The sequence below is a fragment of the Xenopus laevis genome, chromosome 4L, assembly GCF_017654675.1.
Source record: "Xenopus laevis strain J_2021 chromosome 4L, Xenopus_laevis_v10.1, whole genome shotgun sequence".
NCBI classification, from domain to species: Eukaryota; Metazoa; Chordata; class Amphibia; order Anura; family Pipidae; genus Xenopus; species Xenopus laevis.
Window position 1 is genome coordinate 88,843,596 of NC_054377.1, and position 119,055 is coordinate 88,962,650.

At 39.0% G+C, this 119,055-nt stretch overlaps 5 protein-coding genes across 7 annotated transcripts; all 5 read left to right on the top strand.

The window, feature by feature from the left end:
• The first annotated feature begins 1,731 nt into the window (after positions 1 to 1,731).
• On the top strand, positions 1,732 to 17,214 carry cyp4b1.2.L (cytochrome P450 family 4 subfamily B member 1 L homeolog). 3 transcript variants are annotated; one of them, XM_018256292.2, is made up of 12 exons: positions 1,732 to 2,051; positions 5,853 to 5,997; positions 8,635 to 8,679; positions 10,091 to 10,218; positions 10,783 to 10,907; positions 11,494 to 11,645; positions 13,222 to 13,328; positions 14,639 to 14,829; positions 15,067 to 15,200; positions 15,299 to 15,363; positions 15,517 to 15,599; positions 15,864 to 17,214. In XM_018256292.2, the coding sequence occupies exons 1-12, from the start codon at positions 1,845 to 1,847 to the stop codon at positions 16,030 to 16,032; spliced, it is 1,551 nt and encodes a 516-aa protein (XP_018111781.1). In that variant the 5' UTR covers positions 1,732 to 1,844; the 3' UTR covers positions 16,033 to 17,214.
• Positions 17,215 to 21,087: 3,873 nt separating this feature from the next.
• XB980013.L (provisional ortholog of cytochrome P450 family 4 subfamily B member 1 L homeolog) lies at positions 21,088 to 38,873 on the top strand. Its single transcript, NM_001085558.1, is given in 12 exon segments — positions 21,088 to 21,305; positions 25,547 to 25,691; positions 27,208 to 27,252; positions 27,809 to 27,936; positions 28,816 to 28,940; positions 31,341 to 31,492; positions 31,685 to 31,791; positions 32,421 to 32,611; positions 32,694 to 32,827; positions 35,733 to 35,797; positions 36,001 to 36,083; positions 38,623 to 38,873. Coding segments are annotated over 12 exon segments (1,548 nt in total). The 5' UTR covers positions 21,088 to 21,101; the 3' UTR covers positions 38,792 to 38,873.
• Positions 38,874 to 43,756: 4,883 nt separating this feature from the next.
• LOC108714294 (cytochrome P450 4B1) lies at positions 43,757 to 64,822 on the top strand. The gene is made up of 12 exons (XM_018258388.2): positions 43,757 to 44,066; positions 49,826 to 49,970; positions 52,151 to 52,195; positions 53,097 to 53,224; positions 55,821 to 55,945; positions 58,133 to 58,284; positions 59,655 to 59,761; positions 60,192 to 60,382; positions 61,154 to 61,287; positions 61,425 to 61,489; positions 63,037 to 63,119; positions 63,902 to 64,822. The coding sequence occupies exons 1-12, from the start codon at positions 43,884 to 43,886 to the stop codon at positions 64,074 to 64,076; spliced, it is 1,533 nt and encodes a 510-aa protein (XP_018113877.1). The 5' UTR covers positions 43,757 to 43,883; the 3' UTR covers positions 64,077 to 64,822.
• A 7,054-nt stretch (positions 64,823 to 71,876) lies between these two features.
• On the top strand, positions 71,877 to 86,036 carry XB5810926.L (provisional ortholog of cytochrome P450 family 4 subfamily B member 1 L homeolog). The gene is given in 12 exon segments (NM_001097657.1): positions 71,877 to 72,070; positions 72,456 to 72,600; positions 73,839 to 73,883; positions 75,380 to 75,507; positions 76,458 to 76,582; positions 78,445 to 78,596; positions 78,758 to 78,864; positions 80,129 to 80,319; positions 80,912 to 81,045; positions 81,503 to 81,567; positions 83,862 to 83,944; positions 85,397 to 86,036. Coding segments are annotated over 12 exon segments (1,551 nt in total). The 5' UTR covers positions 71,877 to 71,887; the 3' UTR covers positions 85,590 to 86,036.
• A 3,582-nt stretch (positions 86,037 to 89,618) lies between these two features.
• On the top strand, positions 89,619 to 105,486 carry XB5864179.L (provisional ortholog of cytochrome P450 family 4 subfamily B member 1 L homeolog). The gene is made up of 12 exons (XM_018258389.2): positions 89,619 to 90,187; positions 90,331 to 90,475; positions 91,439 to 91,483; positions 94,286 to 94,413; positions 94,672 to 94,796; positions 97,234 to 97,385; positions 97,547 to 97,653; positions 97,997 to 98,187; positions 98,420 to 98,553; positions 99,633 to 99,697; positions 103,208 to 103,290; positions 104,608 to 105,486. Exons 1-12 carry the CDS (start codon positions 90,002 to 90,004, stop codon positions 104,798 to 104,800), a joined length of 1,554 nt encoding a protein of 517 aa, XP_018113878.1. The 5' UTR covers positions 89,619 to 90,001; the 3' UTR covers positions 104,801 to 105,486.
• Positions 105,487 to 119,055: the final 13,569 nt, after the last annotated feature.

Sequence of the window (119,055 nt, forward strand, 5' to 3'; positions counted from 1 at the left end):
TTTTGCCACGGCAAGCACCACTCACATTTTCTTCAGGAAATGTACCTCTCTAGTTATTTATAGTGTTTTTAATTATTTGCCTTTTTCTTCTGACCTCAAATGGGGGACCCGATCTAAAAATCAAATGCTCTGTAAGGCTACAACTGTATTGTCATTGCTACTTTGTATTACTTGTTTTTCTACTCAGGCCCTCTCCTATTCATATTCCAGTCTCTTAAAAACCAATGCAAGGTCGCTAGGGTAGTTTGGACCCTAGCAACCAAATTGCAGCAATTGCAAACTGGAGAGCTGCTAAATAAAAAGCCAAATAACTCAGAAATCACAAATAATAAAAAAAATTAATTGCAAATTGTCTCAGAATACCACTCTCTACATCATACTAAAAGTTAACTCAAAGGCAAACAACCCCTTTAAGTTTACATTTGGGAAGAGAGCATCAACTATTAGTGATGTGCGGGTCGGGTTTTTCCTACCGGCTTCCTTTTATAGACCTGCCCCGCCGATGACATTACAAATGGGCGGGGTGAGCAGGCTCATCGTCTATAAAAAAGGGCCCATGGGTATCGGCCAGTCCGCACATCACTAACCAACTAGCATCAGTGGCTGAAATATATATCAAACTGTAACAGTTTAAAGAGGTGGTGGTGACTTTTTGTTGAGCTGATTCTGGCAAGCAATAGCAAGAGTCCAAAGCCAATAAATAAAACTTCAGGCCATATACTCATTCAGTCAAGTGTGATGATGGCAATTTTCACCCATTTTGCATAGCCAAAAATTCGCCTTTGGTGAAAATTTGCCAAAATGCATTAGTCTATGGGTGACAATTTTTTTGTTGATATGCAACGAGTTTTTTTTTTGACGCACGTCATTTCGGCAGCGAACCTTAGCGAAATAAAACACTCAATGACAGTTGCTGCTGTGTTAGTTTAAGATGTTGTTTAGCAACCCCCTTAAAACCAATAAACAGTGAGTGCAGAGCCAAAAAGGCCACCTTCTGAAGGACACTTGACCTGAATTGAAGCAGTGCAGTGAGGTGGATTTGGTGAATCTGTACGTCATTAGTAGGGCATAAATATATATACGAAGATATATATACAGAGCAGACCCAGCAGTGGCAGGGCTGGCCAGGAGTGTAGAAAACGCCTGAATGATTTCTTGTAAGAAAATATAAAAGCTTTTTTAAAAAGGAATGTAGCAGGGGCCATTATTAACCATATACTACACTGTCCCTAAGCTGGAGCCCGACTGGAGAACTGGCCAGAGAAAGAAACCCCCAGGCAGCTGGGAAAGTGGAACGTTTGAGAAGACATTGCGGAGCTCGTGTAGTAGTACAATGATCCAGTCACAGTTTTGCCTGTATAAAGTGTGACGACACAACAGACGTATGTTCGAATCGTTTGAATACCTTTTAAAAACGTTTTATTAATGTTTTACAATGAAGTATAATTCAAATGACACATTATAAAGCTACAGGCTTGATGAGAGCATAAGTAACACCACCTGTCATCATCGTTTAACTACTTGATACAGACGGTGGGTTTTAGCAGAGATAATCTTTCCCACACCATTGCGCAAAAGAATCTCTTAGTGGAAAGTTTATAAATAACGTTCAGTGTAAATGAAAACATCCCAGTGCGGAAATGCCGCCATTCTGTTACAGTAAAGGCGCGTCACGGTCACTAACAGTCGCTATAGACCACAGCGCGGCCTCTATCTAAAGTACCCGCATCCGGGGCATCTGGTGCAGGGAGGGAGGGCCGAGCATGCGCAAAGCAGCTGTTGGTAAGGGAGTTATATAGAAGCGAGTGAGTGTGCGACCTCAATCTGTGTGCGACTGGGACAGCATGATGGCTTCTGGTCTATGGAAAGTACTGAGTAGCTCCTGGCTGCCTGTGAATGTCGCCCAGATTGGCCAGTTTGCAATATTACTGTGCGTGGTGCTGCTTGTGCTGAAAGCCTGTGCGCTTTACAGCAGGGGGAGGAAGTTTACCGCAGCTCTAACGCCTTTCCCCGGACCTCCCTCCCATTGGCTCTATGGACATGTCAATCAGGTGAGTTCCCTGCTAGTCATCTTGCTCCAGTAGATGTTGCATTCATTGCATTTACCAGAACAGTTCCTCCTATAATCTAATATTCTAGCCTCTTGTAGTTGGTTAATGTTCATTGTGTTTAAACACCCCCGACTCTCACATCAAATTCTACAGTTATTCTGCATTTTAACACACACACTTTTTGTGTAAACCCAGGTATCTGTATTCTTTTACCTTTTTGCTGAGAATAGCAGGTATCTCATAGTATGTTATAATAGCTGGCATCCTTATGTAGTTCTGCCCTCTCACACTCCCTCACCAATCATTCTTTCTTCTCTTGTAAAATATAAAACAAAGTGCAACAGTACTGCCAGATCAGTTAATGGAAAAAAGTTGTTGCATGACAATTTTCTGGCACAGGTTATTTAGGAGCCAACCAGAAAAAATGCTATTCTGGATCTAGTGATCTCAAATGACCCAGAACTTATAGCAAATGTGCAAGTCATTGACACCTGGGAAATAGTGACCATAATCTTATATCATTTAATGTCTGGTGCAAAAAAAAAAACAAAAACAAATATACACTGGGGCAACAACAACCATGAATTTCAGAAAAGCTAATTTTAGTGCCTTGAGGGCTGCCCTTCAGAGAATAGACTGGGGCATTATGTTTCCAGCTAAAAACTCAAAAACAGAAATCGTGGTCACCTAAAATTATATTAAATCGTTGCTGTTCTCAATTTATTCCCTTATGAGTAAGGGAAGTAATGTGGCTTAATATAGGAGTAAAGTAGTTAATAGGAAAGAAGAGGAAGGCATTTACAAAGTACAAGTCTGTTGGGACAGAAGATGCATTTAGTGAATATAAACACTATAATAAATGTTGCAAAACAGCAATCCAGAAAGGCAAAGAAAGGAAATGAAGAGTGCATTGTGGCTGAGGCCAAGACTAACCCCAAAAAGTTTTTTAAGTATATTAATAGTAAAAAGATGCGGGTTGAGAGTGTTGCTCCTTTAAATAATGGTATCAGTATGGTTGTACAAATACACTGGCACTCACAGCAAGTTCAAGCAGGGAGGTCCCTTGTGTCTTTATGTGCAGAAAAGCAACGTTGAACTTGCCGTGAGGTGTATTTCAACAATTGGCTCTTGGGGAGGGTGCCGATCCCTCCAACACCAAGCACCAGGCTTCTATTCTCGAAGGCCAGGGTGTGCGAGCAGACCATATTGACCAGTTTTGTTGTAACAGATACAGAAAAGGCAAAATCAGTTATTTTCTTCAGTGTATACAATAGAGGAGACTGAATTCCCAGGCTCACTTCATAGCTGCACTGATGACTCAGCTCAATCTTGTCAGTGGCTGACTCAGGATATCATTCATAAAGCTTTAATAAAACTTAATGTAAACAATGCACCAGGGCCAGATGGCATACACCCCCGGGTTCTAAGAGAGCTTAGTTCAGTTTTAGACTGGCGCCTATTTCTGATTTTCTCAGATTCACATTCATCTGGTATGGTACTTATGGACTGGAGAAAAGCTGATGTCATTCCAATATTTATAAAGGGGTTACGAACTCAGCCTGGCAATTATAGGCCAGTAAGTTTGACATCTGTTGTGGGCAAATTATTTGGAGTCTTGTTAAGGGATCACATTCAAAATTGTGTCCTAGTGAATGGCTTTATGAGCAGCAATCAGCATGGCTTTATGAAGGATAGGTCATGTCAGACAAATTTGATTGCTTTTTATGATGAGGTAATTAAGATGTTGGACAGTGGGGGGGGGGGGCAGTAGCTGTGATCTATTTGGATTTTGCCAAAGTGTTTGATATCGTTCCCCACAAACGACTGCTTTCTAAACTAAAATCTGTTGGGCTTAATAAAGTCGTTTTTACATGGATAGAAAACTGGCTACAGGATCAAGTACAGAGGGCCATTGTTATGGTACATTTTCTACTTGGAGTATGGTTCTTAGTGGGGACCTTCAGGGCTCAGTATTGTGTCCACTTTTATTTCATGACTTAGGGGAGGGTATTGTAAGTATTATATCAGTGTTTGCAGATGACACAAAATTATCCAGCCCAATTAATTCCATCCAGGATGAGTCATCCTTGCAACATGATCTTGACAAACTGGCAATCTGGGCAGATAAGTGGAAAATGAGATTCAATGTTGATAAATGTAAAGTCATGCACCTGGGATGTAAAAATATCCAAGCCACTTATACCCTTAATGGGACTGCACTAGGCAAGTCCATAATGGAAAGGGGCCTTGGATTCCTTGTAGATGATAAACTTGGCTGTAGCAAGCAATGCCAGTCGGCAGCATCAAGGGCAAATAAGGTCTTGAGCTGTATTAAAAGTGCATAGAGTCACGGGAGGAGGGGGTCATTCTTCCACTTTATAGAGCACTGATATGGTCCCCGTCTAGAATATGCTGTACAGTTTTGGTCTCCACTGCTCAAACAGGACATTATATTAGAGAGGGTACAGAGAAGGGCAACTAACCTGGTAAAAGGTATGGAAATCTTAGCTATGAGGAAAGACTGGCCAAATTGGGGATGTTCACATTGGAGAAGAGGTGCTTAAGGGGTGATATGGTAACTATGTATAAATATATAAGGGGATCAAATAATTTTCTCTCTAATGCTTTAACAATGGGTCTTTCCAGCTGACACAAGGTCACCTATTCCAATTAGAAGAAAAGAGGTTCCGCCTAAATATTTGGAAGGGGTTCTTTTACAGTGAGATCTGTGAAGATGTGGAATTCTCTCCCTGAATCAGTTGTACTGGCTGATACATTAGATAGCTTTAAGAAGGGGTTGGATGGAAGATAGCTCATAGTACAAGTTGATCCAGGGAGGAGTCAGCAAGGAATTTTTTTCCCCTCTGAGACAAATTGGAGAGGCTTCAGATGGGTTTTTTTTTTGCCTTCCTGTGGATCAACTAGCTGTTAGGCAGGTTAAAAAAAAAAAGTCAAAAGGTTGAACGTGATGGTCGTGTGTCGTTTTTCAACCTTACTTACTATGTTACTATGTTACATATAATCAGATCCTCAGTACAGATGATAACGCTACTATCTTGCTTTGCTTTTAACACACTGGCCATAAACATGCTGGTTAAAGAGAATGAATAACTACTTGATTCAGTGCATACTGGCATTTATTGTCCACAGTATTTAAAACCTTTCATAAATACTATATAACTGAATAAAGAGCTGTGGAAACACGCTCTGATAAACCTTGTAAGCTCTTTTTTTTAACCTATTAATAAATATGCCCCTAGGAAGGAACAGGTAAATGTTCCATTTTAACAATGATGAGGTATAATGCTGATAATGCCACTCCATATTATATATCTATGCTACCTTAAATACATGACAGAAAAGAGCATGAACATAACTTAACATACGGTTAAGGGATCCGTTATCCGGAAACCCATTATCCAGAAAGCTATGACGCAAGATGCTGTACCAGACTTGACTGGCATCTGCATTGCCTTATGGGTACTCCTAGATGCATCACCCTTTGCAAGGCTTTATGTCAGTCCTTTTTAAGAAAATACCCAGCAAAATTAACTATCCAAGGACATGCATGCCTTATTCACTAACTATATAAAACTACAAGCTGTAAGCACAACCTGAGGAGACTGACATTCAAAGCAGGAGGCATTTAATATTGTACAAGTTCAGTGTTGCTGTACATAGTGTAGCATAGAAGCATAGAACTGCTGTAAATCTGAAACGATCTATGCATCTAGAATAGGCTGAACATGTATGTTGTTATGACTATTTTATTTTTGTAATCCTTTTTTTTTGTATTCTTAGTTTCGTCGTGATGGAAAAGATCTGGATAGATTAATGGTGTGGGCGAAAAAATATCCAAATGCCTTTCCACTGTGGATTGGAAAATTCTTTGGCACTCTAATCATCACTCACCCAGAATATGCAAAGCTTGTATTTGGAAGACCAGGTATGATGCAAGTGGGCAGCAGCTTTATGCCTAGGTCAGCATGATAACTTTTTTAGCGTACTGAGCATTTTATATAATTTACCAGATCTTTTTGATCCACATTTTAATATTCTCATGTCACACAAACAAGTCTATTAAGTTGACAAACAGGGGATGAATCTTGAAAACCCATTGAAGTGCCACATATATACAGGTATGGGAATTGTTATCCAGAATGTTAGAGACCTGGGGTTTTCTAGATAACGGATCTTTCCGTATTTTGGATCTTCATACCATAAGTCTACTAGAAAATCATGTAAACATTAAATAAACCCAATAGGCTGGGTTTCCCTTCAATAAGGATTCATTCGATCTTAGTTAGGATCACATACAATGTACTGTTTTATTATTACAAAGAAAAGGGCAATCAATTTTAAAAATTTGGATAATTTAGATAAAATGGAGTCTATGGGAGACAGGCTTTCTGTAATTCTGAGCTTTCTGGATAATGGGTTTCCAGATAACGGATCCCATACCTGTGATACATAGCCAACTTGGGACACAGGGGAAGTGAGGTAAGCTTACTGTGGTAAGTGCGAGGTAAATTACCTTTTAAATTTTGTATTTTCATATATATATATATATCAGTGGACATTTTTTTTAACTCTTTATTTGTCACATCAGCATATGAATAAAATCATAATAGGACATAAGAAAAGGCAAACAAAAAAGAAAAAAGAAATTACATAAATAATCTAAACAAAATAAAATAATACAAACAAATCAAAACCATGTAAAGTCTAATCTTGATTGAAATGTGGAAGTTAGTAATCCTATGATTGCTCAGCGAGAAACTTATCTCAATGTGACCATATGGAGATTAATATAATCAATTAAAAATTAACTGCTGCATGAACAGAGAATGAAGAGAAACAGATGCTGAGAAAGGAATAGTGAATATAAACTTCATTATTTCAGAAACAGTACAGAATTTTTAATTGATTATATTTAGAAAACTTCTTATTTCAGTATGCTGAAGCTTATATTAAATTTTCATTTTCGCGGCAGTTCTCCTTTAATCATGAAAAATAAGCTCCTAACTGACATTGTGCACAGCGCATTCTTCCTTTGCAGATTTCTACTTACATATGTACATATGTGCTGTCATATTTCTAACTGGCTTAGGGATTCTTTGTTCACAAGATTTACTGAAAATATAAACTTCTTAAAGGAATAGTTTAGTGTAAAAATAAGAACTGGGCAAATAGTTGTGCAAAATTAAAAATTGTTTCTAATATAGTTAGATGGCCAAAATATAGTGAATAAAGTACCCCCTCTTGTAAAATATAAGGATATTATAAGTTACCGAGGAGTTTCATGACCATATAAAAACACGAGGCCGAAGGCCGAGTGTTTTTATACAGGTCGTGGAACTCCGAGGTCATTCCTAATATCCTCATATTTTACAACTGGTACTTTATTTATTATAATACACAAATTTCAGTGAGTCATGTGACAGAAATTACATCAGAACTCACCGTTTATAACTGATGACATCAGAACTCACCGTTTATAAGGATATTATTTACAAGATATTCATGGCTTTTATGTATTATATAATATATAAAGGCTTGAGGAACAGGATATTTAACATAACAGCTAGCTAGAACATAGCTTCCCACTTAGCAGCTCTTTTGGTTTCCACTGATCGGTTACTAGGCAGTAACCAATCAGTGACTTGAGGTGGGTTATATGGGTCATAACCGTTTGCTTTTGAATCTGACCTGTATGCTAAGGATTAAAAGGAAACTCATTTAACAGTTATGTTTCATGTGGCCCCCTTTAAGTTTCTGACTAACTAAGAGTTATAAAGCTGCAAAGCAGGAAGTTGGGTTCTGTTAGACATCTGATCGCTCCAGCCTTTGTAGATTCCTTTTTTGGCTTAACTTAACTATATGAGAAACATTTTTTATTTAGCACATACTATCTATTTACCCATACCTCCCAACATTTTGGAAACAGAAAGAGGGACAAAAAGATTTGCCGTGTTTCCACACCCCCTAGCTACCATGTCCATTTTAGAAAATTTGTCAGGTTATGAAGTTTGAACACATTCCTGTGGTTTTTATGTGATATTACAGTTATTCTAATGATGGTTAATTGCCTTTTAAGATGTGAGGCTTAGTTCTCCCAACTAAGACCTCCTTATCTAAAACTGTTCCAAAAGTATTTAACTATCTATTCTGGGTTCTCTGCAAAAAGCCAATTAAGTTAGAAACTTTGTATCTTTTTCTGGCTCTTCAGTGCAGGAGATTGAATAGAAAGTCGGGACATTTTAGTACAAATGCTAGAATGGGAGTTGAGCTGTCAAAAACAGGACTTTCCCACTGAAAACGGGACTGTCCCGCTGAAAGCGGGACTGTCCCGCTGAAAACGGGACTGTCCCGCTGAAAACGGGACTGTCCCGCTAAAAACGGGACAGTTGGGAGGTATGATTTACCCAGTTTATATTTTTACACTGAACTGTTTCTTTAAGGGTGGGCAAACCAGTTTGAAAGGTCGGCGGAGAATGTGCCTCACTGCAACTGCAGGAAATACTGTAGCGCCTAAAAAGCTTGATCTCCCATATAATAGTCAATTTTAATTGATTTTTTACAGATCCCAAAACATCTACTGGATACAGCTTTTTGATTCCATGGATTGGTATGTATCTGCTCACCTTGTATTCTTATTCTTTTTTTTCCTGTGATATTGTGTTTGACAAAATTGACTCAGTGCATTGCCCTTCAATTAAAGCCTGGACATTCCAAATCCAGGTGGTGCTAAGGCAGCAAAATAGACAATAGCATTTAAATGTTGGTCACTAGAAACCAAGCAAAACGGAACCTGCAAAAGAAACGTGCCTGCAGGTCCCCTTGTGCTATGGAGGTTGAACATGGTTGAAAAGCTGGTCTGTGAGTATATTGTGCTGACTTAAAGCGACTGGCATTATTTACCGGTTTTACAGCTGGCTACAGCAATAGCGGCTTAATCTCTTTGTATACAACAGATGAGACTATATGAAAACTAAAGGTGGCCATACACATAGAGATCCACTTGTTAGGCGATTTCGCCCAATGATCAGATCATAATGAAAAGCAATACAGGCAGATGAGGTCAGCGATCCAACTAGATTTTTACCCCTGCCTGATCGACATTGGGCCGACTCTCGGATGCTTGAACTATAACTCTCATACGTTTAGGTATGATGCCTAGTAATAATAGCACAGGTGTGTCTCTAACCGTAGGTGTGAGACTAAGCTGGAGAGTGCTGTGAATAGGGCCCTTTTGCTTGGTTGCTAGTGACCATTTGCAATTTTTTTGCAGATTTTACAATTACACTGGCTTATTGGTTTAGAATTACATTTTGTTTCATTATTCAAAGACGTAAACATTTTCATTTTAAATTGATATCCTCTTAAAATACTTAATTAAAATATGAATACCAAAGGATTCATGAAACATGAAGATTTAATCTGGCAACCCTAAAGAACTTTTTTTAAGGCACATATTCCATAAGCATCACTTTTGTATATTTAGATATATACAGTTAATGCAACAAGTTGTAAAAGAATCTGGCCAGCCAATATGCAACAGTCAGCACTTCTCAACAGATTTTTTATAATTTTCTTCATATGATCTGCTGACCTTGTACGTTTTTGACAAAATCTTCTGATTAAACCAGTTCCCATAATGCATTGTGTTAGTTAGTACCGGTAGTAAGTAGTTTGGAAAAAGTCAGTTTCTGCCATGAATATACAGAAGTGAATAAAATTGCTATTTTCCTTCTGTGACTAGGTGTGACCATGAATACCGGGCAAATTTGCACCTAGGCAGTAACCCAGGCAGATAGAATAACCACCATGTGCTACCTTGTTCTTTGAATATCCACAACTGCATAGACTGATCAGCATAGGATGGACAAGTGATAAATGTAAATATTAGCTTCAGTGCAAAATTACACTAATTGGCCACCTCTGATCCCAACCAGGTTCATCTAAATTAGTCAGAGGAGCGTATACTGTAGAATCTTGAATGCGATGTAAAGCACTAACCTCTGTTGAAATGGTTACAGGAAAAGGGCTGCTGGTTCTTTCTGGGAATACTTGGTTTCAGCATCGAAGACTGATCACCCCTGGGTTTCACTACGATGTTCTGAAACCTTATGTCGGTCTCATTTCCGATTCCACAAAAATCATGCTGGTAAATAGAATGCTTTTTTTTGTACTTAAGGTGAAGCTGTGTGGGATTGGGCAGTTGAAAAATTTACAATTAATAGGATGCCTATTAATTTGTACATGCATGGGACCGGTTATCCAAAATGCTCTGGTCCTGGGGTTTTCTGGAAAATGGATCTTTCCGTAATTTGGATCTTCATACCTTAAGTCTACTAGAAAATCATGTAAACATTAAATAAACCCAATAGGCTGGCTTTGCTTTAAATAAGGATTCATTATATCTTAGATGGGGTCAATTACAAGGTGCTGTTTTATTATTGCAGAGATAAAGGAAATCATTTTTGAAAAAGTGGATTATTTGATATAAAAAGGAGTCTATGGGAGACACCCTTTCCATTATTCTGAGCTTTCTGGATAATGGATTTCTGTATTGATCAATTCTGTATTGATAAAAAAAATTACAAATATTCTGTGGCAACACATGAGAGGCTCAAAAGACATACAGAAACATGTAACATTTTCTGCACAGAGTTTGTTGACCTATTTGCATGTTTTCTGCTCTGTAATCAAATATGGCTGTTTGTTTCAGGATAAACTAGATGCCTTTTCCAATAAGGATGAACCTGTGGAGCTATTCCAACATGTCAGCCTGATGACACTGGACAGTATCATGAAATGTGCCTTTAGTTACCAAAGCAACTGTCAGACTGACATGTAAGTGGTTTTGTTTTTATGGAAAGTGATGTAAGTGATTCCGAGTTTATTATCATGTGATGATGGATCATTCTGCAAAACCTGCATCAACAGTAATGTTTCCACAATTACTCCAACATAATACAACAAGCTTTTTATTGCATAAAAGGTGGGGTAAACCCGTGTTATAAACCTTTGTTAGGGTGCAGTTGTAAACATCCAGACCTTGTGGCTTAGTGCTACAGTTGTCTTTGTGTAGTGATATTTATCTTCTCCATGTTTGCTGTTAGATACTTACAAACTTCTGCTGTCTCCATAGTTTGGATATCTAGCTTTCCATATTAGGGATCATGGAAAACACACCTGTATACTTTATCAGATTAAGGACCTTTCCCGTAACCTGGAAACGTATGTGCTGCACACTTGGCAGACTGTCACTTTGTTCTAGCACATATGTCGGTGGCAGGAAAATGAAATATTTGATAAAAACTGTAACCGTATTGAAAGAAAAACGTTTCTGTACTATTTCTTTATTTTTTTTTAAATATTTCTTTTTACGGCCTTACATTAGAAAATAGAGATTCTAAAGTGTCTTTGTATTTTACAGAGATAATGACTACATTCAAGCTGTGTATGACCTGTCCTGGTTGACTCAGCAGCGCATTCGCACCTTTCCTTATCACAGTAACCTAATTTACTATCTGAGCCCTCATGGTTTCCGTTTTCGCAAAGCCTGCAGAATAGCGCATCTCCACACTGGTGAGCACATGACATCTTCCTTTTATCATGGCAGTAGTCAGACAAAAAGCCATGTAACAGAGAGGCCCTCTATCATTCAAATAATACAGCCCAGGAATCTAGTGCTGAATGATCTAATGTTATTCTAGCATGTTTTAGGTTGGGGAGATAGTGTCAAGGATAATGTAGGGGGTGCTTTGGAGACTGATAAAGGAAGGGTGAGTACTTGAGGCAGGAGCTGTATGTGCCTAGGGAACACATAAAGGGAAGGCAGGAACAGGTTAAAGAGGGTGAAGACTGGAACTGGTGAAGGGGGAGAGGAGTCAGTTTAGGAGCAGACTGGGTTAAAGCGGGATGGAGCAGATGTAGAACAGGATGAGACAGTACGGTGCGGGCATAGATCGGCAACAGACTGGGGATAGAGTGCAGAAGGTGACTGGATCAGAAGGAGACTGGAGCAGGAGGGCTGGAAAGAAGGAGGACTGGATAGCGAGAGGACGGGAGCAGAAGGACTGGATAGCGAGAGGACGGGAGCAGAAGGACTGGATAGCGAGAGGACGGGAGCAGAAGGACCGGATAGCGAGAGGACGGGAGCAGAAGGACCGGATAGCAAGAGGACGGGAGCAGAAGGACCGGATAGCGAGAGGACGGGAGCAGAAGGACCGGATAGCGAGAGGACGGGAGCAGAAGGACCGGATAGCGAGAGGACGGGAGCAGAAGGACCGGATAGCGAGAGGACGGGAGCAGAAGGACCGGATAGCGAGAGGACGGGAGCAGAAGGACCGGATAGCGAGAGGACGGGAGCAGAAGGACCGGATAGCGAGAGGACGGGAGCAGAAGGACTGGATAGCGAGAGGACTGGAGCAGAAGGACTGGATTGAGAGAGGACGGGAAAAGGCAGAGCAAGATGAAGAGCAAGACGAGGGAAGATATAGACAGGATACAGGTCAGAACAGGAAGCAAGACCCAGAAAGGCAAAGTCAGGTCAAGGTCAAGGCAAAAAAGGTAGGGTTTAGGCAAGGAAAGATCAAGGTTTAAATCAGGACCCGAGCAGTACTGGAAGGGGAAGGTAAGGCAAATCAAGACAAGGTTCAAAGCCAGGCAGGACAAGACAGGGAAGGGTACAGACAAGGCAAAGCAAGACAAGATAAGGCAGAATAAGAAGGAGGCCAGAACAGGAACCCTTAGCTAGGGACAATGTCGCACTGCTAGGAGGGCTGGTCTTATATAGGGCAGAGTCAGCCCTGATTGGCTGACTGCAACCAATCAGGCTGCTGCTGGGCTGGGGCTGCAAAGGCCAAGTAAAATATAGTGAGCAACCCTACAGGCTGCTCACCTGGCCCAATGGTTAAGGCATCGAGCCAGAAACTTGTACTTAATTCTCTCTCATATTATTCCTTAATTGCGATTTACAAATTTGAATAGAGTTGCCACTGTATAATATCTACATCGTATTCAAAGTCTGAAGACAATTTTGATCTATTAGCCATTCCTTTAAATCATTATTTCTTTATAGGATATGTCACTGTCCCAACAGACTGTTCTAGTCTGTTTCATTGACATTTTTCTCCCTATCATTGTTGTTTGTTTGAGTTAGATAAAGTAATCGGGCAGAGGAAAAAGCTCTTGGAAAGCAAGGAAGAGTTGGAGAAGGTCCAAAAGAAGAGGCACTTGGATTTTCTAGACATTCTCCTCTGTGCCAAGGTGAACAACTACACAAGCAATCATATCAAAGGAACAAAAAACAACTTATGTTCATGCATATGATGCTATCATTTCATACAACTTCTTTGGTAAAAATTTTCAAAAAAATGCTTCTTCAGTTGTAATGGGATTTTGTTGTAAAATATCAAGATACGCTAAGAATCAAGACCATCACATTTTTGCACACATTTTTTTCTTAACTTGTACAAGAATCTGAAGCATCTAAAACTGTTGAGGCATGAAAATGTACACGTATATGGGAAAGCACTCACTTTTTTTTTTAAAGAAAATACGTTTTTAGCTTTAATTTCCTTTTATGTGTTAAAGGGGAATAAATACCCCCTGTTTTTTTTTACATGCACTCATTCAGGGCTTATGTAGAAAAGGTGCATAATCACTATTAATGATTATAAAACATGATAAGGCTTTGGTGTTTAGTTCCACATAGGTACAAGGTATAATCTGCTTCTTATCTTCACGTCATCTAGCTTTGCTGCTCCACCTTATATTTTAACATTCCACTTCCGTTTTACAAGAGTCTGAATAAGACTTCTCTCCTTGGTTTACGCCTCTGGTTTACACTCCCTGTTAACTGCAGATGCACAACTGATACAATAGCAATAGCAGAGGGGTTATAATTAAAACTAAATCAACAAAAATAAATGACGTGTATATCTGCTCTAAGAAATAAGTATGAATACACAATTGCAGAATATAATAACATGCAGACTCACTATATATTCTCGAGTTCAAGGGTTATCCAAAACTGGAAAAAAATCACTAAAGTATAGGGACGTTAAGCTATATATGTCCTAATTAAGACTTTTAAAATGTTACAACTATTTTTGCTGCTGCCTTCATTGTTAGCAGGTCTCTATACTTTAGTGATTTTTTCCAGTTTTGGATTATAATTAAAAGACTGTTGTAAAACCAGTGGAGCATTTTAAGATTGTTAGATTGTGCAGTTGAGATTTAGTTATGCATTTTAGGGATGATATCTATACTTTGGGGTATATTTATCAAAGAGTACCACAGTACGCTAGAGTGAAATTCCGCCACTCTCCATTCATTTCTATGGGATTTAGAAATGAATGGAGAGTGGTGGAATTTCACTCTAGCAGACTGTGGCGATCTCTAACTTCACTATTTGATAAATATACCCCATATTAATTGCTTCTAGATAAATCACATGGGTCTTGATTGCTGTTGTATTTCTGGGCAATTGCTGTAAAGTGCTTGGAAATAGCTATTTAATTTTCTTTTAATCTTGTGACCTTGAATTTTTCTTCATGTTGTTTTCCTTACTATAGGATGAAAATGGGCAAGGGCTTTCTGATGAGGATATACGCGCTGAGGTGGACACATTCATGTTTGAGGGACATGATACTACATCTAGTGGAATATCCTGGATCCTATATTGTATGGCTACACATCCAGAGCACCAGCAGAAATGCCAGGAGGAGATCAACGAAGTCTTGGGGGAGCGACAAACCATGGAATGGTATTTAGTGCTACTAATTGCACAACACAGAGATATGCAAGGATTCAAGTATTTACATTACTAGCCTAGGGTCAGAAGCAGTTAACACAGAAGGCATCACTATAAAATAAGCCCATGGTCTGTAATCTCAGTTTCATTTATACCCTGTGTTTTTTAGTAGTGTTAATCTAAAATCAGAACATATGTATGTGCTACTAAAAAGCTTTTACTGACTAGAATTCTTTTTTCTTCTTCTAGGGATGACCTTGGTAGGATACCTTATACCACAATGTGTATTAAGGAAAGTCTGCGCCTATACCCTCCAGTCCCATCAGTATCCAGGGAGCTTGCCAAACCAATAACATTCCATGATGGGAAGTCATTACCAGCAGGTGAGTGCAGAACAGAGGCACATGGCTAATCTCAGCAGTGGGCACAAGAAGTTTTCTCTCAAAAACTAACTTTTTTTTTTTTTTACATATACTTATAGGCATTTTGGTTAGTCTACAGATTTATGCTATTCACCGAAATCCCAATGTGTGGAAGGATCCAGAGGTACTTTTTAATGTTTTAAGTGGTTAATCATATCTATCTAATGTTCCTTTTACTAACTCCAATGCCTGCAGTTTGCAGTAGAGTAATTTTTTATTATTTTGTTTCTGTCATCTCCTATATTGTCTGGAATTAATTTTTTTTAACTCTCTTTAGATATTTGATCCTCTTCGATTTTCTCCAGAAAATTCTTCTAAGCGGCATTCCCATGCATTTGTGCCTTTTGCTGCAGGACCAAGGTATTGCCATCAGAGGAGATTTTAACTGAGAGGAAAGAGAATTAAAATAAAAAACTAACTATTGTATGGACCCAGTGGGGTAACTATATGAGGGCCAATGGAAACATTGCCAAATAAAAAAAATTAAAAGAAGCACAATTTTGGATGTGATATGTCTTAACACTGGGAATTTATTTAAATAGAAAGTATCTTCTATGTGACATAGTCTATATAAAGAACTAATGCTTTTTAGAATTCTCTAATTACAATCCTTCTTTCTCTCAGGAACTGCATTGGACAGAACTTTGCTATGAATGAGATGAAAGTGGCTGTGGCACTGACACTGAAACGCTTTGAGTTGTTACCAGATCTTTCCAAGCCTCCCCTCAAGCTGCCACAACTTGTTCTGCGCTCCAAAAATGGTATCCACGTGTATCTGAAAAAAGCAAGCTGACCTGGAACATAAGTCAACAGAGATTAGAAACCTAGACAAATAACCAAGGGCATTGCAAGTTTCATGGTTCAGTCCTGGTTTCAGTTTTTAATTACATGTCTCTCTGGTCTTCTAAAAGCCTAACTTGAATGAGTTGTAACAATTTACAACAGGAAAATACTCGGTTACTGACTGGTTTAGAAATGTGACGGGGGGACAGCAAAAATCAGATAAAACTGCTTTCAGTTATAATTACATTTATGAGTAACTTAAAAAATGACTGAACATTTTTAAAGATGATCTTTTATTATCTTCAAAGCAAAATAAACAATAATAACAAAAAAAAACAAATAATTAATGAAAAAGAAAGGTTTCAATACAATTGAAGAAAGACAATTTGAAGTTTCTGGGTCAAATGTGCAATTGGACAGATTACATACCTCTGTTTGTATCCCTTACAGCCAATATAATACCACCTGTTTGTTTCTTTCCCGTAGAGGAAAATAATAGAAGGGTGTGTCATATTAATGGCATCAGTGCTCTGTATAAAGACAGTGAAGCAGTTGCTAACCAGGTTGTTCCTCTATCTAGTAGGCTAGATCATCAAGGTCATACCAGGGGCCTCAGACCTTATTGAACTTGGTGTGAGAGCCTCTAGTTTCATATGTTCATTTGTACTGTGGGGTCACTTTGTTGACTAGTCGCCCATCCAATGCATAGTTACAGTTTTCTTGGCATAGTAAAGTAGTAGTCTAAATAGTAGTCTATTGAGTGCCACTACATGTTTTGGGCCACAAGACCTTTCTCTCACTTGAAAGAGAGGGAGCATTGTGTAGTACATATAGGAATTTGTTTTTTTATGAGGTTTATTCTACCCCAGAGTGTAGACTGAACATTTTTAATGAATGTGTATTGGAAAGTGGCTTAGAAAGACGTGTTTTCACACTGCAAATGTGTTCATTTGGATTTACAAACCCTTTAAATAACTGGCTTTAAAATTTAGTGAAATTGGGATATAAATAGTAATTTTAAGTCGGTCTGTCTCATGCAGCTTTCTTTGCCCAGGACCCAATAAAATACTCAGAGATAGTTACTCACATCACATATGACTGTAAATCTGTCTATGAAACAATTATTTTGCAATATATTTGTATACATTTTATTAATGTATTCAGTGTGTTTTAATAAATCCAACTGAAATAACTTGTTTTTCACAAATGTTATGTTGCTAAATTTTGTTAATATTTACAATCTGGATTCTTCTTCTAAAAAAAAAAAAAAACAGTTGAATATTTTGGGATTGTTACAGAGATTGTGGGGAGTGGAATAACTGGGGGAATTGAAATATAAAAAAGATAAGATAAAAAAATTGTAGTACTGTTTTAGGTGGGCACATCACCAGCTGATTTCCCCCACATATCATTTGGAAAAAGTAAACTCTTCACATAGACGCTGCCAGGAGTGTGCCCTGTTTTTTCTGAAGCACACTGTCTTTATCGGCATTTGTAAAACAGATTATTTTAGAGCGTTGTGGAAACTTTATTATTTCTCCCCCACCCGTCTAAATTTTTTTGTGCCCAGAGTTTATTTTTCTGGTGAGAACACTGTCCTATTAACTAGTGAACACTAGTTCTAATTTGCTTGTATGAAAATGTAATACAATCAACTTGGGCCTTACTTGAATCAAAGGGATGTGTTCCCTCTGAACAGTATTCTCATGCATGCAAACATAGATTGTAACACTAACGCACGGAACTTTTCATTTGCACATTACCAATTCAATACTTGGGACAACTGCTGCTTTGGGCACAGCATTATCGACTATTTATGAGCGAATTGCCAACAAGAAATTGTAATAAACAGGGGTTCAGATTCAGTTCCATTAGAAAACGTTATTTCATGGTTTATCTTGTGAAAAAAACTTTTCTCCTAATTCAGTCTCATTTTTTCCTTTAGACTTCAATAGATTTTTCATGTGACGCAGAGTAAGAAGTATTGAATTGCATCTGGTTTTCTAAGAAAATTTGGAATTGAATTCATAGATAAACTTTTCTCATCAAATTGAATGTGGCCCAACATGTGCAATGTCTACTTTTTTCTAAACAGCTAGCCAGTGAATGCTACCTAATGATTGGTTACTATGGGTGACTAGATCACTAACACATTTTTCACCCTCTATTATATTCTCCTATTGTGTTTTGGTGATATATCACTACCAGGGCCCCCATGTGCCACTGTCTGGACTGGAAATGTGTCACAACTTTATTAAAACAGGAGACAACACTAGCTTTAAGAAATGATTATCTAAATTCTTTTCAATAGCTGTAAGGGTGATGCTGTAACTTACTGTGTGCACAGCATAGTGCATCGTCATCCACATTACAAATAAAAAGAATGGTCTGCATGTTGTAAAAGTGTATCCAGAACAGTTGCTTTTGATTTGTCGCTATTCAAATCACAACCTGGATGAATAAAAACCCAAACCTTCCCATGAAGGACTGATGACTACATGCAAGGGTAAATGTGCGCTACATGAGCCTTTATTATAAAACTAGGGCTGTACCAAATCCTATATTCCGTTCAGGATTAGGCCAAATCAGATCTTTTTTTGCCAGGATTTAGGATGGATCCAAGTCCCTGGCCAAACAGAATCCAAACACTTATGGACAGATTTATCAAAGGTTGAATTTATGTGAATTTTTTTTTACTCTAATAACTGTACTCTAACTTGAATGGGAGGTTATTTAAGAAAAAAATTGAACGTCTAATATTCGATCGAATAGTCCCGACCCAAGAATTCGAATTTCGAAGGCAGGAAGGCAATTAACATATTCAAATGGTTTAACGGAGCTCTGCCACTGACTTGTAAGTGAACTCAGCAGGTTTTAGGTGTCGAATATTAGAATTTGAACTGTTTCCATGGTTGAGGAGTGATAAATCTCACACTCTAATATACATTATAATTAAGGGAATTAAAATTCGAATGTGTGACTTTTTAATCGAAAATTCTAATTTACTATTCGACCCTTAATAAATCTGCCCTTTAAAATCACTAGTTGGGTCTCATAACTGTTCACTTTAAAGGGGTAGTTCACCTTTAAGCTAACTTTACAAAGTTCACCAACCAGTGGCTTGCAAGCAACATGTTGCTCCCAGTGGCTTCAAAGCAGGTTCTTGTTTTTGAATTCTTGGCTAGGCATGTTTTGGTTGTATAAAAACAGGTTTTTGGCCAAACAGAGGCTGGACTAGGCTGCCAGTCCACATATGGGGCTATTAAGTCTACTAGAAAATCATGTAAACATTAAATAAACCCAATAGGCTGGTTTTGCTTCCAATAAGGATTAATTATATCTTAGTTTGGATCAAGTACAAGGTACTGTTTTATTATTACAGAGAAAAAGGAATTCAATTTTAAAAAAACCTGGATTATTTGATTATAATGGAGTCTATGGTAAACAGCCTTTCTGGAATTTGGAGCTTTCTGGATAATGGATCTCATACCTGTACCAGCTTTAAATTCTGTCCTGTGGGTCTGTACCCAAGGAACTAAACAAAATCCCTGTACAAAGAAAACATTGGACTTGTTAACTATGGAGTTGCATTGCAGTAGAATGCATAAAACTTCCATGTAAGTATACTTCCAGGCACTGTCTGGGAAAACTGTCTGGGACTGCTAATTCACTGTGAATCTAGCCCTTCCAAAGCATGTGTCTTCACCACCCATCCTGGGTTAAAGGAACAGTAACATCAAAAAATGAAAGTGTTTTAAAGTAATGAAAATATCCTGTAGTGTTGCCTTGCACTGGTAAAACGGATCAGTTTGCTTCAGAAACATTACTATAATTCATATAAACAAGCTGCTGTGTAGCAATGGTGGAAACTGAAAAAAGTCTATAAGGCATATGTTAAATAGTGGATAACAGATAACCCTGTTATGTTCTATAGAGTTTATCTGCTGTGTAACCTGAACCTTTTCTCCTTTGAATGACTGTCCCCATTGCTACACAGCAGCTTATTTATATAAACAATAGTAGTGTTTCTGAATCAAACACATCAGTTTTTCTAGTGCAGGGCAACACTGCATTATATAAAAATGTTTTGATGTTACTGTTCCTTTAAATAGTCAGACTAGCCAAGCAAATGATGATTAGTTATTTGGCCATAGCAAAATCCCGCAGATTCATATGACATTCTGTTCATTCAGTGGTAAGTCATGCTAATTGCCACATCATAAAAATAGTTTAGAATTGGTGAGCAACTGTAAAAAGAGTCAGAGAGTAACAGAACATGAAAATAGTTGCCGGGGATGCCAAATAAGGGCTGTGATTGTTTATTTAAGGTATGAAGATCCAAATTACAGAAAGATCCCTTATCCAGACAACCGCAGGTCCCGAGCATTCTTGATAACAGGTCCCATACCTGTATATAGGAACACTATTAGTTAATTGTTTAGAAGTCTTCTCTGCACCCATGCAAAACTGCCCTTATGTGATTAATGAAATTCCCAAGGCAAGTGTCGCTCATTTACAGAGTTTTACATCAAGTATAATTTTTTCAACCTAGGTCAGTAAAATACCTGCCAGATGGCAAATTGCATATTTAATATCAATGGCTAAGATATTTTCCCAGTACACTAAGCCATAGTATCCAATGAGTGCTTAGAATTTATTAGTCTGCAACAGGTAGATAATGAAAGCAAATTGCTGATTCCTTGATTGCTATTGGTTATTAATTTGTCAAGTAAGTGAAACCCAGTGTTATAACCACTGCTCTTTGCAATCTGACAAAGCCAGTGTCTGTAGATCCATTTAATCATATACTTATTATATTTTTTTATTTAAAAAGAAATTGCTGTAATACAGCTATAGAAAGTCATACATCAACTTGAGTCAGTCCAAGACAACATACAGTAAGAGAGAAGACTAGATGTGAACACATTGTGGAATTTCTTCCTGTTTAGTTGAAGGTTTTTCCAGACAGAGGGTGGATCTAGCCTGTGGGTTAATGAAACATTAACTGTCATTTTAAACAAGAAGTGCAATTGACAGGAGCGACTATATTGTTAATCCTAAAGTGTAAGGAGCAGGGTTATGGCTTCCAATCTGTGGGAAGTGCTGAGTTCCCCCGGGCTGTTTGGGAACATTTACCAGTTAGGTCAGTTTGCTGCACTGCTGTGCCTGGTTCTGCTGCTGCTGAAAGCCTGGGGGTTATTTATCAGGTGGAAAAGTCTCAAGGATGCTTTGCAGAATTTTCCTGGTCCCCCCAAACACTGGTTATATGGACACGCCAATCAGGTGAGCATCCATGGATATGACTCTGATCCCTATACTGCTTGTGTGCCTTTTGTGCTTTTACATTTAATATGCCTTGCATGGAGTCTGTGCAAGATTACCTATATTTAATTTTTGCGATAATATTGTTGAAAGGAATGTTTAGCAGGAAACATTTCTCTTCAATTTAACTTTAAAGGGGTGGTTCACCTTTATGGTAACTTTTGGTATTTTACAGAATTACCAATTCTGAACATATTTTCAATAACTTAGTATTTTACAGAATGACCAATTCTAAACATATTTTCAATTGGTCTTCATTTTTTTTCATAGTTTTTGAATTTTTTTACCTTCTTCTGATGCTTTCCAGCTTTCAGATGGGGTCCTCCTTTTTATATCCCAGTCTCAAACAGGTCCTCCTGTTTATATCCCAGTCTCTCATTCAAACCAGTGGCTGGTTGCTAGGGTAATTTGTACTCTAGCGACAAGACAACTGCTGAAATTCTAAATAAGAAAGCTGATGAACAAAAACTGAAATAATTCCAAAACCACAAATTATAAAAAAAATAAGATCAATTGCAAATTGTCTCAAATATCACCTTCTACATTTCTAAGGAAAATGTTTGGGAACCCTGACAAATCAGCATTTAAAAGAAAGTACTCATATTTAGAATGTTGTAGATGAAATATATGCACACAGCTTTGCAGCTGATCTTTACTTTCTAAAAAGCGCACATTTTATGCCTCTCACTGACCTGGAACTTAAAATAATATCCAGTTGCTAGGCTCAATTATTTCAGCAACTAGAAAGCAAATCAATAGAGGCTAAAGCAATAGAACTGAAAAGAAAAGCCTCAGCAGATGCTCCCTACATCAGCAATATTAGCATCTGGAGTTCTGTCCAGCTCTTTACTGAAGGGAGGGGAGCAGGGGGAAATTGCCCACAATAAAGGTCTAACCTTGACTACATTAAAAGCAAAGTAACTAAAACTAATTTAGGTTTATTTACCTAGAATTCCATGTTCTATCAGTTTATACGTTTCAGCACTCAGGGTTGGAAATGTACAGTATTAACTGGTGCAGAATTTGTTCACTTACATGGTACCCAGCCAAATTATTGGTCTACTTTAAAATAATCTTAAAGGAGAACTAAACTCTAAAAATGAATATGGCTAAAAATCTGAAATGATTTTGCCAGTAATGATCCAGGCCTTCAAAGTTGTGCACAGGAGATCGCCATCCTGAATTTTGTTAGTGTTAGTGACACTACACAATGTGCCTTAAAGACAAACTTTAAGGTGGGTGGAGTTTCAAAGGAGTGGATGTGACCTATAGTTGCCACCTTTTCTACATTAGAAATCCATACAGGGGGCGGTACCCATGATGTCAGAGGTGGGGCTGATGATGCGAAGGATGGAAATTCGGCACTTAAAGTTACCCGCAGCAACATTTTTGTTGCTGCTGCTGCTGAGGTTGATCACCTCTGTGTTAACTTGAGTTATCTTTTAGTATGATGTAGAGAGTGATATTCTGAGACAAATTGCAATTGGTTTTCAGTTTTTATTATTTGTGTTTTTTTTAGTTATTTAGCTTTTTATTCAGCAGCTCTCCAGTTTGCTGTTTCAGCAATCTGGTTACTAGGGTCCAAATCTCCCTAGCAACCATGCATTGATTTGACTAAGAGACTGGAATATGAATAGAAAAAGACCTGAATAAAAAGATGAGTAAAAGCAATAAAAATAAGCGGCAGATTTAATAAGGGTCAAATAGTAAATTCAAATTTTCTATTTTTATTGGTGTCAAAATTCACACATTCGAATTTGAATATTCACCACCTAAAACCTGTCGAGCTCACTTACAAGTCAATGGCAGTGGTCCACTGAACCATTTGCATATGTTAATTGCCTTCCTGACATTCAAGTTTTTTTCGGAGGGAATTTTCAGGTAGGGACTATTCAATCGAATATTAGATGTTCAAATTATTTTCTTAAATAACCTCCCATTCAAGTTGTGAGTATATTCAAATTTATTAGAGTAAAAAAAATTCACATATATTCGATATTCGTCCTTTGATAAATCTGCCCATAAATGTCATTTTACGGAGCATTTGTTTTTCAGATGGTGTCAGTGCCATTTGAAAGCAAAAATAAGTCAAATTATTAAAAAAAATGATAGAAAACAAATAGTGAAGACCAATCATGAAGATAATTAAAACTGACCATTCTATAACCTACTAAAAGTTAACTTAAAGGTGAATCCGACTGAGGGAGCATCTAATAAAATAAATTGTGTATTCTCATCTTAAACACAAAATGAAAAATAATCCACACATATCCCCCTAAATTGTGTGAGTTGGTATTGGTCCCCTTTAAATGATATGAGTGATGGCATTATATAGTTGTTTTGCAATACTGACATCTTTACAGTAAATGCACTGTGGGTCAATCCATAAATATGAATGAGGGTGTGACTCAGTGGCGTAACTAGATATTACTGGGCCCCACAGCAAATTATTTTTCAGGCCCCCAAAATTTTTAGTTTTACCAATATTTATTGAAACTGTATATGAATTAGGGCCTCGTGGGGCCCCTATACCTCCTGGGCCCCCCTGCAGGCGCAGGGTCTGCTTCCTCTATAGTTACGCCCCTGGTGTGACTAGAGTTGCCAGCTGACCGGTATTTTATCGGCCTGGCCAGTAAAAATGATGGTTGATTCCAATGTTATTAATAGGGAAAAAAGATAAATATATAGGAAGGCCGGCATTTTTTTTCCAGAAAAGGTGGCAACCCTAGGTGGGACAGCAAACTTTTACAAATCTGTTGGGATAATATGACGGATTGAGGTTAGACGAGTGCGTGTAATCCTCAGCATGGCAGAGGGTAATACTGATGTAATCAAACTGAAACATACGGTTATGTGTAGGCAGGCACAACATGTAGCATTATAGCAATTCAGATATTTTCCCTGATGAATCATAATGTTGATATGATATTAGTTAGACTTTAGGAGTGGCTGGGTAGTTTAAAGGTAAACTTCACTCTGTTGCATCAGACTAATAATCCTGAATGGCAGTGATTGCTTTCTGTGAAACAATTTCCATTCAGGGATGATGGACAGGTACTCAATCACCTTCGTCGTCCTCCAGCAGCACCGGAAAAGCTCTGTTTCTCTACAGCTTTAGATTACGTTGGCTTGATTGTCATGATGAAGCTGTATGCTGGCGAGGGCTCTGCTGCAGTGGCAATACAAGGCCTGTCTCTCAATTCTGTATTATTTCTCAGTTTCTAAAGTTAAGTCTTCAATGGACTTATTCAGTCTCCTGAATGGTCTGGTTTGCTCAAGTATAAAATAAAGGAATAGTGGTATTTATTGGTGTCAGGAACCAAGTCCATTTTAAAAGGAATGTGTATAATTAGAAGTAATTAGAGAACTAGCTATGAGCTTAGAACAAGGTTCATCTGTACCCTACCCTGCATTGCACTAGACAGGCAGTGAGATATTACGTAGAGATAATGCGCAACTTCCAGCTGCCCCCAGATGGGGGGGATGATTGACATTTAATATAAACTTGCAGGAGCCCCACATGTAGACTACTTAGTTCAGTCAGAAACAAACAGATTGGCTTGGTGTTGACTGATTAAAAAAACAAGATGTTTCTGGAAGGAAAATGTAGGGTTTCATGAACGTTACAGACTCAGCAGGAGGGATGGTGACCCCAAAATACAAGTGTCATGGGACAGGATAGCTAGAAGGGATGGTGACCCCAAAATACAAGTGGTGTCTGTCTGACAGGATAACTAAAAGGCTGGTGCATTTCTAATGTAGATGGAATGAGCTAGGCATGCAAATAAGAGGTGTGGATTGAGAGTAAAGAGGCAAAATACAGACTAATATTTTTGCCATTCAGGGCAAATTTGTGGTTGATGACAAAGCATCCATATCCCTTCTGCCCAATACTATTGCTGGCCATTTAAATCAAGACAAGCAAGAAGAGAATTCTATAGTCGTTAATCATATTTTAGCCACTTGGGGTGATGATCATTGCAGTGTGTTGCTAGTATGTATTCTATCTCTAAATAGCATCTAGTATGATGTCCCACACATGGATACCAGTATAAACAATACATTGCGATCTGTTTTACTAAGTAGTCCTAGTAACACAAAAACACAGTAAACCCTTAAAATCCATATTTCCTCTTTCAGATGTAACTATCACTTTAACACCCAAGTTGGCCAAATTGAATTCAGATTTTTTCTTCTTCTAGTTCCGAGGAGATGGGACAGATATGGACAGGGTTCTCGCATGGGCAGATAAATATCCTAAAGCATTTCCAATGTGGGTTGGACAATTCTTCGCCAACCTCATCATTACTAACCCGGAGTATGCAAAAGCTGTGTTTGCCAGATCAGGTATGATAAGAAGAATGGTTACAGCTGTTTTAATTGCAAATTACAAAACCTGTAACTAGAATTTGCAAAATCTATGAGTGTCATTTGATACTAATGTGACTACTGTATCATGGTTCTGCAGCTTTCCCCCACAGTTATACAAGGTAAAGTGACCAGAAATCCGGGGACAGGGGTGAATGTAGTGGCGCATGCAGTAAGACGCATGCAGCAAATTTGTAAGCCACCCCCACTAACCATTCCCCATTTTAGAAATACACCCTCTGTGAATATATTAATGAACGTAGTGGCAATTCCATGTACAATACTCCAGAATTCATAGTAGGAAGGCATAAAGGCAACATTTGCTAATTAAAGGTAAGGAAAGGGTTAACGGTGGCACAATGAGAGAAACTAGGTGAACCAGCTAAAACTTTGCAAGAGCATTGATATGGGAATAGTGGGGGGGGGGGGAGTGAACTGAGTGAGACAGAGAAAATAAACAGATCCTTACCAGCATTCTCAGCCTACCACTGATCGTCTAGGAGGGGGGGGGAGAGGGGGATTTGCATACTGGATACTGGAACACGATCCTGCCTGATCAGTCAGCCGAGTCCACCAGAGGTGCATAGTTGCTCCTTTCCTCCTCAGCTTCCTCGTGCTCGTGATGCCATCAACATGCTGCCTGCTTGGTCTCTCCTGCACCCCCTGCCTGTAGTATTATGCAATACTGATCAGCTGCTTCACAGGGATTTTTTAAAGATTATTCTGCCAATAGGGATGCTTCACGGGACGATTTCTAACCGGGACTGAAGTCCTGAAACGGGGCCTGTCCCCGTGAAATGGGGACAAATGGTAAGCTTAATTAATGGGGTTGTTCACCTTCCAAACACTTTTTTTGAGTTCAGTTGTTTTCAGATTGTTCCCCACCCAGAAATAAAGGTTTTTTTCAATTACTTTCCATTATTTATATTTTACTGTTTTTCCAAAATCTAAGTTGGAAGTTGAATGTTCCTGTCTCTGGTGTTTGAGTCTGGCAGCTCAGTAATTCAGGCGCAGACTCTGAACTGTTACAATTTTGCAACATTTAGTTGATCCATTTCTCAGCAGCATCTCTGGAGTATTAGCAACTATTGTATCAAGTCTAACAACTGCCTGTAATGAAACCCAGAGATTCTGCTCAGCAGGGACAAAGATAAGAAATGTATCAACTACTGTAAATGTATCATTTTAGAACAGTTTACAGGGTCGGCGACCCCTCCTCCTAGAGCTGCTTTAGAAGGTGAAAAAGTGACACTTTACACGTCAGTATTAAAAAAAAAATTGTGAAACATAGAAAATAGAAAGTAATTGGAAAAAGTCATTATTTCTGGTGATCTATCTGAAAACAACTAGTTGTTTGAAGCTGAACAACCCCAAAAACCATTATTTGATAAACATGTCCCATTGTGCTTTTCCAAAGGGATCTCGAAAACAATTATAATTGTCAAAAGTGATTTATTTTCTATATTTTTCTATACTGTTTTCTATTATATTTTAGATCCTAAAACACCAACTGGATACAATTTTCTTATCCCATGGATTGGTATGTATCTTATGAAACCTGACTCTTGCTTGCAGTTTTTTAATATTTCTCTTATATACAGTATATATTATTACCATGCATATATAAAGAGCCAATATATTCCACAGCTCTGTATGATAAATGGGTTTATAAACTGAACATACAGAATTACATACAAAGAAACCAATAAACCAATAGGTGAAGAGGGCCCTGCCCAAAAGAGCTTAAAATAGATATATAGCTAGTAAATGTGCATTGATATATTCCACTAGACAAAGAATCAGATTTAATTGAAGTCAAAAATTCTAAATATGTTTGCAGGTTCTCCATCAAAAAATAAAGGCTTCTTTAATACACATTTATGAACAAATTGCCCTCCTTCACTCCACTCACTCTGATTATTCAATGCATGAATTTTTGGATGTCCGCTAGTTGCACTTTGAAACCACCAGATCTGCTCTGTAGTCTGGATGACAGGAAAGCAGTGTGCAGGGTTGTTTTGTGTGTTTGCTTCTTACTAATCTGTGTATTGCCTATGAAATACAAAAACCTTTAATTGTAACCCAAAATATTGCAGGAAAAGGCTTGCTTGTCCTCTCAGGAGATAAGTGGTTCCAGCACCGCAAGCTTCTCACTCCAGGATTTCACTATGACGTTCTGAAACCTTATGTCAGACTGATTTCAGATTCTACAAATGTCATGCTGGTAATGTGCATTTTCTGCTTAACATTTTAAGTAGGGTTTCCAGGATCAACGTTCAAGGTTGGCTCTAATTTCGGTTGACACTTCCTTTCTGGTCTTCATTGCGGCTTGCATTCAGCTCAGATTCAAAAGCAACAGTTATTTCCCATGTGTCCCCCCTCCTCAAATCACCTAGTTTTTAGTTTTATACTGAACAATTCCTTTAATAACGGTACTGTTATTATTGCACACAATCTGCACTTTATTTTCTCAACTACTGACCTGTACCTATCAGCCTCAAGAGTTCAACTACAGGTATGGGATCAGTTACTTGGAAACCCATTATCCAGAAAGCTCAGAAATATGGAAGGGCCATCTCCCATAGACTCTATTTTATCCAAATAATACAACATTTTCTTCTGTAATAATAAAACTAAGATATAATTAATCCTTATTGGATGCAAGACCAGCCTATTGGGTTTATTTAATGTTTAAATGATTTTCTAGTAGACTTAAGGTATGAAGAGCCAAATTGCAGTTATCTGGAAAACCCCAGGTCCTGAGCATTATGGATAACAGGTCCCATACCTGTACTAGATCATAACTGAGGGGCCACCATTTTATTATGTGTGGTCTGGTTTTGAAAATGGCTGTCCTATGGGTTGATGGGGTTAAAGAAAGCAGAATATGGCTGAATTTATTCTGTGATGTCTGGAGTTGCTTCTATAGCTACATCATTTGTCATTGAAAATTGCTGATGTTGACAGTGTATATTTGTGCATGGTACATTTAAATACAGTCACCAAAGTTTGATTTTTGTTGTCCGGTCCCGTAAGAAATCATTGAGAGAATGCCTAAAGCAGCATTCCGATGTATAATATTGTTTGTATAATTGTTTTTCAGGATAAATGGGTTTCATTTTCCAATAAAGGTGAAACAGTGGAGCTTTTCCACCATGTCAGCCTGATGACACTGGACAGCATCATGAAATGTGCCTTCAGCTTCCATAGCAACTGCCAGACTGATAAGTGAGTCCATGATAAAATGGCTGGGGGTCTAACTTTAGTGATAGAAAATCCATTAATACAACAAATGTTAGAATAACTGTATTTGCCATGTATAGAAAGCTCAATTGTGAGAGGATCAAATAGCATAAAAGGACATCATTATTATTGCTGTTAATATCAATCAATTAATACCTTATTTAATACATATACCATATAATAGCACAAATTAAACTTCTATATTCTATATATAGAGGATCCATACAAATAATGCTAGATGTAAATCCTTTTTACAAGTCCCCCTTCCATCCCTATAGTAGCTATAAAATAGTGGCCAATACCAGAAATGGTGAGTAGGAATGCAGTACATTTAGAAATGAATTTGGGCTTTCGGTAGATTCTAGCACTTAGCCTTTATCTGACTGACCTAAACAACCTGGAGCAGAGCCTCCTCAAAAGATATTAAGTTGTGTTGTAAAAGGTTCCTCTATAGAACATTACAGTGTGAGGAGTGAATACTTCTACAAGTAGCCTCTTTAAGTATTATATATATAGAGGCTGGGCAGACAATTACTTTCACTTTCCATTCAGCACTTCCTCAATGTCATTGCTCTCCACACATTCCCCCCATTCTCTTAACCATTTAATTGTGTAGCCAGGACATGGGGATGGACATCAGGTCCCCCATTCTGGTGCACAAACAAGATTCTGAGATGATGTAAGACTTGTCTTAATAACAGTGTCCACAAAATGGCTCCTGTCTGCTTGTTATAATTATGAATTCCCAGATTCAAATAATTTATACAGTGTAATTAAAGTACATTTTGCTTGACTAATGTGATAAAATAGGATTTGGAATAATGTACTTTATATAACTAAAGTATGCATATAGAACTTTAACTTTAAAGGCATGTGCCATGGAAGGCACAGGCTTTAACTCAATAGATAAAAAATAGTGTCACTTTGTACAATGTAAGTATACCCACCTTCAGTCTCAAATCAGTGCAACTAAATACAGACAGAATAAGCAGTAAAGTGAGTGAGTCTACACAGCCAAGCAGTAATTTCATCTAGTATGTATTTACTAGCTGTCTGTGTACACTTACTCGCTTTACCACTTATTCTGTTTAGCTGCGCTGTTTATTGAGTGGTACTGATTTGAGACTGGAAGTGGGTATACTACACTGTAAAAAGTGTCACTAGTCACACTACTTTTTATCTATCATATTTTGTCTGTATCTATTGTGCTGCAAGAGATGTGGTAGAGAAGGGCACATTTACTTGACATGTATTACAGAAACAAAAGACAAAATAATTGAATAGAAAAACAATCTTACATTAGGGGGCCGATTCACTAAGCTCGAGTGAAGGATTCGAATGAAAAAACTTCGAATTTCGAAGTATTTTTTGGGTACTTCGACCATCGAATTGGTTAAATTCGTTCGAATTCGAACGAAATCGAACGAATCGAAGTAAAAATCGTTCGACTATTCGACCATTCGATAGTCGAAGTACTTCCCCTTTAAAAAAAACTTCGACCCCCTACTTCGGCAGCTAAAAGCTACCGAAGTCAATGTTAGCCTATGGGGAAGGTCCCCATAGGCTTGCCTGTGATTTTTTGATCGAAGGATTTTCCTTCGATCGTTGGATTAAAATCCTTCGAATCGTTCGATTCGAAGGATTTAATCGTTCGATCGAACGAAAAATCCTTCGATCGATCGATCGCAGGATTAGCGCTAAATCCTTCGACTTCGATATTCGAAGTCGAAGGATTTCAATTCGAGGGTCGAATTTCGAAGTATTTTTAACTTCGAAATTCGACCCTTAGTGAATCGGCCCCTAGGTCTTACATCATAATTACAATTGTATTACATCATCTTGTGAGTGAATAAGTGTCTCTGTGTTTATATCCCAATCACTGCCCTTACCATTGCAACACATTTGGCAAGTTGCTAGTTTATGAATAGCCCTTATTCATCCTCCAGTACTGAAAGCAGTATTTTTTATTTTACCTTCCTTTTGGTATTCTTCATTTTTATTGGTGGTCACATTTTGATTGGGTATTATAGTTCAGTGCTGCAGCTGAATTCTAAAACATAATGGAAAAGAATTGGATTTTGCTGCTGTGGTCTGTTAAACTGATTTTAATGAAACAACACATTTAAAAAGAAGTGTTAGCAGCAGGGGCGTAACTATAGAGGAAGCAGACCCTGCGGTTGCAGGGGGACCTAGGAGTGTAGGGGGCCCAGTGAGACCCTAATTAATTAGCAATTTTAATATATCTTGGTAAAATAGGCCAACTTATAAATATTTTGGGGCCCTAAATTGAATTTGCTATGGGGCCCAGTAACAACTAGTTACGCCACTGGTTAGCAGTGCCTTGCAGGGCCAAGAATAAGCAAACATCTCAATCTCCATTTACAGAGATAATTCCTACACGAAGGCTGTTTATGATCTCTCCTTCCTGGCTCATCACAGGGCACGTACTTTTCCTTATCACAATAATCTGATTTACTATCTCAGTCCCCATGGATTCCTTTTCCGTAAAGCCTGCAGAATAGCTCACCAGCACACAGGTAAGTGGAACATGTGATTGAAACACAATGACTGTGAGGAGCTGGAGAGAATTTTGCATGCAATAGTTTTCTACTGAGTGGTAAAGACAAAACCAATATCACACCATGATGAATTTACCTCCTTAGTTACTGTAAATAATATGACCTGGGTTAAAATGGTTTCTTTTATGCTCTTGTTTGTTAATGTTGCAGGTAAGGTTATTAAACAGAGAAAAACATTGCTACAGAATAAGGGGGAGTTTGAAAAAGTCAAGCAGAAGCGCCACCCAGATTTCTTGGACATCCTTCTTTGTGCCAGGGTGAGAAAGAAATGATCTCACGTATTTACACAAGTTTGTGGGACTTGATTTTATTGTGTTACAATTAAAATGCATATAACTGGCAAGTTATGCCACTGAGCTATCTTATGACTAATTGCCCCAGTGTGGCACAAAATGTGTAATGCACCATGAAAAAGGTGTTAAAAAGCTTTAAACATTTTTAAACAGCATTTTTTGACTGAGATCTGGTTTGTGAACAAGATCCTATGTCACTGATTTACACAAAATAGTTCATGATGTCAAAGTGAGAAAAAAATATATTTCAAAATTATTTACAAGTTTTGATTGTTTAAGTTTTCACCCCTTTGTAATACAATTCATTTTCAGAAGTCAGATCATTTGTTGGAGTCCGTCAGTGTGCAATTTAAATGTCGCAGAATGTCAAGATTCTGTAGGCACTGCAGCAAAAGAAATAGTACTTATTAAGAATACATTGGAAGCATAGACTTTCCCACATTTCTTCTGTATGCGTCTCAGTCCTGTGTAGGGTACAAAACAAAAACAGTTTGGTGCATTCGAATATTATTGCAGAAAACGGTTCATTTACACATAATGATAATGAGTGTCATGCCTGCTCTGCATGTTTTCATCATTGCTGCCCTTTTTAGGATGAAAATGGTAATAGTTTATCTGATGAGGACCTCCGTGCAGAGGTGGACACATTTATGTTTGAAGGACATGACACAACAGCCAGTGGCATCTCCTGGATCTTATACTGCATGGCCAAATACCCGGAGCACCAGCAGAAATGCCGGGAGGAGATCAGGGAAGTACTTGGTGAAAAGGATTCTTTTGAATGGTAAGTTAATATCTAAACAACTGTTACACTCCTATAAATCCCCTTTATTTCCTCACGCACCAAATGTCCATCTTTCCTTTAGGGAGCATCTTAGCAAAATCCCCTACACCACAATGTGCATCAAGGAGAGTCTCCGCCTTTATCCTCCAGTCCCAGGTGTATCTAGGGAACTAAACAAACCAATTACATTTTATGATGGACGTTCCTTACCTGCTGGTGAGTTGCTTCTTAGGAATACTGTTATTATGTTATTTTCTAAATAATCTCAAAGATTACTATAATGGAATGAATTATCAAAGCATTAAAACTATTGCAAACATAATAATTATCTTTTTTCTCTCACAGTGTACTGTTGTTGTTTTTTTGCACCTAGTGTAGTTCTTCTCTCTGATTGGGTATCACTTTTGAGATGGTCATTTAAAATACTATGGGGGTTATTAAAGTTGCCTAGTTAAAGCTTTTTCCTTCTCAAAATGCAACCTACGCTATACGTAGTTTTCAGAAAATTCTAGCTACTGTAGAATTAAATATTTACACATAAAGCAGCCTTTTCTTACTTTCCTCCATAAAAAATGAAATAACATTGATGATGGGTAAAATAAGTAATGGTGCCTTTGCACCCTCCCCTGTGCACTGGGACCTGCCATTATAATTAAAAGAAAGCTGTATTATTGATTATATCTGCTTTAAGTTCTGCTATTGAAGGAATGTCTACAATTCATGAGGCATGTTTATGAAAAAAGTCTTTTTGTGACCTAAGTGTTTGAATAGGGAAAATCCGGTATATTAAAAGCAGTTGCTTTTCTGGGACTGTAACTGTCCCCCTCCCTAAGTCTGTGTAATGGCAATGTTAAAATAATATCAGTTAAACAGTTACCACTGAAGGTAATGACCGTATGGAATGAAAACTGTTTATACAGTTAAGCAGGATAAAGGTTGTGAAGTAATTATAGTGCAATTTGCTTGGGTCACTGTGCATAAAGGTAAATGCATCTGTTGTAAATAAACTGAAAAAACCTTGACACATACAGGGTGTGTTAATAAAAGGTGACTTCATTTGGTCATAGGAAATCTGTATCTGTTTCTTCAATAAATGTTTTGCTCTGTTTATTACATACAATCAATATGATCAGAAGTGGAAAGTTGCTGAATATAGCATCATAAATAAATTGGTGTATATAGTTAAAACACCACTATTAAAAGTTCCTCTTACAATTCGTTGTTACACCAGATTATATTCATATACTGGTGCAAGGAAAAAGTTTGTGAAGCTCTTTGGTATTAACTAGATTTCTGCATTAATCACTCACAAACATGGGATCTAATTTCCAATCAAGATGTCTGAATAACAGTCAAATATACATAAATACTTAATAATAAACATAACTAAAACTTTTTTAAAAGTAAACATAATTTCAAGCAACTTTGCAATATACATCAATTAAAAAATATGCAGACTTTTCATGATTTTTAATGGTTTGGAACAGTTCCCTAAGCCTAGCCCCATCCTCTTCTGCTGATTTGTCTGACTACTTTGCTGAGCTGGCTGACTACTGTTACTTTGTATCAGCAGACACCTGCATCCTCCAAACCCCACAATTCCCTGCACATGTGATTTCAATAAATAACAGAACATCACAGTGCAATGCATTGTGGGTTATGTAGTTCCTGCATGCTGTCTGTAAGCTGTGGAGAAGTTGTTACAATTTGTAACATCAATATTTAGTCCCTCCTTTCCTGCCAGGATTTCAAATGATGCCGAAAGAGAAGAACTGTTAAACAGCTGAATTGCAGCATAGAAAATGGCATTTATTCATACTTTTTGAAAAAACAGGTAACTCTGATGGGTATATTAGGGCTTTCTGTGTTATTTGGACCTCTTTATCAAATTTTGGTTTGGAAGCCAGAGTTCCCCTTTAATATTGAACACATTTTAAATTATACTTCCTTACAAACCTGCTTTGGTTCGTTGCTATTTCTGGGATTGCTTACTTGAAAGGCTCTCTGCATGTCATACCAATGTATCTCAGGCGGGTTCTGGTCTTCACCATTCTAGAAAATACATTGTAGTCTGTTTACACTAATCTGTTGTTAATTTACTCATGTGTTTTGGGTAATTGTCTTGTTGCATAATCTAAATTCCAGGTACTAGATCACTGCTCTTGTAGAATTTCTTGATGCAATTTTGAATATTTTGTACCCTATATGCTAGAAAGCTTTCCAGACCCTGAGGTGGCAAAGCAGTCTTAAATCACTAAGCTACCATCAACATAATTCCTGCTTAGGATGAGGTTTTGGTATTAGCATGCAGTGCCCTTTCCCTCCAAATACAAATGAACCATTTACAGAACATTTTCCCAAATCACTGGAAAACATCCATATGATCTCTAACAAACCCTGAGACATGCAGCAATGTTCTTTCAGAGAGCAATGATTTCCATCCCTTAACACCACTTTTGTTCACTGTTCTCCTTTCAAAGAACTGATGAATAGGGACAAGTTCAACCCAATGCCTCCAATCGCTTATCATTTTACACCTGACTCCAATCATTACTCTAGAAGTTCACATACTTTTTTCAGGCTAGACTGTAATTGTTTAAACAATGTGTTCAGTATTGATAAAAGAGGTGTGTTATTGGCTTCAGAAGATTGTGCTTGTCTATTATTATGACTCGGCGGATCAGACCAGACCCCATTATTATGAGTACTTAATGCAGAAACTGAGGCTTGATGTGGTACCTACTATAAAAGATGCTGCGGACCCTACAAATTATAGGAAGTAATATATTTTTTTAGATTTTCACTTCCCTTCTGTAGAGGAAGTATGGTGCCCAAAGCAAAACTAGATATGCAAACATTTTTCAAAAATTGGTGAATAATACACAGTACTTTGTGCTTTCGTTTATGTTCTTGTTTGTTTCTTTTCACCTAATCCTACCATTTATAGTCTGTTATTGTATTGATCTGTTTCTGTTCGATTATTGTATTATTTTAGTGTACTGCATTGAGTATATAAATATAAATACATACATTCATATGTGACAAATACCTTTCCTTTATGTAGAATAAGCCACACCTCTACTTCATTCTTTCATTTGGTTTTCAATTGTGTTTATTATAGGCTCCGTAATTTTCATAAATATTTTCTGCATTCATCGGAATCCCAGTGTTTGGAAAGATCCAGAGGTATGGCGTATAGTAATAATAGCTTCTGTTGCCATTGGACAGAGCATTTTCTCATTCCTGTAGACAACAGATATACTTCTTGCTTTTAGCCAAACCAGAAATGAATTTCTACTCATCACTCTCTCTTTCCCTGCAGCTACAAAGTTTTTACTGTGTAGTGTGTCAGTGCACATTTATAGTGATTAACTATTATATCTGTATAGGTGTTTGATCCACTCCGGTTTTCCTCAGAAAACTCTTCAAAGCGTCACTCCCATGCTTTTGTTCCTTTTGCTGCTGGACCAAGGTATAAAAACAATGTAAAATGTTTATTAGAGAAGTGTTGGAAAATTTTATTGAAATCTATGTTATTTTCCATTATTTAGATGTGGGTTTTCCTCACAAAAAGCACTTATCAGCTGTCTCACATTGTCAGCTTTTTTTTTACATTTGAGCCCATTGGAATCCCATTGTTACAGTCCAGCCTTTAGAATACTTGTTGAGTTGATAACCTTTTGCAAAAAGACATTATTCCTAAAATGAGAAACATTTTTACGTATATATATATATATATATATATATATATATATATATATATATATATATATATTATAATAAATAATAGTAAATAATACAAGAGACACTGTTCTACCAGGCAGGAGTCCCAACATGCTACCTGGTCAGATTTCCTCTAGAAATAGCCCTGAATAGACACTATGATCTGCTAAACTGCAAAGGTTGGTTAAAGTGAACATACAGGGTTTTTGGCAAGTTTCATCGTGCAGTATTTTCTATTGCCAAAAGTACTAGCACAAAATGGTTTTCCGAGACAATTTAAAGTTTTCTATCAATTTCCTCTTTAGGGTTTCTCAAGTTTTTATTGATTATCTTTTTGCTTGGGTCCCACTTAATCATTACATATTCCCTGGCCCCTGTTTAACCAGTAAATTAGGGGCAAATTCACTAAGATTCGTAGTTGCACCAGCGTCCGCTTCGCCGCACTTCGGCGCACTTCGCCAGGCGTATTTTCGCCAGCGCTACGCAACTTCACTAAAATCCGAAGTTGCGCTCAGGGGAAGCGTAAGGTTGCGAAGTTGCGCTAGTGTTAATTCGCCAAGCAAAGCAAAGTTACGCTACCGATGCTTAATTTGCATACGGCGCCAAATTGAAGTTACAATGGAGGTATATGTAGCATCACTACACAGGCCTGGGAAACCTTCAAAACAGCAAATAAAATTTTTATTTTGCCCTACACATGTGCCCACTGTATAGTTAAGGTGCCATGAGTTAGGAAATGTAGGGGGGAAGGAGGGGAGCCCCAAAAAAAATTTCGATCTTTTTCAGCCTATCACCCATAAAAAAAGAAAAAACACCAGCGTTTTTTGGGACTTAGAAACTTTTTTAACTTTTTTTAAAGCAATCCCTATCTACTCTATTGCACTTCGACTGGTCTGAGGTGGCGAAGGAAGTCTGGTGTAAAAGGTAGCGTTCATAATAATTCGCGCGACAGTGAATTTGCGTAGTTACGTCCGTCGCGCAAATTCGCCAGGCGTAAGGGTGCAAAGTAACACTAGCGAATTTACGCCAGCGTCCGTTAGTGAATTGGCGAATTAACGAAAATGCGCTACGCTGGCGCATTCACGCTACCGTTAGGCACTTCGTCGTTTAGTGAATTTGCCCCTTAGTATCTATGCAAATGCATGTATTTTTAACAGGATTTTAGTTACAGAGTTATGATCCTAAAATTGACATGCCACCATTCCACATCAAGGTAAACCCAGGAATGATCCTGGCCCCTTTTCCACCTAAGGCAGCTTGCAACTGCTCCAACCCCCCCCCCCCCGCACTCATCTTTTTGGAGCCAGAGGTTGTCCAGAGGGTGTAATTGATCTGATCTTGAAAACTGGAAATAGTCCTAATTTTTACCTCTAGTCATTTTTCATAGGCTGGCACCTTCCTGCAAGGTAGCAATTTTTGGAATGTATCTCCTGACCAAGGAACTGGTCTTAAAGGGCTGAGTCCTCCCCCGCCATTAGCTTTTAAAGGAGAGAGACTGCCAAGCCCGAAACACTGGATCCACAGGCTTAATCTTTTCCAGCTTGCTTATTTTGTAAGAAAGAAAGATTGCTCAGACCAACACACATTTTTAAAGGCATAAAGCTGGCCATAGACGCAAAGATCCGATCGTGCGAATCCTCGATTCGTACGATTTTCGGATCATGTGTGGAGTGTCCCGACATTTATCTTGCCATGCCGATGGGTCGTTCATTCGATCGGACAGGTTAAACGATTTCTGTCGGCTGACAATCATATATCTGCATGTATTGTATTGCCAATCTGCCGATCTTCAGTGGGAGACTGTCACTATCAGCTTGTTGGACAAAAACTTTCCTACGATTGCTGTGGGGCAGAACATCGGCTGATCTGTTCTTTACTGCTTTGTTTGATCTGAATGGTTAGTGGCAGGTCGGGAGATGAGGACGTATGATTGTTCGTCCGAAATTGCAGAGAAATCTTTGCGTCTATGGCCAGCTTAAGACCATTAAAGGTATAATACCATTAAAGGTATGGGGGTGCTGCAACCACAGATAGGTTTATCCATTCTCCCCGCAGAGCAACTCTGCTAAAGTACAAAAATAAGGGGGGGTTGTGGGTACACTTCAAGGCAAAGTAAAATACAGTATCGGTTAGTGCAAAGCATGTGCTTGGGGATATCACTCAACTGCAAATGCTACAGACAATAAATATTTTAAGATATTGGCAGAAATATTTTTGCTAGCAAACTAATGTTTACCATTTATATATGCAATTCATCCAATAAAAAATATTCCAATCTTATTTTCTAGAAACTGCATTGGACAGAACTTTGCTATGAATGAACTGAAAGTGGCTGTGGCTCTAACGTTAAACCGTTATGAATTATCCCCCGATCTATCCAAGCCGCCCCTGAAATCACCACAACTTGTTCTGCGCTCCAAAAATGGCATCCACGTGTACCTAAAGAAAGCAAGCTAATCATGTACCTTAAGGGGCTGATTTATCACATTTTACTGCGATTTGTGCAAATCAGAAAAAATTAAAAACATTTTCATGATTACAATTTTTGTTTTTGTCATTCGCATACCCATTTTTTAAAACCCATAAAAATAAAACACAATTGACAAAAGAACTCAATTTAAAAAATGTAGAGAAAAGAGAATGTGTATTGTGCCATGTTTTACACAAATCATGACAAATTTCAAAACCAGACCCTATGTTCTGTACCTTCTGTTGTCTAGTTATTTTATGGTTCTTTATAAAATAATCAAACCATTTGTGTGTGCCTGTGCATTTTTTATAACCTTTTAAAGACTGGACTTCATTCTCATTTAAACGAGGGCTGTGCTTTCCTGAACCATCTCTTATATCTAAAATGTGTTCTCAATGTAACAAGTGTAGATTTCCTCTATGTTTTAAATGGTATTATACAACTGAACACTGCAGATCTTTATACAAATATATCATGTAAAACAGTCCCTATGTAAACCACATCCCCAATAGAAAAATTGTCATTTAAGTACTAAAATGGCACATACTGATATGTAGATGCCAATTTGAATAGATTATTTTACAGGTAGCTTGTATGATATACATTTTATGATGTTAAGTATCCATTCTGAAGATATAGTTCAACTTTAAATTAACTTATAGTATGATGTAAGAGTGGTATTCTAAAATAATTTGCTTTTGGTCGTAATCTTTTATTATGGGTGTTTCTTAATTATTTAGCTCTTCAGTTTGGAATTTCATCATTGACAAAATTTCCCTAGCAGACAAGCAGTGGTATGAATGAGAGACTGGAATATGAATAGGAAAGGCCTGAATAGAAAGATACTTAATAAAATGTTGTAATAATTAAGTTGCAATCTCACAGAGCAACAATTATTTGGCTTGCAGGGTCAATGACCCCCATATGAAAGCTGGAAAGAATCGGAAGAAGAAAAACTATTAAAAAACTATAACAAATAAATTAAGGACATCTAAAAAAGTTGCATTCAATTAGTCATTCTATAATATACTAACAGTTTCAACTACCCCCTTAAAGGAAAATTCAACCTGTAATAAAAAAACCCTCCCCCCCCTCCCTCCTCCCCCCAGCCTACCTGCCCCCCCCCTGGCAAATGCACCCCTCCGTGCAGATTTTGGCGTCAGAGTTGACGACCGCCATCTTCTTCTTCTCCGGTAATCTTCGTGTCTTGACGTAAGTTTCAGCGCATGCGCAGTTGGAGTAAATTTCCGGTCTCGAACAACTGCGCATGCGCCGAAAGTCACGAAAGTCACTCATTAACTTAGAGCAACCCAACTTGTTATGCTATATCGTCTCCTTTTAATAATTTATAGTTTGCATGTTGCAATAATGGATGTTATCAGTTCCTGTAATTCTGTTTATTGTTACACTTTGGCAACTCACTTTAACTTTACATAAACTGAGATAACAGATTACAAAGTATGATCATAGGTTATGCAGCAATAACAATTTGATAACAAAAACGTTGCAATTATGATGGTGTATACACAAAGAATAACTGAGGTTGGTGGAAGTTTCATCCTTCTATAGTAAATGAGACTGATAAAAGGCACATGTCTCAAGTTCAAACATTTGTCCTAGTAAAACCTTCAAGATGATCCAAAAGACAGACAAAAAAAGCCCAAATGAAGCCCAGTTTGCCTCAGAAGAGAAAAATACTTCCAAAATGGCATTAAAAGTATAAATTGCCTCACATTTTTCAGTCCAAGGGCATACTTTTAGATTTGACATGCCCCTTCCTTCTTTATACTGTAAATAAGTTTAGGGTGTAACCCATAAATACAGACGTATTGATTTCAGTGCCCTACTCCAAATCATTATTGAACAGCTTAAAGGGATCCTGTCATGACTTGGGTTAGCCAGACTGGAATTTCTTTGGATTGGGTGCTGTTCTCATATCTACCACTAGGAAACATTTTTAGCAATACAGGTGTCAGGAAGCTGCTATATGGATACCTACTCATTATTCTGCTGATAGGCTACTGGGGGATGGGGGAACGAAGGGGTGATACCATGCCAGCTTACAGTGCAGCTTGTAAAGTGTGACTGAAGTTTATCAGAGCACAAATCAGATGATTGATGGCATTCGGGAAACTAAAAACTGTCTAGCCACATGACAAATTTCAAAATTAAGTATTAAAAAATGTGTTTGTCCTATTGCAAAATTGATTTCAATGCAGGATTCTGCTGGAGCACTATTAACGGATGCATTTTGTTTTCCCATGACAGAATCCCTTTAAAAGAAAGTGGACCCAATACAGAGCCACCCAGCACACTACTCAGAATGCCAGTGCAATCAGTGATCCCCAACCAGTAGCTCGTGAGCAACATGTTGCTCTCCAACCCCTTGGATGTTGCTCCCAGTGGCCTCAAACCAGGAGCTTCTTTTTGAATTCCAGTCTTGGAGGAAAGTTTTGGTTGTATAAAAACCAGGTGTACTGCCAAACAGAGCCTCAATGTAGGTTGACAATCCACATACGGCCTACCAAATGGCCAATCACAACACTTATTTGGCACCCAAAGAACATTTTTCATGCCAATGTTGCTCCCCAAACCCTTTTACTTTTGAATGTTGCTCATGGGTTCAAAAGGTTGGGGATCCCTGAATTAGAGGATATACCATGAATAATGACTCTCTACATTATCTTTTAGCTACTTCTTTATCAATACAAAGATTACAAAGGACCTTAGCTCAGTAAAAGCTATGGAAAATGTAGTTAGATCACAGCTGCTGCAGCCCAGCCCCACTGTCCAACCTCATACCTGCTAAATCATTAAATGCAAGTACATTTGTTTGACATGGCCTATCCTCTATAACGCCATGCTTATTATTACCTATAATGCAAGAATTTTCAAAATGATCTCTTCACAAACCTTCAAATAGTTTGCCCAAGACAGATGTCAAATTTACAGGTCTATAATTACCAGATTGAGTTGGTATCAATTTTTAAATACGGGAACTGCATCAGCTTTTCTCCCATCACTTGATACCATGTCAGATAAAAAAAAGGTCTATGAAAATCAGAAATAATGGCCTAAACTACCACGTTAGACTATTCCAATGTGTATGGCATTGAACCCTGGGGCCTTTTTAATTTTTGCTTGATTTAAACATTTAACTACTAAATCTTGTGTCAACCACTATCATATTTGAGCTACACCTTCTGTACATCTAAAAAAAAGTCCTGTAACTCTGGCCCCTCTATTGTATATAAAGAGGCAAATAAATCATAAAACACAGAATCAGCAACAATTAGGCAATATTGGGTTTTGGGAACTGAGTGATTTCCTGGCAGGCCCGAACTGGCAATCTGTGGGTTCTGGCAAATGCCAGAGGGGCTGCTGTAATGTTGTGTGCCATAGACAGTCATTATTTAGTGGGCTGGTGGGGGACTTTTTGGGCCTCTGTGTGAGCTGTTTGAGCCTCTGTGTACCTGAAATGCCAGGGCCACTTTTGATTCCCAGTCTAGACCTGTTTGTATGAGAGTATTCTGTATGTGATTATTATGCTAACTGAATGACACTTAACAAACAGCGACACACTGCATCACAAATGCACTATTTTGTCCTCACAATTCCAGAGCCTTGATCTCAAGGTGGTGATGCACAAGCTACAATTACATCTACTAAGTCAAAACAAGTGCAATTGTGTGAGCTTTCCTCAATATGGCAGTAGCTCCAGCTTTCCCGCAGTGCATTATGGCAATAGGAGTACCAGATTTGTGCCCAAAGAATTACATGCTAATGCTGTTTTAACTCCACATGCCAGAAGTGATACCATCCCCACTATGAAATTTTAGCTGCAACTTGCACCTAATTCGCTAACACTCATGCATTCACTTTTTGTTTTGATACATTGGCCACAATTGATGCCGCAATGTTGCTGGAATTGTGTAAAACACTGTCCAGTGTATAAACAAAACATGGCAAATTGCACCCAAAATTGCATTTTTGCACACTGCACCTGTACTTAGAGCTTTTATGGGGGAAACTTCTGTGTGTATGTGGGCACGGGAATTCAGTTGGTCTTGTTTCTGATAGAACTTGTTGTCCAAGTAGCCTTCCCTGTAAACTATAGCTCCCCATAGACGCGACGATTCTTCTTGCCGAACGACCGATTTTAGGGAAGCCCGACCAATCCTTTGAAATGATCGTGTGGTTAGTGGTATTCGAACGATCGTACATCTTACGACATCTGTGAGGAAATTGATCGGCCAGGTCAAAAAATCTTTGTCGGTCCCAGTGCAATCTATCTATGTTTGCAGGGCCAAGCAGGCAGCTCCCCTTTGTTTTCCTGGTAAATTGGTCTTTTTAGTTTAAATTAGTACGATCGTTCTGAGAAGATCGTGGTCTCACGATCAGGATCTGATCTTTTAAAAATCTCAACATCTATGGCCAGCTTTAGACTATAGTATTGTAATGACGAAGGGAGGTTGTACCCCCCCGAAACTTTGATATTGGTGGTGAATATAAATAAAAGAAAGGGGGTTTCCCCACTGCAGAAAAACTGGTGTGTGCGGATCCATAATTGTGGAATTGCTGCAGCTTTAGACTATAACAGAATGTTAATGCTGCAATTAGTGGCAATTGTATACTGGCCTAGTAGTGGAGCCTCTCTATGTATTCCATTAAAAACCATCGGTTTGGCAAGAGCTATTGCGTGTGACAAACTATTTTAAAATCTTTTATAAACAAGACTCTTTGATGATTCACCACAGTTGCACCGCTTTTTATTTTCTGCCCCTCCTCTTGCAGATTTCCATGTCCAGACTTTGCCCTGTGCACATGCAAGGCTTTCCTACAGTAGATAAAACTAGGCTTGCCACCTTTTCCTGAGACCTGGCAGGGGCCGTGGCGCGGAGGGGGCGGGGCCGTGGCGCGGCAGGGGTGGGTCCTGACGTCGGGGGCGGGACTATCCTGCCCGGTTGTTTTGACCCGGATAGCCATAAAATACCGGGCTGTCCGGGTCAGAACTATACAGGCATATATAAGTTTGAGGCTAAAGCGTTGTTAAACTGTGACAAAGTCGGATCACACATCATGGCATCTAATGTGCTGTTTGGCCTGTTTCCTACTCAGCTGTACTCCTGGGCGGCCTCTCTGTGCCTCCTGCTAGTACTGTACAAAGCCACTCAACTTTATCTCAGACGGAGGTTTCTGCTTACAGCATTCAGCTCTTTCCCTGGTCCTAAACGCCACTGGCTGTATGGAAACGCACACGAGGTAGGTTTTATTCATTGTTCTTAGTACTTAGTGTGAATTCCAATAAATGAGTTGATGGTATGACATGGGAGGATCACAAGACCTTGATGTGATACCATCATTATTGTACTACGAGCCCTAATTGAATAGAATTGATTAATATGCTGAGACAATGACATGAGAGAACTCCCATTTGTCACTATACAACTGTGGATATATCTTTGCATATTCTTCACATTACAGCTGGTGGATCAGGCAGTAAGTGAGTGACAGATCACCTTGTGCTTCCCTATCTAAAATACATGGATGTTTTTTTTAATGTTTTTTAAAAGGCATGGCAAACGCAGAAAAACAAATATCTTGTATTTGTATGTATTTTTTTTAAATAAGTGTGTATTTGTCAGTTCCAAATATCAACCCTCCATTTTATGGGTTTCTGAATGTGCAAGAAGCACAAGAAAATGCAGCATGTTGTGTCTAAAACCCACTGACCAAACACGAATGGAGTAAAATGTGACTCTGAGTACAACTGGCAGAATACAGTGGAATCCATAGCTCCCAACATTTTGGAAATAAAAAGAGGGACAACCTTATTTTGACCACGCCCGTTTTTTGGCCACACCCCCTAAATGACCATGTTCATTTTACAAAATTTGGCAGGTTATGAAAGTTTGAACATATTTCTGTGTTTTTTTTTTTCAGTTATTACAGTTTTGTTCATGAAGCTGAATTGCCCTTTAAGCTGTGAGTTTAACTTTTCCCAAGGGACCTCCTTATTGAAATTGTTACAATTACTTATTTGCTTATTTCAAAATTGTTATAAAGTATCTAATTTGCACCTGTTAGCTGTTGTGTGCTCTCTGCCAAAATCCAAACGTTGTTTCCTATTCTGGCTGTTCACTGCAGAGGAGGTCTGGACTTTCCAGTACAAACGCGGGACTGCAGGTTGAGCTGTCGAAAATGGCACTGTCCTGCTAAAAATTGGACAGTTGGGAGGTATGGGAATCATTTAGTTGTGCGCTCAAATCTGCGTGTCAAAAGCATAAAAATACAATGCGTAAGAATCCTACACATAATGAGTTTTCAGTGCACAGGCCCGGATTTGTGGAGAGCCCACCAAGGCATGGGCCTAGGGTGGCAGAAATGTAGGGGGCGGCATGCTGCCCGACCACACCCACTTTGGTTCAGAAACACTGGAAACACTGTTTTTTAAATTTCCCATGCGCCAATCCCCTTTGATTCCGGTCCCGATAATGAAAATTTGAGCGAATAAATGGGAGGGGACGGGGGCGATGAACGTTAGTGGGTCCAGGGTCGCCCGTTATGTAAATCCGGCCCTGGCAGTGCACAACACGTTCACTCTAGCACACATACACCCCTCTCATCTGCACACTATCTTTAATACATACACAGTTTCTTGCATATATATATAAAAAAAACAATGTTTCCCAGGTGCAGTTGCCCATATTGTTTGCATTTAAAGGAGAAGGAAAGCCCCAGGGCGCAAAACCCCTCCCCCCCTCCCGTGTATTGCCCCCCTCCCTCCTCCCCCCTGGCCTACCCCTCCCGCTGGGCAAATGCCCCTAACTTGTTACTCACCCCTCTGCGCAGGTCCTGTCCACGGAGTTCACAGTCGCCATCTTCTCCCACGCGCGTCTTCTTCCTGCTCTGACCGGCGTCTTCTGGCGCATGCGCAGTAGGAACAGGTACCGGTACAGCTCTATTGCGCATGCGCCGAATGTCACGAAGTTTTCCGATTTCACTTCGTGACATTCGGCGCATGCGCAATAGAGCTGTACCGGTACCTGTTCCTACTGCGCATGCGCCAGAAGACGCCGGTCAGAGCAGGAAGAAGACGCGCGTGGGAGAAGATGGCGACTGTGAACTCCGTGGACAGGACCTGCGCAGAGGGGTGAGTAACAAGTTAGGGGCATTTGCCCAGCGGGAGGGGTAGGCCAGGGGGGGAGGAGGGAGGGGGGGCAATACACGGGAGGGGGGGAGGGGTTTTGCGCCCTGGGGCTTTCCTTCTCCTTTAAACAGGTAATTGGTGGGTGCTACTGGCTGACTGATTGCTATAGGTGATTCGACCTGTAGCAGACTTTGCAACCAGTGGTTCTCAAGAGGAAATACAAATATGAACTCCTGCACATACCTTTCAAACACAAAGACCTTCACCAGATCAATATATCACTTTTCAGTATTTGGCATTGCAGTCTTTGAAACCAAACTCAGAGTAGAGCATGACATAATGGGTCCTGAGATTTTCTCTTTAATTTAAAGGTGCAATCCTGCCCATAAGCCCAAAAAAGCAGGCAATACATGCCCACATTTGGTCATGTGGTTTGGCCAAGTACAACCTCTAAAGCTTGTGGTGCCATTGTACTGAGGGTGGTGGTTAAATACTCCATAGCACCAGTGTCGGACTGGCCCACTGGGATACCAGGAAAACTCCCGGTGGGTCCAGGTGTCAGTGGGCCCTCTTGCTTCTAACCATTTGGCCTATTTCATGGTCCTTTCCTATTTCTTTAAGGGGCTTAATATTGGAAGAATAGAGTATAGTAAATAAATATAAAAGACTAGAAGAATAAAGAGGTTGAGTGATGAGAGCAGGGATAATAGTTTGGAAAGTGGGCCCTTAGTCTAAGGTTTTCTGGTTACCTTGAAAACATATAGATATAGTCCACCACAGTTAAAGGGGTTACAAACTAAATAAATACATTCTGCAACATACATTCATTATTTCCAGTGGTATAAAGGTATTTGTAAACAAAATTATTAAAGGGGTTACAAACTAAATAAATACATTCTGCAACATACATTCATTATTTCCAGTGGTATAAAGGTATTTGTAAACAAAATGATTAAAAGCCGTAACTGCTTGTCCATTGCTATCATCTGCATTGGTGATTCAAACTATGTAACAATGCCAGCCAAAAACAGACCTGTGAAGAAGCATGCAAGGCATTACAAGAAATGGGGAGAGAGCCGACCTCTTTTCCAAACAGGGCTTAAATTCTGGAGAGGCTGGGGAAAAAGGAATCGTTCTCGCATGAATATCATGGAGTATAAAACCCCTTTATATGTAAACAGGGAGAAGTCACGTGGTATAGCCAGCAGTGAGGAGAGCCAATAGTGCACAAACTGTTCCATTTTGCTTTGGATCCTGTTATTGCTCACTCTAGCGGTGCAAGTCATACTGAGGGTAGTTGTCAAAATAGCCAAAGGCTCAGATTAGGAGATGAAAGTTTTAGTACCCCTGGGTGAAACACTTCACCTTAGGGACTTGAACTCATAGATTGTGACATCACAAAACAAGCACCTCCAGGTAACAGGTAGAAAAGGAGGCTTATATGAAATTGCTTCTTTACCTCTGTTGCTAACATGAAGGGCACAGTTCACTGCAACCCTCCCCACTGGGTCTGAACTAGGGGTAGGTAGAAGAGGCATGTCCCTAGGCCCCCCTACTTCAGGCCCTCATCCCTTGGCCACCAGCTGATATCTCGGCCACCTCCTCTTCTCCTTATCCTTCAGCAAGTGTCAGTGCACATGCATGTTCTTCATGAGCACAGTGTGTTGAGAGCGAGCTAGCAAGCCAGGTAGACTATTATACTTGGCCCGACACTGATCTGGAGGAAGAGTGATGCAACTGAACTACAATCTAAATGCTGTATTAGACAAAATAAAAGGTGTTACTGGTTCATAACCATGACCATAATGTTTATTGAATACACATGAGGTATTTGCAACACACCATAAGGTCAACAGGTAGTGTGTAGGTGTGGTAAGTGTTAGCCTCAGTGTACTGGATATACAGTGGTGCTCCAAGGTAATACACTGTGCTCCATTCCATTAAATAAACTACGGGCAGGAAATGATCACATTATCGCCAGGTTAATAAAGAACACTTCCATGCCGAAGGGTTTAAGTCACAGAACTGGGCAGTAGGGAAAGCCAATCCCTTGGGTCCCCTGTGTTGTAAAGAACAACTGACACCCAAGTAATTTGAAGGTCTGTGAAGTGTGTGTGTAGTCCCAGGAAGCTGTGTTTGGCCTGTGTAACATTCACCTACAGTGGTATGTTTTGTATTTGTACTTTTTTCCCAAGAGGAAACATTGTGCAGTCTGCTTCCTGCAGCTCTTACTAATCTGGTAATGACTTTCTAATAATGTAATTTATAGTGAGTAACAACAGCACTTGGTACAGTGACTTGCAAACCTGCTCTGATGGCTCTCTGCCAGTGTATCATCATTGGGTATACACAAGGCTACACAGGTTGATCTGTTTAAATCTGGTTACTCATCCCCTCTAGGTTACTGTAAAATACTGTACATGTATACACGAATCAAGCAATTTTGAGGGATTAAGGACAGGTGTGTGAATCATGCCAAATACCTGCCCATTATCACACTTAGGTGTATGTTGCAAAGGTAGGAATCCCCTCCTGTAATCACTCATTAAAAATGCTTACTTATATGTGTTTGCTAGTTCACAAGGAGGAGTAAACCATTACTACACAGCAGGATCCATGGCCAAGATTGTATTTGTTTAGGTGTCAACCATCTCTTGCAGTGACTTGTTCCACATTTGCTCCTTGTTCCACATCTCCACCCATGCAAATATCATTCCACTTGACTGTATCATGATATGTGAAGGAAAATACATATAATGAGTATGAGAATCTTCATATGTAAAAGAAAAGCAACATTTTCTTCGCTAGGCTTGGATTCGCAATAAAGTTTAAAAAATGTCCATTGACTGGTTGGATTTTGTGCAGAAAAAAACACTGCAAAAAAATCAGCCATTGGCTGCAATGCATTTTGCTTGAGAAAAAAAACATATAAAAACACCTTTTGACGTTTTATACATTTTTTGTGCTTTCAGAAATTTTTCAGACAGATTCGCTCATAACTAGCGGTGTGGTGTCTGAAAATTACTATAACAATAAATATCATCAGCCCCTTTATTTAGTAGTGAAACATGAATGTTTACACCATTTATGGAATGAACAAGTTTTCCAAACATTTTTTTTTACATTTAGCAATACCTAAACTAACATGATGTTACTCAGAAGCTTGAGGGTACCAAAAATTATATTAATTTGTTTTTTCATGCCGTGCATTTCATCATGGCAATGCAGATATTCTGTCTGTCCATGTAATGAACTGTTGATGTATAATTAATAATGCTAGGATTTAGGCATACATGCTATCAATTAACTAAAACGAAAAGCCTTGGAGTTTCTAATGGATAACCCACCAACTGCAACACTTTAATATACACCCACAGTGTTGAATTTGATGCTACGGGCCAACTGAAAAACTGACATTCAAGTCAAAAGTTATATAGGAAGGGAATGTTGGAAATTAGGAAAGGCTGATGGGAATTGCTTTTTCTGGGGCTCTCTGCGAACTGGGTATTCGTACAGTACTTTCCACTTATGCTTTTACAGCAGCTATGTGTAAACTTCAAATCCTAAATTACATATTTTTTTGCATTTGAACCAGAAAAGTTTAAAGATGTCTACATGGTGTACTCTATATTCATAGAATTAAACAGGATCATGTTAGAATTATTTGGCAGATGCAAATGGCAGACAAAATGTAACTAAAGTTTTGCTATTATTCACTTGCACTGATTTTTGCCTATACACCCTTATCTGTATTATAAATACATGGTAAGAATATAAAGTATTATAACATTTAGCTATTATTACATCTCCAAAATAGTTGTAACATTTAATAAGAACATTTATATTTCTTTTAATTCTGTATCCTATCTAGTTTAAAGCAGATGGGAAAGAGTTGGATATTATTGACGGTTATGCCAAAAAATATCCATATGCCTACCCTCTGTGGCTGGGAAATTTCTATGCTTCGCTGATTGTCTGCCACCCAGACTATGCAAAAGCCATTTTATCCCGTCAAGGTAAGAGAATACAGTTAACAGTTATTCTTACACATCTGCAATATTCTTTAAATAATTTTCACTTACAGGATTATGATCAAACCTGATATTACTGTTATATTACAACTGCTAGGGTTGCAGACTGGATGCTTTTGGTAGCCGCTGCCACATTGATATTAAATATGAGAATTTAGGTCTGGGCTGCCCTCAACACATGCTCAGATCCCCTGTTGCAATATATGTGCCACTGGAACAAATTACCACCATCTCACAGCTCTGCCATTGCATTTAGCAGCAAGTATCCAGTAATGGGCTGGGATTTGTTTGTTTTGATGTGAGCTTTTATTTTAACCATGTAGCCACCCTAAAAGCCGATACCCTAGTGCAACATTCTGTGGGCTTTAACAACAAAGGGCTGTAGCTAGTATTTCTATTAAGGGTGCTCCCTCTCTAGAATTACCCTCCACTTGGCTCTATGCATTTACCTGCTGCAGGGATAATTTAATACACGTGTAAAGGGATAATTTCTCAGAGCCCACCAGGGCAGGGGGCCCACCATCAGATCTTTTATTTGTTATAACATTTAAGTAACACATTATTATTATTAGCACGTATTTATAATATATATTCTGCAGAGTTGTACAATAAATGGGAGTATACATGAAACATACAGATTTACATACATAAACAACCAATAACCAATACAAGAGGTAGAGCGTCCTGCCCAAAAGATATTAGGCTACTACCTCATGGGTTTCTTTGCCCCTCCGCTCTGATCCACTCTCTGGTGTGTCTGCACCCAGACAAACTACACCGGCCTGGCCAAGACACAGAGTGGATTTCAACACAAAAAGTATACTCGTGCAAGGGCATAACTGAAGAGGAAGCAGGGGAGCCCAGTAAATCTGTAAGTAATGAGCAATTTCAAAATATCTTAGTAGAATAGGCCAATTTACCAATGCTTTGGGGCCCTAAATTGAATTTGCTGTGGGGCTGTGCGGTGCCTCCACATAATGGTATTCACTGTGGGCCTGTTCTGTTCTGATTGATGGCCCCACAGTGTAATGCATCATTGGACTGTACCATTTTCTGGTTTGATTAGATTTTATGCCACTGGTATAGGACTTGTAAGAATAAGAGGAGAGTATGCTACTGTGAAAAGCTACCTACTTGGGGAGGAGGTCTGCGTATGGGGCACTTGGGACTGCAATTCTTTCTTTACCATTGTACCATAGTTTGTTTGGTCAAAATATAATTTTAAGGGTTCACGCAGTATCGCAGTGTTCTGGAAATGGGCATTTTGCATACCAAATCTGGTTGCTTTAGCTTGTATAAGTGAAACATAACACTGATTTACAAGAGACTAAATGTCTGCTTGAACCAATACAAATGATTTATATCACAGTGTTGGCATCATAGATTTCCTCTGTGGTGAATGCAATATTGATAGTCACACATACAGTAACTAGAGAATTTCCTGCTGATTAGTACAGTATGACAAGGCATGTTTACCTTAGCCCCGGTTATGTAATCCATTCTGTGTGGAGTTACAAAGGTTAGTGGAGTTTATAATGTAAATCCATTGCCTGTGGTGCTACACAGGTTAGTTGAGTTTATAATGTAAGTCATTCTCTCTTGCTGCTATACAAGTTATTTGAGTTTGTGATTCGTTTTGGCTTAGTCTAACCAATAACTAACAGCTATTCTTTTATAATACACAAAAGCCATGAATATCTTGTAAATAATAGCCTTATAAACGGTGAGTTCTGATGTCATTTCTGTTACATGACTCACTGAAACTTGTGTATTATAATAAATAAAGAACCCCCTGTTGCAAAATATAAGGATATTAGAAGTTACCTCGGAGTTCCATGACTTGTATAAAAACATGGTCATTAAACTCTTCGGTAACTTCTTATATGCTTGTAATTTACAAGAGGGGCACTTTATTCACTATATATTGAACTCTTATGTTTCATAAGCATTGAATGGATGTTCGGAATTTGGTAAAAGACAAGTCATACAATATAGTTTTTTTTTTATCTTTTGAAAAAAAAATCTGCACAAAAAAAGTAAACAATGGCATAAAACGTGACCTCTTTAAAAAGCTCACTCACGGTTTCTGACACACTCAACCCCCAAAATATAATATAAATGTTCTCTTTATTTCTTATTTATTGACTTTTTTTTTTTTTTTGCAGACCCAAAGGATGATTTTGGCTATTACTTTTTAATTCCATGGATTGGTATGTAAAATATTTTGGATGTAACATGTGTTTAGGATTGGCATCTGTCCGGTTTTGAAACGGACAGTCAGGTTTTTACACGTGCAGTCCAGTTCAAAAATACAAACCTATTTGCCAAGCCTATTCCCTGGTACCTGGGCATTTTTGGCCAATCACGGACTGCCACGTCATAGGTCCACGCCTCTGATGTGACGGTTACCGCCCCCTGCCCAAATTTCAATTGTAGAAAAGGTGGCAACCCTAGTTTAGTTAATATACAGGTATGGGACCTATTATCCAGAATACTCTGTGTTATATCTGCATTATACAGTGTGTACTTAATGCAAACATTACAGATCCAGCCTGCATTGGAGATCCAGTTTTATTCATTGTACAGTTCTCATTCCTTTCATTGCTTTCACTCTCATACAGTTCCTCTCACTTCCTGTTCCTGCCCGCTTACCCTGCCTGTCTCTCTACCTTAAAGGTACACTGTAAATTAAACATGCAGATACTACACTCAGGATTTGCAGATATGGGATCTTCTGTAATTAGGAACTTCATACCATAAATCTGCTAAAAATCATAAAAAAAATAGGATTATTTTCCAAGCAAAAATGATTAATTATAATACTTAGTTGGGATCAATTCCAAGGTACTGTTTTGTTACTACAGAGAAAATATATTTTAAAATTTTCATTTATTAAAGACTACCTTCCCGTAATTTACAGCATTCTGGATAACGGGCTTCCAGGTAATGGATCCTATACCTAATCTAAAACGTAATCAAAAATACAACAGAATGGGGAATTATCAAAATATTGATGTGTTTAAAAGGTCGCTGTAATGGCAAGTTTTTTTGTTTTTTTTGCATTTGTCCATTCAGCATGTGCAAAGCTCTCATTTCCTCCATATTTTGTAGGCAAGGGATTGCTGGTCTTATCTGGACAAAAGTGGTTCCAACATCGCCGGCTATTGACTCCAGCATTCCATTATAATATTCTGAAGCCCTATGTGAAACTAATGGCAGACTGCAGCAAAGTCATGCTGGTAAGATGTTCTAAATATAAATGATATAAACATGGTATGTTTAAGATATACATACATACATACTGTATATATATATATAAAATATTTTCATTCTGAAAATATATATATATATATATATATATATATATATATATATATATATATATATATATATAAAATCTTGTGAGTAAACTGATAGTCCAAAGCATGCAGCTTCTAGAGACCTCAGTACAAAATAGTGCTTTCTAATCTTCAACGTTTACACCGTTTCTTGTTGGAATAACTGTTCATTTTAAGAACAAGATAGAGGAATAACCTTTCTCTCTCTCTCCCTCACTCTCCTACACATCTAAATTAGCATTGCGGATCTAAGCCTGTGGAGAAACACAGGCAGAGAATCAGCTCTTCCTCTGCTGCCACCCAAATACATTGCCTAGTCTTGGGTGCAGGCAGACATGGTGGATTTCTGTGCGAAATGCAAAATCTTGCATTTTGTGCCAAAACCCACCATGGCTGTCTGCAGCCGAGCCAAGGCAATGTATTCGGGTGCAGGCACTTGGAGCAGCAGAGCAGATTCTCGGCCAGTGGAGATCCACAGCATCTGGCTCTAGCCTAAGAGGCAAGGAAGAAGGATACTGTAGTTTCTTTCATGCAAACAACTTAGATGTAGTGATGAGCTTCACCAAAAATGTGAGAAACTACAGAAAAATTTGCACAACCTATTTTTTTGATGCAAATCTTACTCTCATTTTTTTATTGCTTTTTATTGCTCAACATAACTGTGGGAAACTAAGTCTATGGACGTTTATTTTGTTGAACCTATTTTCTGCTTTGTGGCTACCAATAAAAGATTTTTTTCCTTACTTTCAAGTCTTGTTGTTGAATGTTGACTGAATGACTGTGTTAAGTGAATTTGCCATGCTTTGTGTAACAATTTGCTGAATTACATTGAAATGGGTAGGCCAAATTGCATTAATTATTCACTCAGTATACTGCTACACACATGCCCTACATTGTTCTTCCTATCCACTAGGCTACAACTGCTTTTTCAATAGAAAAAAAAGGCTCCTATGTTAACAACTTAAAAACATGTCTGTGATGTTTGACTTTACCTCTGGTTGACTGGTAATGGTAACTATTACTACGTTGCTGTTTAAGCAAAAAGTACCATCTATAGTATATATCACTAATAGCTTACAAACACAGGAACAACAAATTCAATAATAAATATGACCAGCCACCATTCCAACTGATATCTGGGTGCTTTTAATCCCACATTAAAATTAATAAACCATATATATATATATATATATATATATATATATATATATATATATATATATATATATATATATATATATATATATATATATATATATGAATGAAACGTATACCTATGTGTATGAAATACTATGTAATGTTATGTTACATAACTGACATTGAGAATAGTCATGGTTCTGTTAAGAATCCAAACAACTTCAAGTACCATTTGAGTAGTTAAATGAAAACTCAAAACATAGCAAGCTAGCAACAAGATTTTCTTAAAAACTTATTTTACTTAAAAAAGAAAAGGAAGCACAATAGTGCATATGATATAAACAATTAATTTAATGGTAAATTAATTAAATGGTAATTTGGACCCAATAAACCAGACTGCTGAAGTGCAAACTAGAGAGCTGCTGAATAAAAAGCTAAAACAAATTCAAAAATCACAAATAATAAACATGAAAACCAATTGCAACTCCTTTACTCCTTTACGAGAGTTCTTAATTGCTGATTTCCTTGTCCTCTTCAATTATATGTCAGTCACCTGTTCCTGATATTAAAGTATGTACCAAAACACACCTTTTCTTAAAAAGAGCAAAATAAATAGTATTTGTGGTGGTGAAGGCATTTTGATTAATATTTGTATATATAGTGTAATGAAGATGAAAGATTAATGTAATTCTGTTAAAAAAATTCTACCTTCGACTTCATCCCGGATCTCCTGGACCTGCTGTATTATCTGCAGGTCCAAATGGATATTAAAGTTGCTCCTCAAGCACCTTTATAAGTACAGCATTATTTGCAGCTTTTGCTCCTGATGAATACCTATTGGGATGTCATCATATCCTGCCTGGAGCAGAAAGCGAGAATAAAAAAACGCATTGAGGCTACAAGGCCAGCCTTGCTTTTAAGTAGCAGAAAAGTACAGAAGCAGAAAATGATGGGCATTGGCTATTTATACCGGTGTCACACCTATTTTGACACCTGCATCATGTGACATGTCACACCATGTCAAATTTTTATGTCATACAAATTATTATGCATTATTTTTTGACACCCGAAGTGAAACTAACTGCGTGCCACATTTTTGGAGTGGGTTTGCAAAACTTTTCGCTCACGGCAAAACCTGGAAGTTCGCAGTGAAACTGACCTTGGCACTAAGGGGCAGATTTCCTAATAACTAATAACTTGTGTACAGTATCCTACTCTTCTATTAAAGCATAGCAGTCAATATTGGTGTACTATCTGAAAGCAAACATCTGATTGATTACTATGGGTTACGAAATTTAGAGCTGCTGTATTACTATGTTGCCACCATGTGTGTTTTTTTCATCTTGATCTCTTGTTGCAGGACAAATGGGATAACTTGATCGGAGAAGAAAAGCCAGTGGAACTTTTCCACCATGTTAGCCTGATGACTCTGGACAGCATCATGAAGTGTGCCTTCAGCTACCATAGCAACTGCCAGCACAACAGGTGAACAGCTAGAAATGGTCATACCTTCCAGTAGATGGGACAGTCCTGAATCACTGACCCAAAGAGGTGTAGCTATTACCTCAGTGTGGGAGGGGTTATGTCAGATTGGTCATGTGTAAACAGATTTTCATTGTTGGGAATAATGAGCTACTTCTACACTCTGGACATGGTACATATAGCTGTAGCCAGGAAAGTTCATTATGAGCACTACATGACCAGTGAGCTTAGAGAGTACTACAACCACTTCCATCTGAGTACTGAAGCCACTTCCATCCCAAGGGGCCGCCGCCAACCCCCCCTCCCCTAAGCACACATAAATTAAAACTTCCTTCAGCGCATTGGGGGAGGGAGATCAGCAGCCTGAGACAGCACCGGCTGGGTTCGGGTCTGGGTGACAGGGTTTTTTCCCGATGTGCCGCCGGCCCAGTACGTCGCTGCGCCTGATTTATAAATTTGCTCCCTGTATTACTGAAAAGATGTTTCACCAAAATATTCACCTACAATTGTATAATTAGTCTTAAAGGGATGCTATCATGATTTTTATGGTATAGTTTCTGTTACTAACTTACACTGTGTACATTGCAAGTAATTCATTCTGACAAATACAAGAGTCCTCTGCACTCAACCCATTATCAATATATTTAAGACAGAGACATTTTGTGCATACTGCTACTGAAAAATGCCTTACCCTTTAAACAAACCAGGGATTGTTTGCAGGCCCGGATTTGCGGCAAGGCCGCATAGGCCCAGGCCTAGGGCGGCAAAAAATAGGGGCGGCATGCCGCCCAGCCGCATTATGGGGACGTTCGCGTCCCCATTCAACTACACCAGCTGCGCCGGCGGTTTTTCGCCGGCACACTGGGAAGGCGGGCGCTAGGACCGCGCAGCCGCCTGGTCGGACCGCGCGGCCTAGGGGCGGCCGGGGAAGAAATACGGCCCTGATTGTTTGTCCATATATTGCAATATATTTAAGCTGACCAACTACGTCAAAGTCATCCCATATCTGAAGTAATTCATTCTACCATTTAAAATGTTATTCTTGAACCAATAAATGTATTTTTTTAGTTGAAATTTCGGTGTGTAGGCAGCCATTTCAGCCCATTGTGCCTGGTCTTGTGCTTTTAGAAAGAGCCAGCACTTCACAATGAAACTGCTTTCAGATAAGCTATTTTTTCTCCTTCACAGTGTAATTGAAGGAGTTGCAGTCAGACTTTGGTGTTTTGCTATTGACTGATGTTCTCATATGTACCAGAGGTGGGGCATGGGAGCATTTTTAGCAATGCAGGTTTCAGGGAGCTGTAATCTGGTTACCTTCCCATTGTTCTTTTGTTAGGCTGCCAAGGTATAAGGGAGGAGGGTGACATCACTCCAACTTGAAGTGCAGCAGCAAAAAGTGACTGAATTATATCAGATCACAGGTCACATTACTGAGGGCACCTGGGAAACTAACAACATGTCTTGCCCCATGTCAAGTTTTTTTCTCTTTAAAAAAAAAAGATTTCAATGCAGGAGTCTGCCGGTAGAGCACTATTAACGAATGCATTTTGTAAAAAACATGTTTTCCCATGACAGAATCCCTTTAAGACATATGTGCAAGCCACTCTGAAGAAATAGGTTAAAATGATAAAAATACAAAATACAGGTATGGGACCTGGTATCCAGAATGCCTGGGACCTGCTGTTTTCCCAATTCGGGTCCTTGCCGTAATTTGGATATCCATCCCTTAAGGCTACTAATAACTAATTTAAACATTGATTTAACTCAATAAGCTTTTTTTGCCTCCAATATGGATAAATTATATGTTAATTTAGATTAAGTACAATGTACTGTTCTACTATTACAGAGAAAAAGGAAATAATTTTTACAATTTTTAATTATTTGTTTAAAATCCAGTCCTGGGAGATGTCTTTCCCATAATCCAGAACATTACAGATAATGGGATTATGGATAATAGATCCCATACCTGTACAAGTAAATTAACATAAAAAACTAGCATTTAACAATATGATACACTTAAACAGTAGATTGTACAGTAGAAGAATTCTCCTCTGCACTTTTTGCCATTTACACATACCTGCTTTCCTCTGTCGGCCCACAGCAACTTTATAAAACAACCTACGTTATTCTAAATAACTTGTTCACTGCAGTAATTAAAAATGTACTGCCCCTTTCTCTCTCCCGTGACAGTGAAAATGAATACATCAAAGCCGTTTATGAGCTCTCTTACTTGGTGGACCACAGATTCACCTGCCTTCCATATCATAACGACTTTATTTTCTACCTAAGCCCTCATGGATTCCGCTTCCGTAGAGCACTGAAAGTAGCACATGATCACACAGGTACTCTCTTTCTCTCACTTTCTATGGTCAACAGCAAATAGGTTAGTTTTAGGCAGTAAAATGTGATACAAAAATGCCCAAATTGCCCCCTGGTCAATCCTGAATGGGAATGAATGCCTTTGCATGGGTTTTGAACCTAAAAACAGACACAGACAACAGAATTTTAAGGCTACAATTGCATAAAATCTGAGATTTTGTCCAGAAAATGCAGCGTGGACTGTTCATCGTATTATTCATTTCAAGGTCATCTGTCTCTAGCAGGATTTTGGCAGGAAAACAAATTCACATTCTCTTGCTGGGTGACAGGTGAACATGGGACAGAAAACATACATTTCATAATTTCTTGCCAAAGACTGCCTGTCACTAACAGTGATCACATTAAAATGAATAACAATAACAGCAACAATTGTCTGATTCTTTAGCAGGTGAAAATATTTCCCATGTGCCATTGGCTTTATATTCAGAAGCTGATGAGGACTGTTAGAATCCCTGACATAATATTATTTCTGTTTTTACTGTAAGCTTTTAGACAAGGCTTTTGAGCACTATTGAAAAACTATTTGTAATCTATAGTGGTTAAAATGGTTTGCATACGACTTGTGCACATATAACACTGTGTTTCTTTCATGCAATCGTGGTAGGCAAAATCTGCTTGCCAGCCTGCAGCTGCTTACCATCAATATGAATGGGAACCTGGGGCCTACTGCAGGCACTGCCACTGTCAGTAGGGGATCACTGGGAAAGCTAGCATTGCCAATTCTCCCTTAAAGCACCATAAAGGTGCCAATAGCTTATTAAAAGGGTGGTTCACCTTTAAGTTAACTTTCAGTATGTTATAGAATGGCTAATTTAAAGCACTTTTTTCAATTGACCTTCATTTTTTTTATAGTTTAATTATTTGTCCTTTTTTTTTATAAAAAAAAAAAAAAAAAAAAAAATTCTTTCAAATGGGGGTCACTGACCCCATCTAAAAAACAAATGCTCTGTAAGGCTGCACATTTTTTTATTGTTGTTGCTACTTTTGATTACTCATCTTTCTATTCAGGCCCTCTTCTATTCATATTCCAGTCTCTTATTCAAATTAATGCATGGTTGCTATAGTAATTTGGACCCTAGCAACCAGATTGCTGAAACTGCAAACTGGAGAGCTGCTGAATAAAAAGCTAAATAACTCAAAAACCACAAAATTATAAAAAATGAAAACCAATTGCAAATCGTCTCAGAATATCACTCTCTGCATCATACTAAAACTTTGTTTAAAGGTGAACAACCCCTTTAAGACATACATTCTGCCAACAACCCTCTGCTCTGGAGATAATTTTGTATCTCTTATTTACATTACTACCTATCGTGTGTGTTTTTTTAACCAGATAACGTAATTAAGCAGAGAAAAAAGTCCCTGCATGAGCAGAAGGAGCTTGAGAAGCTCCAAGAGAAGAGACACCTGGATTTCCTTGATATCCTTTTGTGTACCAAGGTAATGGATATTCATCTTACATTGCTGTATATATGCTTATAGGCCACTGTCTAAAGGCATAGTGACGCTGTAGTCTTAACACACCTATAAAGTATCCGTACAGATTAGGATTTCACCACAGTACAACTGTTCTGAGAGCAGTTGCTTCTACAGAGCAATAAAAAGGATAGAGAAAACTTCCCTTAGATGCCCACCCCCAAGAATATCATGGACTGATGAACAGGATGCCTGGGCAGCTTCTTATATAGACTTACAGCACTGTTATAGCTAAATTAAGCCTTTTAAGTGCTGCTTTTTTATGTAAAGAACCTAATGACTGTTGATATTGTACACATGATTAATTAGTAGTATGGATATAAAAATTAAGATAAATATTAATAGTGTTACTTTAACCACATTTACAGATAATGTGTTAATTTCTCTTGTTCAGGATGAAAATGGGAATAGTTTATCTGATGAGGACCTCCGTGCAGAGGTGGACACATTTATGTTTGAAGGCCATGACACAACAGCCAGTGGCATCTCCTGGACCTTATACTGCATGGCCAAATACCCAGAGCACCAGCAGAAATGCTGGGAGGAGATCAGAGATGTCCTGGGAGAAAAGCAAACTGTGGACTGGTGAGAAGCTGCAATTATAGGTTTCATAGGCTTAGGTTTTTGATGAACGCTACAAGTAGCAGCATAAAAATGTGATGGGTCACTTCTCATGAATATCAGTGATAAATAGCTATACAACCACAATTATCACACTAAAACATACTAGGTATTGTTATTTGTTTTTTCTGCCATTATTGGAGATATCCATAAAAGTAATTCTTTGGTATAACATTGCATTTGATGGAATATTTAAGAAAATCAAGTTCCGTTTTGAAGATGAATTGCATCTCATAAGGTTATGGCTCCATAAATAGCAAATGAGCCAAAGGCGTTGGGACAGTGAATGATTTGAAATACAAGGTCACATCAAATCTATCTTAAGAGATGTTAATACTAATTCAGAGACAATATGCATCTGTACCGATATATCGCTTTTCAACTTAAGCTTAACGTTAGCAAATATTTGCAATTTCCAAGTTCAAAATTGAAAAAATATTTACCTATTTTGAAATTATCAGAATGTGTCATTTCCAAAAATATATGGGATTCTGGGAAAAATGTTAAGTTAGGGGCATCTAAAGTATGCTCATTTCCAGTGTAGTTTGTTGAAAATTCAGTTTTATGTTCTGGGTTTTTGATCTGTACGAGTTATCTCCATAAAATGGACATTCTAGGCTATCTAAAAAGAAAATGTTCAAAAACATCTGGCATTATTACAAAATGAAGCTGTATGACACTGAAATGGTTAAAACAATTAAGATCATTGGTCAATGAGCAATTTTGTGTTGATAGGGATGATCTAGGAAAGATGCCTTATACCACCTTGTGTATAAAGGAGAGCCTGAGGCTTTATCCACCAGTTCCAGGAATAGCCCGAAAACTTACCCAACCAATTACATTTTGTGATGGACGGAGTCTCCCAAAAGGTTTGCTATTATTTTTGTTTAAGCCGTAAACAAAATCCTGTTATTTAACATCATTTCAAATAACTCACCATCTTTGGTCTTGTTCCAGGCATTCTATCATTAAGCATTCTAACATGTAACCCTTTCTTTTTTGTCAGGTGCTGTGATGTTTCTGAGCCTGTATGCCATTAACAGGTGTCCCAGCATATGGGAAGACCCAGAGGTATTTAGGTTCTATAGAAATGTTTGATTTTTACTAACTGGAAAGCCTTCACATAACTTATAAAATAAGGCATGTTGCGGTTGGTCTGCCTGCTGGGGTTACTAACCCCAGCAACAAGATGGCACTTCAATTTTGACTTCAGAGGCAGGTCAAATAGAGAGGAAAATAATATTAAAAACAAACATAATAAGCCAACTGCAAAATTAATCAACTTAGATTTGAATAAAAATTCAAAGCAAACCTGCCTTTAAAGATAGAAGTATTCAGCTTGGGGAGGTATGATAATAGGGAGTTAGAAGGATAAAAATAACTAAATAACATCTGAAAGACACCTGAAGAAAAAACGAAACTGCTTCTTACCTTGAACTATCCTGCAACTGCTGTAATATTCCATATTGCCTAGTATGTGCATTACAAGTGAACTATCACAACAATTAATAATTAATATCAACTCTAATGTAATTAAGAAACTTTCTAAATATGATAAATCATTCTGTATTTTTTGTGAATTAATCAAGTTACGCGTCAACAATTTGTATCTCTACATACAACTTTGTGTCTGTACGTATTGAAAGGCAGTTAGCTGTAACATGAATGCATACATGATATTTTTGACCTAACTGTTGATCAAAATCGAACTTCCATTCCTGCAGGAAGACAGACAGATTGCTGACAAGGGGATTCCGAAGAGTAACTTGATTACTTTACAAAACAAGTGCAGAATTGTTACTGAGTATATTTCTTGAGATGAGATTGCATTTTCATTTTCATGATTGCAACCTCTACATATCATCTAGTAACCTTTGTACTGTGATCTAACCAGTTAAATATAATACAGTTCTTATTTGAACTATGATGTATTGAGAACAGAGGCCAAAGCTGGAAAATAGGTTGAAATAACATGACTCCAGCTTTTCAATGTTAAAAGAACTATTTTGCAGTTCAACATGAATTTAGTGAATAGGGCTGAACATACATTTTTGGTTATTGTTTAAATTTTGTAAATCTATGGCTTTTACTATTTCTTGAGCTAAACAGGGAAAAACAGGTAAATTGAAGGTACTCCATGTTTTGGTCCTTGAAAGGTAGAGATCAGTAGATTATCAGTGTGCAACCCCCCACCCTTCATTCTTTGTTGGGACTGTTTTGTTATCAGAAGTCAAGTATGCAGGGGCATTATCTGTGCACTGGTAAACTAATTATCTATCATTAAGAAGCACAAGTTAGGATATGGCAGAGGATGTAGGCTGCAGCAGGGCACTCTCTGCACAAGAACAGAGCTGGCTTGCATTCACCTAACATTTCAGTCTGCACACCCCGCTTAATTTTTCTTTCAGCACGAGGCGCAGAACACAAGCAGACTGGGGGAAGAGGTGCTGCCTAAATGACCAATTTTCCTGGTTGTAAATGACCTCATAAACCTTCTGATTGACTATTACATCATATACAAAACTGCTTTAAAAGATTTATCTATTATATAAAACTGCTCCAAAAGTTTGAAGTTCAGTTTACTCATTTACTATAATTTTTCACCATTTTATTTGAAGGTGTTTGACCCAATGAGATTTTCTGCTGAGAATTTGGCTAAGAGAAACTCACATGCCTTTCTTCCCTTCTCCGCTGGATCTAGGTAAGCTACTCTCTTAAAGCTGAACTCACCCTTCCTGTTTCCTGGTTTTTCTATTTTTATTGGTTTGGTGATTCTAGTACTTTTTTTTTAGTACTGTTTCACAAATACAAAATATTAGAACAGACAAAGGCATAACAAGAATGCTCTTCATTTTCTTTCTTTAAGGCCCTACAAGCAGCTGCTTGTCCATTTGAAATGCAAATGCAGAAAATGAAAATGTTCGTATTAGAGGTGTTTGCAAAAATAACTGCATCCAGCAAAGAGCTCAGAACAAGTGTAATGTTTTGCCTCTGTTTTATAAAAGCTGACTACTTCTGAAAATGGGGAACAGTGAATTTACTTAAAGAGAATATATTAGGTCAAATAATTGATGTTAAGGTTATGTAACGGAAAGTTTAGAAAAACCGAAGAGCCTATATGATGAAATTTGTTTTAAAAAAAATTCAAAATGCCCCTGTTATATCACTGTAATGCAGGCAGGCTGTTATCAGTTTACCATCTTTATTTTCATACACACAAAGGCTAGCTTTCCAGTCTGCTCCCATTATTTACAAGGCTGCATCTTTCAAAAGCAATTAACTTCATAAAACTAAACACAGCTTTTGCAAATACATAATAGTCCTCTTCAAAGGAATGTTGACATGATCATGAAAAACTGAAACGGTACTTTATAAAATAAATTTTGTGGATAAAGCATTGAGCTGAAAGTAACTGATATCACAGACCCCCAAACACCTGGCACCTTAGATGGCTAAATGCATTTCTCTTTCCTACTTCCCTAGGAACTGCATTGGCCAGAACTTTGCCATGAATGAGATGAAAGTGACCCTTGCATTAACCTTACAAAGGTTCGAATTATATCCTGACCCTGGAAATGAGCCACTGAAAGCTCCCGAGCTTGTGTTACGGACAACCAATGGAATTCACATAAAGCTGAAGAGAAAAGGAGGTGATTGATGCAAACAGAAGACACCAACCTTATATAATTGATGATGTTATTGTGATGCAAAATATTGGTAAACACAGTGGCTCATTGGTTAGCCTGATGCTTTGCACCCCTGGGTTCCTGAGTTGGAGCCCAACCAGGGCACTATCTTTAAGGAGTTTGTTTCCTTGGCTGAGTGGATTTCCTCTGGGTACTTAAGTTTCCTCCCACACTCTATAAAACACACTAGCAGTCTAATTGCTCCAAATGAAACTGAACATAGTAGAGAACATGAAGGGAGCCACTCGGACTTCAGAACTGTGCTGCTACTTTTTATTATTAAAAAAAACTTGCAGCACAGTTCTGCAGTTCGTGTGGTTCCCTTCATGTTCTCTATATGATGCATACCTTGGTCTTTGCGATGTGACCATTAGGAGGCGTGCCAATCAAGTAACCAATGATAGGAATGTGCTGGAGAAATTCTACAATCTGAACTGACCATAGTGTGTGTATATGGTAAGGACCTTAAGCTCCACGAGGCAGGAACTAATGTGAATAATAAACCATCTCTGTAAAGCACCGCGTAATAACTTGGTGTTATATAAACAAAGGCTAATAATATGAATAAAGTGGTATCAATTCGATTTTTTGTACATGTTAGTATATAAAAGTGCAATAAAGCAGCAAGTCACCCTTACATTATACTGAAATTTGCCACCTATGAAAAGTTGTTAGTCTATCAGCCCATGCACGGGCTGCTCCGACAGGCCTACCCCATGGTTATCTGGGCAAAAATTGGCCAGATGTCTATCAAGCAGGTCTGAAAATCCAGCTATGTTGAGGCGTGCATTGGCTCCCTGTTGCGCTCCTCGACCCGACCCCATTGTGATCCAATCATTTGCCCAAGGCCAAATGATCAGATCAGCCCGAAATATCTCAGCTCAAGGTGGGTATGTTGGAAATGGATCTGAAAAGATCCGGCGAAAGAGTGGAACTTTCAATGTACCTTTGCTCCAAGGTTCCGGGGTACATATTAGTGCCCCTTGAAAGCATAAAAATCCAGTTCAGATAAAGCAAAATGTTTTCTCTGAACATAATGTTTGTGATCATGTGACTTAAATGGCACAGCATATTTTTGCTCAGACATGATGAAATTAATGCAAGGATGGTCTTTACCTTACATTTAAACAGGGAGTCAGCCATTTTCACAGGCTTCACTGTCTTTTACTGAGGATAAACCTCAAGACTGAAGGTTTTAAAGGTGTACTATTGAAAATTAACTTATAATATTCATTTCATCTCGGATATAAGTTACTTCCATTGAAAAAGTCTGGACTAGTGATCAGCAAAAAATTTCATTTGCACACAAAAATAAAAAGGAGTGCAACAAAAACAGGCGTGAACAACAAACACATACGTCATTCTATCCCTCCCCTCTCCTTCCACATGAGATCTGAGTCATCCCAATGTCTATATAAGGACATACACATAAATATTTGGTTTATTCATTTTAATGTGGGATACAAACAAGCCAGACATTATCTGTTCAGATTTATTATTAGTTGTGTCTAGTAGTAAAATATTAACTATAGATGGTACTTTTTGCATAAACAGCAAAATATTTACAAAGTGTAGTAGTAGATACCAATACCAGTCAACCAGAGGTAATTTCAAAAATCATAGACCTGTTTTAAAGAAATTGGCAACATGGGAGCCTTTTTTCTATTGAAAAAAACGTTGTAGCCTAGAGGATAGGATGTTCTCTAACAATGTAGGGCATGTGTTTAGCAGCATACTGAGAGAAAAGCTCCAAAGCAGAAACAAGGTACCTGGAAAAAAATGCCCATAGACTCTAATGTAGTTTGCGACAAAAATTACATGCAACCAAAACATTTTGTTGCGTGACAAAATATTTGTGACAAAAAAGTTTCGCAATTTTTTTCACAGTTTCTCAATTTTTCTGGCAAAGTAAAAGGGGACAGATTTACTCATCACTAGTCTGTGTACCATTTACCAGTTCTGAAATATTAAAGAGTAAATTGATTATTCCCCTCTCAGCTATCTGTCTAGCTACAAGCACATTTTTTTTGAGTAAGGTCAGATACATTGGTAGGCCCTTTGCCTAAGCAATGTAGTAGATCTTACTGGCTTTCAAAATAACAGACTCCAAAACAAATCTGCATATAGAGAGACAGATTGTTATTATTTCGGAAATGGTATATCATTTTAATTAATATTTCGAATATTTCTTATTTCCATGAGATACTTATACTACATTTTCATTTTTTAATAGCTCCTCTTTAAATATCCATGTAGTAGCTCTACGTAAATATAAGGATCTCAAGTATGTAAATCTAAGTAAGGGCAGACAAAGAAGGAGTTCACTGTGCCTGTCTATGCACCTTCTGATAGTAACTGCTTAATGGTGCTTTATCTTTCATAAAACACAAAGCACAGTAAGAACATATAGAGGTCGCTGATCGACAAGGTTAAAACATAGACAGCTTTTTCTGTATTTACTGTTCATCTACGTTTATGTTGATACACAGCCTTACAAAAATGCTACCTGTATAAAATATTTGGCTGTTATCTTGTGTTAGGAAGCTGCTATCTGGTTACCTTCCCATCATTCTTTTGTTTGCATGACTTGGGGCAGCTGGGAAATTGACAATATACCTAGCCCCATGTCAGATTTCAAAATTGAATATAAAAAAATCTGTTTGCTCTTTTGAGAAATGGATTTCAGTGCAGAATTCTGCTCGAGCAGCACTATTAACTGATTCATTTTGAAAAAATTTTTTTTCCCATGACAGTATCCCTTTAAAGGCTATGATGATGTAAATGTTACCCTCATCATGGATACCTTGGGGCTCACTTATAAATAGGCAAAAGGGGGGGGTAGTAAATAAAATCCAATAAACCTGCCTCTATGATGTTTCTTTTATTTCACAATAGTGATTTGATGCAAATCGCCCCAATTATGTGCAGTAGGATGGGGAAAAACTCAACTGATATGGTCCTTCAGAATCTTTTGCTTTCCTATACATGGTTGGGTGAAGCGTAAGCCCAAGTATGAGTAAATTAATCTAAGAAAGGGAGCAAAAAAACCCTCGGAAGGTTATAAAAGAAAGATAAAAAATATTCAATATTTTAATTTGCATGACTTGTAAAATACAGTTTTTGTGTATGTAATATGGATGTTAGAGTGTAAACTCTACTGTGACTGATGTGAATGATGTATAATCTCTATAAAGCACTATAGAAATGTCAGTACTAGAATAAATGAGTAATAATACGCAGCATACCAGATACGGTGAATAATGGCCCAAACTGTTATCCAAGAATGCACATAGAGCTCAACAAAAGTACATAAAGCTTATAAAGTTCTGTACTAAAGTCTGCAAAAAATACATGGAACCATCATATAGCAAGAAAGACATACAGGACAATGCCCTCAAAGTGCTTATTGGTGTAATCCACTGCTTGCATCTAAAATGTATTGTGCTAAGTCACACATAGGGGCAAATTTAACTTGAACTTTCACCCATTGATAAATATACCTCTAAAAATCTCATATAAATGGAGAGTGGTGGAATTTTACTGTGGTAAGCTCTGATTTCACACTTTCATAAATCTTCCCTTGCATATGAGATATTAATGGGTAAATTCAATTTTAAATTAACTTTAGTACTATATATATATATATATATATATATATATATATATATATATATATATATATATATATATATATATATATATATATATATATATATACAGTGTTGTCCTCAAACAATTTTCATTTGGTCTTTTCCTGTGGCCTTTAACACTATTTGAGAAATTGGCACGTCATCCCTAGGATATGATTTTATTTCTCCTCAAGGCCATACCAAATAAGATTGTGGGTGTAGGTAAATAACCAAAGCTAACAAACAGCTAGCTTCAGATTAAATCAGAAACAATGCAGTACGCTTTCTAAGTTGCGTGTAAAGTCGATAAGATCAGTGAGGCTCTGGGGGGGGGGGCATCTTGCATAGTCCCCAGCCAACCAACCCATATGTCCCCAAATTTCTCTGGGCAGCCCCATGCCAGGTAGATTAATCTTTGACTAGGAAGAATGCCATTGAAACCCACATTTGGGGGGCCACCGCTTTCCATGTTATGAGTGCCTTTTTAGCATAGTGGAAAAGTTGAAGCAGACAAACTTCCTCATATTTATTTAGAGAAATTCTTTCCGTGTGCCCCAGTAGACAAAGTACAGAGAGCATATCTTTGGAAGTCCCAAGGTTGTTTCAGCAAAAGTCAGTATCGATGACCAGAATTGTTGAATCCTGGGACATTCCCATAAGATGTGCATATAATTACCTTGGTCCACGTTACATTTGGGGCACACATCAGGGCAGGGGTAGATCTGGTAGAGCCTGTGAGATGTCAGGTACAAACGATTAAGAAACTTGGTATTATTAATAACATGTATATGTATATATATATATATATATATATATATATGTATATATATATATATATATATATATATATATATAGATAGATAGATAGATAGATAGATAGCGCCAACATATTTCACAGCGCTGTAAACTAAATGTGTTTATACAACTAAATCACATGAATTACATACATAGAACATACAGAGTTACATATATATCGACCAGTACTGGTACAAAAGGGGAGGAAGGCCCTGTGCAAAGGAGCTTACAATATAAAGGGGGAGGGAATGAGACACAAGGTGTGGGAGTGGGCAAGATCAGAATATAAGCAGGTGAGAGATGTTGCATACGGTATTGTATTTGGTAACCAAACTGAGTGAGGGTAGGTGTCTCTAAATAAGTGTGTTTTAAGAGATCTTTTGAAAGCAGAAAGGTTGGGAGAAAGTCGAACAGACCCTGGGAGAGAATTCCAGAGGAGGGGTGCAGCCCTTGCAAAGTCTTGAATGTGAGCGTGGGAGGAGGTAGTGAGAGAAGAGCTGAGGAGCAGGTCAGTAAAGAAGCATAGTAAGCGGTTGGGTATATAGAAATGAGTTCAGATATGTAGGGAGTGGCAGAATTATGAAGTGTAGGAACCCTGAGGCGTAAGTTCCTCTTTTCATTTTGAGCCTTATGGTGTATACAGGGTTTCCTGATTGGTGCAGCATGGCTGATCCCAAAAGCAGCCACAAGGTGTTGCTGCTGTGCTATATAAAAGGAGATTGCCATGTGCTCGCAGCCATTTCTGCTGGAGGATTGCTGCTGATCGGTTTCACTAATGAGTAGTGAGTTCAGCTGCCACTATGTATAGTGCGGCCCGTCTTCAAATTTACACTGGCCCTCAGCCTCCATCATGAAATTAATAATCTAGCCATAATATTTGGCCACATTAGTGAAATGATCTGCCCCTTGGTCTATACTGCTGCCTGTGTGCTGAAGGTGTTAGCAATAGACACATACTGGCACATAGTGATGAGCCACTTCACATACTTCTTTAGGGATGAAGGTGTACTGACGAGTGGTGTAACTAGCGGGGGAGCAGGGGGTGCAATTGGGCTGCGGGCCCGCAGCCCCGCAGGGCCCCCCGGCAGTCACGCTAGCTGGAGTCAGATGCAGCTCCGCACGGACGAGGGTGGGGGGCGGGGCCCGGCTGCACGGCCCGCACCAGGGCCCACCCCCACCTAGTTCCGTCACTGGTACTGACGTGCCAGTACAGTAAACTACATGCCAGTATGTCTCTATTGCTAACACCTTCAGCACACAGGCAGCAGTTTAGACCAAGTGGCAGATCATTTCACTAAAGTGCCCAAAGATTACTGCAACGGCTACGTGATTCCTTATTTAAATGACTTAAATGATGTCAATGGTACAAAGAATGTCAGACTGAATGGTCGGCCCCCACACATTTTCACCTCACCAAATCTGGCCCTCATTGCAAAAAGTTTGGTCACCCCTGATGTAGAGGCAGGAAGGCCTCGGCGGCTGGGGTGCAACTCCATGCGTGGGAGTTTGATCAAGAGGGTCGGAAGCTCCAGATTTGTCCAACTGAAAGTGAAATTCTCGCGCTATATACAGTGCTGGGAGCTACAGTTCAGCTTTGGATTTAGCAACAAGGTGCTCGCGCTATAGACAGTGCTGGGAGCTATGTCATGGAAGCTAATACAAGCTGCATATGTTATGGAATGGATTCATTGCTGTGGATGCCTGCTCCAGCTCTAGGTGAGCCTGCCTGTCTGAGTGAATTCCCCAGGGTGAGTGACGCCAGGGGATGGTAGAAGTAGAGAGGATCCAGCAATATTCCATTTGTGATATGGGCTTTGTTTATGCCTGCCACGAGGGAGCCAGTACCTAACCAGAGGGAAAGGTATCTTGGGCTGCTATTGCTACTTGGGACCTATTGTACTCATTGGGGATAAGGGACTGAGACTCTGATTCTGCCAATGGAGTGGTGCGGGACTTTGCCTGGCATGGAGGGTCAGGAAATGGACTGCCATAGGTTCCCATGGGAGTGGGTTATATTTGATATGATGTAAATGTGTTTTACTTCCATTTAAATTACACTTTGCTTATATAAAGTTGTTGTTTTTATATAATAAAGTGTGTGTAGCATGTTATTCCTAATGGGGCCATCCATAGGTGTATTCCCGGATCCCATTAGGTGGAGGCACTGCCAGTGAGAAGAATTCCTATTACCCTTTAACCTAGCAAAGGGGACTCAGGACCTGTAAGTCAGTAAATATTGTGATGTACCACTTTGGCACCATGGAGGGAGGTGGCCAAAAATGGGTTACAGAAGTGCATTGAATGTCAGGGTCATTAATTGGAATTTTATTCTGAAAGTTAGCGGAAGCCAGTGCAGGGATTGACAGAGTGGTTTTAGGGTTATTTTCTCTACACTTTGAAACTTTACATATCCCCACAATCCCATTATGTTCTTTGCCTATACTACATGCCACACACTCCAGCATTCTATCATTATAACACCTCAATGTGTTACTCACCAATTGCCTGTGAGCATTTAGATAACTGCAATTCATATCCTTCTGTGTACTGCAGTTGATATCCAGTACTGCCATTTACCTTATACTTGAATATACTGTATCTGCAATGCATCTAGCATCTCTTTATCTACAAACATATTAGAAATGCATTTATTTTGTTGTACATTTAAACTCTTTACACTTGCAGGCAAGGGACCTGCAAGGCTTTTTGTCACACGAATGAGCAGCCCTCATGCTACCCCACTTCATTCAGATACGGGGCAGGGATTGCTTGTGTAGAAAGAGCAATTGAGCTCTTCTTTGTAGAAATAGCATAGTGATAGAACTAAACAGGCAAAAGTCTGATGGAGGTCCCCCTTTCTAAGACAATTGCTCCTTTTGCCTATTGATAACCCCTGCCGTGAGTTGTTACTTAACCAGAGAGAAGTTGATGGTAGTCAGTAAGTGAATATCTTCTCTTTTATAGCTGATTTTGTGTCTGAATTATGGTAGCATAATATTTGTAAATGTTTACAGTTGAATAGTTCAACTAAAACTTCCAGATACTACACAGTTCTGGACATGGTGTGGACATGGTGCTGTGTACAGACCATTAATAAATAAATGTAGTTTTTTGTAAGTTTAACAGCAAATGTGTGACATGATGTAACATCATGCCAATTCTTATAAACTCAGCTGACACCAAATAATCAGACTGACTCAGCCCACGCCATAATTACAACACAGGCCGTTGAATATTTCCATGTTCCCGCCCCTACAAATTCTTACAAATACCCTTCTCATCTGAGCCAAGATTTTAGAGTGACATGCCCAGCGGCAGCACTGACTGACTACTAATCTGTGTCACTCTGCACCTTCATCATGGCATCTAATGTGCTGTTTGGCCTGTTCCCTGCTCATCTGTACTCCTGGGCTGCCTCTCTGTGCCTCCTGCTAGTACTGTACAAAGCCACTCAACTTTATCTGAGACGGAGGTTTCTGCTTACAGCATTCAGCTCTTTCCCTGGTCCTAAATGCCACTGGCTGTATGGGAATGCACTCCAGGTAGGTCTGTGTATGAGCTTATTGGATAACCTATAATTGCAACACTGTCATGCATGATTTTATAGTATAGAAAACCTGTACAAAAATATACAATATACAATCTATTATCCATAAACCCTCTACTCAGAAAGCGGCAAAATACAGGAATACTATTTTCCAATTTAAGCAACCTGTTGTACGGATTTCCTTTTCTCTCTGCGATAATAAAACAGTATGTTGTACTTGATGGTAACTAAGCTGTATAGATCTATGTTAGTGAACAATCCTGTCGTTTGTTTTTATGAGCACGTTTTGTAATAGTCATAAAATCCCATACCTGTACATACTAGGTCAATCTATGGTAAATTAGAATGACATTGACTTTTCTGTCTATTTGTGATTACAGTTTCTTCAAGTCGGGAAGGAACTGGACCTTATTCTTAAATGGGCTCAGGTCTATCCCTATGGAGTTTCAATGTGGCTGGGAAATTTCCATGCTGCACTTTTTCTAACACACCCTGACTATGCAAAGGCTATCCTAGCCAGGCAGGGTAAGACTGTTTCTCTGTTGGGATGTGTTCACTGAAGATCTACCAAATATATGCCATGTTTTTAGAGACTCCATTAATCACTTGTAAAGGGATGCCTTTAAGTTAACTTTAAGGGGCAGATTTATCAAGGGTTGAATAATAAAAATATACACATTCAAACTTTAATCCTCCTATTCGAATGTAAATTTATTCCACCTCGACCATGGAAACAGTCCTAATTCAAATATTCGCCACCTAAAACTTGCCGAGTTCTAATTTTTTCTTAAATAACCTCCCAGTCAAATTGTGAGTATATTCGAATTAAAAAAAAATTCACATGAATTCGAAAATTCGACCTTTGATAAATGGGCCTCTAAGGGGCAGATTTATCAAGGGTCGAATTTCAAGTTCATAGGAGTTTTTAAAACTCCCATCAACTGCCATAAACTTGAAATAAGAAAATAAATGACCAATTGAAATTTATTAAAAATACAATTTTTTTTTAAAAACAGGTGAATAGGATTGAATTCGATTTGTTTAAAAAATTTAAAAAAAAACAAATTTTTTTTTCAAAAGTCCAACGACTCCAAATTGATTGTAGCCTAAAACACCAATTCAGCAGATTTTAGATGGCGAATAGTCGAATTCGAATTCTTAAAAGGACAGTACATTCAAATTTTGATTTGTTTTTAAACTCAAATCGAATTTTGACTATTCAAATTCAATTCAAATTTTCAATTCGACCCTTGATAAATCTGCCCCCAAGTGTTTTATAGAATGGCCACCTTCTCCATTAATCTTCATATTTTTTATAGTTTTTAAATAATTTGCCTCCATCTTCTGTCTCTTTCCAGTTTTCAAATGGAAGTCACTGACACCAGCAAAAAAAATCTGTGAAGCTACAATTCTATTTTTCTTGTTACTTTTTATTAATTTTCTTTCTGTTCAGGCGCTTTCCTATTCATCTAACAGTTTCTCATTTAAACCACTGGCTATGGTAATTTGGGCCCAGCAACCAGATAACTGCTGAACAAAAAGCTAAATATTTCAAAAATCACAAAGATCCTAACAACAATATTTTGCCCTGTCTGCAATTGATTTTTTTAAATATTCCTGACATATAGTAGCACTTTGCAAATAAAATGTTTGCTATATAACTTGGTGACCTGTACAAATAATGTTGATCATTAATATTTACTTGGACTTTGCTCAGCCCTGATATTTTATTAATGTTTAATTGTTTAATTTTATTGTTACAGATCCAAAAGATGAAACAGCATACAAATACATAGTTCCGTGGATTGGTATGTAAATTAATAAAACTGTAAAGCATGTAATGTACCTGTATGAAAATAAATCTAATTAAAACTTGACCATATTTCAAACCATATTTGTGTGTCTTTATATGCCTTCATTAGGACATATATCCTGAAGTAGCTATGTTAAGACAAATTCATGTAGACTTGCATGGATTCTGATTTTAAGAGAGATAGTGCCATGTTTCATCAGTATAAGGGCAATGGCACCTGTATGTGCACTCGTGTTCAGTGATCATTTTTGAAGGCAATGAAGGATCAATTGAAAGTGTTTTTACTGGCTGTCCTACTAGGGAGAATTTGCATGGGAGGCATAACATTCCCAATCACCCTGTTTGCTCCTGTTGAGTCCCCATCTGCAGCGTTATTCAATGTTAACACATATTATGAGAAGGTAGGAAACACCTTGTAATAAAACCTTTATGAAATGAACACAGTGTATTGCTATAGGCAGGCCAAAGCTTCACATCTATACAGCATGTCAGTGCAGGTATGGGATCCATTATCCGGAAACTTTTTATCCAGAAAGCTCCAAATTATGTAAAAGCCATCTCCCATAGACTCCATGTTATCCAAATAATCCTAATTTTTAAAAATGATTTCCTTTATCTCTGTAATAATAAAACAGTAGTTTGTACTTGATCCAAACTAAGATATAATTAAACCTAATTGGAAGCAAAACAATCGTGTTGGGTTTATTTAATGGTTACATGATATTCAAGCAGACTTAATGTACGAAGGTCCAAATTACAGAAAGATATGTTATCCGGAAAACCCCAGATCCCGAGCATTCTGGATAACAGGTCCCATACCTGTATGCACACAAACCCAAGTCAGGCCCTGTTAGCAAGCTCAGAGGACCTCCTTAAATTAATGCATGTCCAGCCTTTTTTGCCAGTCCTTAAATTCAAGCAGTAAACTTGGTAATAACTTTACCAAAGTGAAAGACAGCAACATCGAAGGTAGCTGTGCCCCCCCCTCAAGTCACTGATTGGTTACTGCCTGGCAACCAATCAGTGGAAACCAAAAGAGCTGCAAAGCAGGAAGTAGTGTTCTCGCTATTATGTTAGACATCCAGTCACTCCAGCCTTTATACATTACATTTTTGGCTAACTAACTATATTGAAAACCTTTTTTTATTTTGCACAACCTAACTATTTAACCAGTTTTTATTTTTACACTGAACAATTCCTTTAAAATCTAAAAATCCTATGATTTAAGCCATGCATTCAGACATCATAAAATCTGCAGAAAGAACTTGTTGTCAAGCATACTATAGGTCCACTATTGTTTTGAAAACATTCTACAATGTTTTTGTTCATATTGTAACAAGTGAAAATGTTATTTTGTCCTCTGCCTGTATTGTTATCAATCGGTATCATATTCAGATGTTATGATAAACATTTATGTTTTATATAGACTCTTTCAATTTCTGCCTTTCCACTATATTGATTTGATAATATACTTTGTTTGCCGTCCCACAGGTGAAGGATTATTGGTTCTGTCAGGACCTAAGTGGTTCCAACACCGAAGATTATTAACTCCAGGGTTTCATTACGATGTGCTGAAGCCATACGTGACTTTAATGTCAGATTGTACCAGAGTCATGCTGGTAATGATTATTCTGAATAGTTTATGCTTTTTGTTTGCGATAAGGAAATCTTAGTCTCCCCGAAATGCCTTCCTGCCGGCAAGAATATGAGTTGCCGGCAGGATGGCATACGAATCGCTTCAGATTTCCGAAGTCGCTAGAAGTTGCCTCACGAAGAAACGATGCGATTTCGGAAATGCGAAGCGATTCGTATGCCATCCCATCTGGCTTTGATTAATACGATATCAGATGCAAATTACAAGACACGTGGATGTAAGGAAGCACTGGACTTACAGTATCTGCCTTAAGAAAGTTTGACTTCCTCTGACTTGCACCTAACGCAGTGATCCCCAACCAGTAGCTCGCGAGAAACATGTTGCTCCCCAACCCCTTGGATGTTGCTCCCAGTAGCCTCAAAGCAGATCTCAAAGCTTATTTTTGAATTATTTTTTTCAGGCTTGGAGGCAAGTTTTGGTTGTGTAAAACCCAGGTACATTACCAAACACAGCCTCAAAGTAGGTTTACAATCAACAAAAGGGTTACCAAATAGACAATCACAGCCCATATTTGACACCCCAAGAACATTTTTCATGGTTGTGTTGCTCCCCAACTCCTTTTACTTCTAAATGTTGCTCACATGTTCAAAAGGTTGGGGATCCCTGACCTAACGAAACATACATTTATGTCATTTTCGATGTCATATGCATCATCAAGTTGAAAATACTGCAATTTGTACACCACACTGCCCCCAGCAAAGCAAAATGCAACATGCACATGATTTATCAATGTGAATGCAAGTTAGCACCCACAATTTTGTGGTTCTGGGAAAAATAGATTGCGGGAAAAATAGAAGACTTGTGTAATTGTTTTACTTTGCACATGCTTATTAAATGAGCTCTTAAATCCATATAATTATTTGCTTTACCTTCTTAATAATCAATAATTTTCCTTCTGTGTTTTCATTGTTATAGGACAAATGGGACAAGCTGAAGCCAAATGAGAAGACAGTTGAGCTTTTCCACCATGTCAGCCTGATGACATTGGACACTATCATGAAATGTGCCTTCAGCTACAACTCCAGCTGCCAAAATAACAGGTTGATTACATTGCAAGGAGTTTCATGTTTTAATTTGGCATATTAGCACATTATTTTTACATTACAGGCTTATTTACTGTCATAGGTTCTAAATTGCACTGGTTAAGCTACTCATAATATTTTTATTTAAAGGAAAACTATACCCCCCAAACAATGTAGGTCTCTATTAAAAGATACCGAGTAAAACAGCTCATGTGTAAAACCCTGCTTCATGTAAATGAACCATTATCATAATAATATACTTTTTTAGTAGTATGTGCCATTGGGTAATCATAAATAGAAAATTGCCATTTTAAAAAATAAGGGCCGCCCCCTGAGATCGTAAGATTCACTGTGCACACATACAAACCACATGTAAGGTCACATGAGCCAATTAACAGGCAGAGTTCTGCCTTTTGCTTCCTCACTTCTTCCTGTTACAGTTAGTGTTGTAGTATTTCTGGTCAGGTGATCTCTGAGGCAGCACAGATAGAGTCACGAAATGGTGGTTCAAGGCAAGAGATGTAAAAGGGCAATATTTATGTAAATATATATTCCAGTTTGGTAAGATTCTTTAATATGTCATTCAATTTGATATAAACTATCTGTTGCTTAAGTGTTCATTTTGGGGGTATAGTTTTCCTTTAACATACATAGGGGTGTATTTATTAAAAAGTGAAGTTAGAGATCACCCCTGTCCAGTAGAGTGAAATACCGCCTCTCTCCATTCATTTTTATGGGTTTTATTAAAGGTTTATGGGGGAAATTCACTAAACGACGAAGCGTCTAGCGTGAATGCGCTAGCGTAGCGCATTTTCATTAATTTGCCAATTCACTAACGGACGCTGGCGTAAATTCGCTAGTATTACTTCGCACCCTTACGCCTGGCGAATTTGCGCAACGGACGTAACTACGCAAATTCACTGACGCGCAAATTATTCTGAACGCTACCTTTTACGCCAGACTTCCTTCGCCACCTCAGACCAGGCGAAGTGCAATAGAGTAGATAGGGATTGCTTCAAAAAAAGTTAAAAATGTTTCTAAGTCCCAAAAAACGCTGGCATTTTTTCTTTTTTTATGAGTGATAGGCTGAAAAAGATCTAAAAAATATTTTGGGAGCTCCCCTCCTTCCCCCCTACATTTCCTAACTCATGGCACCTTAACTATACAGTGGGCACATGTGTAGGGCAAAATAAAAATTTTATTTGCTATTTTGAAGGTTTCCCAGGCTTGTGTAGTGCTGCTACATAAACCTCCATTGTAACTTAAATTTGGCGCCGTATGCAAATTAAGCATCGCTATCGTAACTTAGCTTTGCAACCTTATGCTTCCCCTGAGCTCAACTTCGGATTTTAGTGAATTTGCGTAGCGCTGGCGAAAATACGCCTGGCGAAGTGCGGCGAAGCGGACGCTGGCGCAACTATGAATCTTAGTGAATTTGCCCCTATTTATCAAAGGGTGAACTTTCACTTTCACACTTTGATAAAGATCCCATAGAAATGAATGGAGACAGGCGGTATTTCACTATAGCGGACTGTGGTGATCTCTAACTTCACTTTTTGATAAATACACCCCTATGTATATTAAATAAAAATATTATTAGTAGCTTACCCAGTGCAATTTAGAACCTCAATAAAAAGGAATGATCAATCTTCAGATATATATAAATGATTAAAAGGAGGGGATCTGACTTCTGTCAGTTTTAAATTTTTGTATAGGAGAAAAGAAAGAAAGTATCCCCGTCTTTTTGATCGGAAAAAACACACAAAAAGTTATATATGCAATTTAGAACCTATGACAGTAAATAAGCCTGTACTGTAAAAATAATGTGCTAATATAATAAATATACTCTATTGTCTCTGACTCTTTTTTTATTTTTGTAGAGATAATTCCTACATCAAAGCTGTGTATGAACTCTCTTACCTGTTGGATCAAAGATCTCGTTTCTTCCTGTATCACAATGATGTGATTTTCTATCTGAGCCCTCTTGGGTTCCGTTTCCGCAGAGCACTCACAGTAGCACACCAACATACAGGTACCATTCTTGAAAGAATTTTGAAACATGTTGGAATGCTTACACCCTTGATATCCATGATAATCATGTTTCTGTTGACACTGCACAAATGATATCTTAGTTTAAACCTTACTGAACTATTCTTCTGCTAGTGAGTAATTAGACCTTGTGTACTGTTCCAGATAAAGTGATAAAACACAGAAAACAATCACTCATAAATGAGACAGAACTGGATAAAATAAAACAGAAAAGGCACTTGGACTTTCTCGATATCCTACTCTGTGCAAAGGTACATTATCTTTTGTCATGCAAACAGTTCTGGTGGTAAATATCATAGGCGTATAATATTGGCATGTTATGTAGTTAGAAAAGAACTAGTAATAGTAACCCATTTCTTGAATGAAAGGGAGGTTTATATAGAAACAGTGGCATTTGTCCATTTTTGCTTTCTGTAAGATGTTACTCAGTTTCTAAATGTGTCCTTTTATTTTTTTCATCTGCCCTTTTTCTATTGCCTTATGTCATTTTATTTACATTTGTCCTTGGCCCCTTGTTATTGTCACTTTCTTTCTGTGGCATAGTAGAGGTCACACTGGGCGTTTCGGGGAGAATTAGTCGCCTGGTGACTAATCGTCTCGTCTTTGCGGCGACCAATCTCCCCGAACGTCTTCCCTCACTCTTGCCCTGGCTAAAATTAAAAATCGGCGGCGCTAAGCACACGCGCAATTTGTTTTCCGAAGTTTCCTTGTGAGGCAACTTTTTTTTTTCCTTGTGAAGGAAGGTGACTTCCTTGTATTAAATATATCACTTTAGTTGCCTCCCTTGTTTAGAATTAAAATACAGCTTTTGCCTCTTCCCAGGACCAACAATACAAATGTCTATCTCTGTTTCCATTTATTCCACTACAGACTAACTTTATTTATTTTTCCTACTACAATGTATCCATATTTGATCAGCTTGACTTTTCTGTAATACACTGTAGATCTAGTCCACAAAATTGAGCTAACCCAACACCACACTTCCGCTTTGATGCAAGTTCCATATATAAAGGATATAAAGGATTTAGGCACTAATTATAACAGTCCCACTATATATGACCTGACCCAGTGATTGTAAATAACCCCTGTACTGCTGTATAAATATTACTGGTAACACATTCCTAGTGGCTGCAGTCTGCATTAAGCTTCATTGATTTAGTTGCCTATTAGCCTTGGACTAATGTTGCAGCTCAAATTCACAGCATGTGAATATTTTTAGATGCTAGTAGTTCATGTTTGGGTTATATTAAATAGGCCAGATTGCCTATAATACCACCCCTTCAAAGCAATTTATTCTTCAGTCTTCATTTAACATGCTCAAACTCAAAACATATATCTGGCACAAATCTAATTAAAGGAAGGTATCTCAGCACCTCACCAATCTTTTTGTCATTTGAAATAAAAGTCATTGTGAGGAAATTGTATTTATTATGGGGGTACTTTAATATAAGTATGTATTCAATTGAATCCCAGCCCTTCTACTGCAGATTCTATGTCACAATACCTGTGTTTTAGGATGAAAATGGAAAAGGCCTGTCTGACAAGGACCTCCGTGCAGAGGTGGACACATTTATGTTTGAAGGACATGACACAACAGCCAGTGGCATCTCCTGGATTTTATACTGCATGGCCAAATACCCAGAGCACCAGAAGAAATGCAGAGAGGAGATCAGAGAGTTGCTTGGGGACAGAGAGACCATGGAATGGTGAGAACCCACATCTTTGTTTTAATGCTGATTAGTACAGCCCACCACACCCACTCTTAAATACCACACTACAGCTCAATGGTGTAACAAAAGAGTTTTGGATAAATGTTGTTTTCACCCATTCATATCTTAAGTAGATGCTATCAGTGTGGTTTTGCAAAGAGGAAACACTAATAATTATTGAACACATTTATAAAACAACATATTCTCTAGTTCTGTAAAATGATCGTCTACATTGCACATACTAATTTACATACATAAACAGCCAATAATTGATACAAGAGGTACAACTGAGGATTGCAATGGCATCTAGGAAGTGCAGAATGGAAGGTGAAAGTAATTGTTATGCCTGAGGTGTAGAGACAGGGCAAGCTGACACTTTTTACAATACATTTATAACAGGCATGGAAGTTTTAATAAAAAAAAACTGGATCTCATGTTTCATTTGAAAAGGACCCGGGTAACAGGTCCTCTCTAAAATGTGGTGCATATCTGAGTATTTTAACATCACAAAGGCTTGTATTTACCTATATATTTTGATCAATTTGTTAAATTTAACAGTATCTCTTTTCTTTCTGCTTAATATTCCTAGGGGTGACTTGGGGCAAATGCCTTACACTACTTTGTGCATTAAAGAAAGTATCAGGCTCTACCCGCCAGTACCAACAATTGGACGTCGACTAAGCAAACCCATAACCTTCTGCGATGGGAGGAGCCTCCCAGAAGGTCAGCAAACTACTTCTGTATCGGTTTCATATTTGTTATTTGCAAATGAAAACTGTATTTGAAACATTACTGTAAAGATTAATGGTATAGTCAAATTTAACTTTTAGTATGATTTAAACAGTGGTATTTTAAGACAATTTTTTTTTTTTTTACAGGCTTTACATTTTAACTGCTAGTTTCTAGGGCTTAATTGCCCAAGCAATGGGTCAGCAGTTCAGCAGAAAATCAAAATAGAAGATGAATAGTAGAGTGCCAGAAATAGAAGCATGTTTAAGAACAACAATACATTTAAATAACATTTTAAAATGGTCCTATTCTAAGTCGTTTTTCAGTTGGTTGTCATATTTTATGGTTTTCAGAGTATTAGCTTTACTATTCTGCATCTTTCTGTCTTGCAACTAAATAGGGTGATTGTTGGTGGCACTGACCTCAGTAACAATTCTGCTCTTGATCACAGGTACAGAGGTACTTACAAGCATCTATGCAATAAACCGATCTCCAAGTGTTTGGAATGACCCAGAGGTATGTAAATAAGCTGTTGCACATTTAAGGCAGCAGTTAAGGTGCGACCATCTGAATGCCTGCCCTTTGCTGTTGCTAAAGTGCCGCAGTATAACTCAAAGCTACTAGGCCTCGCAGCAAATCTGTTTAGGGCCCCCAGATCTTGCACATAATGATTTGTTCACAAACATATATTGAAGTTTGTCATCATTTACAACCCAATTAGTCTTCTATAATCCTGTCCATCTAGCTAGGGATGGTCTTATCAACTGCAGGGCCCAATTGGCACCATTTTGGCACCCCCCATATTTGTGTTTCTGCCGAGCACATGGTTCCAAGGCTGGGTGGCAAATAGAGCCCTGCTTTTTCACCCTTCTCTCTCTCTCTTGTCCAATTGTCACTCAACATTTCATGGCATACTTGCCCCAGAGCCATGTTTATTGACACACCAAGTACACTGTATATAGTGAAGGAGGAAATAGGGGCACACAGAACACAAGAGAGGGAGGAAATAGGGCCACACATAGCAAGAAAGATAGAGAGGAAATAGAGACACACAGGAAAAGAAAAAGAGAGGACATAAGGCACAAAGGGACAGGAGAGAGAAGTAGGGACACACAAAACACAAGAGAAAGGGAGGAAGTAGGGCCATACAGGGCACTAGAGAGGGAGGAAATTTGGGGCATATAGAGGGCAGACTGGGCTGATCTGGGATGAGGGTGGCCAGAGCCGATCGGGTTAGGGGCAGGCTAGGTCCATGGGGATTGGGTTGGGTCTATTGAGCACAGGCTAGACAGTTGTATGTGCTGGGGCAATTCTTATCTGGGGGGCCCAATTGACCTAAGGCCAGCCCTGCCCCCCAGCCCTTGGCAGCTTTGCATGTTCTCTTGTTACAATGTACCACACTGCAATGAGGAGGAGGACTGTGAATTAAGTTCATACCTAAGCTTGAAGCTTGGAGTTTCAGTCACAGTGAAACTTTATCTACATGCACACATCATACTTGCACCTATGATTAACCTGTCAACTGAAATGCAGTCAAGAAGAGCCTATCTCTAAAAATATCTCCTTAGTTGATGATTGTGCCTCAGCACCTGGGGGCAGGATTTCATTGCCCAATACTATTGAAATCAACCTCCTTTTACCAATGAATGTTCCTGTTTGCAACCCCTTTAAATACCAACACCACCCCAAAAAATATACATGAATATTTAAAAAGATACTATAGGGTATTTGAAGCCAAATGTAGACTGCAACGCTAAACCCAAGGAAAAAAAAAACACACATATTAAACATAAGATATTAAAGTTCCCTCAGGGAATTTATTGTGGCAACACAGTAGTGCAAAACAAACCTACTTTATTTACTTATAAAACTAAAATAGAGAGAGCAGTAGGGCACTAGTCCATACGCCATGCTGATATGGTAATGTTTACCTAGCTTCACAAACACTGCTTAAAGGAGAACTAAACCCTAAAAATCTGGCTAAAAATGCCATATTTTATATACTGAACTTATTGCACCAGCTTAAAGTTTCAGCTTGTCAAGAGCAGCAATGATTCAGGACTTCAAACTTGTCACAGGGGGTCACCATCTTGGAAAGTGTCTGCGACCTAAGCTTTAGGTCTCCTTTGAGACTGAATAGGCCAACCAATCAAGTATATGTATGCCAAAGAAATCCCCTTTTAATGCAAAAATAAAAATGTAGTATGAGCTTTATCTCATGGAAATAAGAAACTTTGTATCCCTGACAGATTAAATTGGCTTGTGCTCCCTGTGCATAATAGACATGTACTATATTAATGCTTCAGGTCTTTCAAAATAACAAAGTTGCATGTAGAGACAGCTTAGAGAGGATAGGGAAGACTAACTTTATTATTTTGGAAACGGTAAGCAATTTTGCAATACTCTTTTGCAACCAGTAATTTTGGCATTAAGGGACAGAAATGACCCAATTCCAACTGTGAACATTTTCAAAACAATTTGCTGAAATGGGCACACACAATTGCATGCTGAAACTTCTTTACATAATGCAGTTGGTGCCAGATTGTGGGGACTAGAGTAGTGGAAAGGAGATCAGCCTGAAGAGAGAGAGGGTGAAATTTGTGGCAAAATAAAGTGTTTGCGGCAAAAACCAATCTGATTTTCTAGATATTCTTGAAAATATGGCTGAACGGCTGATGTTTTGTAGAAATGAGGGGGCCATGACTTAATTTTGAACCACAAGGGAAGCTTTAACTGAAAAATTTTAGAAAACCTGGCGATACATGTCAGCTCTAAATATGTAAGCTTCATTTTTGCAATTTTATTTTAAGGTGTTTGATCCTTTGAGGTTTTCACCAGAAAATTCAGACAACAGACATTCCCATGCCTTTGTTCCTTTTTCCGCTGGTACAAGGTAAGCAGTACAAGTAGCAAAATTCTCTGTCATCTGTACAAACTAATCTCAATCTATTAAAAATGTTAACTGTATATCTGTCATTACCATAAGCTGTTGTTTAACAGTAAAGATCACCGAGAAATGCAGTACAGGTATGGGATCCGTTATCCGGAAACCCATTATGCATAAAGCTCCAAATAACTGGAATGCCATCTCCCATAAACTCAATTTTAATCAAATAATTTACATTTTTAAACATTTTCTCCTTTTTCTCTGTAATAAAACAATGCCATGGGTTTGATCCCACATAGTATATAATTAACACTTATGGGAGGCAAAACAATCCTATTGGGTTTAATTAATGTTTTAATTAACTTTTACCTGACTTAAGGTATGGAGATCCAAATTATGGAAAGATCCCTTATCCAGAAAACCCCAGGTCCTGAGCATTCTGGATAACTGGTCCCATACCTGTATATAGATGGCAAAGACTTTGGCGGTCATTTACTTTTCCTTCAGCAGTGTTAGAGCATAAAGTGGTGCAAGAGCACTCCCCATAGTGCTCATCTAAAAAGCACTTGTACCCCCCTGAAATGCTGCACTTTTTCTATCCGGCATGAGGAGCAGATCACAGCCTCAGGAGGAGCAGGCCAACGCTGTCCTTACAGGGCCCTGTTGCATTTTTCACTGCTCTATACCTTGCAAATCTGAATGATGATCGCACAGTCAGCACTATATTCCTCAGGGCAAATGCAGGTCTCTGTGCTCCAGAGCAAGTGCAGAAACCTTTGGCAATTCTGCAAGACAGGGAGGCAGTGTGCAAAGGCTCAAGAAACAGGTGCATTGCTCCAGTTCCTTGGGCTTTGCACACCCTCTAGTAGGTCATAAATGATCCTATTTTATTTCATTAATTTCAATTAAGTGGGTTTGCCCAATTGTGTCAAAATAATACAGTGGGAAATACAGCCGAAGGCTTCTCTGAATGAGTCTATATATGGAATTTAGGGAAGACCATACCCTTTGTTAGAACGTCACATTTTCCAACAAATCAGTGGTGGAACAACAATAGGAGGGGGGGGGGTAGTGTTGCTGTATGGCAGTGGTCCCCAACCAGTAGCTCGCGAGCAACATGTTGCTCTCCAACCCCTTGGATGTTGCTCTCAGGGTCCTTTAAGCAGGTGCTTATTTTTGAATTCCAAGCTTGAAAGCAAGTTTTAATTGCATAAAAACTGAATATAGTGCCAAGTAGAGACTCCTGTAGGCTACCAGTCCACATAGGGGCTACCAAATAGCCAATCATAGCCCTTATTTTGCACCCCAAGGGACTTTTTTATGCTTGTGTTGCTCTCCAACTCTTTTTACATTTGAATGTGGCTCACAGGTAAAAAAGGTTGGGGACCCCTGCTGTATGGTGTCACTTTGCATCCTTTTCTTCAGTGCACTAGAGATTTTCAATTTTGCTTTTTCCAGGAACTGCATTGGGCAAAACTTTGCAATGAATGAGATGAAAGTGGCTGTTGCACTGACCTTACAAAGATATGAACTGTTTCCCGACCCCGACAATGAACCCCAAATAATTCCCCAAGTAGTCCTTCGATCTCTGAATGGAATTCATATCAAAATCAGAAGAGTGGAAAAAGAGAAAAACAAAAAGGGGATGTGAAAAAGACATTTAACCATTAAATTAAAGAGGGGAAGCCCACTGGATTCTTGGAAATGTCATTGGAATATTGGATCCATAGTACACAAAATCCAATATGACAGGTGGTGGTTCAACTCTGTTATTGTTACTTTTTATTATTCATCTTTATATTCAGGCCTCTCCTATTCATATTCCAGCCTCTTATTCAAATCAATGCATGGTTGCTAGGGTAGTTTGGACCCTAGCAACCAGATGGCTGAATTTGAAAACGGGACAGCTGCTGAGTAAAAAGCAAAATAACTCAAAATCCACAAATAATAAAACCCAATTGCAAATTGCCTCAGAATATCCCTCTTTATATCATATTAAGAGTTAACTCAAAAGTGAACACCCCCTTTAATGGTTTCTAAAACTGGCAGAAGTGTTTCATGCAAAAATAAATGTGTAACAAGACATACCTTAATCTGCTGCTCTGTGTGCGACAGTGATGTTTTTTTTAAATAAAATCTGGCGTTAATCTAATATGTGTTTGCAACAGCTTAATGAGAGATAATGTTCTTTTAAAAAACATCGATGGTGACTTTACAAATAATATAATATTATATATTATAAAAGCAAAGTGGCATGCAAAGCAAATTTACAGGTAGGTTACCTTCTTACCAGCAGACTGCAGGGACACAATTGCATCTGCTATAGCTGACATTGAAAGTCAACATTGTCATGCTGCTCCTGGTTGTACACAATTATCAAAGTGTAAAGCTATCTTGGGCTATATTAGACCAAAAGGGTTAATGTCCAGCTAAAGCAATAGAGCATGGGTTACATTTGACTCTTACACTTAAGGCAGGGCCTACACTAAGTGGAAGTAAGGAAGATAGGATGTGTTGCAACTACAACTTCCATAGACTGCTGTGCTTAAAAGTAAAATAAAAGGACGCCAGAATGCTCTTGCAGCAAACAAAAGAACAATTTATTTACAAAAGATATGATGGACCAGCAAGGTTAATACTCACAATACACAGAGACAATTGCAGACAGTTGTTAGAATCCCAGGACAGTCACGCGGAGACAGCACAGTGTGGCACCATGTGGATGTAGTCAAGTAGTAAAGTACACCTCTAGGAAGAAATACCTCAAAAGTAGCCCAGGTCCCATACAATGGAGTAATCAGGGAGAATAAATCTAAAGCCTGACACCCTATACAACTGCAGTCCCTTCACTGTAGGCAATCTTATAGCCTAGGGGAGAGCTACTCCCTGCTACAATCCTTGTAGGAGCACAGGCTGCTCATGGTATTAAACCTCTCTGTCCTTCTCTCCTAGAGAGTACTATGAAAGGGTTAACCTGTCTCTAGCTGGCCTCATACAAGGGGTTCCTGCTCCCCATGGTTGCCAGTTTTCCAGCCAAATTGGACTTTTAATTTAATGCCCGGGTGGGTTTTGAAAGTACAAACTAGCCAAGGTATAGATTTAGCCTACTTTTTGGGCCTTTGGCTGAATTTGTACTTTGGAAACCAGCCAAAGTTTTTTCTTGCCCTAATGTGCCAAGCCTGCGTCTCCAATGCATGTTGGAAAATGTCGTTTTTGTTTGACAACTTGCCGACTGACAAGATTAATGTAGGACTACAATACACAGCATGCAATTTTCATATATATTTATTTATTTTCAGACTTTTTTTTCACTGCACATATTGTGCTATTTTGGGGCTACTTTTGAATTGCCTCTTGGTTGTATTGGGCTGGTTTTGTAGCTGACTTTGGCTGGTTTTAAAAATTATACCTGGCAACCCTGCTGCTACTTGACTTATCATTAGAGGCACTGGTCTCTCTAGGGCAGAATAGCTTTACTGGGCCTTGGTGTACCCAAGCTCCCTGGAAAACATGCAGCTGGATCAGCAACCGGAGGTCAAAGAGAAAGGACCAACCCTTACCAGACAATATGTTAAAGTGTGGCAAGAAGTGGTCCTAGGCCAATAACTGGAATATATAGATTAACCACTAGATACATGGGCTACTGCCCAGCAACTAGGGAGATAATGAAGGGTTGGGATTTAAAGCCATAGGGACATACTAAACCTAAGGGTCCCTACAAAAGGGTAACATTTCACTCCTTGAAACCCTCTACAAGTTAATATGTGTATGGCATATTGTGGCAAGCAGCTCATTAATATACCTTCAGCTTCAGGTGCCATGGGGCAGGGCCGCCATCAGGGGGGCAAAGGGGGTACAGCTCAACATGGCGCCCCTTAACAGTGCAGAAGTGCTGAAGACTCAAAGCCGATCCGAAGACCCGAAGCCGTGCTGAAGACTTGAAGCCGTGAAAAGAGCAGAAGTTGAAGTCTTGAAGACGCGAAAAGACGCTAAGAGGGCTTAGGGTGGGGCTTGGGGTGGATGGGGACCAGGGGGCCCAGAAAATGTTGCTGTACGTCCCCGTGGGTTTCTGATAGTGACCCTGCCCAGGGGTGAGAGATCACCAAGCACTCCTTTCAGTATAACTCTTACTTACTCCCTGGGCCGCCATCAGGGGGGGACTGGGGGGACACTTGTCCCGGTGCTTTTTGGGTTTGGGGGGGGCCCGGTGGCTGCACTTACTCTGGCACGGCCCCTGCTGCTGTCAGAGAGCGTGCAAAATCTGGTATGAAGGGCGGTGCTGTACTGCCTGCACATCGCTTTCCCCACCCCTCCTTGGCTTCCCCTCCAAGCTATCCAATCCCTGTCCGGTTCTATGAATGGTGTAGAAGCAGGGGAGGGGAAAGAAACATGCAGACACAATGGCTGCGTCTGCGTCCTCGCCACCTGATTGTGTCAGCCTGCAGCGTGTGCAGGGGTGCTTCGCCAATGAGGCGAGTTGAGGCTGTCCCCTCAGGCAGCAGCGCCCCACTAGGTACCAGGGGCAGCAAAAATGCTGCTCCTGGTACTTTAAGAGCGAATTTCCGGGGGAGGGGGGCAGTGGCGTAACTAGATTTTACTGGGCCCCCAAGCAAATTTATTTTAGGAACCCCAAAATATCCAGAGATTGTCCTGTTTTCCCAATATATATTGGAATTGCTCATTAATTAGGGCCTCATGGGGCCCCCTATACTTCCTGGGCCCCACTGCAGCTGCAGGGTCTGCTTCCTCTGTAGTTACGCCACTGGAGGGGGGGCAGCAGAGGGGCCAGGATCGCCCCTGAGCGTGTGGCTCCAGTACGGGAGCTGAGAGGGAGGGGTATGTCACATATGTGTATGTGTGAAAGAGTGTGTGCAGGAGGGTCTCCCCCAGCCACTGCTTGTGCCCCCAGTCGGGGCTGTTATGAGTCAGTATCTCGGGCTTTGTTGCACTGATGTCGCTATTGAAGCATGATTTACAGTACCGCGTTTTGTACAGGTTAGGAAAGTCTTTCCAGCCTTACTGTGTATATTTAGACAGTGCCTTGTGTTAAAAGTGTATATTGTGAATGGGTTCACACACAGTATGGAACAATGGGCACATTGAAGAGACATGTACAGGGCACATTGAGAGACAGTAGTGACACTGTGACTAATCTGCCCCAATAAAGCACAAATCATTATCCTAAGCCCCTATCTGCAGAAAAAAATCATTCAGGAATTCAAACTTCTTGTTTTCTTTTTTTTTATAAAATCTTTTCTGCATTCTGATGGAGATCTGGGGTCAGGTGCAGAGCACTCTTATTGTCCATAGAAGCAATCACATATTCCAATCACACAAATTATTATTTTTTAACTTGTAGTGGGGCCCTGACCACCAATTTTTTTTAAAAAAACTTTTATGAGGGCCCCTGGTACCAGTTTTTTTAACTTATAGCTTTTTATAACACGTGTGTGTGTGTGTGTGTGTGGGAGGGGGAGGGGGTTTACCGTTTTCAGCGCTGATGTCTGTGTTGTTCCTTTAACTGTGATGTGAAGGGGACGGGGCCCAGGGGCCCATAAAAATTTTATTGTAGGGGCCCGTGATTTCTAATGGCGGCCCTGCTTACTCCTGACAGGAACATTGGGCTGTCCAGCTGGTCATCAGTGCGGAGCAAGTGCAGTCATTGCCAAGGTCCTACAGAAAAGAATCTCAATATTGCATTTATCATGGTACACTGTCCTGACCCCACACAAAGAAAGGTACTTTTGTTCTTAGCTATTGCATTGTAGGCTATGAACGCATGGGCCGCCACCTGCTGGACAGGATCACATCGTTTTAAAGTGTAGTCACTAGTGTCACCTGCCCAAACTCACCTTTCTTCTAATTCCTACGGCAACTCAGATGATCACAATAAATCATCCTCTCTCTCTGTCTCTGGCCCCCACTGACTCCGCCCCCTCTATTAATATGTGAATGTTCCCTCCCCGGCATGCCTTGCAGTCTGAGATTGTTCAATGACATTCCCGCGGGCCCAGCAGCGCCTCAGATTGTTGTGACTGTTGCTGCAGTAGCAGCGCCTTGGAAATGGTGCCCAATGTGCTTTCCGGGTTGGGTATTCCGGCTCAGTGGTGCGCCTGGGCTGCCTCGCTTGGCCTCCTGCTGATACTGTACAAAGCAGCTCAGCTGTATGTTGGGCGGAGGAGGATGGTCGCCGCGTTCAGTCCTTTCCCAGGTCCTAAGTGCCACTGGCTGTATGGGAATGCGCATGAGGTAGGTAGAGGGGGGGGGGAGGTGCGCGCGTGCGCTATAGGTGCAGCACTGCCATGACTGCTTATACAATACACACTGTATTGCTATGGGGGAATGACAATGTTTAATGAAATTGATTTTTTTCTGTTTATTTGTGATTGCAGTTTCTCCAGATCGGGAAGGACTTGGACCTTGTTCTGGGCTTTGCTCAGGTCTTTCCCTATGGCATGCCATTGTGGCTGGGAAATTTCTATGCCTCTCTGATCATCACACACCCTGACTATGCAAAGGCTGTCCTGGCCAGGCAGGGTATGAACGATGTTGTTATTGTGCTGGTTGTGTGCACTTAGCATCTAATACATGTATCTTTATTCAATACTTTGCCTTATTATTAATATAACGTATTTCTAAAGCGCCAACGTATTCCATACGACCCCGTACAATCAATTTTTCCATGCATTGAACTTGCAGGTTTACGTAATAAGCAACCAATAACTAATATAAGCGCTTAAGAGGGCCCTGTCCATAAGAGCTTGCAATCTAATAATCAGTCTGCAAATGGCACAACTTTTCAAAGTACCTGCTAGTAACTGTGATTCACTTATTTTTCACCCCAATAGTAGCACACAGTGTAACAAAGCCAATACAGAGGCCACAGGCAATCTCTATAAGGGCAACGACAGAAGAGGTGCTTTGCAACTCACAGGAAATCTCCTCTCCCGAGGGGAACTAAGCACCCCATCTGTCATTGTCTTGAACGCAACTGTTTATATCACTACAGGTATGTGAGTTGGGGGTAACTAACTGTGACTTAGATAATGAAGCTTAGCATAGCAAAGGAAACAACTACTTGGCAGTTTAAAATTGTATAAAAACGTGCCTAGTACTTCAAGTACACTATATAAAAAATCTATTATCTACTAAAATATTTGGGATCGGTAGATATAACAGCTCCTTGCAACTGAGAAATTTGTTTGGCAGCAGAACTACTCAAAGGGTTGGTTACATTCAGAACTTAGAAACTAGCAGGCTGTATTGAAACTGAGAAATTCCTAGTCTAAACTAAAAATATATTCATACAAAGTGTTTTGATGAAAAGACATACGCAACTTTACTTTTCCATGTCTCTGCAGTAGCTCTAAATCTGACACATGGTAGCATTTGGCTGTTTATTGAATATGTTGGTGACCTGTACAAATAAACCTAAAACTATCCATAAATAATACTTTGGACTCTGTTCAACCTTGTTATTTTTCAATTACCTTGTTACAGATCCAAAGGATGATATGGCATACAAATTTATTGTTCCATGGATTGGTATGTAAATACATTCATTTGTACTATATATGTCATATAATTGCATATATATATGCAGTTTGTCCCTTCTTGGCTTTGTTTGTTCTTTATGCTTTTTGAAACTAACTGGCATTTAATATCCCCCCGTCAGAAATGCAATAACATACCTGTTAGTGCTCCTGCACAGAGCTTTTCTGCCTGGGAGAATGGCTGGACACAGCACCTAACGTAACGCCCTTCTGCAATTCTGTAAGAGAGCAAGGCCATATTCAAAGTGCAAAAATGGTCCATTGTGGTGTTTTCACACCTTGCACATTTATTGAAACATCTAAAGAAGAAAAAATAGGGAAATGAAACATTAAAATACAATGATAGTAAAGTTGAGAAAGATAAAAATAAATATAGACTTCAGAGATTATATAGAAAATAATTTATAGGAACATAATATAAAAGAAAACGAAATCTTTAGAACACAACAAACAGCTTTGAAAGAGTTAAGAAATTTTAAGGAGGAAGTGCGTCTTCAGTGACGAAAGCTTCCAATGCCTTTTTAAACCATGTGTATGTAATTGTTATTTAATGCCTATGATTACGTGTGGCAACACACGAAACGCGTTAGGATATATGTTTGTGCAATAAAGAAATAAGTTTTAACCGCTACCCGGAGTCCTGTGGAGTGCGTGCCAAGCAGTTGTCTTCTTACTTTGATGTCTCCCCCATGCTGAGGGTTCGGGGCGCAGCACCCGGACCACCGAACAGGAGCGGTGAGTGACCCACAGTTTTACCACATTGGAATATTTTAAGCGGAGGGCCCGGGGCAAGTGCACCCGAGCCAATTTGAAACAGCGGTGAGCGCATTTGCATTGAATGATATAATACACCGCTATATAGAAAGAGTTTCCAATCTGTGAAATTAAATAGTGGCGGGTGGTTTGAGCGCTTCTGCCTTTCTTTTCTAATAGTACATTGCCTTTTGTTTAGCAAATGACCATAGTATGACCTAGTGCAACTACACCTTTCATAGACTCAGGGAACATCCTCTGAGACTGACAGTGACAGCAACCACTAGCACTCAGCAAGTAATAGTTGTCAGTAATTAATTTGTTTCCTGGTTGCTTGCACTCATAATAAATACAATTGAGCCATACATATATATGACAGTGTTTCACTTTTTAGCTTTGTTTTGGTGTTTTTGATGGTTTTAGATATGCTATGACCAAATGTACCTAAGCTTCTCCAGGAATAACTACTTTTTGTTTAAAAAAAAAAAAAAAAAACAGACCCCCACTGCATATCATGGGAATGTGGGCGCAGTACCTTGTAAAATAAACATTTATGAAATAAAGACAATCGTACACATATATAGGAGACAGGCTGCAGTTTTACAACTTTTAATTGATTAACAATAGTACAGTTTTATCAAGAACCATGTACTAATTCACTATATCACATATCAGTATTCACTCTGCCTCGAGCTCTATTAGTCACCTTAGTGGGCCTTTTTAAATGAATGCCTGCCCGGCCTCTCTTTTGACCAGCCCTGCAGAAATGTTTAAACCATCTACCAAATCCTTCACTCCAATATGGCACTATACTACTAAATTTGCAGGGCCCTTCCCCAAGGAGGCCCCAATTATTAACCAATTGGTCATCTGAGCCCTGTTTTTTATGGGCCCTGACAACAAATAAAATGGGGCCCCAATAAAAAAAAGAGGTCACAACCCCTGCCCACAATGCACTCAAAACCTGGCCCAATACCCAAACAAGCCCTTGGACATCATGGGCTGGGAAACTTGCCTTTCCACTGTGGTGCCCTCCTCTGCTATAGGGCCCCTGACTGCAGTGCCCACTGAACCCCCCTTGTCTTGGCCCCTTTCTGCATCTATCTGAAAACACTTGAACTAAAAAAAGCGTTTGAAAGGTGAAGAACCATTTTAACCATGCAGAGTCCAATTTATTTAAGGAGTCTTCCTGCTCTGTATTTGACAGGGCCATAGCTTCTGCACAGAACACTGCTCTTGCAACAAAGGAGATGAACCCCATACTTCAGTTTATACTCTGTTTCCCCACCATTTGCTATTTCCCCAATTCCTGACCAATATCAATCTTCCTGCACTTTACTACTTAACATTTCCCTACCCCAACTATTTAGACTTACCAAACCCATGTTCACCTTACACCTTTCCACGTGGAGAAAAACTTGCCCATCTCAGCATGAACATTGTACAATTCTATATTATCAGAAAACTACTCAGCAGCACATTATGGCAAAATACAAAACATGCATGTATGTATGCCACAGGCCTGCCCTTCTGACAAAGACATTGTACCAGCAAATGTCCAAGATACTATTTTATCTACCTAAAGCCTTCAAGTAATCGTCATCTATTTCCAAGTTTTCTTGTTTCCAGCCTGAGCTTCTGCTCAAAGCAACTAAAATGCAAATCCATGCTGAATTTAGCAGTATTTGTGAAATTGTTGAAAATTGCCTCAGAGTAAAGGCCCATCAATGCAAGTCAAGAGAAAAGCCAGGCAAGCACTGAAAAAAAGTTTCATTATAGAAAGTCAAGGAACATTTCTGAAAAGCTTGACAAAAAATATTGCTTTGGAACCTCTTAAATACATCCAAATTAATTTCCATATTTTATTCATATTGTAACAAACTTTTTGCCATGTGAAATGTTGGCGTTATCAGTCAGTATCATATTCAGATGTTATGATAAAAATGTAATTATGTTTTATATAGACTCCCTCTAACAATTTCAGACTATCTGCTTTTCCATTATATTGTTTTAATAATCTACTTTGTTTGCCGTCCTGCAGGTGAAGGATTATTGGTTCTATCAGGGCCCAAGTGGTTCCAACACCGAAGATTATTAACTCCAGGGTTTCATTACGATGTGCTGAAGCCATATGTGTCTTTAATGTCAGATTGTACCAGAGTCATGCTGGTAATGATTATTCTGAATGGTTTGTTTGTTATAAGGATCACTGGAAAAATAGTTATAAATCTCACTCCAACTTAGTTACCCAAAGCAATCAATTTGCTTCTATTAGCCTTACTGTAATGGACCAGCCACAGCTAAACTGGTAATTGGTTGCTTTTGAAATAGTTAATGTATAAAACTTTAATGCTGAATAGTGCAAAAAAAATACATTCCAGTTTTACAATAATAAAAATTTTTTCCTTTGTATTTTGATTTTTGTAGGACAAATGGGACAAGCTCATGCCAAATGAGAAGACATTTGAGCTTTTCCACCATGTCAGTCTGATGACGCTGGACACTATCATGAAATGTGCCTTCAGCTACAACTCCAGCTGCCAGAATAACAGGTTGATTAAATTGCAAGGAGTATTCATGCTTCAGTTTAGAAAATGTTTACTGATGTACAGTAAATTGGTGTAGTGACATTACTACCAGTGTTGTCTATGTACCCATAGTAGCCAATCAGCAACTAGTTCCGTAGAGTCTACTATAATTGTATTTATTTCCTGGTATTTTTATAGCACCAACTCATTTCTGCAGCACTTTACACATCATTCACATCAGGCCCGACTCTATATTTTGTTCAAGTGTTCCGATGATCGATAAGGGCCGGCCTTAGGCTGATTGGGCACAATTGGAGCCCGCGCCAATGGGGGCCCCACACTCTGGCTGGAAGCCAGTACATCCCCATTTATTTTTTAAAATGGTCCGGCCCGAGCACAGGCTGTGCTGTTACTATAGGCACCATCTCTCCAGGCTGGCTGGAACCCAGTATACCAACGCGACGTTGCTGACGTGGGACCGTTACAGCTGTCTGTCCTGCCCACCGTGCCACATGCACCGCGGCACGCAGATTGCAGCCTGCAGGAACAGCGTCAGACTCGGCTCCTGGAACTGAGCTCGGCTCCAGTCTAGTTTCTCTGCTGGCCTGGGCACGGTACATCATCACCCCCAATTAATATCCTCAGTCTGAGGATGATCATCTGAACAGACTGTTACAAGGCAAGTCAGTAGTCCATTACCACACAGTTATGACATATTCTGCTGCAGACACCGTCCCCTGGCACTGGGTTATGGGCTCTTTTATGCATTTCTTCAAAAACTGACTGCATATATTTAGATGCAGGGAAGTCTTTATGGGTGGCAGGGTTGTGGGATAAACTTACAAATGGCAAATGGCACGGACATTTTATTTATATAAATTAGGACAAATACTCCTTTAGTTATAGTCAAAGAATTATTCCTAGGCTCTCATTCAGTCTTCTTCATCTGTTGCTGGGCACCATCTCTTCCTACTATACCTGCTATCCCATAGTCACATTCCCTTCCCAGAGACCATTATCCCACTGTTACTATAGGCACCATCTCTCACTACTATACTTGCCATCCCCCCCCCCCCGCTACACTTAAGTGAGAAAGGCAGCTCTTTTATGCACATAATTTTTTGCAGTTTTCCCCCAATATATGAGTGGATGTGTACAAGACCATTGCGTGTTTACATGTTGGGCGCTTAGATTTTTTTGCCGGGGCTGCTTTTTACCCCCAGTCCGGCCCTGATTCACATCAGTCCATGCCTGCATACAGTCAAAGGTTCTTATAACATTCATACGATTGTCAGTTTAGTCAGGAGCCAGTTAACAAGCCTGTATGTTTTGAATCAACTCTGTAGGGTCTATTAATGCAATAGTGGAGCTAGTGGAACCCCTGGAACTGCTGTCAGTGATCCTAGGATTCTTATGTCAGGGTTCTGTCAATGAGTGTATTTGTGCAGTATTCATTGTGCAGGATATCTGTTAGGTTCTGTGGCGTTCTCTAATAGTACTCTCAAGTGCAAGAAGTGTGTGTTGTAGCAAGTACCTTTTATGAATAACAATAACACACATGTAATTTTGTCTTTTTTTAGCATGTGTATTTGTTGGTGCATTCGTAAAGGAGCCCTAGTGTGCCATACAGCTAAATTCAAACATATACCAAATATGTAAATACACACATGGGCTCGTTCACAAATATAGGTGCTAGATTGTACAAGTGAAGTTGCCAATAACAATGAGCAATTAGCTTTGAAAAAGATACCGCAAATTAGAAAATGAATACAAAGATCTAGTTGGCTGCTATGGGTAACTCCACCAATTTTTTTTGGTTACGTTTTTTAAGGGGAAAAATCAGGATTTTTAGAGGAAAATAAAACTATAATTTTTCGAGATTTATAATGCTCCAAAGATGGCAAAAATCCAAATACTCCAACTAAAACCACGTAATGTACAAGTCAATGGCAGATGTCCCTTTTGTAATTGGAAGATGTTGATCTTCGTGGGTTTCGGACATTTTGATGCTGGTTTTCATTCGAAAATCCCCAAAATCTGAAATTTTGCCAATTCGAAAAAGGTCACTCAATTCGAATTGTCTCACGATTTTGTTTCGACTTTTCCCGCACGTTCAGTTTTCGTTTGGATTTTTTTAGAAAACTAAGCCAAATGGTGGTTGGGAGTTAGGTCGAATTTTTCTTTTAAAACAATGAGAACAATTAGAGTTTTAATAAATACCCCCCTGTGTGTTGAATAATGTAAAATCCCTTTGCTTGCCCTTTGATATTCTCATAATTAAGTTTTTCTTTGAAATTGTGTATGCCCTGCTCTACGTTCAGGGACAAGTTATAAGATTGCAAGATGAAGCGTTATGGAGAACAGCTTGTTTGCTTTGCCAGGAATACCCTTCTCTGTCCGTTATTGCTTTAAGTTACAATACAAACAATATTTCTTATTTGCTCTACATTGCCTTTCTCAGAGATAATGCCTACATCAAAGCTGTGTATGAACTCTCTTACTTGGTGGATCAAAGATTTCGCTTCTTCCCATACCACAATGAGCTGATTTTTTATTTGAGCCCACTTGGGTTTCGTTTCCGCAAAGCACTTAGGACAGCACAGCAACATACAGGTACCCTGTCTTTTAGAGAATATTGAATTGCTTTTTACCTTGATTTGCATGATAAACATAATCTTTCAGTCAGTACTGCAGAAATTTCATCTACAGCATTTGCATCTATGCCAACTGAACAGTTCTACCAGTGAGTAACTAGATCTTGTGTACTGTTCCAGATAAAGTGATAAAACAAAGAAAGGAATCGCTCATGCATGAGACAGAACTGGACAAAATAAAACAGAAAAGGCACTTGGACTTTCTTGATATTCTTCTCTGTGCAAAGGTACATTATCTGTATTCCTGAAACAGTTCTGGTGGGATATATCATAGGGTTATAATAGTGGCACATTATGGATTTATATTTGGAACCATTTTGTGGACACTGTTATTAAGACAAGTTGTATATCACCCCAAAATCTTGTGTATGCGCCCTAATGGGGGACCTTATGCCTATACACATTGCCCTACACAACTATAGAGTGTGAGGAGAGAGGGGGGGATTTGGGGAAAGCAGTGAGAAGCGTCACTAGAGGGGGGCGGGCCCTGGTGCGTGACGCACAGCCGGGCCCCGCCCCCCTCCGAACGGCCGCATTTGTCAGCTCCATGTCACAATACCTGTGTGTTAGGATGAAAATGGGAAGGGTCTATCTGATGAGGACCTCCGTGCAGAGGTGGACACATTTATGTTTGAAGGACATGACACAACAGCCAGTGGCATCTCCTGGATTTTATACTGCATGGCCAAAAACCCAGAGCACCAGCAGAAATGCCGGGAGGAGATCAGAGAGTTGCTTGGCGATAGAGAGACCATGGAATGGTGAGAACCCACATCTTTGTTTTAATGCTGATTTGTATAGCCTACTACACAAGCCTTCAAAGTATAACTCACTTCAGCTTAAAGGAACAATTACACCAAAAAATTAAAGTGTTTTAAATTAATTATTATATAATATAATGGTAATAATATATATATTTATTATTATTTTTTTTTTATGTAGAATTTATATGATTTTATCAAAACCTATTTTCTTTCTACTAAAAATTCACAGGGATGATTTAGGGCAGATACCTTACACTACTATGTGTATTAAAGAAAGTCTTCGGCTCTACCCACCAGTACCAGGAATTGGACGGCGACTAAGCAAACCCATAACTTTTTGTGATGGGCGGAGTCTTCCAGAAGGTCAGCCAACTCGTTCCATATTCTTATGCTTGCTAGACTTTGTTTATTTCTGTGCAAGTAACATTGTATTTGAAACATTACCGTATACATCATTAAAAGAGTAGTTCACGGTCTTTAATTCAGAGAGTCTCGTTCAGACAATTTACAGTTGGTCTTCATTCGTTTTTTTATTTTATTTACTTAAACATAGATTAAAGGGTAACATCTCCTCCTGAGCTTCAATGGAAGCCTTAACAGGCATTTTGCCACAATGGTAGCTTTTTATTTTAAAGGAGAACAAAATCCCAGGCCTCCTCCATTTCTTCTGGAGTCATACCATGGTGGACTCCCAATACTGCCCCGTTTGCCTTTCTTGGTAATAAAAAGCAGAATTGTGCATCGGGGTTGGAGGGCCCCATCTAATGTTGCTTGCATTGAACCAAGAACACTTGCCATATAGGGTTTAAGTAATTTATTGCAGAGATAGAAACAAATGCCATTTTGTGTTTCATGGAAAAGGAAATAACTTTCTAAATTGCAAATTAATAATTTATGGTATCTCCGTAATGTTTTGAAAGACAGGATTGTGGGAATGAAGTCAGTCTTGATTACATATTGGGGGAATGCATCTGGGCTTATTAAGCAATTCGAATATTATGACATAATTAGGGACTACAGGGAATTGTGTGGTGGATGTAGTTCTGTGCTAGCATGGTCCACATGAGGTCCACGCAGAGTGGGAAAGCAAGCACCTTGGATTCCAATAAACAAAGATTAAAATTTACTTTTTTACTTTACTTTTTTTTGCTAATGCCCCATGCACTCTCATCCGCAAGGCATCGGCAGAAGAACTTTGCATTATGGATAGCGTGATGACCTGTTAAAGTCCCCATATATATGTTTGCAAAGGTGCTAAACGTACACTGAGTTTATAAAATGCCCTGTTTTTGAGTAACTTTTTGACAAAAATTATCTGCTTTCAAAATCTGAAACAGTAAAGTTTTATGACAGTGAGCATTATTATCTGCAGTAATGTCTTCTTGCCACCAGCAAGTGATGTGTTGCCTGGCCTGAAGGTATATTTCTCTTCTTGCACACAGGTGCAGGAATAATTGTAAGCATCTATTCAATAAACCGATCTCCAAGTTTATGGAAAGACCCAGAGGTAAATAAGTTTCTATGAATTTACATTTGCTTTAAAAGGCACTAATTGTGAACATTTCAATGCCTGCCGTACTATATTCCTACAGCGCAGTAGTTTAAAGCTATCAGGCCCCACAGCATCTTTTTAGGTCCCCCCACCCCAAAAATCTAGAACACAGGTATCTCTATTCAAAGCTTGTGCTGAAGTTTGACATCAGTCATAACCCAAATACCCAGTTGGGCACCACCAGCACCCACTGGTTCTGCTTTCCTGTTACAGGCCTGGTGCATTGCAGAGATTAAAAAAGAGGGTTATGAACTATCAAAGAGCATACCTGAGCTTGCACAGGCACTGGAAGAACTGCTTATACATGCACACATCATACACTTATGCATCTGTGATCATCCTGTAAATGGAAGTACAGTCAGCCAAAATGTACCTCCAAAACGAATAGCCTAAGGATAGGTTGTTGCATACCAGTGCCTTAAGGCAAAGGCATAAGGGCTGATTTACATAATTACATAGTTAAATCGGGTTCAAAAAAGACAAAGTTCATCAAGTTCAACCCCTCCAAATGAAAACCCAGCATACATACACACACCCCTCCCTACTTTCACATTCACATTCTATATACCTATATCTATACTAACTATAGAATTTAGTATCACAGTAGCCTTTGAAATAATGTCTGTCCAAGAAATCATCCAAGCCATTCTTAAAGGCATTAACTGAATCAGCCATCACAACATCACCCGGCAGTGCATTCCACAACCTCACTCGGCAGTGCATTCCACAACCTCACTGTCCTGACTGTGAAGAACCACATACGTTGCTTCAAATGAAAGTTCTTCTATTCTGAAGGTGTGGTCTCTGGTGCGGTGATCCTCTTTATGCTATTTGTCTATAATGTCCTCTAATGTACTTGTAAAGTGTAATCATGTCCCCTCGCAAGCGCCTTTTTTCCAGGGAAAACAGCCCCAACCTTGACAGTCTACCCTCATAATTTAAGTCTTCTATCCCTCTAACCAGTTTAGTTGCACGTCTCTGCACTCTCTCCAGCTCATTTATATCCCTCTTAAGGACTGGAGTCCAAAACAGCACGGCATACTCCAGATGAGGCCTTACCAGGGACCTATAAAGAGGCATAATTATGTTTTCTTCCTTTGAGTTAATGCCCTTTTTTATGCAAGACAGAACTTTATTTGCTTTAGTAGCCACAGAATGACACTGCCCAGAATTTGACAACATGTTATCTACAAAAACCCCTAGATCCTTCTCATTTAAGGAAACTCCCAACACACTGCCATTTAGTATATAACTTGCTTTTATCTTATTTTTGCCAAAGTACATAACCTTGCATTTATCAACATTGAACCTCATTTTCCAGTTTGCTGCCCAGTTTTCCTTCTTAGACAAATCACTCTGCAACGTGGCACAATCCTGCATGGAACCTATAGTTCTGCTTAATTTAGTATCATCTAAAGAGTGGTGGTAAATGGAACATTTTCTAATTGGACCAGTGTTGTTAGTGGAGTACCACAGGGCTCTGTACTAGGTCCCTTGCTTTTCAACTTGTTTATTAATGACCTGGAGGTGGGCATTGAAAGTACTGTTTCTATTTTTGCAGATGATACTAAATTGTGCAGAACTATAGGTTCCATGCAGGATGCTGCCACTTTGCAGAGTGGTTTGTCTAAACTGGAAAACTGGGCAGCAAACTGGAAAATGAGGTTCAATGTTGATAAATGCAAGGTTATGCACTTTGGCAAAAATAATATAAATGCAAGTTATACACTAAATGGCAGTGTGTTGGGAGTTTCCTTAAATGAGAAGGATCTAGGGGTTTTTGTAGATAACAAGTTGTCTAATTCTGGGCAGTGTCATTCTGTGGCTACTAAAGAATATAAAGTTCTGTCTTGTATAAAAAAGGGCATTAACTCAAGGGATGGGATGAAAACATAATTATGCCTCTTTATAGGTCCCTGGTAAGGCCTCATCTGGAGTATGCAGTTCAGTTTTGGATTTCAGTCCTTAAGAGGGATATAAATGAGCTGGAGAGAGTGCAGAGACGTGCAACTAAACTGGTTAGAGGTGTGGAAGACTTAAATGATGAGGGTAGACTGTCAAGGTTGGGGTTGTTTTCTCTGGAAAAAAGGCGCTTACTAGGGGACATGATTACACTTTACAAGTACATTAGAGGACATTATAGACAAATAGCAGGGGCCCTTTTACCCATAAAGTGGATCACCGTACCAGAGGCCACCCCTTCAGACTAGAAGAAAAGAACTTTCATTTGAAGCAACGTAGGGGGTTCTTCACAGTCAGGACAGTGAGGTTGTGGAATGCACTGCCGGGTGATGTTGTGATGGCTGATTCAGTTAATGCCTTTAAGAATGGCTTGGATGATTTTTTGGACAGATAGAATATCAAAGGCTATTGTGATACTAAACTCTATAGTTAGTATAGGTTTGGGTATATAGAATTTATGTGAAAGTAGGGAGGGGTGTATAACCGATTTAACTATGTAATCTGCAAAAATAGAAGCTGTACTTTCAATGCACACTTCCAGTTGAAAAGCAAGGGACCTAGTACAGAACCCTGCGGTACTCCACTAACAACACTGGTCCAATTAGAAAATGTTCCATTTACCACCAATCTTTGTAGTCTTTGTAGTCCATCTTTTAGTCAGTTCTCTATCCAGGAGAAAATACTATGTTCCAGGCCAACATTCCTTAATTTAACCAGTAACCTTCTGTGTGGCACTGTATCAAATGCTTTAGCAGTCTAAGTAAATCACATCCACTGCCATCCTAGAATCGAGGTCCCAACTTACCTTCTCATAAAAAGAAATTAAGTTAGTCTGGCAAGATCTATTACGCATAAAACCATGCTGGCACAAACTCATAGTATTATGATTTGCTATGAAGTCTTCTCCTTTATTAAACCTTCGAAAAGCTTTCCTACCACTGACGTCAGACTAACTGGCCTATAGTTTTGAGGCTGAGAACGGGATCCCTTTTTGATTTACCAACATAGATTCTAAATTTCACAAGTAACCATAAACAGTGAGCATTTTAGTCCTGGGATAGGATATTTTACCTATTCCCCTAAATCAAATGAGAGATATTTCCTTGGCATAGTGCTTGTTAACCAGTAAAACATTGTTGTATGTTACAAGTGGTTAAAGGACAAGGATATCACTGGGGTTGCAATTGTTTATGAGATCCTTGCTGCTGCTCTAGGCATTGTGCATGTGCAATAGAGCTAAATCAGGACTTGAAATTAGGAGAATGAAAGCCAAGATTTCTTATTTGTTGCACATACGCCCAACCCAGAACAGTAGCAAGGATTGTAAAGACTATAATCAACATAGTGTCGTACTCCCTAAAATAGTTCCCTGGACTTTTCAGCAAAGAGGAGCACCAACTCTGGGTACCTGGGGGTACCTAACAAACTGGCACCCCATAACATGTTGGTTCTGATTTGGTTATGTGTGCCTTGTTATGTCTTATTATGTCATTTTAATTCTAGGTGTTTGACCCATTGAGGTTTTCACCAGAGAATTCAGACAACAGACATCCACATGCCTTTATTCCCTTTTCTGCAGGTCCAAGGTAAGGAAGTATAAGTAGCAACATTCTCTGCCATCTTTACAAAATAATCTCATCCTGTTAGAAATGTTACCTGTATATTTGTAATTACCACCTCCTAGAAAATGTAGTGCTACACAGTTTTACAATATAAAAAAGTTCACACAAAAAGCTCTAAAAATGTGAGATTCATTGAGGGGCCCATTTATTAAACCTCTTTCTGATCAAAAGTTTTTAGGGGGAAAACATTTTTTTTGTGGAAAAACCTAAAATTTTTAGATATTTATCATACCCCAAAGCTGCTAAAATCTGAGTACGAAAATACGCCATCTCATGTAGAAGTCAAAGGCCGATGTCCCAGAAGTTGTTTCATTTTGATATAAAAAGTTAATTTGAGTTTTAGTAAATCAGCCCCTAAGAGTTTGAAAAATATGCTCATGCTGCAAACTCAGGCACTTAGACTATAAGCAGCCTATTTATTAAACTTAAATGTTTTATTTCTGCCCGCTGGTTTTTCGTACGATAATCTGAAAAGGTCGAGGTAATTGGATGACAACTCGGAAAAGTTGTATGATTTGAGCGTCAAATTTGAAAGTCACACAATCCGAATTTTCGCACAATTTTGTTGAGACTTTTCCTGTACCTTTTTCGAGCTGATTTTTGATAAAGTTAGGTCGACTTTGTTTTAATAAAAAAATGGGGAAATTCTAGTTTTAGTAAATACCCCCTAAGTGTTACAGGTAAGGGACTTTCTTCCTTCTGTGCCTCTAACCACATAACAACTAGGGGCCTATTTATGAAGCCTCGATTTTTTTCTGGAGGGGGACTAAACTAAAATTTTTAGAGGGAAAAAAAACCTTGAATTTTTAGGGATTTATTATATGCCAAAGCTGCTAAAAACCTGTCGAGGCCATGCAGAAGTCAATGGCAGATGTCCCTTTCGCAATTTGAAGAGGTTTCTTGACATTGTGATCTGTGCTGGCTTTCATACGATAATCCAAAAAAGTAGGGGTTTTCAGACGACAACTCAAAAGAACTTATGATTTCGGCATCAAATTCTAAAAATCTGTACAATTCGAATAGTGGCACAATTTTATCAAGACTTTTTCTGCACTGACCTTTTCAAGCTGTTTTTTGATAAATAAGTTAAATTCGTGGTTGGGATGGACTACTTTGTTTTAATAAAAAAACTGGATAAATTCAAGTTTTAGTAAATGCCCCCTTAATTTAAGAAAGTCCTTATAGTTCACCCAAAATGGAGGGTCATGTGCTGGATACCACAAACTTTAAGGGGTTCTTTTCTTCAGTGCACTGAAAACGTTTTAATTCTGCTTTTTCCAGAAACTGCATCGGACAGAACTTTGCAATGAATGAGATGAAAGTAGCTGTTGCTCTGACCTTACAAAGATATGAACTGTTTCCTGACCCTGACAATGAACCCCAAAAAGTCCCCCAGATAGTCCTACGATCGCTGAATGGAATTCATGTCAAGCTGAGAAGAGTACAGAAAAAGGAAAACAAAAAGGAAATGTGAAAAACCCAGTTATGGTCAACATAACATTATATATTTTACATTCTTGGTGATGCAGCTTTTTGACGGGGGATTCTGGGAGCAGTAGTTCACAATCAATAAAGGAATGCAAAACTTGTATTAGTGACATAGGAAAATGACAGTGGAAGGCTGCAAACCATTCTAGCCTGTTTTAATCATCTAATTACTGTATCTCTAATTTAGTACTTAACAGCAACTTTAGGGTGATCTCAATTGTTACACAAATACATCAACCCACTTGCTAAGGTGCAAGTTATTTTTTTTTTCTAATCCTTTCCCACATCACCAGAATATTGTCATATTAAGTTACAGGTGACAGAGCAACTCGCATCTACTACTTCCTTAATAACATATTATATTGATAAAGCAATCATTAATACTAATTGGCTATATATTATACTAGTTTGAGTGAAAAACAGCAGGGCCAGAAAATACAAAAACAATAATAAAATTGAAAACAATGTCTACATTTGGCAAGAAAATTGAAAGATGTTCACTGGTACCTCTGTTAGGGCAATGATACACAAGGCATCTGCAGGCAATTTTTTTGAGTGCCACTTTCATTGACATTCCCAAACTGATTTAAATACCAGTGATTTTATTCCAGTGACAAAATGCTCCATTTGTAATTTATTCTCAAATACAAATAAAAGACAGGTCTAAGAGTATACGCTGCAGATATACTTATTGTATAGACATGCACAATAATACACCAGCAGGTGGCAGCAAATAACACAGTGTGAATGATATTCTGACATCAAGGGGATTAATTACAAAGATGGATTAAGTGAACATAACAATTTAATGGAGTAAAACATCTCATTTATAGTGGTAGGCTTCACAATTTAAAAAAGGTTTTGGTGGTCCCTCACTCCAATACGTTTCAGGGTGTCCTCAACAGAGTAGTGGCCCCATCAATCCACAAAAAACTTCCAAATCAACTTAAAATGAACTCTGGAGACTGTTTCTGAAATTACCGTGGGTCTCCAGAGTTCATTTTAAGTCAATTTAAAGTGGTGTAAAAAAAAATTACTTTAAGACATTTGTAAATTTGGTGTTAGATGATATTCTGGAAAAAGGGGGGATGAATTAATTCATCCCCCAATAATATCTGTATATATAGTTTTATCCTACATTGCAGGCTTTATTCTTCAGAAAATGAAAATAAGTTTGTTTGATATTCATGTGTTTATATATACACACACACAATTCAAAAAAGTTGTACGATTCAAATTATCACATGATTTTGTTGAGACTTTTCTCGAAATGTATATATTTACATTTGTATTTATATAGAGCGACTTATGTACACAGCACTGTACAGCAAAATATTAAATTGACAGATCAAACAATAATAACTACAACGTTCAGTTATATTTTAGATTAAGTGTTACAGAGACAAGAGGGAGGAGGTCCATGCACTGTAGAGCTTAAAATTTAAGAAAGCTTCGCTACCATGAGATTTAGTGCCCAAGTATTCTAGATACTACAGTATTCCAACTTCTCCCTAAACATCCAAGGGGAAAATGTAATAAAAGTCACAAAGAGAAAAATAATTGCACAAATAAGAAAAGTTTGCATTTAGCAATGTAATATTCTACATTATATTTTGCTGTTACAGTTTATGCTTAGGAATTGGAGTTCTCCGGATAACAGATCCTAACGTAATTTGGATCTTCATACCTTAAATCAGTGATCCCCAACCAGTAGCTCGTGAGCAACATGTTGCTCCCCAACCCCTTGGATGTTGCTCTCAGTGGCCTCAAAGCAGGTGCTTATTTTCCATTCCAGGCTTAAAAACAAGTTTTGGTTGTATAAAAACCAGGTGTACTGCCAAACAGAACCTACTGTAGGCTGTCAGTCCACATTGCGGCTACCAATAGCCAATCACATCCCTTATTTAGAACCACCCAGGAACATTTTTTCATACTTGTGTTGCTCCACAACTCTTTTTAGATCTGAATGTTGCTCACGTTTGGGGACCCCTGCCTTAAAGGAAAACTATACCCCCAAAATGAATACTTAAGCAACAGATAGTTTATATCAAATTGAATGACATATTAAAGAATCTTACCAAATTGGAATATATATTTACATAAATCTTGCCCTTTTACATCTCTTGCCTTGAACCACCATTTCGTGATGGTCTCTGTGCTGCCTCAGAGATCACCTGACCAGAAATACTACAACACTAACTGTAACAGGAAGAAGTGAGGAAGCAAAAGGCAGAACTCTGTCTGTTAATTGGCTCATGTGACCTTACATGTGGTTTGTATGTGTGCACAGTGAATCTTACGATCTCAGGGGGCGGCCCTTATTTTTTAAAATGGCAATTTTCTATTTATGATTACCCAATGGCACATACTACTATATAAGTATATTATTATGATAATGGTTCATTTACATGAAGCAGGGTTTTACACATGAGCTGTTTTACTCAGTATCTTTTAATAGAGACCTACATTGTTTGGGGGGTATAGTTTTCCTTTAAGTCTACTATAAATAAACCCAACAGGCTGATTTTGCTTCCAATATGGGGTAATTATTTCTTAGGTTGGATCTAGTACAAAGTACTGTTTTATTACTACAGAGAAAAAGGAAATCATATTTAAAATTTCGTTTTTTTTTAATTAAAATTGAGTCTATGGGAGCCGGCCTTTCCATAATTCAGAGCTTTCTGAATTACAGATTTCCAGAATTGGTTTGTATGAAAGACTGGAAGATGAATAGGAGGGGGGTGGGGCTGAATGAAAAATAAGTAATAAAGAGCAACAATAAAAATGTAGCCTCATAGAGCAAAAGTTCTGCTGGGATCCCCCATTTGAAAACTGGAAAAGAGTCAGAAAACTATAAAAATGAAAAATCTATTGAAAAGTTGGTCATTCTATAACATACTAAAAGTTAGCTTTAGTCAAAAAGTTTGAGTAACACAATTTTGACAGTATAACTCCATTTCTCTGAATCTGATGTTATTAATGCAAGCTACATCCTTAGATTTAAAATGCTTTGTATATGATGCTGCATACCGATTATATACATCGATTATTTTTTTATTTATCCCATTCCTATTCTTTTTTTCAGTATTTTTCTCTTTTATTCTACTCCTATTATTATTTTTGTGAAAATGACAAAATAAAGAATTTAGAAAAAAAAAAGTTTGGCTTTTCGCTCTACTGCGCATGCACATTTAACACGTTTAATGTTTCCCCTTAAACCACTCAAGTGTTGCTTTAGCAGTATGCTTCAGGTCATTGTCCTGCTGGAAGGTGAACCTCTGTCCCAGTCTCAAATCACAGGCAGACTGACACAGGTTTTGCTCAAGCATATCCCTGTATTTAGCACCATCCATCTTTCCCTTGACTTGGACCAGTTTTCCAGTCCCTGCTGCTGAAAAATATCCCCACTGCTGCCACCACCATGTTTCACTGTGGCGATGGTGTTCTTGGGGTGATAGGATGTGTTGGGTTTGGGTCAGACATAGCATCCTTGGTGGCCAAACAGTTCCATTTTAGTCTCATCTGACCAGAGCACCTTCCTCCATACATTTAGGGAGTCACCCACATGCCTTTTGGCAAACTCAAAAGAGTCCTCTTATTTTTAACTTTAAGTAATAGCTTTTCCATAAAGCCCAGCTCTATGGAGTGCATGGCTTAATGTGGTCCTATGGACAGATACTCCAGTCTCTGCTGTAGAAATCTGCAACTCCTTCAGGGTTACCTTTGGTCTCTGTGCTGCCTCGGTGATTAATGCCCTCCTTGCCCAGTCTGTGAGTATTGGTGGGCAGCCCTCTCTTGGTAGGTTTGTTGTGGTACCAACAAGAAAATGTGTGTTTATACTGACAGATCATGTGACACTTAGATTGCACACAGGTGGACTTCATTTCACTAATTATGTGACTTTTGAAGGTAATTGGTTGCGCCAGGATTTTTTAGGGGCTTCACGTCAAAGGGGGTGAAAACATATGCACATGGCAATTTTCAATTTTTTTTTTTTTCCATTCTTTTTTATATATATATTTTTCTCATTTCACTTCACCAACTTAGACTATTTTGTGCAGATCCATCACATAAAATAAGATTAAGAAAATTACAGGTTGAAATGTAACAAAATTGGTAAAAATGCCAAGGGGGTGAATACTTTTGCAAGGCACTGTATAACGTTTGATGCAGAGGAAAGTGGAGTATGTATTCAGTAGTGGTCATCTTAGCCTGTCAGATTTTTAGTTTGTCTTGAACTTTAACAGAACTTTTTTTCTTTACATTCAGAGACTGGCTTCTATTACATCCATTTTCAGAAGTATTAGAAATCTTTAGCTGATCACCATGTCTTCATTTGCTTACTGGCCCCATGTGGCTTTGAGTTAGAGATTTAGCCACCTTCAGGCAGAACAACCTATTTACTAGTATAGCTTTCTTCCATTTATATTTTATACAGCATAGCACAATATCAAAAAAAAGGATGTCCAGTAAAACTGCTGACTTTTGGCTGCCTGATAAATATCTTTTTTCTCATATTAAATTAGGCAGCAGCATGTTGACGTTAAAGGGTAAGAAACACTTAGGAGGTTAAACAGCTGTGAAGAATTCCATGAAAATGCCTTAGCTGGGTGCATATAAAAGCAGGGGTGCTGAAGGTGTAAAAACACATTTATCACGATTCATTTCTAACTACCTAAACAATTGAACCGAAAGGATATGTATCAGGCAGATAATCAAGAGAGGCTTGTCATTACTACACACTGCACATTTATTATTATCTGCTCCTACAGTCATGTCACTGTGGCTGCACAGGGCCAGATAATTGAGTTTATTCATGCAGATGGTGTATTATCAGCTCTCGCAGGAGGAGGATTCAGACAGTTAAGTGATGCCGTTTGCCAGTTAAAGATTAGGTCCCCCATGAGAATAATTAACAATCCAAAAACCCAGTTTTATGAAAAATATTTCAGCATGATGGTTTCGTTGTAGCAGGTGGAATAGGCAGATAACAGAAGCTCCTGGGATATTTGCTTTCTTTGGTTTTGTGTACAATGGAAGTCACAGCAAATATGAGTCTGCTCTGAAGCATGGCAGGCAGCTAGACACCCTACTGTGAGAGTGCAGATTCAGTGCCAGGTCTGCCCCCACTGGACGCTGAGAAAAGTTGCAATTTACAGCTAGACACAGGCATGTCATTGTGAGAGACAAGCAGCCTATATACCACATGAGAACATTATCAAACCAGTCTCCCCCTCCCTAGCACTAGGCTTATTCTGACTTAAAGGGTTTGTTCACCTTTGAGTTAGCTTTTAGTATGATGTGGAGAGTGATACTGTGAGACAATTTGCAATTGGTTTTTCATTTTTTATTTGTGTTTTTTTTTCCGTTTTTTAGCTTTTTATTCAGCAGCTCTCTAGTTACAGCTGGTTGCTAGGGTCCGATTTACCCTAGCAACCATGCATTGATTTGAATGACTGGAACGTTAATATGAGAGGGCCTGAATAGAAACATGAGTAATAAAACACAGCAATAACAATACATTTGTAGCCTCGCAGAGCATTTGTTTTTTTTAGATGGGATAAGTGACCCCCATCTGAAAGCTGATAAGACTCAGAAGAAGACAAATAATTAAAAAAAATATATAGAAAATAAATAGTGAAGACCAATTGAAAAGTTGCTTAGAATTAGCCATTCTATAACATAGCAACACTTAACTTAAAGGGATACTGTCAAGGGAAAACATGTTTTTTTCAAAATGCATCAGTTAATAGAGCTGCTCCAGCAGAATTATGCACTGAAATCCATTTTTCAAAAGAGCAAACAGATTTTGTTATATTCAATTGTGAAATCTGACATATTGTCAATTTCCCAGCTGCCCCCAGTCATGTGACTTGTGCTCTGATAAACTTCAATCACTCTTTACTGCTGTACTGCAAGTTGGAGTGATATCACCCAGATCCGCTCCCTGGATTACTTATGCTCATTTCCCTCATTGAACCCAGTAGCATCTCTAATGCTACGTATGTGCACACACACGCTTGCTCACGGGGGAGGGGCTAAGAGAAAGAAGACCGCGGCTGGTGGGCCCGGGCAATGGTGCGGGGGCCTGAGGCTGGAAGCCAATGGACCCTGGGCCCCCAGTCCGGCACTGGACTTGATTCTATCAGTTTCATATGGGTGACACAGGTCTCATTTTTGTTTATGCACAAACCACAATACAAAGATAAACTAGGTATTGAGATAAGCAATACACTAGAAGCCAGCACACAATATGCTTAAGTGGACAATTTGAAGATAACACCAGATGAAAGATATTCCTGCCCCATCCAGGGCAATTAATGGCACTGGAGATGCAGACAGCTGGGAGACCAGAGCTAATGTTCTGTATTTCAGTATACGGGTGTGGCCACACAATGGATCATATAATAAAAGGTGCAATGACTACAACAGGTCTAATCGCCTATAGTAAGGGCGGTGGCACACTGGGAGATTAGTCACCAAGTGACATCACTTTGGTTTTCCAAAGTCGCCCGAAGTTTCTTTGAGAGGCAACTTCGGGAAAACAAAGCGATATGTATGCCATCCCACCGGAGATTCGCATTGTCTATTTTGTAGCCATGACAGGTAGCTGTTACTACTAGATCTGTGAGTCTTCACCCTTAATAGTAAACCAAAAATACAGCCCATTTATGTTGAGGTTAATTTCCCAACAGATGGTGTGCTATCCTTTGTATTAAACGAGGAATTAACAAAATCATATGAAAGCTCGTTGTATTTTTGTTTTCCCTTTCCTTATACGGAGCTTCATATCTGTGTTCTGCTGTCTAAGCTAACCTGCAATACAGGTACTGAACACAAAAAGTCTCACAGTTGGGGCCTTTCATTATCTTTTTCTTCAATTAAGAGCCTTGTGCTTTTTCATCAAGTTGCAAAATGCTGCACTGTAACAAGAACATTATCAGCCTCTGATTTTATCTACTGGCCCTGCAGTCCCACCAGAGTCAGGATTACATGGTATCTGTGTCTGGCTCAGCAAGAAGTTACTTCCCCAATACCCATCTTCCTGCCAGGAGGCTCCAGTCCCATCATTACTTTGCATATGACATGCATCTGTAATTGTAAAGATACATGCTGCTGATTGCTACTAGCTACATGGCAGCATGCAGAGTATTACAAATGAATCTATATATAAACACAGGCTCTTGGTTCTACATTTACTGCTTATCACCTCCAGCACATCGGGATACGAGACGCCCTTCACTCATAACAACATATATCTGGGCCTGGTTCATCAAACAGAAGCTGTCTTTTTTGTCTGTTGGTCTTCAGGCTTAGCTCCAAGTGCTTTATCAGCTGCATACTATACTATGCAGAGCTAGAGGTTTTAACCCACTTTTAAACAAGCTAAATATTGAATGCTGCAAGTTGTATTCATGCCTGTAATAAGCCTTTTATAAACCTTTAATATATTCTAAAACAGCTGTTTTCTTCTTCAGGTATGCAGAGTGGGACCTTTGTTTCACTACAGGTTTGGGATCCGTTATCCAGAAAACCATTATCCAGAAAGCTCAGAATTATGGAAAAACTGTCCGTAAACTCCATTTTATCCAAGTAATCCAAATTTTAAAAAAGATTTCCCTTTTCTCTGTAATAATAAACCTGTACCTTGTTCTTGATCCAAACTAAGATATAATTCATTCTTATTGGAAGCAAAACCAGCCTATTGGGTTTATTTAATGTTTACATTATTTATGGTATGAAAACCCAAATTATGGAAAGATCCATTATATGGGAAAACCCCAGGTCCTGAGCATTCTTGATAACAGGTCCCATACCTGTACTAGCCATCCTTTATACTGCCACATGCCTGGGAATACAATAATGCTCAGCCTAGGGAACCCTTAAAGAAGGCAGTGAGAAACATTGTACACTTTTAAAATAATACATATTTTTATTTTATCAGCACATTAATCCAAAGTCTATGATTCAGAAAATAGATTCAGAAACAAATTGAGCACAATGGCCACTTTTTTGCTGTTGTAAACTTTACATTTGTGGTGCATAGGGAGGGTATTTCTTGTGTGACTGTTGCTATATGCTTTTTCGCAGAAAGTAGTAGTCGTGTTTCCTTTAGGCTAATGTCACACCAGTTGGATCTTCCAACAGAAATATACTCACTGAAGGCTTATATTCATTTGTAAGATGAATGTGCAAAGCACAAAAATTTAATTAGGGAAGCGTTGAATCCTCTAAATTGGGACTATTCTGAAACTTAAACCACATCTGAACCCTAATTTGTGTATGCGAGGATCTTGAATCTTGAATGCATCTTGCGGAAATAAATTGAAAATACCTTTATCATGTGACAAAAAGTCACGTGATATTAAAGATTCAGATGATTTGGTTTGGCCAGGCACTTGGTTTTGTGCAAATCTGACTCCTGCTAAAAAAAAAACCCGAATCCTGACTAAATCCCAAACCCAATCCTGGATTTGGCACATCCCTATCAAAAATGGACGCTAATCGTCCTGTTCTTTACTCGCAATGTAATGTTTTCCCCAAAATTACAGCATGACAGCCAGTTGTTAAATAGCTTGCATTGTAACTTGCATGTTTGTTTTGGTAAATTGCACATAAATTGTGGCAAGTTTTTCTTACAGGTGTAATCAATGATGTAATGCAATGATGCAGATGCAAGCAGGAGCGCTTCAGGGCTGCTGCCACCTGAGGCAGCAGCCCCAATGCCGCCCCTCCCTCCCGCTCTGCGCTTTCAACTTTTAGCGTCGGAGCTGGTCCAGCACTCGCTGCACTAGCAGAGCCAAATTTCCTTTTTAAAAAACAAAAATGTATTTGGCTCTTAAAGTTACCAGAGGTGACTTTTTGCTACCCTGGTAACTGGCCACTCCATGCAGCCTGAGGCAAGGTTCTCATCTTATGCAATAACGAAAGGCAGAAGGGGATGCAGGTATTGGCACTGGCCTAGCTACACGCCAGCAGTGAATCCAACAATGAAGGTAGCCAATACCTTTTAATGCATCAAACGGGGTGATCCCAAACTTTATTCCATGGTGCTTTCCACACTGATCTTGTGAACAGTGTGGAGAGCACCTTGGAATAAAGTTTGGGATTACCCCGTTTGATGCATAAAAAGGTATCGGCTACTTTCATTGTAAGGTTCTCATTTTGCCTCATGGCAAGAGCAGCTCTGGATGCAAGGGAGCCCTGGAAATAACACTTGCCTTAAGGAGGTGTTCCATCCAGGGTGTCTTTAAGGTATCCCAAATATGCGACTTTGTCCTTTGTAATTTAATCAATTTATAATTTGCATTTGTCTTTTCTTGTCTCTGAAAAGAGGCACATTTGGTTTTAGGCATATTACAGCTGGCAGAGAAATGCCTGACTGGTAACTAAGAGTTTCAAATTACACCAATGACAGTAGGCATAGAGGAAATCAGCAGTGTTTGGCAGAGGTGTCCTGTGCCTACTGGGGGCCCACCGAGTTTTCTCCCAGTACCCCGCTGGCCCAATCTGACTCTGGATATATTGTCTGAAACCCACCAGACACACTTACAAATACAGTATGTGCTATTAGTTTAAGGCAGTGGTCCCCAACCAGTAGCTCGTGAGCAACATGTTGCTCTCCAACCCCTTGGATGTTGCTCTCCGTGGCCTTAAAGCAGGAGCTTATTTTTGTATTCCGGGCTTGGAGGCAAGTTTTAGTTGCATAAAAACCAGATGTACTGCCAAACAGAGTCTCAATGTTGGCTGACAATCCACATAGGGGCTACTAAATGGCCAATCACAGCCCTTATTTGGTACCCCAAGAACATTTTTCATGCTAGTGTTGCTCCCCAACTCCTTTTACTTCTGAATGTTGCTCACGGCTTCAAAAGGTTGGGGATCCCTGGTTTAAGGGAAGTCATTCTAGAGATATTTACTTAGGATCAGAGCACTTCTCAAAATACCTCAGGAACCAGGGGAAAACAGTGTGTTTTCTATGCTGGCGTAGATATGCCAGCAGAAAAAAAATCTACATGGGGAGATTTTGGCTCAAAAATGCCTGTCAGTGTATTTGCAGATGTGGGAAGGTAGTGGACTGATATTTTTATGCCAGTATAGAAAACATACAGTGTGCCCCTGGCCTTAAGCTGTCGTCACACAATTTTCTACACTGGCAGAAAAACGGTAGTGGAGAAAATGGCAGTCATAATGCTGCCTGTTCTTGTGCATAGACCACAGGGCAATTCGGAGCAGGTTGCTATTTCCTCCACCAACCGTATAAGGCTTATTTACATAAATACACTGCTGCCTGGGAGGGTCTGTCACAAAAATATGGAATCTGAACCAGTGTGGCAGGAAACAGCAAAGCAATATTCTTGGGTAAAGAAAAATTAATGATAAAAAAATAATGATTGTCATTGACTTATTTATGAATTAAATGAATTATGAATTATTTATGAATTAAATGCAGCCTGCACCTTGCACTGAATTCAGCTCAAGGCACAGCTCTGTGTCTACTAAAGGGTAAGCACCAAGTATCGGGTCCTGAATAGTGTGCTACAACTGCTCATGTGCATAACACACCTGCCACACTTCAGGGTACACACAGGAAACTTGTTAACTTGCAACCCCTGAGCTGTCCTTAAGAACTCAGTTGCTCCTTTGGCTCTCCTTGAACCTCTTTAAGAAATTTAGGGTTATGCAATAAAAGGCACTAAGTCTGCCCAGGAGCAGTAACACATATCAGCAGGTAGCATTTACTGGTCACCTGTTTAAAAGCAAACATCTTATTGGATGCTATGGGTTACTGATCCTGGACAAACTTAGTGCCATTTATTAACCCTTTAAATGCCACAGAACGTAGAATCTACGTTCTGTAGCAAAGTAACTTGAAATGCCACAGAACGTAGATTCTACGTTCTGCAGCATTTGCAGATTTGGGAACGGAGGAGCGGTTTGTAAAGCCGCTCGCTCCGTTCCTGCTTGTTCCCCAGCCCCTAGGCAACGAGCCTAGGCGGGGAACAAGTGGCCCCTGGGTCGCGATCGCCCAGGGGCCCCAAGGCAGCAGCAGGCACGTGCAGCATATGTGCCCTGCTGCTGCCTGCACTTTCAGAACGGAGGAGCGGCTTTACAAGCCGCTCGCTCCGTTCTTAGTGTCCCTGCCAGCTTACCCTTCCCCTAGGCAACGAGCCTACGTAGGGAAAATGGGCCCCTGGGTCGCGATCGCCCAGGGGCCCCAATGCAGCAGCAGGCACGCAAAATAAACGTGCTCTGCTGCTGTTTGCCTGCTGCCTGCTTTTTTTGAACGGAGGAGCGGCTAAAAAAGCCGCTCGCTCCGTTCATACTCGTCCCCCAGCCCCTAGGCAACGAGCAGAAGCGGGGAACGAGTGGCCCCTGAGGCGCGATCGCCCAGGGGCCCCAAGGCAGCAGCAGGCACAATGAAATCTAGGTGCCCTGCTGCTGCCTGTGCTTCCTAGCCCTACAGCACCGCCCACTCACCAGATCCAGCAATGAAGACGATTCCAGCTCATCATGCAGCCCTCCTGGACAACCTACAGCCTGCCACCCCAGGTTAGTGCCCCCCCCCACACACACATACACACAAACACACACCCACACACACCTATTGTACTAATACACTTACATTCCCACTTATATTCACACTTACACACACATACATTCAATTTTGGGGGATCAGGGGGGGTCACATATATTCACAGCCCTTACACATGCTTGCACACACTTGCACATGCAAACAACACGCATACAACACACAATTTGCCTGTTGTACACACACATACGCTATTTTGTGTGTTTTTATTTTCTTTTATCGCATCGTCTGTATTTTTGCCTGTAAAAACTGTTTTATTGCCATTGCGAATAGCGTATTTGCTAATTGCACCGCGCAATACCTTTTGTATGTTATTTCGGTGATTATATTGCAATTTCAGTGATATTTGTACATTTTTAGCCATTTTATTGCATGTTTAGCCATTTTATTTCATTTTCAGCTTTGCGTAGGTGTTGTTCGCTTATTTCTATCTGTAAAACCTATTTAGCTATGCTAAAATAATCAAACTTTGATTCTGACCGTTAATTACATTAGGCTAAAAAAAAAAAGCCATTGATTTTTGTGGTTTTGTTGGATTTTACTGATTTTATACCATTTGGCTCAGTTCTATGTTACTTCGTTTTGCCCATGGAAATTTTGTCTGCTATAGATTCATTTGGGGGTCTCTGTGCGCCACATAGTTTGGTATATCTATACATATTGGGCATCAAAGTATTCAGTAGACCCCTGGCGTTCATATTTAGGATGTTTTATGCTGATACGTTACGAAATGTGGGGCATATAATGGGGTAAAATTCAAGCTTTCTGACGATTTTCAGAAATTTGATAAAAACCGTTATGTTCAGCATTGCTTTGCAGTTTGGCAGTATGCAGTAGAAACACATATTTACCCATATTGGATTTGTCAGAATGTGTACTTTCTAAAAATATATGGTTTTCTGGGGTTTCTGTACTGTTAGGGGGGTCTAATGTCGCATAATACACACACCAGGTGCTTATATTGCAGCAGCCAGCGCGTCAGCTGTGAAAATGTATATACAGTATTGTCATTTGGGGGTCTCTGTGCGCCACATAGTTTGGTATATCTATGCATATTGGGCATCAAAGTGTTCAGTAGACCCCTGGCGTTCATATTTAGGATGTTTTATGCTGATAAGTTACGAAATGTGGGGCATATAATGGGGTAAAATTCAAGCTTTGTGACGATTTTCAGAAATTTGATAAAAACCGTTATGTTCAGCATTGCTTTGCAGTTTGGCAGTTTGCAGTAGAAACACTTATTTACCCATATTGGATTCGTCAGAATGTGTACTTTCTGAAAATATATGGTTTTCTGGGGTCTCTGTACTGTTAGGGGGGTCTAATGTCGCATAATACACACACCAGGTGCTTATATTGCAGCAGCCAGCGCGTCAGCCGTGAAAATGTATATACACTATTGTCATTTGGGGGTCTCTGTGCGCCACATAGTTTGGTATATCTATGCATATTGGGCATCAAAGTGTTCAGTAGACCCCTGGCGTTCATATTTAGGATGTTTTATGCTGATACGTTACGAAACGTGGAGCATATAATGGGGTAAAATTCAAGCTTTGTGATGATTTTCAGAAATTTGATAAAAACCGTTATGTTCAGCATTGCTTTGCAGTTTGGCAGTTTGTAGTAGAAACACTTATTTACCCATATTGGATTCGTCAGAATGTGTACTTTCTGAAAATATATGGTTTTCTGGGGTCTCTGTACTGTTAGGGGGGTCTAATGTCGCATAATACACACACCAGGTGCTTATATTGCAGCAGCCAGCGCGTCAGCCGTGAAAATGTATATACAGTATTGTCATTTGGGGGTCTCTGTGCGCCACATAGTTTGGTATATCTATGCATATTGGGCATCAAAGTGTTCAGTAGACCCCTGGCGTTCATATTTAGGATGTTTTATGCTGATAAGTTACGAAATGTGGGGCATATAATGGGGTAAAATTAAAGCTTTGTGACGATTTTCAGAAATTTGATAAAAAACGTTATGTTCAGCATTGCTTTGCAGTTTGGCAGTTTGTAGTAGAAACACTTATTTACCCATATTGGATTCGTCAGAATGTGTACTTTCTGAAAATATATGGTTTTCTGGGGTCTCTGTACTGTTAGGGGGGTCTAATGTCGCATAATACACACACCAGGTGCTTATATTGCAGCAGCCAGCGCGTCAGCCGTGAAAATGTATATACAGTATTGTCATTTGGGGGTCTCTGTGCGCCACATAGTTTGGTATATCTATGCATATTGGGCATCAAAGTGTTCAGTAGACCCCTGGCGTTCATATTTAGGATGTTTTATGCTGATAAGTTACGAAATGTGGGGCATATAATGGGGTAAAAATCAAGCTTTGTGACGATTTTCAGAAATTTGATAAAAAACGTTATGTTCAGCATTGCTTTGCAGTTTGGCAGTTTGTAGTAGAAACACTTATTTACCCATATTGGATTCGTCAGAATGTGTACTTTCTGAAAATATATGGATTTCTGGGGTCTCTGTACTGTTAGGTGGTCTAATGTCGCATAATACACACACCGGGTGGTTATGTTGCAGCAGCCAGCGCGTCAGCCGTGAAAATGTCTATACATATTGTCATTTGGGGGTCTCTGTGCGCCACATAGTTTGGTATATCTATGCACATTGGGCATCAAACTA

Excerpts from the sequence above, each read along its gene's own strand:
- cyp4b1.2.L (XM_018256292.2), top strand. The coding sequence starts at position 1,845 with ATGATGGCTTCTGGTCTATGGAAAGTACTGAGTAGCTCCTGGCTGCCT. Across the intron at positions 15,201-15,298 it reads TGGGAAGTCATTACCAGCAG|GCATTTTGGTTAGTCTACAG; the intron begins GTGAGTGCAGAA and ends ATATACTTATAG. Across the intron at positions 15,364-15,516 it reads ATGTGTGGAAGGATCCAGAG|ATATTTGATCCTCTTCGATT; the intron begins GTACTTTTTAAT and ends AACTCTCTTTAG.
- LOC108714294 (XM_018258388.2), top strand. The coding sequence starts at position 43,884 with ATGGCATCTAATGTGCTGTTTGGCCTGTTTCCTACTCAGCTGTACTCC. Across the intron at positions 52,196-53,096 it reads CTTTTTAATTCCATGGATTG|GCAAGGGATTGCTGGTCTTA; the intron begins GTATGTAAAATA and ends CATATTTTGTAG. Across the intron at positions 60,383-61,153 it reads GAAAAGCAAACTGTGGACTG|GGATGATCTAGGAAAGATGC; the intron begins GTGAGAAGCTGC and ends TTGTGTTGATAG.
- XB5864179.L (XM_018258389.2), top strand. The coding sequence starts at position 90,002 with ATGGTGCCCAATGTGCTTTCCGGGTTGGGTATTCCGGCTCAGTGGTGC. Across the intron at positions 90,476-91,438 it reads GGCTGTCCTGGCCAGGCAGG|ATCCAAAGGATGATATGGCA; the intron begins GTATGAACGATG and ends ACCTTGTTACAG. Across the intron at positions 97,386-97,546 it reads GACAGCACAGCAACATACAG|ATAAAGTGATAAAACAAAGA; the intron begins GTACCCTGTCTT and ends GTACTGTTCCAG.